The sequence below is a fragment of the Bicyclus anynana genome, chromosome 5 (assembly GCF_947172395.1).
Source record: "Bicyclus anynana chromosome 5, ilBicAnyn1.1, whole genome shotgun sequence".
Taxonomy (NCBI): Eukaryota; Metazoa; Arthropoda; class Insecta; order Lepidoptera; family Nymphalidae; genus Bicyclus; species Bicyclus anynana.
In genome coordinates this window covers 12072596-12185455 of record NC_069087.1, presented here as the reverse complement: position 1 = coordinate 12185455, position 112860 = coordinate 12072596, and the positions used below count along the sequence as shown (strand labels likewise).

Genomic DNA, 112860 nt, shown 5'->3' with positions numbered 1-112860 from the left:
TCGGCAGCGTCCGTTTTTGACAACAAAATATCCATTGACTTCTAATAACAAAAGGACGCACAATCATGTAGAAAATTTCACTTAAAAAACTGGCCAATTTTTCTTTGACAGTTTTAGAATTATTGGTAAAGAAAATGATACCTGAAGGCCTTTAAATATAGTCCAGTATTCAATAAAATCCCAAATTCACAGCAAATTCAACATTAACGATTGAGTTTAAAGTTCAATTTGCAAATGCGACTTCTTGAATTGAGTGCCAAGAAGTCATGTTTGGCACTCATTAAGTGGGGACGCTGATTGTGCATCCACTTTTTAATAGGAGATCGATGAAAATATCTCATAATATCTAATTTGGGCGTTTAAGTTACAAGTCTCAATAACTCGATGGTAAAGCTTGACCCCATCCGTTGGGGTAATGTCGTACCCACGACCAGTAAAAATATTACACGAAAATCTTTCATATCTTTAGCCGTTTTTTTAGCAGACATACAATCCAAAAAATTTTCCGTAATATAGCCGTTTGGAACGTGCTCGCTAGACAAACTCAACAATAATTACAAATTAAAAAACCACGACTCCATAACCTCCTCGCTCTAATAAAAAACGTTTTTCTACTTGTAGGTTTTAATATGGCCATGATATACCACTTGACTTTGATACTTATATCGTAATATTTTACCAAAAATTTTCATATATATTTCTATAGCGTCTCAAAGTCGTTGTGTTTTTTTTAACTTCTCCTATCTAAGAGCACATGGGTTATTAAGACAAATTTAACGATATCGTAATTACGTAAATCCATTCAGCGGTTTGGAAGAAATGAGGTAATAAATAATATTACGTATACATACATACAAGATACGCCCGAAAATAACCAATAAAAAATATTCTTGCAATCGGGTAAACATACATATAAAAGAAAATCGTGTTTGTTACAACACTTATATCACAATTTTCAAGGTTTTTGAAAATAGTGCAGTGGTTTCCCCTTGCCTTCTGCACCATTCTTTTCTGGTGTATTTAAAACCTAAAGCTTGCGTGCCCACTTCCAGCTGGATGTTCTACTAGGCGTATGGGTATCCCGCCATTGGTCGCTAGAGCCATGTTATCTAGCAGGGGCACCACGATGTTTGGCATCGTCGTCAACTATTCATACGAACTAGAGATGCGCCGAGTAACACTTTTGCCGAATAACGAGTACCGAGTTTTACTCGGTTCATTTTTTTTTCAACCGAGTACTCGGCCGTTCAATTAAATTCCCATTTCGCGCGCGTAAATAAAATAAAAATAAATAAAGCCTTTATTTCCAATAATATAAAAGTAATTGCAAAACATTATACATAATAAATTTAGTATTAATTTTTAAACATGTCAATTTCAATTTGTACATTATAAGTTTGATAATAATTTTAAACATGTCAATTTCAATTTTAAATGTTAATAAATATTTTATGTCAGAAAAATTCTTCGTCATTGTTAATATTATGTCAGTTCTTTATGTCAGTTAATTATTGGAACGCCCATTTTTGGGCATAGGCCTCCTCCATCCTTCTCCATGTATCTCTATCTCTCGCCAACCTTGTCCAAGTGGTCCCCGCTGTGTCTACGATGTCGTCGCGCCAGCGTCGTCGCGGCCGGCCTCTCGACCGGCGCTCGTCACGTGGGTACCAGTGCAATACCTTTTCTGTCCACCGCCCGTCCGTTGTCCTTGTTATGTGTCCAGCCCAGCGCCATTTTAGGAGACATGCTAGTTTGGCCGCGTCTATAACTTTTGTCCTGTTCCTTATTATTTTATTTTTTATTTTATGTTTTATTTTTAGGCCTAGCATGCTCCTTTCCATGGCTCTTTGGGAAACCTGTATTTTATGAATTATTTCTTTAGTGATCGGCCACGTTTGGCAGCCGTATAAAAGAGTTGGCGTTACTACAGAGTCCATTGCCTGTTTCTTCAATTTAACATCCATATTTGATTTAAATATATGTTTTAAGGACCAGTATGCAGCCCAGGCTTTTTTGATCCGCCTATCGACTTCATCGACATAATGTCCTTTGAAGGATATGTTCTGACCTAGATATACATACTCATCCACATATTTAATCACGTTGTCCTGCACTGAAACTTTATATCGGTCACTGTTTGTCATCACGCAAGTTTTCTCTAAATTCATTTGTAAGCCACACTCTCGGCTGCGGGAATCTAAAGTATTAATCATATGTACAAGCTGATCGTGACTTCTTGCCAGTAAAACTATGTCGTCGGCGAAGCGAAGATTACTTAAACATTCTCCATTTATACTTAATCCTAAACCGGTCCATTTTAACTTTCTGAAGATGTACTCTAGGAGAGCCGTGAAAAGGTTGGGCGAGATTGGGTCCCCTTGTCTTACTCCTCGCTTTACTTCAAAAGGTCTCCCTCTCTTTTCAAGTTTCACTATTGCTTTACTCTTCGTGTAGATTTCTTTAAGGATATTTATGTATTTTTCAGCAACGTTTTGACTCCTCAAAGCACTCCACAAGGATTCATAAAAAATGGAATCGAAAGCTTTGGAGTAATCAATAAATGCTAAATACATAGTTTTTCCGTACTCTACATATTTTTCCATGATTTGACGAAGAGTAAAAATATGGTCCAAGGTAGAGTAATTTCTTCGAAAACCTGCTTGTTCTCGGGGTTGGTGGATCTCAAACTCTCCCTTTAGCCTATAGAGTATTATATTTGTAAATAATTTATATAACCCTTGTAATAAGCTAATGGGGCGATAGTTATTAATTTCCTGGGGGTCTCCCTTTTTATAAAGTAAGGTTATGATTGAGGTTTCCCATTGTTCTGGTATTTTTTCTTGTTCTAAAATGTTATTAAATAGTTCGGTTAATATAGGAGTCAGTGGTTCGGAAATTGCTTTGATAGTGTCGTTTGTTATGTTGTCCTCTCCTGGGCTTTTCATACATTTCAAAGAATTGATTCCGCGCCGGATTTCACTTTCGAGAAATACAGGGATCTCAACTATATTCTTATCTCTTATTGGTGAGTTATTTACAATTTCGACTGGCGTTTTGTACAAATTTTGATAAAACTCGGTAGCTACTTTAATAATGGTGTTTCTGTTTGTAGTAGTGGCGCCGGATGAGTTTCTCAAAGTTGGTATCCACTCTTTCGTGTTATTTAAACGTTTATTTCCGCGTTTTACAGATCTCTTTTTGCTCAATTCCTCTTCAAATATCTTTAATTTGTAGTGTTCTTTGTTAGTTTTTAAGGATTTTCTAATTTTTTTATAAAGATATTTTAAACGATTTCTTTCAGAGTCTGTTTTAAATAATTTTCCTTTGAGTTCTGTTCTTTCTGAAATCATTTTTCTCACTTTATCTGTCACGTAGTATTGAATTCGATTTTCCGTTTTTCTATCCGGCAATGTATTAATGCTTTCTCGGATTGTATTTATTAGATTTGTATAAGTTTTTTGTATGTCATTTGTAGTTTCTAGTGTTTTTGATAGTTCTGTGAAGGCATTTTTTACGTGTTCGCATTCAATTGGCTGGTATCCTGACTGATGTTTTCCAAAAATTCTTCTGTGCTTGCGATGTTTTTCTGTAACGGCAAGAGTAGCTCTGACTAATCTGTGATCAGTTGGGTGTGAGGTGTTAATTACTTCCATGTTACGGATGCAGGATATATCATTACTTTTGGTAATAAAGAAATCTATTTCATTAAATGTACGACCATCAGGCGATTTCCACGTCCATCTTTGTTTTGGTTTCTTTTTAAAGTGGCTATTAATTATGTAGAGTTGGTTTTCAAAACAAAAATTAATAAGTCTTGATCCTCTCTTATTTCGATTTCCATATCCCCATGGGCCCATAACAGTGTTATCCTCTGAGTTGGCATACCCGATCTTGGCATTGAAGTCTCCTATTAAGTATGTTTTCGATAGAGTATTTTCGAGGGCCAATTCAATGTTGTTGTAGAGACACTCTAGTTCATCTTCAGATGAATTTTCAGTTGGCGAGTAGATTTGTATGATACTCATTGAAATGCTTTCTATGTGTATGTCCAATCTAGCGACTCTATCAGAAATTGCCATAAAGTCAATTATGTTATTTTTAAACTTCTTTTTTACCATAAATCCTACCCCATTACTTCCACTTTTCTTTCCTGTGTAAAGTAATATGTATTCGTCATGCTCTATGATATGTGTTCCTTCTTTTTTAACTTCCGATATTCCTAATATGTCCCATTTGATATTTTGTAGGGCATGTTCTAATTCTTCTAGGCGGCCTATTCCTACAAGAGATCTCACATTAAATGTAGCAATGTAATATAGATGGTGATGTTGGATGGAGGGTGAAGGTCTACTGCTCCCTCGGGGACCAGCCGGCTTGGGAGAGATACTGTTTGTTATACTGTTTTTATATATTGGAAGGAGAGAGGCCTTTCGTTGCTAAGTTCGAGGCGATACTATTGTAGAGCTCGATAGAGTAGTATTTGATGTCATATAGGAGTCAATGGTTTTACTCTTTTTATGAGCATAATAGGTACTTTTGCGCATCGGTAGAGTTTCGGGAGAAGAAAGTGGCTTCCTTTTGTTGCTTCGCGACTTCGGACTCTCTTGGTTGATAACTTTATCTTTAGTATAGTTTTTATTATTACCCAGTGATATTATTTTATCGTATTTCATAATAATATTTTCGCCTTGCTGTCTTCTAGAAATAAATTCTTCTTGCAGTTCCTTTCTCTTTTGAAGAACTTTAGAGGTAAAGTCTTCTTTTAAGTAAATGTTTGTACCGTTGAGTAATTTTTTATTTCTTAAAATTTTAATTTTTAAACCCATTGTAGTTACAGATAGTACAACCGGCCTAGTATTTCCATTTCGTTTTCCCAATCTTCTGACTAATTCAATGTCTCTTTTCGCGCGCGTAAACCATTCAATTCAATCAATTCAAAATAGTTTTTTTCTAGTAGGCTTATTTTACAAGCACTTTTAATACTTCAGTTTGACTATTTGTAGTGACTCTACCACCAGCTCAGAAGGCGCAGTCTCCTGTTAAGAAGAGCGACGGGAAACTCAACAGTTGCTGTTTTAAATCTTTCATTTTAATTTTATTGAAATTTAATTGAGATTTTCAAAGATTTCCTTTGAATACTAATGAATACTTTTTGATTAACACTGTTTTAATTATATGTACCTAAATAATGCTTTTCTTAAACAAGGTATACTCGGTATTCACCGACCGAGTTATTCGGCTGAGTACGAGTATCAAAAAATCCGCCGAGTACGCCGAGTACCGAGTATCAACCGATTACTCGGCCTATCTCTAATACGAACCATTGACGCGTGCAGGTGAGGTTGGCATTAGGGTCAGATAATATATTTTTACCTTTTACCTTTTACCTATAAAACTTATTCATTAACTGGTACTAAATAGTTGCTTAGCTTACATTGTGCTAAAGTGAAAAAAGTAAGCTACTTACGTAGAACTGCTTGGTGTTACGTCTAGTTTAGCGATAGGTAGGATATTATGTATTAAACTCGTCAGGCCTATATTACTGTGTACCTACCCACTTTATGCCATTCAGAAAACTTGAATGGCATAAAGTGGGTTCTAGAATTCTTGCCACCACACAAATGATTTTCACGGGTTTTTCACATTCCTTAGCCTAGTAAGTACCTACCTAGGAACCTAATTACCTAAATGACGTGTCCTTAATCATTTCTAGACCCAATTATGTAGGTCTTATAATGATTTGGAACATATAAATGCTAAGTCATCTGATCCAATCAGTTACATCTGTCTCACAAGGCATGTACAAATTACAAAAAAATACATGACCTACGTACTACAACTTCATAACAACATACAGATTATTAGTATCGTTTTCCATTTATACACAATCAATGGAGAGAAACGAAAACCGTGGGTTAACCTACGCAATGAAAGTTTTGAATTTTGAATGCCCTTGCCTCTCATTGACGGCGTTCTGCCTACGATGTCTTTAAACCGGAGCAGAAACTGCATAGGTATTTACCTACCTTCTGTTTCAGCAAATTTCGAGATACTAATGTTCAAAAAACTCACAAATAATATTGTAATTTTAATTTTTTTAAACATGGCGAATTTAGAGCAATCCTGAAGCTGCAAAAAGTTTACCCTATCAGTTCAATAACATATTGGGCACAGACAACAATAATACGAGTAGAAAAAAAAATCCAATCAAGTTGACAACCTCCTACTTTCGAAGTCGGTTAAAAATCACGAGAAGTTCAAGATAAACACTACGTCGCCATCTAGTGGCACTTGCATGCATTACTTTGTATTAAAATAACTACGAAGTGAAATACCGTTGGAATCTGAACGAACGTATCCACGTAGTCTTTTACGTATCATATAGTTGGCGCTGCTTTAATATTATTCACCTAGCAATAAATTGAGAGAGCATCTTCTTGTATTTTAGTTTTAAATATGGACAGGATCACTGGAAACACATGGTGATCACTTTAGGGGTGGGGTAGGGATCATTAGCTATCAAATAACATTAGTTTATATGGGGCAAAATTGTACCGATTTCGAAAAAAGCCTTTTCTCTTTATTTTGAGAAATGTGAGTTATTCTACTTCGAGGTGGATAATAAAAAAACCTAAATGGTTGCTTTTAGTGTTTTTAGATTGGTTACAACAGATTCAGTGGCGTAACTAGCCTTAGAGGGGCCCTGTATCAAAGTTAGTTGGACCAATAGACGAGCGGCAAATCCTGAAAATCTCTTTAGCAGTTCACGACTCTCTAAGGGCGTGATCAACTGACAAATTCTTGTGACTGCTTGGCGATGTTTGAGGCTGATCCACTGGATTTTTTGGAAGATCTGTGACCATGGATAAGACCTGGGTACATTACACCAAAATAATATAGACACAACCAGAATCTGCTGTTCCAAAATGGCAGTTCTTCAATTCTAATCCTAGATTCGCGGTAATCCTGCCTAACTTACCTATTTACGAGTATGAAAGAAATATCACGTTACACGTTTTTGTCGTCGATTCCTCCAAGATTCAGTAATTAAATAATTATATTCTACTTCGCCCTTTGGAATCCATTGCCTGTGGCCAAGCATATTGTTTACCTAAATACAGGGTTCAATTGCGGCAATATTTATTTCCTCTTCCATTAATCCGGCCTTGGAACGCTAGCGCCTATAGCTTAATCTACAGTCTACATTGTAGTCAAAATTAATGTTTAATCTATCACGATAACTGCCAAAACAGACAAACCACCTTAATTAACTCATTAAAGTACCATAAATCAATTTTAAACAACAAATGATAAAACCATTACCTACTCGAACTGACTGTGGGTGTCACACATCTGAAGTTCTTTATATTTGTTAAGGCTTTAATGAATTATCTTCAAGGCACCGAAAAAAAGAGAAAGTTGACCACCTCCTGAGCTTAACTGAACCTACGCGTCTTGAATAGCGTAACGTAAGCTCAGTTCCATTGATACGCAGCGTTAAACGCAAAAGCACGCGTGCGTTGTTAAAAAGACTTGTTATTCTAATAAATTTTGGTGAAGTGATTTCGACTGTAGGCAATTTGAAAACATTGATTGCTTTGATCATTTGTGTAGTTAATAGAAAAGTTAATATGGAGCAATAGTTGTTAGTTCCGTGCTCACTAGTGCCTATCAGATAATATGTCGAGCGGATCCGGCCTTGAAACCTGAGATGGCAATTTGATCTTCAAGAACTCGACACGCATATTGGCGGAGTCACATATGACCAATTCGCAGTTCCAACTCGCGACAGGTCCAAGAAACACGTTCCAACCAGTGCCACTGTAATGCGACGGAAAGAGCCGGTTTCCGCTCCAAGTGTTGGACGTGGCAGAAGCTTGATAGCAACCAGGACAAACCAGCAACAGCAACGCAAAATGCAAGGTACAAAAAGTCAGCTACCTCGAAGTAATTCATCACCCGCTCCTCAAAGCGATACAAATCAACCGAGCAATCCAAACAAAGGTTACGTTCTAAGAAGCTTTTCATCACCCGAATCTAAACAATCGAGCAGGCGGGATTCGGAATCTTTTTATCAAGTAAATTCTCAAGATTCGCGCAGTGAACTGGATTCAGATTTAGACACGTTTGAACACTTTGAAGAATGCTTGTTGGATATTGATGCAGACGACGACAGTTACGGTCATTATAAACGAAGCCCTGACAGTGACGAACCTAAGAGAGTAGTCACGACTCTACTTCCCGGAAGTGGTTTGCAAAGGATATCCATTAGACCAATAACGTCTAACATCTTAAAACCCCATGGAACTCGAGAGGCCCAAAAAAAGTTTAAAAGGGAAAATGCAGAAAATAAAAGTAAGTACATTATGTTATGAATTTATCTCAATAATTAAAACAGATGGCGGTAAAGGTTAGCCAATGAGAACTAGTTACGAAACCTACGCAAATACAAAGCTATTTTAATTTCATGGCTAATAGGTGTAGCTACGAATCATAACTCGTAAATGTAGGGTCATGGTGAAGAATATACACATTTACTATATTACTATTAGTAATGATACGTTGGAAACATAGAATTAATAGCGTTGTCCATATATTTACGATTCGGTACAAGGCGTTATCAAAATATTAAATGTTTTTATTACTAAAAGCGTTTTTAAGAGTGTTATTTGCATGAAATGCCACGCAGTTATGTGACTGGCGACTGGGAACATAATTTTAATTTCTCGTATTATGCTGACGAAAATATAAAAAAGTTACGCTTTATTATACTAGGTAGCCCAGTGAATATGCCTCTGCCTTCGATTCGGAGGGCGTAGGTTCGAATCCGGTTCGGGGCATGCACCTCCAACTTTTCAGTTAATGTGCATTTTAAGAAATCAACTATTATGTGTTACAAATGCTGAAGGAAAATCATCGTGCGGCATATATGCATACACGAGATTTTTTTGTAATTCTCTACGTGTTTGAAGTCTGCCAATCCGCTTTGGCTAGCATGGTGGACTAAAGCCTTACCCCTCTGATTTTTTAGAGTAGACCCGTTCTCAGCAGTGAGCCAAATATGGATTGTCAATGATGATGATGACGATGATACTTAGACGGTCGAGGATCTGAAACCAAGTACTTCCCTAGTCACTACCACCACGGTCCGAACTCCATAGTTGCCTATACTGTACTTGTCTATGGTGGACTGTCGAATTTTCCACTTTCACAAGTTCAGTTAAATCGTCCGTGTTAAGGCAAAACTGAGAACTGTGCAGTTTTAACTGTGCAGTTTTTCTAGTGATAATAATTTTCGATACTGTACAGTTAAAACCCTAGAATAGAATGTATATGTTAAACTGCGCAGTTAAAACTGAAAGTCTGTAGCCCGCATGACTACGTAAAGACAAGTCATCATGTCATAGTCATAAAATAGTCACAACTTGTACCGACTCGTAAATCTATGGTCACAAAGCATTAATTTGTGATGACACTGTCAACTTGGCAGTCGCCAAAGTAAATGGTTGGTTTAAATAAGTTATTTTAAATTTTACACCGTACACATTTTAGGAATGGAAACAATATCAATAAATAATTTTACAGGATTTTCCCGATTGAACTTCCGCCCGCTAATCGTGAAGATGCCGAGCCAGAACACTCTACTGCCGATGTCAGATACGGACTCTATAGGAATCGAAGAGTTGCAGACTTCACCGCCTCTGGAACTGGAGAGCTTGGAGCTTGACAGACAATTAGATGATGCAGAAGAACTCTTGAAGAGAGGAGCGGCTATAGCTGTTGAAGAAAGTGACTCAGATATGGTAAGTATTTAGTTATTATGAGTTTTTTATTTTATGGACTAACCTTCGAGTCTGCTCTGAACACGAGTCGTAAGTATAGTATATGAAAAAACATCCCAGCAGGGTTGTTATACTTACTCGTACGTGTTACAGTTGCGGCGTGCTGCAATTTCAGAGCGGACTAGAAGTTTGGCACATGCTTTAAATAGAATTAGGTAGTTGTTAACTATATGTATAAGTATATAGGTACTTGTTAACTATGTTTTTTTTTTATATTTTATTAGTTCTGTAAAGATTACATAAAATATTTGAAATAAATAATTAAAATATTAGAGCGTGCGTGTGCGTGTAAGTTTTTATATTTCGATTTATGCTACACTTGATGCAAAAGGTTTTCGGTTTGATCATAATTAAGTGTAAGTAGCCAATCTGCAAGAGTTTTTTTTGCAGTTATGTGAATTTAAAGAGGCGATGTTTAATTTTTTGGTAATTATATTGCAATTTACAATACAATCCACTCACCTCGAGTGATGTCTTGTAAATTGATGAGCCGCAAATTTAGTTTTGCTTCGGATTGTATGTAGTACGGTTTTACGTCTCCTCTCTCTCTATGTCTATTTGATAAAATCGTATTTTCAGTCGAGTTACGAATCGTGTTACTTCGATTTTATTAAATTACTTAACTGTAATCATTTTAGAGCCTGTGATTTGACTGAAATTCAGCTTGTCAGCTCAAGGCGTTAAATCTGCTACCCCATAAAGCCACTTTAAACGAAATCCATAGGATACCGCACTGATAAATGGGTCTGACAAACTTTCAGATTTTACAAAATGAAGTAGATTTCATAAAATACCGAAGGTCTGGCAATCACTGACAACCATTGTAGTCGAAACAAAAAATTGTTGAAGTGTGTCAACAAATAAATATGCATAAACATTGTCTACCTAAAACCTAAAACCATTGTTCAGCCGGTTCAACCCACCATCGACCGGCGCCGACAGTTTGTTTACGACTTCCATATATTTCGAGATTAGATTCACAAGCTCGCACCGTCAAAGCGGGTTTATAAATGAGGCCAAACTAAAAATTTTCCTTTTTTTTTTAATTGCAATAACTTTTTTAATATACCCGTTGACCTCTAGTCATTCGGAAGACTGTGTAAGAGTGGGGATCGAACACAGACCTATCTGTGTTGAGTTTTACCGTTGAGCTACTGAGGTCTATAATTATTAAAGGATGTCAGATATTATATGAATACGTTGGGTTGCTAATAGGATTTTTCAAATTGAATTTGAGTCAAAAACAGATGTCAGCAAATGAACCGAATCCTATTTTCAGAGCAATAATAAAACTTGTACAGTTTTGAAAGAATTTTGTTTTGAAGAAAATTCGTTTTTCTCAGAACTTTATTCCGCATCCAAGGAGCTTTTGTTTACAATTTTCTTCTTCCATTTCCATTCTAACTTTTCGCAGGGAACTCAATCTCGACTTTGATTCTTTGAATGGAGCAAAACATTTATCTATTAGGCATATAAGTCACTAGCTGACGCCGTGTTTCCCGTTCCTGTAGGAATACGTGGATAATATATAGCCTATAGCCTTCTTCGATAAATAGGTTATCTAAAACTGAAAGAATTTTTCAAATCGGACCAGTAGTTCCTGAGATTAGCGCGTTGAAACAAACAAACTCTTCGTCGTCATCAACCCATATTCGGCTCACTGCTGAGCTCGAGTCTCCTCTCAGAATGAGAGGGGTTAGGCCAATAGTCCACCACGCTGGCCCAATGCGGATTGGCAGACTTCACACACGCAGAGAATGAAGATAATTCTCTGGTATGCAGGTTTCCTCACGATGTTTTCCTTCACCGATTGAGACACGTGATATTTAATTTCTTAAAATGCACACAACTGAAAAGTTGGAGGTGCATGCCCGGGACCGGATTCGGACCCACACCCTCCGGAATCGGAGGCAGAGGTCATATCCACTAGGCTATCACTGCTCTTAGCTTTATAATATTAGTATAGATTCCTTCATATACACAAAGAAGATCAATCCATTCATAATATTACCACAATTCTATTTTCACATAATGAACTGAACTTTAAATTTCATTCACATCAATTACAAAATCTACATACTGCAATGTGAAAACCAGCTTGATAATGTCACCGAAAGTTGTCCTTTAAAGACATTGCCCGACAGTGTGAAAGGCGGTGTTGAAGCCGCGTCAAAAGCTCGCGTGGCCCAGTTTTTAGCTCATCAAAGGTTGCAACACTCATGTCCCAATTTTACCCGACGATCAAATATCTTCTTCTAAATAAAGATATCTCAGTAGGAAGTCTTTCGAGGTTTCTATATTTAGGAGCATACTTATTTTATTTTTTATTGAAAAACAATACAGTAAGGAACTTAAGCTAAGTGACACCCCTATATATATATATTTGAAATTGCATTATTTCTGAGAACTAACGACAGATTATTTCAAAGGCATAATCGTGAGCCTTGCAGATATAGATTTCGGTTTCCTCCCCACCACACTGCTTTCCTAAATAAGAGCATCTGCATGATGATTATTAGAATACATAATAAGTTACCAAAGCGTATAAGACAGGAGAACAATTTAATTAGTTTTAAAAATAATCTGTGTAGGTTTCTCCTGGATAATGCGTTTTATGACATAAATGAATTTTTAACTTTGACATTTTAATATTAATTTATTCTTTTGACAATATGATGTAAATTGATTTTTGTTTCATTTATTTTTTATTTGTATTTTTTTTCAAAGTAATTAGTTTTTTTCTTCTAGTCATTATTTAATTCTTTAATATTGTGTTAAAAGTAATTTCTGGAATGATTTAAATGTAACTAATATAATATTTTGCATGCCGATCGGGCGTGATACAGAACAGATTATATTAATTTGTTAAGACCTTGTAAACTGTATCAGCAAATAAAGGATTTGATTTGATTTATCCTAAAAATTATAAAAATCATGCTCACGTGGAATGGTGGCAAGAATACTGGCTGCATTTCCACGCTGGACAGCCAGGCTGATCCTTTGCGCAAAAAATGAGCCAGCCCTTCTGTCACCAGTCGAGGCAACTAACCACGGTGAAATGATTCGAAGAAATTATATAATGATATATCGGAGCATCCTCAGGAGATGTTGACTCTATAACGTGCAATTGCAAAGTAGAGTCAACATCTCCTGAAGATGCTCCGGTTTCGGGGTGAAACGTACGTAGAGAGTACTTTGTCGGACCTGGGTGACGATAGCGCATCATTATATAATTATGATGAACTTCCGCAAAGTAACGCGCGCCTGCTTCTATCCAAGATTCGAAGAAAGTTTTTGACACTAAGGCTCCATGGCCCAAGGGTCTCCACGGCAAAAGGAACAAATATTTAACTCTCAGTCAGAGAGGCTTACTTGAGCCACTTACCGGTTTCAGCTTCAGGAGAATATACGAATAAATTACTAGCGAACGCCCAGAGGTTTACCCGTGTAGTTCCCGTTACTGTAAAGATACGGGGATAAAAAGGAGCGTATGTCACTTGCTGATGACGTAGATTTCCATTGGTAAAAGAATTTTCAAAATCAGCTTAGTGTTTTAGGAGTAAAAGCCTTACGAACAAACACACATACGCTACTACAATAACAAGTAGAGTAGCGCTGTAGTATATCATACTAGCCTACGCCTGGCCGTTTCACCCGCGTAGTTCCCATTCTCGTGACAATACGGGGATGAAATATAGCCTACAACACACAAATAACGTGGCTTTCTAGTGGTAAAATAATTATCAAAATCGGTTCAGTAGATCCAGAGATTACCCCTTACAATACCACAACCTGTACTTCTTTATAATATTAAGTATCTAGTATAGATTCAAAATTCAAGCCTGCATTTGAGAACAGGAAAATCCTTAAAAAGATAAACGTATTATGTACTATACTAGGTACAGTTTTCCTTATTTATGAATTTAAGTGACCACTATAGCTATTGAGTTTAATATTAACAGTACAAAAATAGAACACTACGCGTCATTACATATAGTATCAAAGACTTATTTTTATCATACAATTGCTAAGCGAATGTACCTATGTAGTATAAAATTTACTCTACGTTGCATATAGCGAAACTAGACGAATGCACGTGTATAACCTCGCCACTGTATTCATATTCACTGACCTGTGCGCACGATTACACGCATATTACTAACAAACATACGTTATTATTATTAAAATCATTAACTGCATAGGTATAACCTGGTAATACGACGTACCTACCTTTATCTGTTTACTAAGCAGTTTACTGTCGCATAGCACGAGCGTTGTAATTATACTATTGTCCTTGGCAATGTCCTGATAAGGGTCTGTTCTCTCTGTGCTCGACTCGGCAGGCTTTAATTAAATGCACGGCTAGCGTAAATATCGGTTGCCATTGGTTACGTGCCGTGGCAGCTAAACGTAAACATTGCGTGATCGATAGCAGTGAGGAGTCGCGGCCAGGCGGGCCAGGAGCCGGCAGCGTTCGCTCGGACAGTGGTGCGGTCGGTGGCCACTGGCCAGGAGTTATGAGAGCGCCTTGACCTTGCGGTGCGGGGGCCGAGGCGCGCGATGACGCCAGCGCGGACGGCACGCGTTTGCGTTTCGGCTTTCGGGTGTGATCCTTCGCGGACGCCATCCGCGTAATCGGCGGTCAGTGCGATTCCGAAGTTTGCGTCAAAAATACCGGGGCGGTGGGCGCCGCGACGCCGGGGACTCGACTCTTGCGACGCGCTCATTCCGCGAGCCGGCGCCGACGCCGACGCGCTTCGAACGACCGACCGATCCGACTCCCGCCGACCGAGCAATCGCGATATGATCGCGCCTCGACATGGGTAATGTGCAGTGCTGCGCCAGCGATCGCCTCCACAAGGACAAACCTCCGAAGAAGCCGAAGATTAAAAAGAACAAGAAGAAACTGAAGGGGAACAGTGAAAAGACTAACGGGGTTGGTGGTGGAAAAGTAGACGAAAGTGTACAAAAGGTAGCCACGGTGGCGGAGGACACTTCCGAGAGGGCCGCGCCGAAGGCGGCACAGGCGCAAGGCTCACCGGCTCCCGAGGACTCAGTGAGCAAGTCTCGGGAGTCATTGAACACGACACGACCCAGTGAAATAAGTTCGGACCAAAGTGACTCGCCGAAAAATGAAAACATGACGACGGCGAGGGAGCGCTTCTTTGGTCAGGTACTTGAATTTTATTTGTTTATATTCCTGCAGAAGGAGCATTGGGCAAGCGTTCACCGGAACGGCCTAATCCTCTTATCGTAGCGGAACGAATCGGTCTGAGAGGCCGCTCTGTTTTGCATCATCTAATATTGCTACTGCTACTCATGATATTCACTTTTAAACAATTTCTAAGCCTTATCTTGAGAACATAGTTCATCGTCCATAAAACAGATGTTGTGTACGTAGCAAATTATAGTTGCTCCGACGTATTGTATAAAACACTCGCGTACTTATCACGTTACATCTAAATAAATAGATAAAGGTGATGGTATACATATGCAAATTGGTTAAACATTGTTTACATTGAAGCTAAGTAACTAACTAGTACCAATAGCGCACATTTCGAAGCGTTAAGTACGTAAATTCATGCGGTAAAACGTAAACAAGGCACTGAATTTTAAAAATACATGAGTAGAAGATTAGGCCTTGGTCAATAATAAGTATGTATCTTGCGCTATTTGTCAAAATGTACTTAATTAATATTTGAATAAGTATCAGTGAGACAGGTTTTCCGTGATGATCTAATGTGCATTGATTAGCTGCCAAGGATACCATAGTGACCTCTACAATCTACATTGTTATTAAATGGTTTAGTGTTAAAGTAAGGTTATAAAAGTAGTTAATTTATTAAATTATAGGTAAAATAATAAAATTTAAATTCTGAATTCTGTATATCTCAAACGTTGTACTATATTTCTCATCTAGCCAATTAATGTGTAAGCTTTTAACCAGCTGTTTGTTGTTAAAATCTGAATCCAACGCAAATATTATTGCGTTTATTATTTTTGTATTTAAAATTACTTCCGGGAGTTCTGGGATGTATCAGGATCAAATTGTTTGAATTACCTTGAGTGAAAAGTTTACAACTAACTGACTGAACTGATTGATTGAAAGGATCAAGATACCTTCTAAGTACGTTTACATTGTTCTTTAGAAAGTTTTATTTTTGATTCTTTATAATATGAACATAATATTTATTTTTCTTAAATTATTCTCTGCTCTATTGCTTAATTAATATTTATATAAATTATATAATGTAACAACGATATTGTTCTTTAAATTGGGGGGTACGTTATTCTGCTATACGCTCCGAAATTTTTATTGTCTATGCTACTCCTGCTAGCTACTAGTTTTTTTAAAAGAAATAGAAGAGAATTTTTGTATAGGAAAAAAAATTGGGCGTTTTATCAAAATCAAGCTATCCAAAATCCAGCGATATTTCCATAATTTGTGGACCGATTTTGAAAATTCTTTATTTGTTCGGAAGAGTGTTCTTCCAGGGTGGTCACATTTCTTTCATTTTAGGATCTGATGATGGCATCCTAGAGAAATCGAGGGGATCTTATGAGGGGAATGTCGTAGAGTAGTCGTAGTAGTAGCACAACTAGTGTGTCGTTTAACTTTTTCATCAGGCATTTTATACTTATTATTTTGGGTCGAAGTTTTTATAAGTTTCACGTAGTAGATGCATTGCATGATATTGATTAACCGATTTCTTTAGCAATCTTAGACATAAATATTACATATGAAACTAGTAGTCGCACCGCGGTTTCACTCGCGTAGTTCCCGTTCTCGTAAGAATAAGCCGATCAAATGTAGCTTATGTTTCGCACTGATAATATAGCTTTTTTTTGTGAAAGAATTTTGAAAATCGGTCTAGCAGTCGGTGCCTATTCGCTATAAACAAAGAATCTTTCCTCTTTCTAATATTAGTGTAGGTTTAGAAGGTGTAAAAATAGCGCGTTCGTTGATTCTTTGATATTCGAAATGAGAAGTCATTGAAATCGTGAATCTGGATGAGGGGGGGACTTACTCACTTGTTGAGTCAGCGGGGGAAAAGTGACCGGTTCCGATTATACTTGTTTTTGGAGCAGATCCAGCCGATTCCTGAAATAAACGCTGTTCCGAGTTGGTGCGAGATTTTATACGAGCGTTTGTAGTGCTCTTGTCAGTTTCGTTTTGCTGTCCCAATGACCCGATTGAGCGCGTTCCGAGAGTTGTATTAAACGATAGCAGACGCCCCGCGGTTTCGCTCGCGTAGTTCTCGTTTCCGTGGGAATACGGGGTTAAAGAATAACTTGTGTTACTCGGCGAAAACGTAGCTTTCTAATGGTGAAAGAATTTTTAGAATCGGTTAAATATTTTTTCAGTTACGATCTACTCAAGAAATAAGAAGTTTAGATTTTCGTACATAAGTTTTTTCTTACCCTTACCCTCTTGCAGGTTGGATGTTTACGAAATTTTGCGTTGAGTTTTAAAATGATTTTTAGAAGTCACCCTTAGCGAGTCATTCTGCCATGTTTTTCGAGATATCACGTTGTTTAATAAGCAAAAAAGCGTTATGTATAGTAATAGTTCGTAATCAGTAAACATTTTTACTAATTGTCAATATTGCGTTAGATTCCGACCGGGGCATGCACCTCCAACTTTTCAGTTAATGTGCATTTTAAGAAATTAAATATCAAATGTCTCAAACGGTGAAGGAAAAACATCGTGACCTGCATACCTTTTTCAATTCTCTGCGTGTGTGAAGTCAGCCAATCCGCCTTGGGTCAGCGTGATGAGCTATTTGGCCTAACCCCTCTCATTCTGATCGGAGACTCGAGCTTAACAGTGAGCCGAATATGGGTTGATAATGATGATGATTGCGTTAGAAACAGTAATAATAATCGTAAAGAAAAATAAACGTTCTAGTTCTACATATTTCCTTACATTACGAATTAATTGTCGAGACTATTGACAGTGAATAAAGTTGAATTTATATCCTCATTGTTTTCACTCGTTCGCTACGAGTATTTATTGCACGTAAATTCTCATGAAACAACGTTTGAGGGAAAAAACTGAATGCATTAAAGAAGATTGCTTCATTACGCAGACGCGAGTAGCTCCGATCATTTAGCTTTATAGAATTTTTGGCACATTACCAGACACGATGTAGAGCGGCCGCATTTTTATAGTGAATGGAGATTTTAATTTGTATTTTGGTAACATATGGGTACGAGAACATAGGTATAGTTTCTTGAAAGACAAGAATAAGAATAAGAATAAGAATCATTTATTTGCAAGAAACATTACATTTAGTTACACAAAGATTTTCTTATGTATTAAGTAACAATGTTTCACCATTAATAGGTATACAAATGATTATTGACATTAATGACATTAAGTTTAAAAGAAATATAATTAATACTATTTTTTTGAAGCATCAGCAAAGTACTCTTATATGGAGTATTAACATTTTTCTATTGGAAACTTTTTAAGATTTTCTTTAAGTGTAGGTTTGCTTATATGCTTCTGTTTGACAGCTGTTGTGGCAAGTTGTTATAGATTTTTGGCGCCATATGCAAAATACTTTTATTAAATTGCGCAGATGAATGCTTTATGTAATTAATTTTATTTGGTCTTCTAGGATTGTTAGAGAATATGAAAAGGTTTTCATTTGATTTGATGAATACAACAACTTCATATATATACAGACAAGGACTAGTCATAATTTTTAATTTTTTAAATGATTATTACAATTATGATTCAGGTGGTAAATAGTAATATTTTAGTTTTATAACTTTATCATAGAACCGAAAAAAAATTATATACCGAAAGCCGTGCCAAAGATTTCCCTAAAAATTTGTCGGGCGAAATCTAGAGCAACGTAATCGAATCGAATTGACGCCAACACTGACGCCACGTCCTACGTCCTCCATCCATTCCTTTCAATTTCGATACTGCTCCTGAATCACATTCTGTACCTGTTCCATCAAAGAAATAAAGAAGAGAATATATTAAGAGTGGATAATTCAAGAACACCGATCTTCCTGACTTTACAAGTCAACCTTTGACCATAGTAATACTCCCAAGAAAATTCAGGCTCTTCTAAATTGGTAGAGAGTGATTTTGCTTCTTCAGTTTTCTGTTGGTAGAACTCAAGGGTTCAAATCAACGACATTTTATAATAATATATCATTGGTTAAATGTATATGTAATGTTATTAGAAACACTGTTCAGAAAGCGTGTTTCGCCAAAGTAACACAATATCGTTCGATAACACATCCGTGCGGTCTTCAAGGCTGTCGATGCGGTGTTAACTGCTAAGTGATAAGGCACATAGGTCCACCGCCTAGCCACAGAACGTTCTACACCTATATGAAAAGTGTACATTGTAATACAAACATCGCAGGCAGGTAGATGTTACGCTAACGATACTAAAGTCTAAAAGTCTTTACTTAGTCGAGACAATTATTATCCCCAAGACTGTGATGGACCTGCCAATGCATAGCTGTTAAAAAACATTTGCTTAGTCGAGGTTACTACACCATTGATGAGTTCCTTAATGATAAAGATGCTTGGTGGCCGTTGGCAGCTTCCACCTTCACACAGGTAGTAAAACTATAAGAAATTTTAATGTTGTCATCAATTGTAAAGTATAATATTGTATATTTTTTTAATGAGCAACTGTTGAGTTTCTAGCCGGTTTCTTCTCAGCAGAACCTGCCTTCCGAAGGTGGTAGAATCTTTACAAATAGTCAACTGAGGTGTAAAAAGTGCTTTTAACTGTGCCTACTTGAAATAAATGAATTTTGAATTTGAATTTGAAAGGAATGGCTAGGAAGCCGCTATTATATTTTATGTTATCTAATCAAACCTATTATAATTAATTATTATGAGACAACGTACAACGAGAGCTCATAGAGTCATACTCATACTCATACATGTCGCGGGGGTCAATGGCGCGTGACGTCATTATACGATAAATAAATCTCAAATCAAACTGACGATATACGACAAGTATGCTTAGCCGCACCTAAATCTCGAGCAGGAATTTGAAGAATCTGCCATAAAATAGTGATGTGCAACTTTGAAACGTGACGATATCAAAAAACTAAGTATCTTTTGATAAGGAAATTATAATTCATAAAATACTTAAGGGTTGTCGTGATCACAATTAAAAAAATATAACTTAATATTGCTCGTGAAATAATATATTTTTTAGTATAAAAAAGAACATTAAAATGGTTAATAATATCGTAAGTACTTCTTCTTGAAACCTGAATAAGTAAGTTTCCCTTTGGATGAAATTTATTTACTTTCAGACCAATTTACGATGTTGACAACACCAAGAACTGGAAATTATGACTCATAACATGATCCCATAATAATTACGACAGTTTATTCATCAATATCATTAGATTTACTGATGTGTGATTCATGGATCTACATAATAGTTAATACGAATATATTCTAAGATCAAAAAATTCCAAGAACTCGATTTTTATTTTATTAATAACTTTTTACAACGAAACCTTGTGCTTTACGCCAAGAAATTCGTTCGTATCTGTCAAAGTGTAAGAAAAATAAATAACAGCTTCGGCCTTGGCCTTATAATTTCTCAACGTAAGTTTAGTATTGTTACTCTTTATTGGCTGACGTCTTTGTGAACACTCGTAATTATCGTTCATTTTAAAACTAGCGGACTTTCACTTAATATTCAATTGATCTTCAAAGAACAAAGCTTCTTAGAAACTTTTTAAAGTTCATTTTTTTCGTAAAGTAATATGAACCCATAGACAAATCAAGATAAAAAGTATCCTACATATCAATTTACTTAAGTTATATATATTTTTTTAAATCTTATCAGTTGTTTTTGCGATATTATTTTTATTTATATTTATTTATCAACGGAGTAGGTCTACGTTTACTAAAGTAGTATTTACTAGACTACCTACAAAAAATCATTAGTACCTACTGCTTCCTCTATATCTGCATTTGACACTTCAGTTGCTGATTGTTCATCTCCATAATTTCATGTTATGGCAGCATCATTAAAAGACATATTGGTTACATGAGATTAGCCCGGACGCACAGATGGAGAATCATTTTTAAAAAGTTTGTTTGTATTCTTGTGTCGTGTAAATAACTATAATAATTTGAGAAAACACAGTTACCTATTTACAAATCACAGACTTTAATTTTATTCATATTAGGCAACGATATTTTTATACTATAGATCTGTTACGTACCTGCAAAATCACTGCAAAAATTGATCCGAACTCAGCTATTCCACTGATCGCATACTTGTACAATGGGGATGATGACTAGGTTTGAATATATTGATTTTTATGATACATTCGGGTAAATAGGGTCAATGTTAACTAATTTATACTTAAAAAGCAAAGATTGTCTGGATATGTGCAAAATAAATGAGATTATAAAATTTCAAAAACTATTAAATTTTTTTTATCGTAATTAGATGAAAATTCATACAGTTTTAGCTTCCTTACATTAAATGTGACATTTTTTAATATATGAACTATAAAGATAAACGCACAAATAACAAAGATATTAGTAATTTTGTTTGAACGCGCATACAAATCTAACGATCATTACATTGCCTATGACGTCATATTTTCGAGCCATTTTGTATGGGGCGTTTTTCAGGGATCCGCGGCAGCGCCACAAATCCGACCCTTTAAATCCCTGTTGCTCCGAAAGTAATGATCGCAGATACCCTGTTTCTTTTACAAAATTGCTTTACTATTAGTATACTCTTAATTTATATACAATTTAAAAAACTGTCATCATCCCTATTATGTGTTTACTTATATTATATTAGTTATACTTAGTTATGTATATATAATTTTTGCACTTCTTGAATACACAACTCGACATTTTAGACAATATTTAGGTACAAAGTATTTTGTTTAAATAACTTTCGTTGTTTAATCAACGACTAAGTTAAAATAAGACAATTTGCCACATTTGCCCGCCTCAGTTTCGACGCGCTGGTGCCATGTCTCTAGTATAAAATATCGTTGTATGTATGTATGAGTTTTCTTTTACCTACATACGTATTCTGACTATTCTGTGCTTCAGTTTAGCCAAAGCCTGAAATGTTTTGATGAAACTACGCAATAGGTACCTAGGTATATCGAGTATTAATTTCGATGTTTAGAAATGTTAGTCCCAACACTATTTTTAGGCTCGATATTGTGAGTAGTGACGTAGTCGATTTGAATGTTTTGGATGGTTCAGATGGAGGTTATGATTCATAGTCATGATCGTTGGAAGCGTTTACACTTATAACTGATAAACGGAATGAGAGATCGATCTATTTATGTGCGATGACGATTATTATATGTAAATACTATCAAACATACATAAATATTATAAAAACCGGTTGCGCGTGACTACGATTACGCATAATTTATTTTTAATAAATAATAATGAAATTAGTTTTAATAAACTATTAAATTACTTAAATTTAATAAAAATTAACTGGAAATCTGGCGGTTAATTCCATGACTGAAACATGAAACATACACAATAGGTGTAGTAAGGTAGGTACCTATGTAAAATAATTTAGTTACCAAACAAATTCTATACTTATAACTTTTAACCGACTTACAAAAAGGAGGAGGTTCTACTTTCGGATGTAAGTATGTTTTTATTGCTTGGTATTGGAATAAAAATAAAAAAGGTTCCATCTTACTTACCATCATAATCACTTACCACCAGGTGAGGTTGTAGTCAAGGACTAACTTGTAAAGAAGGATAAAGGTATTGTAGCCTAGCTTTACATTGATGAAAGAATTTTTAAAATCTGTCCAGTAGTTTCGGAGTCTATTCGTAAACAAAGAAACAAAAAATCAAATCTTACCTATATAAATTATTAGGTTAGATTTATCTTCACAATTATACATATTATATTATAACTTGTTCGGTGTACCATGAACATAATAATTAATACTCGTAGTAAAAGGCCAATATCTACCCAAAATAATTATCTGATAGGTATCTATTTTTGGACATATTATGTTTCTAACGTAAATTTTTGTCTTTTCGTCTAGTTTATATTTTGTTATTCGAAAATTTGCGTTAGCTTTGATACTTTTGATTCAGATTGACAGAATAAACACGGTGCGAAAGATTTCAACAGGCACTGTGCCAAATATATTCTTAAATCATCATTAATTATATTACTCGCTTGCAAAACAAAGTCTATGTAAACGTGTAAAATACTAATCACGTGTAGCAATGGTGTAAATTTTATTTTAAAACGTATATTGCAATAATAGGCTACTTGCAACCTTTGTAAACAGTGTTTAAACTGAATTATTGAAGTATTATAAGCTATATTTTATTTTGTCCCGTCAATAATAACCAGTAAAAAATTTAATATAAATGAAATAAAATCTACGTAAATTTTTTGCCGCCAAAACACAACACATTAGCAAGTGACGTCATTCATAGAGATAACAGCGTGATTGGCGTTTGCAGTGATGTGATATATCACGTCACCGCAAGCACCAATCACAAACCATTGCCTTGTAGCTAATGACGTCACAGTTTATGATTGGCGTTTGCGGTGACGTGATAAAAATACAATTTTGTTTTTTAAAAATTATTTTCAATTACGAGATCAATTACGAAATTATTTTCACAAATAAAAATGTGATTAGAGTTTCTAGGCATCTAAACTAGCAAAAAATCTTCTTAGTCTTCGTAATCTTCAGCAGGCGAGTAGCCTATTGATAGACTTTATCCATACCTACGTTGATGTGTGTTATTAAATTAACTATCCAAAGCTTGACACACAGTTCAGTAATATATAAAAAAAACAATTCGCTATCATCCGCGAAAAGCCAACGAACCCATGCGACAACGTCACCCAGGTCCGACAAAATACTCTCTACGTACGTTTCACCCCGAAACCGGAGCATCCTCAGGAGATGTTGACTCTATAACGTTTTGTAGACTTGTTGTTGACTGCACATTTGATGACAAAATATTGTTACATATACTGAATTCTACATCAATAGAAAAGCGAGATTGTTGTATTTAAATTAATATAAGATTAACAATTAGTTATTGAAATAATGTGAAAATGTAGTAGCAGGCGCCCTTTACGCACTTCCTTAGCCCCCATTCGCACGAGTGCTTTTTTAACGGACGTTAAAAAAGCGTTCAAATACAACAAATGCACTCACACGACAGCGTTTTTAAAACACAAGGTTTTCTTTCGAGCAATGTTGCATTTTCAATTTTGGGCGTGGGAAATAGACTTTCATTTAACTTCATACTATATTTAAACGCTTCTTTAACGTCCTTTAAAAAGCTCTCGTGCGAATGAGGGCTTATTCACCATATCTCAAGTCATATGCGTGTATTTCCAAACCACTCAATTAACCAATTGACTTTTCACATGTCGCGTGTGGTCGCGACGATGATGCGTGTAAATGATCACCCTTTGACACGTCTAATGGCGCCCGAGGTTGTCCTTACACAGTACACACTCATAAAAGCGATTAACATTAATTTCCACGCTGGTAATTTTATTGTGAGTGACTTATGAATGATTGCACGGTAAATACTAGCAAGTGATAATGCTATTGTGACCCATTTAAACAGAAAATGGTGTAATAAATCTACATTGAGATAAATACTTACCTACATACCTAAGATTTTTTTTTATTCTTTTACAAGTTAGCCCTTGACTACAATCTCACCTGATGGTAAGTGATGATGCAATGTAAGATGGAAGCGGGCTAACTTGTTAGCAGGAGGATGAAAATCCACACTCCTTTCGGTTTCTACACGGCATCCTAACGGTACGCTAAATCGCTTGGCGGTACGTCTTTGCCGGGTGGTAACTAGTCACGGCTAAAGTCACCAACCAGACCTGGACCAATTAAGAAAATCTCAATCGGCCCAGCCGGGGATCGAACCTAGGACCTCCGTCTTGTAAATCAACCGCGCATACCACTGCGCCACGGAGGCCGTCCAGAATAAGTAGTTGGATTAATTATTATGAGCATAGGCTACTTCTAAGTAACATGAGCTCGAGCCGCCAGCATCCAGCGCAGGGGCGTAGCTACCGTATCAGCCATATCAATTACTAGCTGACGCCGCGCGGTTTCACCCGCGTGGTTGCCGTTCCCGTAGGAATATGGGGATAATATATAGCCTATAGCCTTCCTGGATAAATGGGCTATCTAACACTGAAAGATTTTTTCAAATCGAACCAGTAGGTTCTGAGATTAGCACGTTCAAACAAACAAACAAACAAATAAACAAACTCTTCAGCTTTATAATATTAGTATAGATACGGGGCGCCCCAACTACAGGTGGCCCTTATGTGTGAAAGTACAAATTAGTGAAATGTAATCCACAATCACACTGAAACTGGTGCTTTACAAAATAACAAAAATACTGCCTTTAAAAATTTCACTCTAGAAATGACAAAAGTAAAAAAAGCAATCTCTTATTTCCCGGGTTAAGCGAGCACGCAAAAGTTGGAAACATCATAATTAGGATAAAAAGTCACTGTTATATTAATTATTTTAATTGTTTAAAATAATTAACATCGTTCGATCTATTAATTTGAAAAAAAAAGTATCGTATTTTTTTAAGGAGAAATTATATGATTTCTTTAAATAAATCAAATAAAGAGCCATGGTAGCCCAGTGGATGTGACCTCTGCCTCCGATTCCGGAGGGCGTAGGTTCGAATCCGGTCCAGGGCATGCACCTCCAACTTTTCAGTTGTGTGCATTTTAAGAAATTAAATATCACGTGTCTCAAACGGTGAAGAAAAACATCGTGAGGAAACCTGCATACCTAAGAATTTTCACAATTCTCTGCGTGTGTCCCAATCCGCATTGGTCCAGGGCGGTGGAATTAACCCCTCTCATTCTGAGAGGAGCCTCGAGCTCAGCAGTGAGCCGAATACGGGTTGATAATGATGATGATGAATTTTCCATTTCGCTTGTTCGTATCGTATTATGCTTATAAAGCCAAATAAATAGTACAACACTATGCACAATAGTTACTAACGTTCTAGATCGCGCTCGTCCGTCTTGCTAAGTCGCAGGAAAATTTAATAAAGCAGTAATATGATAGTGTCAATTTGCCATCCCGAACACTTGCTGCGGTCAACGGGTCAACGACCCTTGCTCCTCGCCGTTCGGCAACTTACCGGTAAATTACGAGCCACCGAATTACGGTCGAATTTAAAACAGCCGAATTCCGATTCGTAACGAAGTAATGCGACGTTTTCCGTTAGGCTTATAGCAAGCGAACGATCTCATCCAGACTTTCTGTGGTAAATCGAGAAATGGCATAAGTATTATTTGGCAATTTGAAGTTTAGAGGCTTCGATGTTATATATGTCAATAGCCTAGGCTGTCAATAGATTAGTTTATTTTTAGCAGACTCAGAAGTGGATTACAAAAATAAGAAAACCAATGTCAAACATAGGCTATGATTCACAACATTTGTCAGGACAACTTAATGAACAAATCAAACTGTAACTAAAATAAGACCCTAGAATAGCAGAGAATGACCTTGAGTGAAGTCACGCACTTGTGAACGTTGTGTGTAGGGTTAAAGGCGCCTTTGACAGTTAACCAACACTCCCCTTTTCCACTTAAGTCACTCACCCCGCCTATCCTAAGTACCTAACCTATAAAGAATTACACAACAAGAAATGTAGACAGCTCGAACGCCACAAGCACACTGAAGCCGACCAGTTGACGAACGCCTTATATCGCAAGTCGTTCCCGCCAACTGATCGATACCCCTCTCAAACTCCCCGCTCTTTACGAAAATATCCGTACATATCTGACGTCATATCCGTCTCAGACTACTATTTCCATCACTATAATATATACAAGCCTAGGGAGTCAGTTACACTTGGGTGCTACAGTAGTGCATGTCACGTTGGTATTAAGTAGATACAGTGTTCAACCAAGAGGAAGTGATGGTTAACCGAGTGATCAACCGATCACCAGACAGTGTGTGCAAACACTACAATACCTCTGTCCACGATCACGAATAACGTGTGTAGTACCTACACGAAACTAGATAAATCGGGACGGCCAGAAGTGACATATATCTCAGCTACATAAAACTTTGAGAGACAGCAACTTTTAGATAAATATTAAGTACAAATTCGTTCTACTTTGTATTCTTCGTTTTCTTGTAAGGGACTGAGACGTGAAACTTACGATCTGCAGACCGCAAACGGATTGATGCTTTCCAGATGTGGTGTTGGAGGTAAATGTTCCGGACCCCATGGACTGCCTTTTAGACAATCATATTTATCAGGAAATTCAAACAAAACAGGACTTTAACATCTACCACAATCAAAGCCTACAATAGACCTACGTATCTACTCTAGAAAATATTCTTGCCTACGTTGTTAAGCAGGTCAATCAAGTTCAACTTGAGAATGATTTTACAGACAGACTGATAGGAAACGAAGTAATCACATAATTATTATCATTCTGAACAAATTGCAGTTATAAATTTTTTGCATGCTAAAAAAGCAATTGCACGTTAAGTCGTTCGTCTGTATTGGCCTAATGTCTCAATTTAAATCCAAAACTTTGATTGGATAAAGTCTCATCAATTAATTTAGCGTTATTGGTTAATTCGGCTTATCGCTCGCGAATTTTAATTTAACATTGCACAAGAAACATTTTTAACTCAATGTCAACAAATACGATAAGTAGATTAAAAATACAAAAAGGAAATTCTAAAACTTTGTGGAAACGGAACATTAAGAAAATAGTGCAAAAAGTTGGAAAATTTTAGAAACTCAACAATAATTTATTCACCGCCCGGATTTGGAAAGTAGGTGGTGTTCAGTGGCGTGCACTTCATATATGCATTTAAGTACTGCATACCCTAACAAATATTTTGTTAATGCATATCCAACAAACATTTGCCCAGTTTGGTTAAATTGTCTTACTAGTGCATACCCAGATCAACAACCTCATGCACGCCGCTGGTGGTGTTACACTCTTGTGCCTCGGAGAACACGATAAGCCGTCGATACCGGTCACACAGTGGCGTGCATAAGGTTGTCGATTAGGGTATGCATTAATAAGAACAATTAATCAAATTAGGTGAATCTGCATTTAATAAACATTAAGGAAAATATATCTAAGGTTATGAAGTACTTCAATGCATGTATGAAGCGCACGCCACTTGTCACATATGATAATGGCCATCAAAAAATTTAACATTACCACCCTAAGCCTGTGCTGGAGGAGCGAGGTGGGTTTAAGTTCTATATCCCCTCTCCTAATAGAATGGAGACCAGGCCCTGTAGTGGGCCAGGCCCTGTACCTTGTTTTGTTCTCTTTTTCACAAATAGTATTGTGAAAAGAATCAGACTGAATTGTAAACATTTTAATCGCCATACAAAGGGAATAGGGCAATTACTTACATTGGCTGTTTTGCTTCCATATATTGGCTAGGCGTCTGAATATCTTCTGTACAATTGAACTGGCAAAACGGTTCCATACGTGTTGTCTATTACACATAAGGAGGAGGAGATATAAGGAGGATCCTCTATTACTCTAGAGGAGTAATACGTGTATATAACAAAAGGACCTACAAAATGTTTTAAAATTTATTGATGTTTGATAATTTTTGCTTATTGGTACTTACAATTATTTTATATTCAATGAACTAAGTCAAAAACTAAATTCATAATCATCATCAACAACAAATATTCGGCTCACTGCTGAGCGCGAGTCTCCTTTCAGAATGATGGGTTAGGCCAATATCCACCACGGCCCAATGCGGGTTGGCAGACTTCATACACGTAGAGAATTAAGAAAATGCTCAGGTATGCAGGTCCCTCCCGCTGTTTTTCCTTCATCGTTTGAGACACATGATATTTGTTCAAGTTAGTTTACAATGTCCAATTACCACCTCCAGATAAGGCAATAGTCTTGTAGACTTTTGCCTTATTAGGTTCTACAGGCTAGCGGCTAGCGCCTAATTCTACAGGCTAAGCACTCCATAAACATGGAGATTGGGCACTTATGATTTGACTAAGCCTTATCTACCCCTTAGGTAAATTTTATGAAATCTACCAGCTACAAACTGACACGTTACTTCTTAAAAAATCCTAAACTATTTTTACTAGGCACGTAATATGTTTATCTATGCATTTATAAATTACATAATATATAATGAGTTATGATATAAGTGCCGTAAGTTGAAAATTACAGCCGAGGCGATATTGCAGCTCGAGCCAAAGGCGAGAGGAAGCAGAGGCTGTAATTATCAAAGCGCACTAGAAAACGCAGTGTTGATCGACCCCCCACCAGGTGGACTTACTACATCAAGAGAGTCACAGGAATTCGCTGAATGCAGGCAGCTCAAGATCGTGCATGATATTTGGGAGTCCCTACAAAAGGCCCATGTCCTGCAATGGACTCTATCGGCTTTTAAAAAGTAGCGAACTTATTATGAGCTAAAAAACACTATCCTATATATTTATGTAGGTTATTGGAGCCAACTTTGTACGAGTAAAGTAGGTGTCGTAGCAATTTTGTTTCGCGTTAACGCCTATATGTGTACAGATATTAGAAGTAGGTAATATTTTAACTTGACATTCGAACATAAAACGAACCTTGTAAGTAAATAGAAAACAATATCCTCTTTGTTAGGTGGCAGGCGCCAGTGAGGCGCATACCTACCTAATACGACAATAAACAGTAAATTTCTGTTTAAACCCAGAGCATTATTTACGTTTGAAATACTGGAATACTCCATCGCTTCATTATCGGTAGGTACAAATATCGTCTGATTTATAAATGTTTCCAAGAAAATTATTTTAAGTTTTCACACGGTAATCTTGAATTTCGGGGAAACTCGACATTGGGAATGCGATTGTTAAAATGGGAATTTATTTATAAAGAGATATCAAAGATTTTATACTATTAGATATGTCACTAGCGCGACGAAACTGAGGCGGACAAAAGTGGCTAATTGTCTTAATTTTCATTTAGTCGCATTGTAAACAACGAAAGTTATTTATACAAATAATACCTAAATATTGTCTACAATCAATGTCGAGATGTGTGTTCAGGTAAAAAATATACGTACATCTATACCAATATTATAAAGCTGAAGAGTTTGATTGTTTGATTGAACGCGCTAATCTCAGGAACTACTTACTTGTCCGATTTGAAAAATTCTTTCAGTGTTAGATAGCCTATTTTTCGAGGAAGGCTTTATGCTATATATTATCTCCATATTCCTACGGGAACGGGAACCACGCAGGTGAAACCGCGCGGCGTCAGCTAGTATAAATACCTATATAATGTAAGTAAACACAAAATTGTGCATGTGTGCGCTCAGTGGAGTAGCTAAATTGGGATCACTTTTTGCGGTGATTTTATAGGCACGTAACATATTATCTAAGTAAATAAAGTCGAAAATCTTTGAGAACCATCACCTGAGTACTTACTAATTTACTAGGCAAAATAATGTTAGAGGTACCTAGCAGCGGCGAAGAGTTCATGTAAGCTTATTCCTACCGGGTTACCTTTGAAAATCCATGCATAGGTATTCATTTTTGTACTGTATCTAGATATATGAGAAACCGAAGTTTGTATTACGCTGTATGAACGCTTTTCTTTGGGACGGCTTACCTTCATCTAAATTCGATCCTACGCCACTGGTACCTAGTATCATTTTTCGACGGCCTCTCTGGCAGCAGTTGGAGTGCTGTGGATCAGAACAGAGAGGTCATGGGTTCAATTCTCGGTTCAGGTCAGTTTAAGACATATGCCGTGGATACCACGGCAAAGACGTTCCGCCAAGCGATTTAGCGTTCCGGTACGAAGCGTAGAAACCATCACGGTACGGGTAGAATAAACTTGTACTTACCTCTTTCAAGTGAGTCAGCTTTCATCTTAATCGTCACTTAACATCATCAGGGTTATTATGTATACCGATGTACCATTCAAATAATAAGTCACTACAAAGTTTTTCATAATATTTTCATTTATGCAATCATCTAACATCGTATTTTTAACGAAATAACTTCATTTTACGTAAAGTGGCAGTAATATAGAAGTGGTAGTAACAAGTAGTAAGATTATTTCAACGGAAACCGTTATTTACCTAATTTCGTTGAAATAATCATGTTAGATGGTCGTAAAGCGAAAAGATCACTGCTATTTAATGACGTAGCTACGATCACTTCGTTGAAATAACTAGGTATGTTAGATGATCATAATAACGAAAATACGATGAAAAACGATGTAGTGACTTATTATTTGAATGGTACACCGAGTACACCTAACAACTGGACCAACGTAGCAGTAGATTGGATTTTTCCGGGATGAAAAGCAGCTTATGTGTTAATCCTAAGTAATATCTATATCTATTCCAAATTTCACCTAAATCTGTTCAATAGCCGCGCACAAAGGAGTAATACACATACACACAAAATCTCCCCTTTATAATATTAGTAGATGTGATTACAAGGGAGCCAAACTAGCTAATTAGTGTGTAGGTAACATTAGATATTATATTAGTTATAAAGTTATTTACTATTGCTGATAAAATTGGCATTTTATCAAGAAGAATGTGTAACCACGCGCCTTCCTTGACTTGTTTACATGTCTGTGACTAATCGAGGTCTGAAGCGTGCTAAGCGGTTACACATTTGGTTTATTATTATTTTACCCGCGTAGTTCTCGTTCCTGTAAGAATACGGGAATGATATAGGTACAAATGTACTCACAAATAACGTGGCTTTCTAGTGGTAAGAGAATTTTTAAAATCGGTTCAATATATCCAGAGGTTACCCTTTACTTTACCTCTTTATTAAGAATAGACAAACCCGAATTTGATGTAAAAGTTAATAATTTTGAAAAGGATGATAGTGCTCGTTCTAAAGATATATCAGTTTTAATTCAGTTATTAAAGTACTATTTTATATCATACCGAAATTAAAATAATATAGATACTCAATAAAATATAATAGATACTCAATAATAATATAGAAGCTAAGATGAAGCGGCGGAAGCCACGCATCGGAAACCTATTTCGAATAGAGACTAACTCTAGGATAAAAAATCAAACCGAAGACTAAAACAAACTCTTTACCCTTTTTTTAGACTACAGATGATTTTAACTGACCAGTCGAATTGTCCAGTATAATCGTACGTGAATTTTAACTGTAGGTAGATACAGTTTTTTCTTATGATTTCGGTTGAAATTTCGATTAGATAAAACTGTACAGTTAAAGCTGCACGTCTGTAGCCCGTTTAATACGGTCTATAGACCTGCAGTCTTTACTGTACAGTGAGTAGGCAAAACTGAGAAACTGATACAGTTTCTTTTCAAGGCGAGCTACAGTCCTGCAGTTTTAATAGTACAGTTGAATTAATCAGTTATGTGTGTGTAGTGTCCGTCAGTTTTAACTGTAGACTTTGATGATATTATATTGAAATTGCGATTATATAAAACTGTACAGTTAAAACTGAAGGTGTGTGCCTTTTGTCTGGTTTGTTTTAGGTAACAATTAATGGTAAAAAGGGTGAATATTTTAACAGTTCATGTAGGTTTGATGCAAATTTCAACTTTTACGGCATTTGAAACTATTACAATTATTAATATGGTAGTAATAAAAGTGATTTATTTGCACAATAATTATAATTTATTATTCGAGCAAGTAATTTATCAGTATCGTGCTTTTTAAACATTACCTGCGACCGTGAACTAGGCCGAGCTATCGAACATGTTATTATTATAATGATTAGGTATGTATATGTATGAATCGTCGTTATCAACCCATATACGGCTCACTGCTGAGCTCGAGTCTCCTCTTAGAATGAGAGGGGTTAGGCCAATAATCCACCACGCTGGCCCAATGCGGATTGGCAGACTTCACACACGCAGAGAATTAAGAAATCTCTGGTGTGCAGGTTTCTCGACGATGTATATGTATGTATTTACTATTTATATATTTATGTACCTATGTAACTCTTACTCCTGTGACATACCTATCTACTTCCATCTATTTTATATATTAGAATGAAAGCTTTGGTTCGCACCTCGTAAGTAACTTTAAAAGAATACATAAGTACTAAGTAGGTAGGTTAGTATTCCCTTTTTGTATCATTTCAAAGTATATCATACCTACATACATATACCTACATACATACATATACCTAGAGATATTCCAAAATACAGTAAAATCTTGAAGATATTAAATTTTAAAGTTCATTATAAAAAGGGAATACTTAATTGATTTATTTTACTATACCTAGCGAAAAAAGTGAGTGGCGAAGGATGGAATTTAGATGAAGGTAAGCCATCCCAAAGAAAAGGATAAATTATACATTGTTGTACTCTTAAATCTAGATACAGTACAACAATTAATGTGCATGGATTTTTAAAAGTAACCCGGCGGGAATCGGCTTGCATGGACTCTTCGCTGCTGCTGCGCAATTGAACCGAGATTTTTCTGTCGAATCGGTGAACGTCGGCATTTGGATTTTTCGCGGAAAATAACAAACATTTATTTCCTAATATACTCGTACCTATGCCAAAAACATGTCCAGAGGAGAATTTTCTGTCGGACCTGGGGACATGGCACATGAAATTTATTGTTTTTGCGGACAGTAGCAAAATAAATCAATTTTATCATTTTAGTAGGTTTGGTGTGATACCCATATAAACATATGTGATGACGTAATACGATAGTGATCTTTCAAAAGCAAATCCCAATGTTAGCTTTAAGATATATTTTGGTATACTCGATTCTAAAAGACAACCGTCTGATAAAGAATCAAGAACTCAAGATTTACTGATATACTGTGCGACGGTGGATTAGGTTTATGAATAATCATTGTTTACCCATCCCATAGTCTCTCATCATCTGCCTCGTATGATGCGATAACCTTCCTCTTACTAACAATGTAAATAGCGCTTACAGGCTAGTCTAGCTGCAAACTTGACTAATACATGAATCAACCTGATGAAACAGTTATTCGAGATTTATAAAAGATTTCCGCTATTTTGTTTCAGGTAAGTCTGGAATTGTGAGTGTATTAAATGCAGCATAACGGTGAGCGATGATTCTTTGTATAGTAGAGTGACTCAGCGAAAAGGAAATATAATACCAACACCTACACATTAAAGGAAAATTGCACTTTACCTAACTCTAAGGTTCACTCTCTAAGAACAGTTTTCTGTATACAATTTCTTATGAAATGTAATGTAAAATGTAATAAGTACCTAAATCGTATCCAGAATAACCCCGTTACACGTAACGTGTTGACTCACATAACCACATGTGAGTATCCAATGACACAAAGACTACACGCAAATTTTGTAATTATTAGAAATTTCTAGAAAGTTTTGCAGAAACTATCTGGTGAACTTTCCTAGCTGATATTTTCATACCAGACATTTAGTCAATCATTTACAGACATTATTTAGTTTTATTTAAGTAAAGTGTTGACACTGATTTTCTACATAATTTTCAATTGGAATTTCCCGCCACTTTGAACTTTCCCGAGCTTAAATATAGATACTATTATGGCTGATCTATTACTAATATCAGCCAAAAGAGCTGCAGTGGTTAGACATAACAGTTCATTTGCTAAAGCGTTAATAGCTTTAGCATTCTCTATATTCGGGACATGGGTTGACCTTTATAGATAGAAGATAGAAGGTAAGTATGTAATACAGTGATGAATCAGAATCTGCTATGAGAAACTGTTGTAAAGTCTTACGCATTCATTCATAACGTATACGTGTTATAAGACGATAGAGAATGAATGTCACGTCATTTTTGCAAAATTTGAGGATAAATGAAAAAAAATATTTAAATTTGCTTTTTTGCATTGATGAAGAGTGTACAACAGCACAGCTGTTACATACAGCTACAAATAAAGCCTAACATCATCATACCATTTAAGTAAATTAGTTATGCACGTAAAAGTTTTAAATAAGAACATATAAATTAGTGCGTTATTATATTTTCATTGGTTAGCTTTATTAACTATAAATAATAAATAATATTCATATTTAACTACGTACATATACAATCTTTAGAACTATGTAACTATAAAATAGGCCATCCTGAATGCCTAAATAGAGCACTCACAAAATGTAGACAAAATCACATCCATTATCAAATAAACATAAAGTACATTTGCACACATATTGTGTTTCAACGGTGTCGTATATCGTATTAAACGGAGGTCAAACGGCCGGGGGAAGTGGTCAATGAATGAGAGGCAATAAAACCATAATATTCTAATTTGCGGCCGAGCACGTGGGCAGCCTTTAAACTTAAACAAATAACTTTATGCCGCCTCTATTGGTGTGTCCTGCTGGTGATCTGCGAACCCTTAGTGCGTGATTGCATACCACGATAGCGCTGACGATTTTGAATTTTGAGGTACGGTTACAGAATAAATACGTATATGTAGATAGGTACGTACGTAAAGTACTTTTAAAGTACTTACATATTACAGTAGGTATATATGTAGGAACTAGGAGCATTAGGTGAACTTTATTCTTACCTTACCTCTTTTATGCATTCAATTCATTACATGCCTTTATTCATTGATCCATTTAGTTGATGGGAAGTAATGCACGCCATTAACGATCAATTATTCTCACGTTTCTGCAGTACCCACGACTATAACTGATCGTGTATTGGTCTCTGCGTGCAAGAAGGCTCGACTTATGAAACGTCTTCGCTGCCGTTTGCGCTGCAGAAACGTGAGAATAATTGGCCGTCAATGGCTAACTTAAGTTAATGTGAATGCAATAAATAATAATTGGACTGTGAAGACGATAATTTCAGCCGAATATTTTCATACAACCTAAAAACTGTGGTGCTCAAAAATTGTAGAGTAAAATTTTCATCTTCAGAAATATTATTTTCATATTTTTTTTTAATATTTACATATATTCGCTTGGCAGTATAAACAATGCAGTTTAGCACAAGCGCCTTCCGAATCCTACTAATATTACGAATATAAACGCGAAAGTAATGGGTGTTTGTATGGATGTTTGTTACTCTTTAACGCCGCAACTACTGAACCCATTTGGCTGAAAATTTAAGTGGAAATAGATTTTACTTTGGATTAACACAGAGGCCATGATTTTTCCGGGATGAAAAGAACATATCCCGGAAAAATCCATGGTTCCCGAGGTATTTGTGAAAAACTAAATTTCGCTGGCGTCCGCTAGTATTTTATAGATCACAAAACCATTAGGTATTTACTACTTGTTGTTATTGTTAGCAGTGGTGTGCATAAGGTGTTTAACAAGGGTATGCACTATACCTACAGTTTGTACAAAATGGTAAATTCCTTCTCTAATTCAGTAACGAGTCCTCAGGGTATGTAGTGCATTTTTGCATCTATGAACTGCACGCCACTGGTTATTAGCGTGTGTCATTTATTTTCCCAGATGTTGATTTGTTTAGAACTTTCATATTATCTGTCTTTAATCGGAATTTACTAAAATATTACCTCATTATCAACGGAAGTGTGTAAGGAAATTGTGTCATCACTGCTTATTGCTTAGGGTTTCCTTGAATACGTAAGCTCGTAAAGTTCTTATCTGAATCTTTTCAACGATTAGATATCAAGCAATATACTCCAGCTGTGACGCAATGTTTTTTTAGGGTTCCGTGAAAACGGGACCCTATTACTAAGGGTGGCCGCTCACTAACAATTTTTAGTTGGCCGACTTTTTAATTGTGCGAGATTTAGTTGGACAGATGTGATGTCATACATCGCTGTACCTGTTCTATAATCGGCCGACTAAGTTGGCCATGTAAAATGTTTGTTTGTTGTGTTTCAAGTGTGGGAATACTAATTAAATAAACAATGAAAATACCTAAACTTCCAATATAAATATTTAAGAAAATTTATGTAACCAGTTTTTTTTGGGGGAGCACCATAAAAAGTGATATTGTGGATAACATATTACAGATTTTAATTTCACACGTAAGGGGCCCCTGTGGTCCGGGGACCCCGTATCATTGATACGGCTCATACGGCGGTAGCTACGCCTCTGGGACTAGGATCAATTACTGTAAATAATTATTTTGTGTATAGGTCAAACACGTTTAATTGTCTAAAAAATATGTCAATACGAAAATCATTGACATGAAATATTATGCCTCCGTCTGCATTTTGTAATACAGTTTTTTCTGTTTGACCTACATTGTTCCGTCTTTTGAATCGACTCTTTCCCCAGCTTTATTTCATTATATTAGCTATGTACAGAATTCGTATTATAAGTATAGATTCTAGATGGCGCTGGCGTCCGTTATGCTACGGTAACGTTTGGTGTTACAAATGGTATACGTAAAATCTCAAATTGCGAACAAATGTATAGAATACGATCAGTTTTATTATAAGTATAGATACTAAAATTATAAAGAGGTTAAGTTTGTATTGTTGTAGTGTTGTAGGGCTTTTCACTTATGTGCATTTTAAGAAATTAAATATTACGCGTCTCAAACGGTGAAGGAAAAAAATGGTAAGAGAATCCGCATACGTGAGAATTTCTTAATTCTCCAAGTGTGTGAAGTCTGCCAATCCACATTGGGCCAGCGTGGTGGACTAACTTAGAGCTTAACCCCTCTGATTGAGAGGGGAGTCGGGCTCAAAAGTGAGCCGAATATGGGTTGTACAAGATGATGATGAAATAAGCCTAGATGTCGGACTCAATCTTAATATTATATAAATGTGAAAGGTCATTCATCTCGAAATCTTGAAAACCGCTTGATGTGCAAAGCTGAAATTTGGCAGGGAGGTAGTTTATAGTTAGAAGGTATCCTCTAAGAACGGATTTTGCGATAGGGCCGGAGTAAAGAAATCTTCGAGGGACGAAGTCTTGGCCTTCCGCTAGTATAACACAAACACGTTTATGTGCCTTTGGCTGTATAAACTAGATTAGCAAATATAACATAATATTTATAAATAAATCACGGTTCAGAAACAGCTCTGCCGTTCCCGTGAAACCTAGTCGTTGTTTTGATAACGTGCCCTCAACTTTATAAATATGGCTAGCCTAGTGCGATTGTTAAGGCATGTTTACATTCGCTCGTATACCTATGAGGTTCGTAGAAAAAATATTTGGAAAACTAAGGCCTAATATTGTGGTAACATAATTTAGACAGATAAGTAAATATTATAGACTAAGTAACTGTGTTCCAATATCATAGATCCAGATCATGTAGGAATTGAAAAATCTAGGACTAACCAGTAGTGTAGCTTGCCTTGGAAGGGCCCTGTATAAAAGTTAGTTTAGGGGCCCCATAGACGAGCAAATCCCGAAAAAAATATTTCTCGGAAGCACCAAATTAAGCGAGATTAAGATTAAGCCAAATTAAGAGAGAAAAAAACCCTTTCGTTCACAAAGCACAATAAAACTACCAAGTATCAAGCATTAAAATGGTATACCTAAATGAAAACTTGAAATTTTCATAAGTTTCAGAAATGTATAAAATATTATAAACAAAGTTCACTTTTATCAATACACTATAATTTAAGTAGTTATCCATACTATAAAATGAAAAAAATTATAGCACATATGTAGTTCTATTTTATTTGCCTCGACTGGTGACAGAAGGGCTGGCTCATTTTTTTTGCGCAAAGGATCAGCCTGGCTGTCCAGCGCGGAAATGCAGCCAGTATTCTTGCCACCATTCCACGTGGGCATGATTTGTATAGTTATTAGGATAAGTTAGCTAAAGTTCCTTATTGTATTCTTTCTCAATAAAAAAGTCCTATTTAAAAAAAAGTTCTATTTTATATTTATAGTTCTAATTTTATATTTAAGTACTTAGTCTAAAATGAACTCTACCCAACTTTTTCGTTTCGTCTTTTGAACGCAGACATAAATGCAGGAATAGGAATGCGTCAGTTTCCGGTTGGGGCGAGATAAATGTATCTATAAACGGAAAATGGGTCACACTCAGAATTTATTATTACGATTAGCCATGTGATAACAATAACGTAAACTAGATAGCTTTAGGTAAGTATAAAACCAATACCTAATAGACAACTGTTTCTAAGAAAATAGATAATGACTAATACATATTTATTTACATCACTGATAAATATTCTTGGATCTGGATATTTATTACATAATCAGCCTATTTTGATGTCCCACTACATGTCAGACTTCTTATAAGGCCTAGTTCGGACTACTTTAGTATTTTTTAGTCTTTTAGACGAGTACGAACGATTTTTGGGCGGTAAGTAAATCCAATAAAAATTTTAATAAAAAAAATTCAACCAACTTCCAACTCAAAACTAACCTAAACTAAAAAGCAAAAAATAACATTTTACCTATGTGCTACCTTCTGATCAGTTTGAAGGCGGTGCCAAGCAAGTCATGTTTTAATCCAAGCCGTTTAAATTACAAAATTTCTGCGGTTCTTTCAGAAACTTTTATTGGACTAAAAGTGTCAGATTTTTTAAATAAATACTTTATGGTGGCGCATGCGGTGACAACCATAGTTTTGGTAGATCATTATTTGCTTAAGTAAGAAAGTATTGTTTGTCCACGCCTGCAGCACCATAAAGTATTTAGTTAGAATTTTATATAGATGTGATACTTGTTTTTCTCTTTTCATAGTTCAATACGCTTAAACAGTCGGCATTTTACTTTTTATAATATTTTTTGTACTTTTCGTTTGTTCGTTCGTTTGTTCTCCTCCTTCTGACGCAGTCGGGTAAAAAAGATATAAAAATAGTACCTACTTGAGTACTTACTGATAATAATAATTATAGAAAGGATCTTGTCAGCGTTGTCTGTTGTAATCCAACACCGGCGAAGTGTTGACATTTACAGCACGTGCTCCGCAGATAAAGCAGTATAGGTACTTACTCTATCTTATATACCTAGGTTTGCTAAAATCAGAAATGATTACTAAAATCTAAATCAGACATTGTACTGAAGTACCCACTTCAGTTCTAATTGTAGGTAGGTGGATTTATTTTAGGATCTAAGTTCTAGATTTCGGTTTACTTATCTGTGTGTATTTCATATACGAGTATCATTGTAGTAGTAAGGGAGCCGAAGAGGGAATTTTTGCAGTTACTCGAGCGCGCCAGATGAACATAAGGGAGTATACCTTGCACGTTGTTAGTACCTCCACCAAGTTGAGCCGAAATACTCAACCAGCACGTCTGATTAAAATAAGGTAGGTGAGTTGATAGCTAAAAGATGTGCATTTCGAAAATCTGACAGTTTGAGCGTAACGTAATGGATTGGGAGGGTTCGTACGTAGCCGAAATAGCTAAAACTCGAACCCAATGAAATAACTCTAGGAAAATATAGATCTAACGTAGATAATAATATCGTCGGTCTGGATGTGATACCTCGTAACTAACAATTTTTGGTAAAAATTGATTTTTAATGCAGAACCCTTCAGCTTTTCCGGAGGTTCAGCCCGTAAATATCTTGTAGTACGTACATTAAAAACGTTTTTGGTCGCATAAAACCAGTTTTAGTCATACCTAAAAGATGTTTCTTCATTCTTGTATCTCCTGTAATGTTCGTCAGTTTGCACGTACGAGCTATCTCATCTAGACCGACAATATGCGAGTTTTGTATAAGCAAACAATATGTATTCATTATTATGTGATATTAGGTAGATATACCTACCTATACATAAGTAACTAATAATTACTTGGACTCCATAAAGAGTAATCCGATTTAATAGAACAAGGTAATGAAATACGATTTTACTGCCACTTACAGCGCTGTAAGCATGTCGCGAATAATCACACGACCACAATCATAAAGTCGTTTATTATTATTGACGAAGTATATGGGCTCTGCTCTTGGGGTGTCGTGTTGGTGCAATGCGAAAGGGCATAATATTATTTTACTAGCGGACGCCCGCGACTTCGTCCGCGTTGAAATCAATGTAAACTTTCAAGCCCTATTTCACCACTTTAGGGGTTGAATTTTAAAAATTTTTGAATCCCACTATATTTCGTATTTTTTTTATGATTTTTGAACAAATTTTAAAAACTGTAACTCTAAAAATGAAGGACTTTCCATACAAACTTTCGACCCCTATTTCACCCCCTTTTTATTTAATTTTCGCAATAAAAAGTATCCTATAACCTTTTCCGTATTATGGTCTTAAACCGTGCCAAGTTTCATTTGAATTCATTCAGTAGTTTCAGCGTGTTTCCCGAATAAAAAAAAACGGACAGACAGACAGACAAAAAATCGAAAAAAGTATTTTTAGCTTCATCTTCATTTCAGTATATATTATATAATACCCCCAACAAAAATTTTCAAAATATGTTCAATGTACAAAATGTACAGAATTCGTATTATAACTATAGATTTTAGATGGCGCTGGCGTCCTTTATGCCACGCTAACGTTTGTTGTTACAAATGGCATTAAGTAATCTCAAATTGAAAGAAGAAAGAAAGAAAGAAAGAAAAAACATTTATTTAAAAAATTGTGCCATACACCACAATGCCTAATTAAGCACTATTGTTGTGTCTGATGCTTCAACCAACTGATCAATTGAAAATCAAAACTAAAGTAGTTGAAGCATCAAAAACCACTTCGTTATGTTTGGCACAACCTTGAAAAAAGGTAACAGCTCAGCATTGTGCCGCATAAACCAAGCAAAGTACTTGGCCAAGCGGCGCTGATTTTCAGCTGCTACCTCGATCCAGGTGACACCACGGATATACATAGCCACAGTGACAATATGCTATATTATTACCTTTAAATTAAAAACAAACAACCTTGAATTAATATGCTAAATAATAGGATTACGCTAAACAAATAAAAGTGTTTCAACAAATTAAGCAACAATATAAAATTAAAAGGTATAAATAAAACACACACACACATACACAATAATGATAAGCCTTATATCTAACAATCTACGAGTATAATAATTGAAACATGAAATGAGGAAATAAAATAAAAATAAAAACAAAAAGAAAAAAGAAAATATTTTTTTTGCATTAACTAGTTTACAAAACTACTGTAGTATGTACCTAAATAACGAAATCTATGAAGATTACTAGGAAATTTCATTCACTAAAGAAGTGAAAACTCCGCCACATAATCCTGTAATTCCTCCTGTTTGCTAAGCAAATATCTTTTTAATTTCTTCTTAAATGTAAACTTACTCTTAAGGTTCTTTATAGGCGGAGGAAATTGCAAATAAATGTATAGAATTCGACCAGTTTTATTATGAGTATAGTTTTTTAATGAAAGAGAACCGCCTAAAATAACTTTATGCCAGATGATCGTACGCCCGTGACTTCGTCCGCGTGTAAATCGATGTAAATTTTCAACCCCTTTTTCACCCTCCCTCTGCCGTCTTACTGCAGTCGACTACAGTCGTCAGTTGCTGTTGGCGACGTGCTGCTCGTTTAAATGAGCCCTAAAGGTGATTACGATTACGATTATTAAAGTTACAAGGGCCAACCAATGCGCCTTGGTCCGAGAAGAGCCCACAACAAACTCAGCCAAGGTTTATTTTTTTTTGTTTACCACCATTTTACAAACTTATTTAAGACTAAGCACACAGTCGTTAATACCGTTTAACATCAAGCTTTTTATCATTTATATAATCATTAACACTACAATAAAACTTTCCTAAAAGCTTGCGTTTATTAAACACAATATACGTGTAGATATATACCTAATGTTTGTATTTGCATGAATGTAGGAAGGAAACCTCCTTGCTCGCATGTCAAATTGCATGATGAAGATTTTCCAAAGCTGAGTATAAGCGGTCGAAGCCGAAGGGCGCAAGTTGGCGTAAAATAAATAAATTATTCATTTATTCCCTCCACAGCAATATTTGCAAAGCTTCCCACGCGTATCGTAGGCTCATCGAAGTGTCCAATTACAACCGTCAGCGATACATGATTTGCATTTGATTTCTGTTGTTTTCATACGGAACCACTTCGCTCGGCGCCTAATGCGCAGTTCAGTATTGTTATTACTTAATTATCCTTACACGTGCTATTTTAATTGTGACCTTTTTGAGTATTATCTGTAACACTTTGTAGTTTGCCTAGCCGTCCGAGAGCCTTTTACTAAAAAACCAGTTTGAGATGAACACTGAATCGTTAAGAGCTTTTAATTGAGGTTGTAGGTTTAAGATCTTTTTGAAACCTTGATTCGGCCTCGAAATCTATTTATTGTTACTAAAATTTCGGTACCTACTTTATTTGAGCAATTAAGTACGCCATAGAAAAAACAATTGGTGTTGGAGTTAAAGGAGGAGTACCGGTTTTCAGGAAATAGAAATATTCCAAATTATAATTAACTAATATAGTACTTAAATGAGCATTATTTTAAAAGATCAGATTCCCAATCAATCTGGCTTCAGAAAAAGTGGTAGAATCACTACAGACTGTACAAATAGGCGATACAAAAGTGTTTGATAACTACTTGCAATGAACGAATTTCATATTAGCTTTTGACCGATATTTCTATGGGTATTTTGTATGGGTATTTAGAATAGGTATATCCATCATATTACGAGTATATTATAATTTATCAGAGAATTAGTAACGGTACTATACAATTATAGAAAACAACAACTTATTGAATGTGAACTTTAGAGCCTCAAAGTAGGCAAAAGTGACGCAAGACAATAGTTGTTGTCTTGAGGACATTATACCATTATCCAAGGCATCAAAGGGCTCATTTACATATACAAGGCAAAAGTTACGCCTAGTACATGAACGTAGACCCTACTAGCCAATAAATAATAATTGGAATTTGCGAAATAACGTAATATATACTTACTAGGATATTTAGAAATTCATATACCTACATTAGCAATTCAACATCTATATCGCCAATCTCTACGACACTTTATATGTGTATCTATTTTATATTCTCTTTAACTTACCTAGTCTAGTGTCCAAAACCTCTATGTAAAAAATCTTTATAAACTATGTATTTCTTTATAATTTTAATTAACTAAATGCTAATTTACCCACTAATGGCCCATCCTTACGATAAACTGGTAGACCAATCAAATATCAATTAGATTATTCTGTCCTTGGTAGTTACCGGAAAACACTACGTCGAAGTAAAATTTACATACAATTGCGAAATGTTTATACCTAACTAATCTTCATTCAAGATTCGTGAATAAACATTTATTTCTAAAAGTAAGATTTGTTGTGTACCTATTACCTAGAAAAGATTTGCACATCACAGAAAATGGTGTGCAATTTGCATCACATAGTCACTTACGTATAAGTCCAACGTCAATAGCAAAATTGGCAAACGTGCTCAAACTCACTGCTCGTGATATGCTAACATCGCATTTTGATAATAGTGTCGTTGTGCATTTAGAGTTAGGAGTAACGTCCACATTCGGTGTCCGTAGTACATTGACCGCCTCGCACCTAGCGATTTTAATATAAACAAACTAGTAGACCTCCTTAATCCGGCCCTCTCGCAGAATCTGTTCTTAGCGGACGTCTACTAAGTATGATCTAGCTCTCTGCCAGACTGCAGCTTTGTACGTCAAGTGGTTATCGAGATTTCGTGACGAGTTTGGACCTTTGGAATTTATATGCATAGTATTAAGATTCGGTGTTCGGCATCTAGAATTATGAAACCATTTACTATGTGAATTCGTATGTATTGTTTTATTTAGAGATGATAAGCAGATCTCACCTGATGAAACTGCATCGCCTATAACAATAACGCTTCGCCAGGCGCATGTCCTAAATTACGCTGAAGATTTAAATGATGGAACATGTGATAAAGTTTCAATGGTAGTTCCTGGTTCTGGTTATTAACACAATAGAATAGAAATCATTTATTTGTTAGCACAACACGTAACTAGGTACATAATAACTGCAAAGCACAAGTCTCCTTTCAGATTGAGAGGGGTTAGGTCAATAGTCTACCACTGGCCCAAAGCGGGTTGGCTGACTTCACATACGTAGAGAATTAAGAAAGTTCTCAGGTATGCAGGTTTCCTCACGATGTTTTTCCTTCACCGTTTGAGACACGTGATTTATTTCTTAAATGTAATGGTAATACTAGAAAATGTATTGTGCCAATAAAACAGAACAAACAACTAATAGGGCATAAATAAAATTGTATCACCAATAAAATACAGTTAAATAGTGTAATCTCAGAAGAAAGGAAAAGCAAGCTAGACAGTCAACAAACAAAAAAAAATATATAGAGTAAGATTTCAAAATTAATAGACCCAAGTCTTTATCTACTAAAACTGACTAAGTATGATCTTATAGCGCAGAGATATCTAAGTACTAAAAGCTAATTAAAGTTCACATTTGACTGCGATCTTGCCATGTTATAAGAGGATGCAGATCTAAGATGGTCTAAGATAGTAGCACACAGAGTTAAGTATCAAAATGGTCAACTACTATAGTACATATCCGATTAGTATGACCAAATAGCACGCAGGGATAAGTATAGTCAACTTCGATAGTAGATATCTAACGTTATTAATTAGTCTAAGATGATAAATACTATCTGCCTTCACGGTATGTGCCTATTACATAGGTACTCATTAAAATTTTATTGTTAAGAGTTTATTGTTCTCGAATGTTATTGTTGTAATGATTTTTTGTACTACTATGGTCACGTGAGTAGGCGTGCTATGACAGCATTGCATTTTAAAGAAAAATACAATTTTAGCGTCATCAAGTAACAACAAAACACAAAACACAGAACCTGTAATTTATCATTCCAGTTAGGTGGATTTATGTGGATTTCATCTTATTTTGATTTTAAATATTTATAATCTCCATATTCAGTTTACGCAGGAAAACAGAATGTGCTCATTAAAATTGCATAATTTTATACCTGTAACAGCGGAATCGCAAAAAAAATATCGGTCGTGTAAACGATTTGTGCTGATTTCGCTTAGTGCGGCACGGATTAGTTTTTCTTGTCCACTTGGCGACAGAACTCGGTACATTATTAATTGATACAGACGTATGCTAAGCGAGGTTTCGGTGTACGTGGACGTGGAAGTGATTCGCATGAAGCGGGATATGAAATTGAAGAAGTCGGTAGCATGCTGTTTACGTGGGAATTCGTTCTGTATCAAGTACTCTATGAAGGCTGTGCGGCAGGTGATGTTAGTTATTATAACTGTTTATGTTTCTGTGCATTAATTAAGTTCTTTTATTTTTTCTTAGATTATCAAAATTTGTCAAAGTCGTGGATTTTGACACGTTATGTGATGATGACGGTAAAATGCTTTCTGTCATGTGATATGATTTGAAAAATCAAGAGTTCTCTCTATGTTACACTTATAAATTACTAGCCCGCGATTTCGTCCGCGTGGAATTCAGTTTTTCACATCTCCCGCGGAAACCATAGTTTATTCCGGGATGAAAAGTAGCGTATGTTAATCCAGACTAAAATTTATTACCATTCCAAATTTCAGTGAAATAGCTTCAGTAGCCGCAGCACAAAGGTTGACAAAAACATACATACATACACACAAACTTTCGCCTTTATAATATTAGTGTGATGTGATGTGTGATAATCTATACTCAATTTTATGAAGAGGTAAATTTTGTAAGGTTGTAGGGGGTAATCTTTGGATCTAATGGACCGATTTTAAAATATCTTTTAAAAATAGAAATAGTTATTTGTGTCACATATTTTTATATCCCCATTCACATATTTCCACGGAACCAGAATCTATGCGAGTAGAACCGCGGAGCGTCTGCCTACCGCTATGAGTCCTAAGATATTAATTGAAAAATCAAGACCTCTTTAGGTTAGATAGACAAATTTTAATGAACCATAAATACGCAACCAAAAATCGATTGTAACAATAAGATGGACAACTATTTCGTATCTAGGGAAAATTGTATTGAAATCTACGTACGATTAGGTGTTTTTTAAGAAATGATTAACTTTCTCGAAATAGTTATAATGGTCGCACCGAGCAGGCGCCGTAGTTAGTACGTGGCGTCAACGGAGTCAGACCGTTACCTCAGACGACTGTGCGACGCCGCTCTGTGTGTCATTGCTTTCTATTTCTATCCAAAGAACCACTCAACCCCAGGATTAACGAGTATTAGTAGCGGTAAAGTTAGGGTTTGTGCAAACGCCGTATTTTCTAAGCTCAGATTACTCGTACGTTTAGGGTGATTACGATTAATTTAACGAGTAGATACTTTATAGAGTATACGAGAAAGCGCAACAGTAACTTAAACTGCATCTGGAGAAGTCTTTAAAATGTAGCTAATGTATTTGGTTTGATGAAAACATTCGTACTTAAACGTGGAATACATAGGAAGAAGCGCAACAGTACATCTGTGTCTTGTCTTTGTTCTGTGAGCCCTTTAGCAATAGGAAACGTCACACAGGGTTTTGCGTTAGAGCTCTACCAGGTTCAGGCCCGTGGGCTAGATAACGTAGGGGCGTAAACCTATCTGTAATGGCGTCTATTTGAGACTCGGATCGCGACTTAAAGGGACCGATGGAATTTGTGCGCTGGGTGATAACAATCCATGGATTTTGTGGGTTGAGTGATAGCAGTCGATGGAATTTGTGCGCAGGATGATAGAAATCCATGGAATTTGTGCGCTGGGTGATAGAAATCCATGGAATTTGTGGGTTGGGTGATAGCAGTCGATGGAATATGTGGGGGTCGAGTGATTCCCGAAGTCCGTGAATAGCAAAATGAGGCGAAATTTTAGTGGTACCACATGTAAACACCACGAGGCTCAAAATAAAATCAACTAAAAAACTCAATTTATGTTTAAAAATTAAACTTGAATGCCAAAAACTGAGTGTGTCCACGTAAAAAGAACAAAAACACTCGATGCCCTAAGTTGAGTCATAATTTTGCAAATCTTGATTTTCCTTTTCGGTAACACCTACCCTTATGCATTACTACACAAAGGACGATGCAAAATCAAATGATACATTTACTGTATATTTGTCATCATGATAAGTAGTTGTACCTACAACTAAAGACTTTAAAAAATTTGAGGAAAATTTGGATGACCAACCTTCTTTATAGGAATAGGTACCTAATATATATTACTATGTACTGGATATTAGTAAATGTAATATAGCTCGACAGGCTATACTGCATGATACAAAAACAAATAAGTACTCAGGTAATTAACGACTTAATTAGAAAGATATTCTAATTACTACTACTCGTACCATATTAACTAGCCATGCATTTATATTAAAGGCATAAAAAAAAAGGGTTAAGAAATGATAACGACTCATTTATAATTTTGTAATTCATTAATTTCCAAGATTTTTTTGCAAGATTCCATTAAAAATAATCGTATAAGTTGATTATTGTCAATAGGTAATAATTAATTAATTCAGTGCATTTAAGTTCATTAGTTGTGACATTGATGTCTGCTATATTCTAGAGGCTCTATTGTACGTAACATAACATACACATAGCATACAGAGTACAAAACATGTCTTGTACATAACATGCTAGTAGACGTACGTACTCACTATCTTTGTACTTTAGCATCGTGTGCGAGTCTGGCTGTATGCCATCTCTTTTGTGCTAATGGTGCGTATTTAAAGAAGGAGCGAGAGGTTTAACAGCGGGAGGGACGAATCCGCTGAATTGATAAAAGCAACAGTTTGAGCGGACCAAAATTTAGTTTGGAAAGAGGCTTGTCCGTGAATGAATGCGTCGGTCGTAAAATAAATCGCGACGATATTAAAATGTGACTGTAGAGTTGAGTGTTCGGATAGTATTTGTTATTTTGCTGGTTGTGAATAAAACATTTGTACAAACATCGGTCTCAACGTCGGTGACGTGGAACCGATGCGTACCAAGGATTAAAAGCTAATTGCGACGAAAATTAAACCAAAAGAAACTTTCTTTGTGATTTTTGTACGCAACAGCCGTGAGTTGGAAACTTTACTATCAAATTCACTTTCAACTTGAGACACGTGATCACCGAAAATTCTAGAACACGCGTACTTTGTATTCCTTGCTCTAACCACTAATAGTGTTTGCTCGTTTCCGATTAAGTGAGTTTAAACAAATTATGGTTGTAACGAAAATCGACAACATGGCCTCATATTCCACGTACACGGGAAAACCGAAAATTTTATTCCCAAAGAAGGTAAGAAGCCATCGCATAAATACTTCATTACAAATATAATAATATGTACTTACAAATTCGATTGTCGCATATAAATGAAAAATAAAACTAGGTAAGTACATAAAGAGTCGGCCATTAGAGCATTTATCATTGAAAACGACCATTTATTGACTGTTGTTTACGTAGGTGTTCACCAAGATGTAAAATTAAAACCATAGATAATAACTTCGCGCAAAATAGGAATTGTAATTAGCCGCAATAATAATTAAGATATCCTCCAGACCATAAATTTGGTAGGCACTTACGTGTTTCCCTAATAACAAGTTCGTACATGTGCGTTATAAAATACGTATCCGTTTGATAACGTGTATACTACATTATTAATTTTTTACATTGATAAATGTGTTCAACATACACTCGTACAATTTATGAATGGTGAATTTATCCAGTGGCATTCACGTCATTCAGTGTTATTAGTACTAGTATGTAACTCTATGTGACTGAGCTCGTCCGAGAACGTAGAGTACACCGGGTTGGTTATTTCTAACCCAGACTGCTTAGCGTATGGTTCGGATTGATGGGTACAGATGTCAAAGTATATTTAACACTAAAATCGGTTTGTGCTTCACTACAATCATGCCTGGTGGCTAGGTTGAAGCGCAGTTATTAAGAAGATGCCTATTCACTTGTCTTGAAAATGCACAAAATAAGGTGTCATCAAACATCGATGTCAGAAGGACATTCCACATCACACACACTTAGCTGTTTTAATAAGAAAGATCGATGCCAAATATTTGTGCGATTCGTCTGGTTGATCAAAAAAAATTATGCTAATGTTAATGTTAAAGGCGTCTCGATTTTCAATGCTAGAATGGTGAGAAACTAGATTCTAAAGTTCCTGAACTCACTCTTCAAAGCATATCCGGTAAAAAAAGAATCGACAAGCGACGTTACGTCAGTGTTGAAGATATTTCTGCTTAGGCAGATCTGCAATCCCTTAGAGCTGTGCACAAAAACAAAATTACAATGTCAAAAAAGTAGTACAAAATACAACCACTTACGTTTTAACAATCCTATCTTGTGCTAGCTTAGATAAAAAGCTTAAAGTTATTGATCGTAAAAGTTAAGCCAATATAAATCGAACCGGCTTTAGTAATAAAATAAGCAGTTAATAAGTTTCCAACTAATACGTATGTAATTATAACAAATATACCAATTTGTTATCCGCTTGTCATAGTTACTAAATAAGGATAAAATAATGAGCTGGTAAAGTAATTCAAAATGGCGGCCCATAATATTATTAAATCATGAATTTAGTCGTTGCTTACGAAGAGTAATTTTCATTGGGTCTGAATGCTCGTGCTTATAGTGTGTAGACTCAGACCAATTACCTTGGACATGTATTGCACTCAAATTCACCAAAAAAAATGTCTGTCGTTTTTTGAAGGGAACAAGGTAAACTCACACATCAAAAATTTTTAACACCAATAAATACAATATCCTGTGTCCGTACACTACACAAAACTATAAATTTTAAATAGTAATACACACAAGTGTAATTTTATCACAACGAATCATCTATTCTAACACAGTTTGTGTGAACGCATTAGATCATGATCATATGATTTTGACAGAAGGGTAACCTCTAACAAGGCATGTCTTATAGAAGTTAACTGGTCTGAGTTTGTACATAATAATTAAACGTATTTGCATGTCTGGTAGTACTTTTTACAACTTCCTGTGATTGTGAGACTGTCAGCCTAACAGAATTTACATTTTATTTTAATTTAGCAAACTTAATATAATTACTTGTAGTAAAATAGCTTTTGATTTGTTACAACACTGACTGTTATGGCTAACACCGCGTGGGTTGTGTTTTTGGCAACTGCATCCTCCACCATAGATTATTTCTGACGTCATCCTTGCCATAATGTTTGATATTTAAAGACAGTTCAAATTAATTTTCTTTTATAATGATCTAAGTACAAATCCTCATAAATCATTTGGACTAAGTTTTATCATATAATAGGTAGTTAGCTTATGAATGATAGGTATTTAAAAAAAATCGTTGGATTGCGGTTTCACCCGTGTAGTTTCCGATCCCGTAGGAGTACAGGAATAAAATATTGCACATGTTACTCGCAGAATTATGTCGTTTTTCTTTGGTGAAAGGAGTTTTAAAATCGGTGTAGTGATTTAACCCTGTAATCTTAAAAAATAAACAAAACAACTAGCTTTAGCATCTATAATGTAAGTATGGACTTTAGAATCAACCCTCCAGCTGCGGGATATTTGAGTGCCCACGCAACCAGTAGTCAGGGCTCCAGAGTGAGGAACCTCCTCAAGAATCACTGCCTTCTATATCTGACTCTTGATCCAACAGTTAAGTGAAAGCTTCTTAAGATGTTGGTCAATGCTTTTGCTATAAGACTATTGACTGAAACAACTATCGGAACAATAACATTTGACTCAACATTTTACATGGCTGTAATCTCGTGAGCAAAGTCCAAGTATTTTGATACTTTTTCCTCTCCGGCTTAGAACGTTAGTATTATAATTATATTTTCTGGGTTTTCGTACTTATATTTGGAAATGCATACAACACTAAATGCATTGTCAATAATTACGTTAGCCTCAGCGTGTCGTCCCAGTTTGCCGACCTACTTCAGAGACATTCGATGATATTCGCCGTTCGCTCTTCCAACCTTGGCGTTGTTCTAAGAAATAGCTGTAATGTTCAGGGGCTTCAGCCAAACGATCGAACAAGGATATCTCCGACAGTGATAGTAAAAACCTCAGTCAATTTGTTGCTATGACGGTCAAACCTTTTTGGCTATTTTCCGCTTCATTATTCACTCTACTTTTTTATTACAACGGTTTTAGATTGAGTTTATTTACTTATTTTATTAATTGTAACTTGATGTTTACTACACTTATATCTCTATATCGTATATTCGTTATCAACCCATATTCGGCTCACTACTGAGCTCGAGTCTCCTCTAAGAATAGGCCAATAGTCCACCACGCTGGCCCAATGCGGATTGGCAGAATTCACACAAACAGAAAATTAACAAAATTCTCTGGTATGCAGGTTTCCTCACGATGTTTTCCTTCACCGTTAGAGCGATCTCTACCGTCTATTATGAGTTACTATTTTGTCTTAAACGTAATGTTGTTCTGTGTAATGTTAATGTTGTTAAAAATATACAATTTTTATGCGTATATGTGTGTGGATGTGCAAAATCAGGTACTATCTATGCCATCGTCTTCTAGACCGGAGAGACATCTGTTGCTAAGTATTTCTTAAATTACATTTCTTTTATTTTATCTAATTATTTTTTATCTGCCTAAACGCTGGATCAAATAATCCGTTGCAGATAAAGCTATTTACTAGTAGCCCAAATAGTATATCAATGGTTCAAAATCCGTACTCGCTTTTGCCTGGACTCCGAACCTAGAGCATGGCAAACCACATTAAAAGTTATTTTTTATAATAATTACATTTATTTTTTTTTTTATAATAATTGCATTTTATTTTTTTTTAATTTTATTAAGTCACATTTACGAACATCTATCGTAAAAGTAAAGGTTATTGGTACCTTAATAATAAAAATATTATGTACACGACACAGTAAAGACAAGGTCTTGTTGTGCTTATGCCTTGCTTGTGCAAAGTATCTGTGACCTACATTTACACAGTGAGATTAAAAAAAACATACTTGTACGTAACTTTGTTGTATGAAGACTCCCTTCCATCACCAACTTTTATTTTACTTGCATAAGGGTTGGATGCAAATGATTTGAAACCTTTCTGGTGTACAAATGTGGGCTATTTTGTGATAGTCGCAGTTCCCTTTGATATAACCGCATCGAGATAACTGACGCTGCGCAATTGCGTATCGCTTTATGGCTTGGGAATTTTATTTAACGATATGCATGTGCATTTTTATTAAATACTAGCTGACGCCGCGCGGTTTCACCCGCGTTTCATTCCCGTAGGAATTCGGGGATAATATATAGCCTATAACCTTCCTCGATAAATGGGTTATCTAACACTGAAAGAACTTTTCAAATCGAACCAGTATTTCCTGAGATTAGCGCGTTCAAACAATCAAACAAACAAACTCTTTAGTTTTATAATATTAGTATACATAAGGCATTTTAAATGGATTTCCTATTTCGATTACGAGGTCCGTTGCCGAATTGAATTGCATTTGAATTTCGTATTTTATAAAAACCAATAAAACTTAATGAAAAGCGTTATTTATAATGTTAAACGTAAAATAAAAGTTCTTAGATATTTTTTTTCCAAACAATCATTGAAAAACTAAATGACGTCACGCCTCACAGATTTAGAATTTTAACAAGATATGTATATAAAAAAGCTAATTATAATTATTACTATAAATGCATTTTCCATTAGACATAATGAAGGCATTTTTTCTACTCCTATGTTATGCCATAAAAACCTCAATTATATATTCATAGAAATATGAATATATAAGAATATAAATTATTATTCTATAGGTACCTATACTATATTAGGTACCTATAGAATTTTCTTGATGAAATTATTACACATACTTAATGTGTTATAATTTCACCACAAAAAACTTTTTATTGTCATATTAAAAATAGACGTAGATGATTTTCAAAATTCATTTTCTATTGCGCATATAACGAGCTCTACAGTATAAAATGATCTATGCACTCTGAACACACGTGCAATTTTGAATTTAAAATTATGGCGACTTTAAAAAGCATTTAACCTATCTAAGTAATTGGTACATTGACCTTTTATAATAATGATAATTTTAATATGAGATCGATGAATTGGTAACTGTGTTCTTTTCCATAGATACTGTTACTACTGCTACTATTGCATAAGATTAAATATAGTAGGTAAAGCACGTTACTTGGTTTAAAAACTCTCGTGTCTATTACAAACGACATTCCGTTTGTATAGACTTCACTCGATTTTTAAAAATCTCTAATATTGATGAAAAATTGTTTATTTGCTGTCATCCGCGAAAAGCCAACGAACCCATGCGACAACGTCACCCAGGTCCGACAAAATACTCTCTACGTAAGTTTCGACCCGAAACCGGAGCATCCTCAGGAGATGTTGACTCTACAACGTGCAATTGCAAAGTCGGATAGGGGTTGGATAGAAGCAGGCGTTACTTTGCAATTGCACGTTGTAGAATCAACAGCTCCTGAGGATGCTCCGGGATAAATTTTTATCTATTCATGATGAACTTCCGCAAAGTAACGCCTGCTTCTATCCAACCCCTAATATATTTACGTTTAATCATCAATACATATAAATAAAATTGAAGTGTCTGTTGGTCTTTCTGTTTGTTTAATCTTTGAAACTGCTAAACCAATTTTAACACTTTCACTGAGAGAGAGGAGCTTATGGAGCAACATGTAGGCTACTTTTCATTCCGAAAAATCCATGGTTCCCGCGTGATTTGTGAAAAACTAAATTTCACGTGGACAAATCGTTGTTATCTACTATAGTTCAACCACATAACCTTGTTAGCTATGTACGAAAAAGTAGGTAAGTAGCGATTAATTTGTATTAAATTATTTCCCCGAAAATGGTATATTCTCGTATAAAGTAAGTAGGTAGGTAAATTGGTTTGCGCTACATTTTTTAAAATGTCACAAGGACGAAAATTGTGTCACGAATATATTGCCAGGGTGGTTACAGCTTCGATTTACATTCCATTATCCAAGAATTGAACTTTCAAATTCGTTCAAATCAAGTAGGCTTAGGCTTACTTTTTGTTTAAGTCTATATGTTGGTAACAAAATGTAGGTACCTTTAATGTTCTCTCTGGTGGGTAAATTTTCAAAATACCTCTCACTCTACAACGCAATTAAAGTTATGAGCATTCAGGACCTTTAGCAATTAACATTTCTGCATTGCCTTTTTTGAGTTTTTCACATTTAAGTTTAAAGTTAAAGTGTTTTATTTTATATATCAATGAAATGTATGGAATTTCGGACTGAACAGCAAGTGCGTATATCGGACCCGGCAAATTCCCGGCGAGCCGATGCCGTAATAATGGGAATTCTGCGCCCATGGAGTGAAGAATGCGGTGAAACATGTTCTCCTTGTCTTCCTGGCTCGCATAATTTTTAAAGCTTTTTGTCGTACCTACCAGCATTTTTTATTTTATTTTGAATGCTACTAATTTTTTTTATACACCTACTAGCGTGTCGTCTCGTCCGCGTGAAATTCAGTTTTTCACAAATCCCGCGGGAACTGTAGATTTTTCCAGAATGAAAAGTAGCCTATGTATAATCCAGGGTATTGCCTATCTTCGTTTTGAATTTCAGCCAAATCAGTTCAGTAGGTGCGGCGTTAAAGAGTAACAAACATCCATACATACTTTTTAATATTAGTAGGATACATTATTCGGTGCATTTTTTATATTCAAGTAGATAATTTTTAAAGTTTTTGTTATGTATGTTTTTGACTTCAATAATACTACTTTATTGAAAGAAGTAATCAATATAAAATCAACCAAAATTAATTTTAAATTTAAAGTTTTCTAGCGGATAAAAATACAAAATTGGTTTATGTAGATATTGAATATTGAATTGAATTGAAAATTGTATGAAGCGGACTAGATTTCTCGGATTTAGTTGTGGTGATACTCACAGATAAAGTAGATTATGATTTGACTAGTCAACGATCCGAAAATGATAATAGAACCTCCTCTTTTTTGGGAATCAGTTCATAAATTAGTGTTCCAAAAATATGTATAATGTACAGATAAAACCCCGTTACAGTATTACAATTTACAATGCAGACAATCGGAAACAGTAAAACAATACAGAAATATAAAAGAGTACACACACAATACGTCTAACGATTACAATCACACAATAGGCTACTTGCCTCTTTTGTAAACAGTGTTTAAACTGAATTATGGAAGTATTAAAAGCTATATTTTATTTTGTCCCAGCAATAATAACCACTAAAAAAATTAATATAAATGAAAATATATCTACGTAAAATTTTTGCCGCCGAAACACAACACATTAGCAAGTGACATCATTCATAGAGATAACAGCGCGATTGGCGTTTGCAGTGATGTGATATATCACGTCACCGCAAGCGCCAATCACAAACCGATGCCTTGTAGCTAATGACGTCACAGTTTTTGATTGGCGTTTGCGGTGACGTAATAAAAATACAATTTGGTTTTATAAAAATATTACAATTACGAGATTATTTTCACAAATAAAAATGTGATTAGAGTTTCTAGGCGTCTAAACTGCCTATATGGAAAAATCTTCTTAATTTTATACAGCAGGCGAGTAGCCTATTGTATCAAATGCATTGTATTCAACTGACAGTAGACAGACTTTCCTCGGAGGAAGCGGCGGTGGGCGCCAAAAATAGCGTTTCCGGCGAACATCAAGCTGTCTAAGTAGGAAGTCCACTAACACTCGCCCGGCTCTTCCGGCCGCCTACTGTCGCGACGCTTATCGAGTTTTATAACGCGTTTATGAGCGGTGCAGTACCCCCACGCAACGTCTTAAGCTGAATTAAATTGCTCGAATCGAAATTATTGGCCGGCGGCGATTTAAATCGCTTTAACTGTTTAACTGCGCTAACAGTAGCTCGTTTTCTTTGTCTTAATATCATTAGCTGGTCTTTATTGTATCTAAGTATAGTATTTATTTTATCTATACAGCCTTTCTTGATGAGTACTGTTTACCAACAAACAAATTAAAAATGATGGTATAAATCACTAGTCATTTCACACCTAATAATAATTAAAATCAACTTGTTGTGTTCTTAAATTAATAAAAATAAATTATTAAGCTTAGAGCAATTAGATATGGTTTATTTAGTTTGTCCTCCTTTTATCTTAGTATAGTTATTTTAAATTCTTCTATTAAAGCATGTTTATAGTATCCAAGTTTAGTTACCTTGACTTTGGATGTATTAGCTCGTTCTCTTAGTTTTTAATGTGTTCAAATAAGCGAGTCTTTTTTATGTCTAAATAAATTAAAATTTTTAGTCTAAATATAAACTTTCTTTTATCTAAGTATACGGTTATTTTTTTTTCATTTGGATGCAGTAGATAGATAAGAGAAACGTGTTTGTGTGTGTAAACTAAAGAAACAGCACAGCAGAAACGATTTGTTAAATTATTAATACTATTTTGCTTTATGAGGCAAACCTATTTTCCAAAAACCGTTGCTTAGCAACCAAGCACAGACAAGTGGTAATTTATAAACGTATTTCTGCTTTGCTAATGCTGCTTCAGTTTTGCTCAATCACCAACTACCTTAAAATATGTTGAATGGCTATAGATAACGACTAAAACACAATTGCAACGACTAAAAAGGATAGAAATATAAACATTTTTGAAATTAGACTTGTACGCGTAGATCAATACCAATATATCCTGTTCAGTCAGAACCAGGAGTCACCTGTTCCTAGAACTGTTAAAAAAGCAATACGTAAATGGGCAAAGATTGCCTATTCCAGAAGTTGTACCGACGCTTCTGCAGTTGCATTACGGTCCGTCCACTGCAATTGAAACACATAACCTGTGGCATAAGAATTACTTGGCTATAAACAGAAAAGGTAAACGAACTATGAGTCAACCATTCATAAACATTCGATGACTCAAGCCAAGGATATTGTCATACCTTTTATTTAAATAATCGCTATCAAAAATGTACTACGCTAATTGTTATCAACGGATTTTCGAGACCTTGGGAAATATTTAAAAAAGATTCAATAATCTACTGATAGGCGCGTATCTATTGTGTTGTTTTAGAAACATCGAATGAAAGATAAAATATTTCTCATGCTATTCATGATTTCGGTATTTAATATGCGTACGTACAACTGTTATATTTATTCAGTTGTTTCAATAGTAACAATGCCTTAACCTCGTAATGTCATAAACTTTTCTAGATCTAGAGTCTATTTAAAGACGAAATTATTTACGTTCATACGTACGGAAAGATTATTTATTATTATTAAAGTTTTTACTACTAGTATATAGGTATTGTTGTAGTGATTTTCATATTGTTTTTATGTTGTAAATTATTTTATTTCAAGTAAGCTTAGTTTGCAAGCAGACTTGAAACGTCAGCTTTGTTTGTTTGTAGTGACTAGTGACTCTACCACCGGTTAGTTAGTCAGGATCTGCTGAGAAGAACCGGCAATAAACTTAGCAGTTGCTTGTCTATATCATACACTACAATTCCTTTTACTTTTCGTGTAAAGGTGGATGCAATGGCATCGAAGCATCTTATTTTATATCATCATCTATAGGTTTTTGTTCATAATTCGTAAATGCTCTCCTTTACTTTTATAAAATAAGAGTCAAAAAGAGAGATCTTGTGTTACTATATTTAGGTATTAATAAATCTTTTAATATCAATAAAATTTCCAATTTTCAGGTACGTTCCGAAGAATCCCTGCTATCCCCTGAAAAGGCCACTAAATCTTCTCGATGGGTATGTGATTTTCTCTGCAATGGTGGTGGGTAAAATATAGGATGACAAAACCGTTTTTCCCATGATTGTCAGTTTTTTTTTTAAAAGTTATCATCCTGATTTTATTTAGTACATAATTGAACATGTACCTACTAGCGGAAGCCCTCGACTTTGCTTCTGTTCTGTTTTTTTTCCGATGACTTTTCGAGGTTAAAAAATGTTTTGGTCCAAGGTATTCATATCGTTTATCACTGTACCATAATTCGTTTCAATTGGTTGAGCAGTTTATTCTTGATAAATTTAAAAGAGAGACTCGTTTTTATAATAGCAAAAAAAATCATACTAATAGGATTACTTACTTCTTTTTATCATTCATGTAGGTATCTACTGGGTATTTTGAAACTATCTCCTTCAAAAATATCTAATGCAACGTAGGTCATCAGAAAAATATCGGAAACTCCAGATGTACTGTTACCTGAAAAAAAAAAAAAAAAAAAAAAAAAAAACATACATACAGCCGAACGTAGAACCTCCTCCTTTTTGGAAGTCGGTTAATAAAAGTGACTCGGTAAACGATCTAGTTAGATAGATCAGATATTGTGAGCTCTTAGGTAACTGAAAAAACCCCAGAGTGAATTGAAACTTTCAAGTGTTTTGATTTGGGTACCTACGATAACTAAATAAGAGTCGTTTACACATCAATCAATCTAATAATTAACAATCATGTTCGGCTCACTTTTGAGCACGAGTCTCCCCTCAGCCCTCAGAATGAGAGGGGTTAGGCTAATAGGCCACCACGCTGACCCAATGCGAATTGGCAGACTTCACACACCTAAAGATATAAGAAAATTTTCAGATATGCAGGTTCCATCACGATGTTTTTCCTTTAAAATTTGAGACACGTGATATTTATATTTGCTTGCACATATAAATAAATATAAATATACTTAAACAATACACATCACTATCTAGCCCCAAAGTAAGCATACAGAGTAGCTTGTGTTATTGGTACAGATAGTTGATATTATAATATTCATATTTATTTATTTATTATTTAAATATAAATATACATTTTTTTACTAAACTTAATATAACTTATCAGTGTGACATAAACTCAATATTGAGTTTTTCTGCACACTGCAATCGTCGTCAGCACTTGGAGTTCACAATTTACAAGCAAACATATAAAACAACAACATACACAACACATACCTAAAATATAATACAATAATAATAACTTATAATATATACATTTATATACTACATATAAATACACACAGACACTGGAAAACACCCATCATCTCATCACACAAATATTTTCCGGTTGTGGGAATCGAACCCACGACCGTGGATGCAGAAAGCAGGGTCACTACCCACTGCGCCACGCGGCCGTCAAAATAGTTATCATAATGATACTGTTAGGCACATTTCTTGGCGTCTTACAGTTATCAATTTTGACTAATCTTATTCCGTTTATTCGAATGTGTCTTGTACAAATAGGTAGTGCCGTAGACGCCATGACTGTTTTGTAGATCCTGATAACAATATATTATCAGTATACTTTGCAGCCATGATGAATGATGATCTAAATTTTATGCTATAATACCTAGAAAAACATAAATGATGTCATATTATTATAGGTGTACTGATAAAATTGATACCAACAGTTCTGAAAATCTGAATTTAGTTATAAATATAGGAAAATATATTTTCTTAGGTATATGAAAGAATTTTACTGTCAATCAATCACAATCCAAATCCCGATATTATATGACTTTAAAAGGCTTTCTCTTTATTTCTTTAATTCTCTGCGTGAGTGAAGTCTGCCAATCCGCATTGGGCTAGCGTGGAGGAGTATTAGCCTAACCCCTCTCATTCTGAGAGGAGACTCGAGCTCAGCAATGAGCCGAATATGGGTTAATAATGATGGTAAAAGACTTTATCTATTTTTTAGTTAAGATTGATCAAATGCGTAAAAGTAAACCTCATATTTAGATGAATTCATTATATCACTGTATTCATACCATGCCAGCCATTAATATATGTTGTGAATTTAAATGATCGATCCTTACTTACGTGGACAGTATCTAAGGTACCTAGGTACATTTAATAAGTATTCGGAATACCCGTCACGCAGACTTTAATAAAAATTACCAAGTTTTTGCGTTCGGTTTTTGCGACAATTATTATCTACATATACAACCTGTTTCAATCGGCTCGTAGCTTATGGCAGGTAATGTACGTCGCGCTTAAAAATACCAATAAGTAATTATTCTATAACACGTATTATCTTTATTGGCATGTAACTTACATTAAATTTATTATGCTGATATATCCTTTGGGTTTTTCTGATGTACAATATTTCGTTCTCATGCATAACACCAATATGTTCTAGCTAATAAGCAGAAACTTATTAATGAAGATTTTTTCTGTCTTTCTTTCTAATAGATCAAAGGTTGTCTGGCAGATATTGCTATAAGCAATAAGACCGCCTTTGCACATACTAGTTTTCTATATTTTCTTTTGTTTTCACTGTTGTTGTTTTTGTTTTGTGCAATAAAGTATAATTAAATAAATGAAAAAAAATAGATTACATTTCTATTTTCAAGATTTTTTATTAGGGAGTTTTAATGATTAAAAACATTTGACCTAATACATAACAACACGAAAATGTCCTGAGCATTTATAAAATTTCCCAATTTAAATTCTTCAAAAGGGAAATGCATTATATTAGTAACCTTTATTACTTGCATCATCTACATTTGTTTCTTGCTCAAATATACTTATTGTTGTAGCCTAGAATCTAGGCTAACAAATAAAAACAACTAAGCCCTAAATTAAATAAATTTTATTAGATTCTTGTCTATTATGGGAATGAAGACACACTGGAAACAGCACTTAATGCTCGTTTCCTCTATCTGCTTATCTTTTATCGAGAAATCTAATTATCCGTAGGCATTCTAAGCCAGTAAATAATGTCATCACGCGCCTCATAATGTCAGTCGACGCATAATCTCGTTATGGAGATTTTGCGGGATTTCTTTTGTCATGTTGGTAAAGAGTACCTACATCAAACAAAGGCAGAGAGGGGCAAGGAATTATGTATGTTGCAATATAAATTCTGTGTGGGCAAGCATGTACCGTTACGAATAGTATTTATACATTACGGTATGGTTAAGAAGTCGGTATGAAATTTTTACTTCTAATATATAAATTCTCGTGTCGCGCTGTTTATTACTAAATTCTTCGAAACGGCCGGACCGTTTTGTGTCCATAAAGGATAGGTCTGAGAATCAGCCAACGTCTATTCTTCTTGCCCAAGTGTGGTCCTCCTATTTCTAGGGATTAAAAATTTTTAATCCCTAATAATATAAAGGCAAAACAACGTTTGCCGGGACAGCTAGTATGAATAGTAGCTGTCCCGGCAAGTATGCTAACTTTGCAAGAAGTACTTAGATGTTATGAATAACATCTAAGTACTTCTTGCAAAGTTAGCATATATGTAATATTCAGTCTCATAGATCTCTTTTATTTTAAATCAATATTCCACTAATTGGATGACTTCATCATCTATTTATATTTATATTTATATATATGATTAGAGAAGATAAAATTTCTCAATGAATTAATCGCCAAACGAGTTGCGTGACTCACTTATTGAAAATTAAACAGGTTTTTGAGAATAATATACGCTCCAATAACTCGTAACGATCTAGAATCTTGTTGAAGTTCAGGTATTTGAATGTTGGCAAAATTAAATTTACTGTAAGTATCATCATTTTTTTTTTTTTTTTTAATAAGCCCTTTTATTTTCTCCTTATAACATTTACAATATTTTTTAGTAACAATAATTCCTTAAATCTAGTGTTAGTATATTTAATATTTACAATAGGTATGTTAAAAATATGTTTTTTTTTTTTTTATAACAAAAGAGTTTTTTAAATTACAAGGATCCCTCATAGGGTATAGGCCTCCCCAGTTCCTTCCACTTGTTTCTGTCTTTTGCCATTACTGTCCAATTTCTTCCAGCTATATGTATAAGGTCATCACACCAACGGGATTTCGGACGTCCTACACTTCGTTTTCCTCCTGGACCTGGCCATACTGTTGTGGAGTGAGTCCATCGTTGGTCTGTTGATCTAGCGATATGGCCAGCCCATCTCCACTTCAGTTTTTGTGCTCGTTGTACCGCATCTGTTAGCTTCGTTTTCTTTCTTATTTCTTTGTTTTGCACTTTATGTAGCCTGCGTAGATTCAGTAAACTTCTCTCCATCGCTCTTTGGCAAATGGCTATTTTGTTTTTAACTTTATTTGTATAGACCCATGTTTGACTACCATAAGTTAATGTAGGAAGTATACACGTTTCCATGACAGTTCTTTTAATGTCTAAACTATATTTGCCTTTCATAATTTCCTTCTGTGACCAATATTTATTCCAGCTTAAAGTTATTCTCCTATCCACTTCGTCCTCGGTGTTGGAATCATTGAATGAAACTTGCTTGCCCAAGTATATATACGAATTAACGTATTCGATTTCAGTTTTATTTAAGTATATTTGTTTAGGTATACTATTAGTTATAATTTTCGTTTTTGTTATATTCATTTCTAGACCTACTTTTTTACTTTCAGTGTCTAGGGATTTAATCATCTTTTCCAGTGTATTACTGTTTTCAGCAAAAAGAGCAATATCATCTGCAAACCGTAGATGACTTAGATGTCTGTTCGCTATATTTATACCTTTGTCTATCCAATTCAGTTTTTTAAAAATGGTTTCCAGTACTGCGATAAACAGTTTTGGAGATAGTGGATCTCCTTGTCTGACTCCTCTACTTATGTTTATTATATCTCCCTAATATAATGCTATTCTTATAGATGTTCCTGAGAATGTTAATGTATGTTGTGTGGATATTGCATTCTATTAGTGCTTTCCAGATGGAATCATGAAAAATGCTGTCAAATGCTTTTGTATAGTCTATAAATGCAATATACAGGGTCCTGTTATACTCTTTGTACTTTTCAATTATTTGCTCCATTGCATGTATGTGGTCCATTGTGCTAAATCCAGCACGGAATCCAGCTTGTTCGTATGGTTGAAAATTATCAATTTCAGGTCCTATTCTATTCACGAGAATGCTAGTAAATAGTTTGTATATGCTAGAAAGTAGACTTATTGGCCTATAATTTGAAATATCTAAAGGGTCACCCTTTTTGTACAGAAGTGTAATATCTGAAGACAGCCATTGATTCGGTACAACTTCAGTATCTAGAATCATATTAAATAAGTCTGCTAAAGGCACCACCAACTGATAGGCACCAATTTTTAATATTTCGTTAGGTATGTTGTCTGGTCCCGTGCTCTTTTCTGTTTTTAGGGTTTTTATGCATTTTAGTATCTCTATTTCGTCAATTGGTTTTAACTCATTTGTTGAGTCTATACTTTCAAAATCTCGTAAATCTAGGCTTTGTGTATTTGGTTGACCCTTATATAGCTGCCTATAAAATTCAGTGGCGCTTTCCATTAACTCTTTTCTTGACTTTGTTTTTCTAGCACCTTTTTTTAAAGTCTGTATCCAGTCTTTATGTGTATTTAATTCTTTAAAAGCCTTTTTACTACTTCTATACTGAGTTATATTTTTTATTATTTTTGCTTTTCTATATTGTTCATAGTCATTTTTAATGGCTTTGTTTGTCTTTTTGAATAGAATACCTAAATCTCGTCTTGAATCTTTATTTTTGCCTGTTTTTCTTAAAAGTTCTGCGCGCTGTTTTATAAGCATTTTAGTTGTAATGCTTAGAATATCTAGGTTATTTTTTTTTTTGTTGGATGTTAGATCCTGAGCTATTTTTAATTGTGGATTCTAGTATGTCATAGTAGGTTTGGACTGTTTCACTTGTTTTTGGATAGGTAGCTAATTGTTTAAGGTTTTCTTTCAAATTGTTGACGTATGTTTGGATTTCTGATTCCGTTATTGGTATGCGTATAGAGGTTTTGTATGATATTCTGCTCTTTTTTAAGTTTTTTAATACTAGTGTAGCTCTTACGAGGCGATGATCAGAAGGGAAATCGAATTTATTAAGGACTTCAATATTTGTTACGTATCTCAGGCAGTTAGTTAATATGAAATCTATTTCGTTTTTAGTTTTTCGATCCGGTGAGATCCATGTCCATCTTCTATTTGGCTTTTTATTGAAGTAAGTGTTTATAATCGACAGCTTATGTTCAAATGCGTATGATATTAGAATTTTTCCTCTTTCATTTCTTTGTCCATACCCGTATGAACCCATAATTAGCCTTTCGTTTTCTTTTGGTTTTCCAATTTTTGCGTTAAAGTCGCCAATCACAAACACATTTTTGTCAGACTTTTCATGTGCTTTTTCTAAAGTAGAGTAGAATCATTATCTGCCTATTTTAATGACCCACCACAGGGTTAGGCTTCCCTTCTGATAGGAGATATGGAGTTTAAACCCACCACGCTGCTCCAATTAAGGTGATAATGTTAATGATAATTACCGGTATCGACGGCTTAAATTGCTCTCTGAGACACGGGGGTGTAATACCACGCCACTCAAGGCTGAGCCTTTTAAATGTCAATTTCTTAGAAGAAAGAAATCTCAGTATCTTATAGCCCAGGATTCGAATCCAGAAGCCACTTAGGATTAACCAATGGCCCGAGGTCAATCACTAACATCATAAAACAGTGAGTAAAGTCTTTAAAGTACCTAAATTTTTTACGGCGAAAATGTTTATACACACTGGCATAGCAGAGAGGCGTGGATTTTACTAGGGTATTTAGGGCGCTATTTAACTAGAGCGCTATGTAAAAAAAATTTACAAAATGGGATTTTTGTAATGAATCCTCAGGGTATGCAGGGCGTTCTTGCATCTATGGTGTGCACGACACTGTCAACAACAACACAATACCCAACTAACTTTTAACATTTCCTTCTTTTTCGAACGCATTCCGTATCTTGGGTCAATAACGACCACAATCTATCGAATACTAAGTTCGTGAAAGTATCAAAGGTGGAACAGGATGCATGAGTCACTTGCCCAGGTACCATCCAGCGAGAGCCGTAGCGTAGTGTGTGATAAGCCACCACGTGAATGAATGATGATTCATGCCGCATACCTTGCGCGTCGGAAAGAACGCGAATCGCTTTAGCATTCCTAATAGTAATAGCTTGTACCTAATTAAGTCTTTCAATTTTGTTGTTGTTGTTTCATGTGTGCCAAAACTTAGATTTGTTATGGTCACATTTAGCACAGCACAGACACAGTGTAAGGAAAGTCTGTGCTGTGCTAAAGTGGCCAATGCACATATTTTAATGTGTCAATACATCATAAACAGCCGATCGACGTTCACTGTTGGGCTTTGCATGGACTTCCGTACAATATGATGTAGAAACGCCAGTATCCAGCGGCTCCCTTTTCTAATAAGGTAGTCTAAATTTCTTAATGATTTTGAGATGACAAGTGCCGAGTCAAATTCAAAGTCCAAGAAAATAGTGTGTATAAAACAAGGGATACTTTGGTTAGGTTTGGTAGGTTAGGTACTAACATTTGTAACTAAATCTAGAAAAGATATTTTCGATAATGGGATGACAGAGAATCCACTCCTGAAGTAAGCGTCAACTCACCAACAAATTGCTCTAATAGTCATCATTAACAACCCATATTCGGCTCACTGTTGAGCACCAGTCTCCTCTTACAATGAAAGCGCTTAGGCTAATATTCCATTAACCTATAATTAGCTAATAGTAAATTTTTATTGCAACTTGTTGCGCCATTTATGTAGTAAATAGTAGGCGTTATTCACAACACGCATAAACAAATATAAATTATAATAATACGCGATAATGTGGACGATAAAAGGAAAATTCCATTTCAATGTGTAGTTTATAACCAAATCGGCGGAAGATACCTTGATAATTGTTTGTTACGTCATTACTTTCATACCTGAGTGTTCCTGGACTTATCTTGAGACTATACAAAAAAGTATGATAATACTACATTACACCTACATAACAATCACTGATTGAGACGGTTCTATAAAACCCCTACGTAACATTTTATCGATTTTTATCGATGTTAATATAAGAATTGTACAAACACTGAGTGCAGTAAATTTTTGGGAGAAACTGATTGCTACTCATAATGGGTATTTCGGACATTTTCATGTTGGTTAAGCGATTTAAGCATTATCCTGCGATATTAGCCTTTCAGCTATGCAATTTAGAGTTTTGGAAAATATTTGTCAAATCTTTTCCCTCCATTAAGTCCAGGAAGATTTTGGCACAACAATAGTCCAACGGACGGGGATTTATTATTTATTTTATTTATAAAAAAAAACCCGGGGATAGAACCCATGACGTGTAAATCTGTCCCCTTTGGCATGGATTATTGAGGATTTCGTCTCTAAAACAAAGCAATACTTTAAATTTTCAATAGAGTTCGTGTTGTATAACAAGCTTACTTGATATTTCATAGATATGAAGTGTTAATACTAGTAATAATTTATACATTGTAGTGTCATTTTAATGGCTCTAATTATTTTGATTTAAGTAACACAAATGTATCAATGAATGGGGTGACTGCATTCGTTTATGAATGAAACAGTCACAAGTTAGTCATAGGTAGCGTCGGAGAATCGTAGGTTGATAGGTATTACAGCACAGGTGACTCACTGTTATTACGACTAAAACGCAATTTTTCCTTAAGACTGCATTATTGGAGTGATACAATACAATTTTTCTTTTTGTAGCACCATAGAAACAATAGGTGTAGGCGGATATGAATATTTTTTCATCAGAATTTGCCCTTGTCTGTACTCGCGTGACTATAAACACTGTCTTGATCAAATCTATATAGGTAGGTATATAAAGAATCCCTAGTTCCCTTGTTCACGCCAAACTTGAGAACCAAGAGACTACAATGAATAATGTTGTTGACTGTACAATTATGAATTGTAAAGTCAACCCACTCGAAAAACAGAACATTCGCAGGAGATGTTGAGCTGTTGACTTGACAAGAATCAATTGTTGTGTTAGTCCATCCGAAAACAAAACCTCCTTAATAGATGTTGACTCTAACAACGATCGATTGTAGAGTATGGTAAAAAATTATGGGCAGCAAAAATTCGATGAACGCCGATTGGCTGCGGCCTGCTGCTCCTCGGTTGCGCACCTTTCACTATACAGGCGCAGGTATTGAGACGTACATAGTGTTTGCTGCGGGGCAACATACACCTATTTAGACAGTCGATATGAAAGAGTAAACTCCATTCATGCGTCGGAGCTGACACACATTTTTTTATTATATAAAATATTTTCGTTACAACGATTGTCTATGATATGAAGTCATATGTTCTGTTTCCGCTTCATGTTTGTGTTAAACGTAAAATAATATAATTATCACATTGATTTTAACTATTTTTACTCATTCATTCTTTTTTGTTAAATGGTTTAACTCAAAAACTTTGTTAAGGAACATTTTTGTTACTTCCTTGGTTTAGTAGTTGTTAAGATTGATTAAAAATCTAAAACTGCGAGTGTAACAAAAACGCGACCCTGAAGTTGTAATAACGGTGTTAAAAGAGTTTGGATGTCTAGAATTCCACAGGCTTAATAGAAAAAAATGTTTACTTGAGTCTTAACTGCTTTTGCAGTTTGTATTATCTAATAAAGGTTGTATTGAGAACGAATTAAATTGTAAAAAAAAATATTTGGCGACAAATTCCATTAAATCAGACGGCTTATTAAAATAGTAAGAAACATGTAAAACGTGCAAACATATCTAATTGCCTCCGTAGCGCAATGGAATGCGCGGTGGATTTATAAGACGGAGGTCCTGGGTTCGATCCCCGGCTGGGCTGATTGAGGTTTTCTTAATTGCTCCAGGTCTGGCTGGTGGAAGGCTTCGGCCGTGACTAGTTACCACCCTACCGGTAAAGACGTACCGCCAAGTGATTTTCATCCTTCTCCTAACCCGCCCGCTTTCATCTTAGATTGCTCAACATCACTTACCACTAAGTGAGATTGTAGTCAAGGGCTAACTTGTAAAGAATGAAAAAGAAAAATATTTTTTTAGTAGCGAAATACAATTTTGGTGATCTTCCATAAGGACAATAATAACTTTAAATCATAATTTTAATAACGTCTAATCGTACACGCGTTAAAGGCGAGCAAATTAAGTCACAGATTTGATACACTGGGGTGAGTCAGGCTTGAGTAAACGAGAAATTGTAAACACAGAGGCTCTTTGTGTTTTGTCAACAGTATGATGACCAAATCATGAAAACGTACTATGTACTAATTCACTTTTTATAATCACACGCCTCATTTATGTAACACTCTCAGAATAGAGAAAAGTAACTGCTTCATCTGTGTTACTCGCTGTTCTCTCATACTTCTTAAAAACCTAATCGGATTTCCACACAGAGGAGACTCGTGCTCAATAGTGAACCGAATACGGGTTGTCAATGATGATGATAGGAAAAATATTTTATGGAAAAGGATGATGATACAACTCCCGACTTTTCTCGATAATGTTAGCTTACATAAAATAAATGAATTTGAGTTAAAATAGGAGAATATGGTACAAGAATCCAGCCCTAGGAATGTCAAAGACGGCTAACAAATCAATATCCAAACTCACTAATAAGTGGTATTTTTAAACATTAAGCTAATAGTCATTATTAATTAATTAACTAAAGAATAAGAATAAAATCTAACGGTTGCTTATACTTAATTACGTATTAAGAAGCTAAAAGCTATTTAAAACAAAATCTTATTTCGAAGTTTACGTAACTTATCCCATGTCGATGATTTGCTTACGTTTTGCTGACATTGAAAGGTCATTGACTCATCGCGACATAATTATCAGTTCTCCCTTCACTTGGGCCTTACAGTCGCTACACTATCGATATCCATGACGTCTGCGGTCGAAACTCTTGTTAAATCCTGTTCTTTCAAAAACTTTTTTGATAAACAGAAAAGCAAAACACATGATTGTTGTCATTTTCTGTTTCTCCTTTTGTCCACCAGATATTTTAAAAGGAAAAATAAGACATTCTTAAGAGTTCGTACGACCATAAGGGATAAAACCCGTGACCTCTGAGTTGTTAGTCAGGTCCTTTATAGTGTACACTGGTATAATATTGAGGCTTTAACAACTGAATCTCCACTAAACTTTATAAGACTTTACCTTATCGTCTCTATTTGAATCGTACCATAGTTTAGGTGAATATGGCATATAAATCCGAGACTGTTAGTGGCTATTAGTGACTGGAGAGAATAGCTACTATTTTCTCCAACCCTCAATGAAACGTTTATAGTCTAAAATTCAGTGTCAAGTTTCCTCTTTCCTTACAACAAGACAAACATTAACTCAAGATGTGGGCGGTAGAATATCAACACAGAAGCATGACAAAAATATCAGGTCACTTATGATCTGCTAATATTGATCTTGTCAGTTCAGAAGGACGATAAGATCGGCGTCTCATCCGAGTCGCCCATGAGGCGGATACGGAGTTCCGTGGGTGGTGCCCCTCTCGACCCTCGCCCCGCTCTGCTCGCCATTCTAATTAGCCATTGTGGTCGCCAGCAAAGTTTGCGTTCGGCCGGCCGGCAAGCATAGAGAAGTCACAGTCAGTCAGTCACGCCGCAACCGCCGTCAAGCCGGCGCGTGTTTAAAGCTTCCGTAAATGAACATAGCACGCGACGCGGCTCGCCTGTGATGACGATAAGTGATTGACAGTGCTCTCAATTGATAACGAGAAACTTTAAAGCAAATCAATACTGAATCATGTGAATAACATCCGTTGGTTGCTACTCTGTGCAAAATAATAGTAATTGTTGGCGCACCACAAGGTAAACCCATTATGTTCAGCTCGCATACTTCTAAAACTGGCATCATTGTGCGTCGTGGACACTTCACTGCATATCCTCATTGCAAGCATGCAGTTGACATGCGAGTATCTATTTGGAGAGAACTCGCACTATAATTTCACTTTCAACGTTATCGAGTACAATTCCATCACATTTACCTATCTACACAGATTCGAGAAATGTTGTTTATGAAATATAATAAGCGAAACCGATTTGCGATAAAATAACGTGCAATATGAAAACAATAAAGAGACTGATCGATGAATTATTAAACTGTACTTATGCAACTGTTATCAGAGAAGTAGACTTTTTTGCAATAAATGGATAAGCCTATTTTATTTCATATAGAGTTATCATTATTAATCAGTACACAGTAAAACTAACTGTGGTTTGTGTTGCATCATGGTTAGGCTTAATTTAAATATGTTTTTTGTAGAATAATAAATAAATAATCTAATATACCATAGCAATAGTAGCCTATAAATTATGAAACTAAATATAGACTCAGTAGCTATTGTCAACAACATTGATAAATATTAAAAGCTTACTCATATCTGGGAGCTTTATCCTTATCCCGCTCTACATACCCAATATCCGCATTATAATATTCAACAAAAACTTATTTACTATAATGTGTAATATGTATGTAAATGAATGCTTAATCAAAGGTTAGGTGTTCGGCATATTATAAGATAAAAGTTTATTGCTATGTTAAACTAAAATATTAAAGCACCGGTTTTATATGAACATAATGAAGTAATATAATATGCTACATTACAATCAAATAATAATTATTAACTACATATTAATAGGTGAAAAATGTGACTTAAAACAAATACCCTACACATTCTGGACTAATTGTAATGTTAATATGGCTTTAATCCTATTGAGGTAACAATCGCAGCTCTGATGTCCACGTGACGGCGTACTTACAATTATATAACGAATCATCACTTGAACTATTGTGCATGCAAAACTGACCTTCACTAACAATGTCTCTCATGTCTCAATATGCATGCAGCTACTAAACTATTCTAGCACTAACCTAGAATACCGGAGTGCTTATTATTGCTGCTTAAATTGCACGCAAAACTAAATCCGATGTCAACAATCATAAGGCTCAAATTAGAAAATACAAAATGCAGAGCCCAATGCGTACCTATACATAACTGATGCAGCTGTGAAAGCTCTGCCAAGAAATGGCCACGATTTTCATGGTGAGAATAGGTTATTTGTATTTGTTATTTTCTAATTCTAGGTTATTAATGCTAAAAGTGTCGACTTCGGAATTCCCATAAATCCTTACTAAGAGAATGAATATTACCTATTCACTCCTTTCATGGTAGAATTCTATTATCAACTGTTTATGTTGAACGCTGTTGTCCATACCGGGTGCTGTAATCAATTCTTATCTTTAATGCTAACACTATTGAAGTGCTTCCTGTAACTTATACAATCTGTTTTATTTTATTTATCTGTTTATTATACTAATATTATGTGAAAGTTAATTTCCTTTACGCTTACATATAATTATCGTGAAAAATTGCAAAGGTAAACGTTGTTAGAGGTACAGGGAAAAACAGGAAAATCATCCAGAAAAAAGTACTATTCCTGAGAAATACTTGTTATATTTTTATTGAGATTAGCTGAAAAATGCAAGAAATATTTAAAAAATCCTATCAACGCAGTTTGACTACATTTCTAGCTATAAGGTCAAAACTCTATCAGAAACTGAAGTTATTTTAAGTCCATTTTAAGTGCCGGTATCCACTTGAGTATGGGATTAATTTAAAACTATTTTAGACTCGTTTTTTAAGCAAATATTGTTTGGTCCCGTAACAATTAGCTCTTTTCATTTCGTTAATTTCCTGAGATTCCAAAGTTACCATGGATCTTATAGAAAACCTGTTCAATTCAGTTTTTCATAGGAAATAACCGTACCAGCATAAAGTAAGTAAGACCTGCTTTTGGAGTTCTGAAAAAATTCTAAAGAACTGATTACGGAATATGTATCCTGTATACCAATAGCCGGTCCTATGCTATTATAATAAATTACGGACAATAAAATGTCAAGTTATCTAAACTGCATAATACTACGAGTGTAACGTGACCGATCTAACGTAACCTATGTAAAGTTCCTGGAATTGTGACTACATTTCTGGGAACTATGAATCACGCACGTCTGCAATTGACCTGTTTTGATTTGATGTCGGATCTCGGATTTTTTGCTCGGCAAGAGTTACTCATCACTGAGTCAGGATAGCCAAGTTATCAATGAAATGTTATGTAATCAGCGGTGTACGCGCCACGCTAGAATTTATAACACATTTTGTTCTTGTTTAACTTTTTATATTATACGAAATCTATAAGTTTATTGGTGATTTGCGGCATATAGCAATGCATAAAAATTCCTGAGGAGTGTGGAGTGGATTTAAACAACTGCCTAGATGGTTTTGTTAACCAAAAGTAGTGCCAAAGTTACTCGCATCTACATTATTATGGCGATATTGTTATATAATTAAGTTACTATACATACCTAATATCGCCTAAAGAGTTAGTGATTGGCAATCATTACAGTCGCATGCTTTAGCGATGTGTTGATTTGAGGTTTATTGAAGATAATAAATAGTTTCGTGAGACGATGACGCCGCATAACACAACCAATGCCGACGCTCAGTATGACATCAGCTGGACGTAACGTCAGGACGCGTCATAATCATCTTCAACGGATTCTCGGTACCACTCAGCGCCGTGTCATAAGCCAATTAACATATAAATATTACATTATCTTTTATGATTGCGAAACCGATACCTTAATACTATTTGAGCGATGATCTCAATTTTCGGCGTCACGTAATCAATTTTCTTAATGATTTCTTTACATGTTTCGATTTATAACTGAGCTAATCGTTTACGCACGACGAGTGTCTTTTGTTGCGTTATTGATTGAAGGGCCTTTGTGCAGCTGCCGTTGATTGGTGCACTTTGATTTTGTCAACGCATGGTTGTCACGTTTTCCAGATTACATAGTTAGATATACCTCCTCCACAATAAAAGTACAACATTTGCTATTTAAAAAACTTTTATTCGGATACATTCATCTTTTTTAGAGTTATAAATGGCGTAAACAATCTCGGCTATCTTATGTATTGTTATAATATATAGGTATTATTTAACCAATTAGGTATATTTAATAAAGACAACCGACCAACTCACATGTTTCCGGCCGCCTTTTTAACTTCCTGCAAGATGCCTCTCACTCTTTTGAAAAGGAATTTCCTAGACATCTGAGTTTTACTGTAGATCGAATCTTCGTTTATATAAAAAAATATATTGAGTAGTTTATATTAATTTGCAAGAAACAATTCTGACATGCAAAGGCTCCGTTGTGCAAATGTGATTTTTCAACAAAGGTATCTGAAAGATAAAGAATTATATTAATGTTTGCTCTCTCAATTAGATATACTTGTAGTTGCATTATAAGTATAAACTTTTGAAGTTAAACAAAATAACAAGTAATACGACTAGAGAAGCGTATTATGGTATGGCAATTGGCAACCCTACTTTGGAGTTTCAAAGCGTCTTCGTGTCTCGATTCGTGTAGGCGGTAAAATCAGTATTCGAAATGCAACTCTTCGTGTGCTACAGTGAGGCGCGTGAGCCGTATTTGTGATCGGTAATCACCGGAGTACCCAGTGACTCATGCATAGACAAAACATTACGTTGCACCAGTGTGGTTCCTTTGACCCTATTCAATAGTTTCACTTAGTGCTGCACTGTCCTTGCGCTGAATTCTAAACCAGTTCCCAGAAAGAAATAAAACTGATATATGGGACTGAAGGTTGTTTCTATTGTATCGAGTGCGTTCGTATTATTCAAATACCGCAAAAGGATTGCTTCAGAACACTAGGTTGTAGCAATTGGGAAAAGCGGGGAAAGCGTTATTTGTAGTAACTTTGCGTTTTAAATAATTTCCAAGATATGTTCCCTTAATTTCGACTTTTCGTCAGTTAGCAACTACAAACTCTGATACTCAAGTGACATAATTTAGTTATTATGGATGATTATTTCATATTCAGTATGACTCAATTGTTATCACTTATCGAAGTGATTCTCGCGTCTTATTGATTGTAACTTGTATATAAATGATGGGCTAGTGGATTTCGGCAAAACCACTCGGTGTTAACTTATCTGCTTGTTCGTAGAACGATCTATCAATCAATAAAATGTCGAAAGAACAATCAAAATTCGTGTCTTTTACACACATCCGCCGCATAGTAATTCACAGAGTAATCGTTTATAAACATCTTGGAAGCTCAACGGACAGTGTTAGTTAGTGAAGTTAATTTATACTTGTTTCATGTACGTATTGTTCTTTGTGTTTTCTTCTTTCTTTCCTAGGCCATTTTCGCACTTGGCCACTAAGGTTGCACTTTGTGTAATGCCGCCATGTTTATTTCTGCAGACAAGCAACATTTGTTGTTTCGGTCTGAAGGTGGCTGGTGAAATGTTTATATCCATGCCTCAGTTCGATGGGCTAAGGGCAGCGTATTGTACTTAGGACGTGTTTATAATGTAGGTATCCAACGAGCTTTTGCTTTGTTGATTATTGATGGTTCTGATTCAGGCTTGCTCCGTAGACTGTTATAATCTGCTGTAAAATTATGGTTGCATAGAACTTTTAATATACTCACATTTTTTTGCGTTTATGTGTCCCAATTCCCACATGTCAAAATTTCTTATTTAGAGAGTATTGTTTAGAATAAGTCATCGATTTAATTTATATAACTTATTGGTGGCGGTGAAATTAGATAGGTATAATAACATCTAAGTTAGGATAAGTCTGTATAAGTTCGGCACATCTGTACTTTTCAATTCTTTCACACATACAACTCAATTTCCGCTTACATACGATAAGCAATCTCATTACAAAATGTGTGTAACAAAGTCAAGATTACTAGAAAAATCACGTAATTAAAATAAATCTCGCTCTTATAAGTTCAGTTTCGATTCACTCATTAACTTCTCAATTTCCATTTACATGCAATCTTTTTATATAAAAGCAATCTCTCTTTAAAATACCCAGTTGTGTATCTTACATTGCCACGATTACAAGAAAATCACAAATTAAGTAAATCCCGCTCGTATAAGTTCTAGTCTAGTAATTTATTTATTTCTATTAGGCTTATAAGCACATTCGAAACGTCAGGTAATATTATTAGATAATGGTGATAATAAATAATCGAAAACTTAAAGCTGCGAGAGTTACGCGCCTTGGTCCGAGAACCCGCGACAAACTCAGTCAGGGTTTATTTTTTTTTTGTTTATCACCACTTAACAAATTTATCTAGAACTAAGTACACAATCGTATAGTGCAATTCAATACCATGTTTTTTTATCATTTATATAATCTTTAACACTATAGTAAGATTTTTCTAATCTTTTTCTTATTGAGAGAAATTAACATTTGCCGTTTGCCGTTTTTTCAGATACCGGAGTTCAACTTGGATGGCAACAGCAGCCTGAAGCACAACGGCAGTGCCAAAGACCTGGCCTCCGTGATGGAGAACCTCAAGAAAAGCAGCCTCGCCTCCCGCCAGAACCAGAGTCTGAACACGCAGGTTACGAGCTCCTTGAAACAACAAGTAAATGAACTTCTCACTATCCTATACGTACTATTATCGGTTTTTTTTTTTATTTTATTTGAGCCGTGAACGTAAACGCCCAGTGGATATGATTTTTGCCTTTGATTCGGAGGGCGTAGGTTCGCACCTTCAACTTTTCAGTTACGTCCATTTTAAGAAATTAAATATCGCACGTCTTAAACGGTGAAGGAAGAACATCGTGAGGAACCTGTGTTATGTGATTTTGTTAATTATCTACGTGTGTGAAGTCTGCCACTCCGCACTGAGCCAGTGTGGTGGACTATTAGCCTAACCCCTCTCATTATGAGAGGAAACTCGTGCTCAACAGTGAGTCGAATATGGGTTATTAATGATGATGATGATGGATGATGATGAAAATTTTATTTAGTAGGAAACGAACCTTATCTATAATTCTATGCTAATATTATAAAGCTGAAGAGTTTGTTTGTTTGGTTGAACGCGCTAATCTCAGAAACTACTGGTCCGATTTTAAAAATTCTTTCAGTGTTAGATAGCCTATTTATTGACGAAGGCTATAGGCTATATTATCCCCGTATTCCTACGGGTACGTGAACCACGCGGCGTCAGCTAGTACAAAACAACATGGACTAAAATTAAAGCTAATATTGTACACCGCACTAACTCAAAAACTCAAAATGAAATTGCGTTTGATAATTTTGCGCATTGCAATCGGGCAAAATTTATTCCAATCTAATCGACCTCTAATACTTTTTTTAAAATCCTATGATTATTCGCTGAAACTTGATACGATTTAAAATCTTTTATTTAATTGGGGGGTTACTAAATAGATGTTTAATTAATTAAACGTGCATAATTGTAAAATCCCATGATGTTATAATGTGAATCATTACTTAATTACAGATATAATTATAATTCATAAACAGTTTTATTATAATTTATAATTACTAGATTAGTAAGTATTTTCTGCTTCAAAGTAAAGAGTTATTTGTGTAGATATATTTTAGTTTGTAGACTAAAAATATAACTACAGATAAGCCCTCAATCGCACGAGAGTTTTTTTAACGGACGAAAAATAAGCATTCAAATTTAGTAAACTAGCGGACGCACGCGACTTCGTCCGCGTGGAATTCAGTTTTTCACAAATCCCGCGGTAACCATGGTTTTTTCCAGGATGAAAAGTACCCTATGTATTAATCCAGAGTAAAACCTATTTCCATTCCAAATTTCAGCCAAATTGCTTCAGTAGCCGCAGCGTGAAAGAGGAACAAACATACTTACACACTTACACACAAACCCTTTATAATATTAGTGTGATTTTAGTGTGAAGTTAAATGAAGAGCTATTTCTTCTTGACAAAAGCGTCGTGTTTTAAAAACGCTGTCGTGTGTATATATTTAGAATGCTTTTTTTTATTTGAACGCTTTTTTAACGTCTGTAATTAATAGCTCTTGTGCGAATGAGGGCTAAAACTCAAACATCCAGCCAACGTAATATCAGATGACAGGTGTTTCTCATACGTTGTTACTACGTACTCATTAATTTTTTTTATTGAATTTTTGTAACTTCCTAAATAATTTTGGGACAGCTCGTCATGCCGAGTTAGAACGATTACACCAGAAATGTTCGATTTGGATTGGAATCAAAGTAATATTTTATGTTTTCTAAATTGAATTGAAAAAGAAAGGGACACCCTCGAGAAATAACTTGTATATAAAACGACTACAAATAATAACAGCATAGAATTGATTGACAACGTCTACATAAGTGAGGCAAAAACGAGTTTATAATAAATCATGGCATAATCAATATACCATAAATAAATAAACATTCTAACGTCAAGTTGCAGAACATTCGTCTCTTCAACAATCAAGTTGATATTTTATGAAGTTTTCGATTGGGTTTGACGTGCGTAAAATCTTGCATAAAGCCTGTTTATACAATATAAATGATATAAGGTTTAAAAGATCAAGGCGAACTGGAGACTTTGAGCAATAGAGTCATTAGGGCTCAATCTATAAAATGTAATTTTAAAACGAAAGCTTCGTAACTTTAAATTGGTGTTTCGACATGGAATTCGATAAAATTATGTACCTACTATTAAGTACGTGTATGTTATTAGTGTCTAATTATACCTACTATTAGTTTAATCTCATGTTATGTTTACTAGTCAACCCATCTTTCAAATCCATGTAGGTATTTATTCATTCAAGTCTTCATTTACCTATAAAATGTACAGATGCCCCTTTAATATTCATTTATATATGTGTACACAGTACGCAAGGACTAGTTGAAACCGTTCGTAGCTTTAAATTGACGAAAACACTATTACCTTCTCAGTACCTATGGATAAACAACCTTCGGCTTAAGTCTGAATTTAAAATGAGATTTTTTTTTAATATTTCAGTGGTAGACATATAACTCTTAAGTTAATGATGGTTTAAAACCTTATTTATTTATTTTAAATTCAAATTTACAATAAATTCCAAACCCTTTGGGCTATTTATTAGAGATGTAAGTTTGTGTTTAAATATAGATAACTGGGCTATTTCGGCACCGGCCTCGGTCGGTTCATAAAATTACCAGTTTATTTTGAATTCGGCGTGCGGGAGTTACGAGAAAAATAAATAAAATAAAGCAAATACCGACGCACCGAGCACAATATGGGATGTGTATACCTATTGTTAGAACAACTTGGAGCAATCGACGCCGAGGTCAACGGAATCCGTAATTATTTGGGAACAAAGATTTTAGCATGTCTTTGTTTTCAAATTAACATTGCAATCGGTGTAAGAATTAAACAATCCTTGATAATGTTTGCGAAAACAATACGAGATATCTAATCCATCTGTCTTCAGATCAAACAACATCTACTTTGAACATGTAGTTAACTAATTCCATATTAAATTAAACACTTTTGCGATTGTGGATAATGTATAAGATAGATCCAGTACTCCAGTAGTAGTTATAAGGCTGTGCATGCGTTTGACCGCTGTTTGTATGTTTTGGCAGCGAGCCATGGAACTGAAAGCAACGCGAGATGGCGTAACGTAGGACAAGATGATATCTGTTGGTGTCTGGCCCTTTGTAATTTATTAATATCTAATAGTTACTATTATGAAACTATAACGGCTGCCCTCGTGTCTATCTATATATCTAGGTTACAAAGATTAAAAAAGAAATAACTAGCATCGTGGAACGATTGAAAGATTGCCGTACTTAATGCCAGGTTTAAGTTTTAATTTAGCTTATATGTAGTATAAGCTCGTAAGTTAAGAGAATTCTGGTTATGTTAGTTTTGAAGTAGTAGGTAGATCTTCTGTGATTGGTCTTATCTAGAGAAGTAATATCCACTACTCATTTCTATCGTCAAGAAGCATTGCTGTTTCTTGACCTGCTGCTGTTTGAAACACAACACATAATGATGATGATGTTTTGTCGTATTGGCAGCCCATTTAGGAAGCATTTCTTTCGTAACTTGCAAGATTTTGCCTGTTCTAATCACTTATACTATGTAATTTTTGTATCGTAAAACTAATTTTAGTCGTTTATTAAAATCCTTACTTACTTTCCCTTTCGTGTCGATTAAATCACTTTTTAATGGCTGAGAAATCGTAATACCAAATTAACCATTTAGAAAATTACTAGTACAGTGAAAAATTAACAAGCTTTATATAATTATGAGGTAATTCAAAACTATTATTCAAAAAAATATTATATTTCATTTTGACGTATTACTTAATATTTAGGTATTAGTGTAGTCGAGCGACAACTCTACCGACGACCGCAGTCGACTGCAGTCGTCGGTAGAGTTGCCGCTCGTGTAAATGAACCCTTGACATTTACTATTCCTAGATTTGTTCTATGTAATTATTGCTTCTAGGTATGTAATAATTAAAGCCAATATGCCTATACAAATATTATTACAGTAACTGATTGACATGAACTTCTTAAAATATTTATCGTGTGTTCGACGGCATCTCCCACATAGACAATAGAGCATCCTTGACTTGCAAAAGAGAGACTGTTGATGTTACAGCATTTTATGAAACAGAGGGTACATTTAATAAATCGATTCGTTTATTACTAACCGAAACGGTTTTAATTTTGGAATACACCAATGATAGCACAATTTTTATTTAATTTTTATTTTATATAATACATTTCTGTACTTACTATGAAAAAACTATGGGGATTTTTTTTAAAATCAATCTCCATGTGGATATATTATTTATAATTGGAATCGAATTTATTACGAATTATATTTACACTTTATTTAATTTTAAACAAGATATTATTACGTATAAAAGAATCACCTTAAAGAAAAAATAACACTAACGGCGACCTTTTCGCTTAGCAGCGATATCTTCTCCTGGGGATCTGGGGGATATGAGTACCATGAACTAAATAATTAAATATAATAATTCAGAAAAGACCGACTACATTTTTAAATTTTTTAGCAGTCATTGACAGTGCCAAATCCCAAAGTTGCATTGACCTAATTTGTTGTGGGGTTAACTATAGACAGGTACATTCATATTTCATTGTTCTTGTTGTTTTATTACATTTTATTTTGTTATACTACCTAGTTACATAACAACTAAGAAAACAGTGACGATAATTGATCAATAACTTCGTAAACATATTATTATAATTGTTGTACCAGGAAATTACCTATATTTGAATGTATATTCTTACAAGAATTGAAACTATAATTTCCAATGAAAAACAACAAGTAGGTACCTACTTGGTATTTAAGTAATTTGTTCCTAGCTCATTCACGATTTAATGGATGGCCATTTTTGTAGTTTACGTTATTTTTGTTTTCATTAACTTACTTACTAAAAAGTTGCACGTGTTCATACATAAAAAAATATATACACGTCGAATTATAAGCCTTCTCTCTGTGTATACACTTACTGAGTTATTATAGTTATTAATATAGCTATATTGTGTAAAGTCAGATCATTACACACATTTGTCGTTAAGTACGAGTAAACTGCATAGCTATACACAAATATTATCTATTAATAAGTATCTAATAAGTATCTACTCTAGACTACAAAGAGAATAGACACTAAATCATCTCAATCACAGCTCACATTTACAAAGCTACTTCATTTGGCAAAATCTACAACTCGCTTGCATTGCAACCGAGCAATTTTTACTGAAACGAAATTGAAAATGTTTACTCAAATGTAAACTACCGAATGATATTAAATACTGTTAGATGTGTTACTAAAGCATGAAAAATGAGGCGCTCAAAAGAGGAAATTTATACATAACTCAATGTTAGTTGTGGTCAACAACGAAAGTTATTTAAACAAATAATACTTAATATGTCGTCTTCATAAAAATTTGAATTATTCAAAATTTGCACAAAATATTTTACCTTATTTACTAGTTTTCAGCGTTGGGTGTCTTTGACTACCTTGTCAAGCTTACATTTCAAGATATGAAGTTATTCTTGAAACCGACTACCGATACTTAATTTACAATTCTGTGTGGGAACTCACTCGGTACTGTAAACAGCTCAAACCACTGTCTGCTCAAACGTTGGCCGCTGGGTTCAAGGCCTGTGTTGCATCTCACCCACGCCTGTTGAATCATTTGTATTGCTTCCCAATCGCGACATGACGCCGCCAGCCAAAAATATGGCCATCACTTCTTTTATATCATGTAAGCCTTTATCTCTTTTTAAAATCCTCTTTTTATCGTAAAAGGTAACTAAAAGTTAAACTTTTTGTGCCTTAAGTTCAACATATTCATATAATAAAGAAAGACTTAACGATCAAGCGTCTTATTGGAATATTTTGAATGATTCAGCTGTGACTGCTCCTTAAGACAGCATTCATCATCATCATTATCAGCTAATGGACGTCCACAACTGGACATAAAGACTTCCAAACAATACGGTCTTGAGCCGCCAGCTGACAGAATTAGTATGGATATAACTATATATAGAAATTTATTTTTATACATTTCTATTTTCGTACAGATATATCAAGTACTATATATACACGAGTATATATGTATGATTCGTCCGCAAACTCGCCAAAACGCGTGACGCCCGCACGAACTTCTGTAGCATTGGCACTGAACTCAACAGTACTTGTCTAGATAACGACTGTGAACGAAGTGTATTATCAAGCTGAGTGTTACTAGTTTTGTGATATTTAAAACAATCAGCGCTACAAAAATTCTTGTAGTGTTTACGCTAACAAGAAGGATTTAAGGTACTTGTGTATTTCATACAAAGTGATGAATACATAACAATACAGTAAGCGATGTAAACGTGTCAGTCAGACAAGGAAAAAGAGTTTATTATGTTTGCAAGTACGTACAATGTGTTGTTTGTCTACAGATGGTGTCTAGCACTACGTCTAGCAGCGCTGTCACGAGCCAGAGGGTCCAGAGTTCGTCACAGCGCGCCAGTTCGATGAAGTCGGACCTCACTGAACTGAAAAGTTCAATTTCTGAAATGAAAACGCTTAGCAACTCGGCCGCTTTGAACTTCGGACAAAGGTGATTCATCCTGCTCATTATTTTTGTGTTTGGCTTTATGTAATAACATACTTTTACATTGTTTTGTCAATGAGTATTAACGATAACACCGTTTCTGGCCCACCTGAGCGGCCTTGGCTCGCAGCCAATTCTCCTCCGCTGATTTTCTTCGCTCCACGTTTGTATGTAGTTTAATGCCGACAAACAATAGAAACAGTAGCGTTCCCGTGAAGCTTATTTAAATAATTCCAAAATTGTAGCAAATGTTCGTTATTGTGACGCGAAGCAATCTCCTAATTTAGTTTGGAACATCGTTGCAGATTAAGAAGCTCAATGGAGAACATAGTAGATCAGGATGAAAAGAAAGAAAGGCAAATTCCTGACATACGCGATCTCAGTGACATGGGAGATATTGGAGACATTAGCGATATGAGTGATTTGGCAGGCGAAGGACCTCTAGTTACATTCCCTGAATCAGATACACCACCGCCCGACAAACAATGTCTGTTAGCACCTAACGCTGCGACCGTAGGTTCCAACGCTGCAAATGAACTAAAATATAGTGCTGCACGTATGACTTCGGCGAGTTCAACGCGTGTTGTGACGGATGGTTATAGTGCATCAAAATCTAATGCAAACAGCACAAGAATGCGACGATTGCAACACGGAGATATGCAATACGCAGAACACAGCGCGGCTGGGGCGTCTCATAGACTGTTGCAAGCAGAAGGCCTCACTGCCGAGCAAAATGCGGCATATCACCAAGTAAGTATTATTATTATTACTTATTCATAATACAAACCGAAATTAATATATATCTGTGTTTATAATAAACAATCCCAAATCTATAAAATTAAAAATGTTTACTTAGCTGTAATTCAAGAACGCGTAGTCCGATTTTAACTTTTAAGAATGTCGGATTTGTAGTTAAAAAATTCTATGCAGACAAAGTTGTGGGATTCCTGGAGTTATTTAATTACTTAACATATAAATTGACATTGCCAAACTTTTTACCAAAAACCGAAATAAAAGTGCGTCTAGCTTTCTGCCGCCAGCAAGGCGCGCCGAAGGACGCGACCTCGCGTGACCGGGCTCAATCGATATCCTAGAATGACGTCTCAGCAACGCGACGCTACAACGTTCAGTCGAGTTCGGCTCCTTGCCTTGGTAACATGTATTACACATTTGCGATGTAAAAGTAAAAAACGCCGCATAATTGCGTATCCACACACGATATCTGCAGTATGGCCGCACGCTTAATGGCATGGACGAGCAGGATGCTGCGACGCGGAGGATCGCCGGGGGCGGTTAGCTCACACTTTATCTACGAGCGCTTATCGGAACATTTACCGAACCATGTCAGTCAACGTTTGACCGTCGTGCGTGCGAGCATACGCGGAAGTTAATTATTGCGCATGCGCGTTCACACGGGTACACGAATAGACGGCTTTAATTTTAGAAGCGGAATGTCTTCTGGTGGGGGTTCGGCCCCGTGGCCGGTACACAGAGGCGTCCTGTCGCGTTTTCCCCCGAAGCCGAGTTATCCTTCTGAGAGAGTACGTTTCCCCAGAATATTTTACTCACTGACCTTCTAAATCGTGACGTCTGTATACAAACTTTAAAATTATCATCGAAAGTCCCGCGAGTACCGCGCGATTGGCCTATATCCAATAGAAGCGATTCAGCGTTCAATCCGAGCCATGACGCGCACTACTTTTGTATGTAAAAGTAGTTTTGATCCCGAGACGAACGAATATCCACCGCGTCCGATATCGCAAAGTCAATTTAACAAATTTAAATCAAGAAATCATGTCTTCGAAACGGCGGCCGAGACCTAATTTGCGTATCATTATTCCTGTAAATTTACAAATATTTATATACCGTGTTGTTGTGTAAAAAGTGCCAAATATCAAGTGATGTAGTGATAAGCATGGTGACCTGAGTCACGGTGGAAGTTTCCAGATATTAAATTTAGAAATTTAAGGTGTACTGTTTATGGTCGAACGTGAGTATATTAAATATTTATTTGGTATTTTTAGGAAAAGCGGTCATTACAAGCGGGTGAAGTGACAGCACAAGAAGCTAATAACATGTCTGCATCTAGCTCTCGTTTGCAAACTGAAGCATTTAGTGCCGAGAAGAAGGCTATGGCTTCATCACAGGCTAGGCAGACTGTCACATCAAGCGGCATGTTTAGTCATAAAGAGCATTCTAGCGTAGCACACTCCAATATGACTATATCGAGCAAAAATCTATCTTCTAAATCAACTTTACTATCTTCACAGGTAAGGCGCTACTTGATATTGTTATCCAGTTTAATACTTTTAACGTTTTTGGAAAAATATTAGTAACCAATTCTTTGTTATTCACTTATTTATCAATCCACAACGTTATGTAGCATACATACGTTAATCATGACGTAGGTGTGACTTTACTAAAAAACTATTCATACTGTGTACCTGCTTCTGTTCCAGATGAGTCAATTGTTAAATGGAACCGTAAAACCTGGCGATGAAGATCTATCGAACTTAACATTTGAAGACTTAGATAAGTTAGACGCAAATTCAAATCAAAAGGATGTTGAGTTAGCGATTCAAAAATATTCTTACCGAATGAATGCATTTATAGCAGCTATGAAAAATAACCAAATAGATATGAAAAACGCATGTGTACAATTTAACAAATTAAATGAAATGGTACGAAGAGCATGGGCGGTTCCAGCATACGGACACGAGTTGGGATACTCTTTATGCAACATATTACGAAAATCTGGTGGCCTGGATATTTTAATGGCGAACTGCTTAGAAACAAACAACCCTGATTTACAATTTTGTTCCGCTAAATTACTCGAACAATGCCTTACAACAGAAAATAGAGCGCACGTAGTAGAGAATGGACTCGAAAAGGTTGTTAATGTCGCTTGTGTATGTACAAAACACGCAAATTCTGTAGACCATGCAAGGATAGGTACTGGAATATTAGAACACCTGTTCAAACACAGTGAAGGCACATGTAGTGATGTCATTAAACTCGGAGGTTTAGACGCTGTGTTATTCGAATGCAGAAAAAACGATATCGAAACTTTGCGTCATTGTGCAACAGCGCTGGCTAACCTTTCATTATACGGCGGAGCTGAAAACCAAGAAGCTATGATAAAAAGGAAAGTACCAATGTGGCTGTTCCCTCTTGCTTTCCACAATGATGATAATATCAAGTATTACGCTTGTTTAGCCATTGCAGTGTTAGTAGCAAATAAGGAAATAGAAGCTGCGGTCCTTAAATCGGGAACACTGGATTTAGTAGAACCGTTCGTTACCTCGCATAACCCGTCTGAATTTGCTCGTTCTAATTTAGCACATGCTCATGGTCAAAGTAAAAACTGGTTGCAACGATTAGTCCCTGTATTGAGCTCGAAAAGAGAAGAAGCTCGAAATCTGGCAGCATTCCATTTTTGTATGGAGGCTGGGATAAAGAAACAACAAGGAAAAACTGAAATATTTAGGGAAATAGGAGCAATTGAAACTTTAAAGAAAGTAGCCAGTTGTCCAAATGCAGTAGCTTCGAAATACGCTGCTCAAGCCTTGAGGCTTATTGGGGAAGAAGTGCCACATAAGCTGTCGCAGCAAGTACCGCTTTGGTCAATAGAAGATGTACGAGAATGGGTGAAACAAATAGGTTTTTCAGAATATGCGACTAACTTTTACGAAAGTAGGGTGGACGGCGATTTATTATTACAGATAACAGAAGATAATCTCAAAGAAGACATCGGATTACATAATGGAATCAAACGTAAGAGGTGCGGTTATTTTTAGATATTATTGATATATTTAAAAAATATATTGTTTATTTTGACATCGGGGGTTAATAAACTTGTTCTTTTTTTACAGATTCACAAGAGAACTTCAGCAATTAAAGAAAATGGCCGACTACAGTTCTCGGGACACCGGCAGCCTAAATGAGTTTTTACAAAGCATGGGTCCAGAATACACAATATACACGTATTCAATGCTTAACGCTGGCGTCGACAAAGAATCTATCAGAGGATTAAGCGACGAACAACTTGAAGTTGAATGTCGAATAGCTAATAGTATACATCGATTACGGATTCTGAATGCCATACGCGGTAAGTCTTCCTAGTAAATCGGTATTATATAACTTCGTCATTTACAAGCTAAGCCTGTACTATAAAGAATACTTCACTGTATGAATTGTTTATTTTTAAATTACTATTTACAACCTTTTTATTTGTGTTGTCTTGTTAGTATAATTATATGGGCCCAAAGATCTAAAGTAGCTAAATTAGAACCACTTTTTGACCTTCGATTGGATGCGTATGATATACTTGCGTAGGTATACCATATGGGTAATGTCGATGACAAAGGCGATGCAATTGTATTGTGGAGCATCATGGAGTTAGAAGGTGACTATAGAACTCAAATTAAACAAGATAAACATATGGACTTTGGACTCAATTGTCTAGACAAAAGCATACACTCTAGTTTACCACTGTACTGTTAGAGCATCCATATAAAAGCTAGATTTTAATTATGAATTCAAATATTTTGCAGCCTACGACAATCTGCTCAGCAAAGGTGACGAGAGTCTGGAGAAGAACTTGGACGTATTTGTTAGCTACAGAAGATCAAACGGTTCACAATTAGCGAGTCTGTTGAAAGTTCACCTCCAAGTGCGAGGCTTCACGGTATTCATCGACGTGGAGAGATTGGAAGCGGGGAAGTTCGACAACAATCTACTGCGAAGTATACGGCAAGCGAAACACTTTTTGCTCGTGCTCACGCCGAATGCATTGGAACGTTGTAAGCACGACAATGAACAAAAAGACTGGGTACATCGGGTGAGTTTCGTGGAAATTATTTATTAAAAGATATTATTTCATCTTACCATCCTAATTATAAATGCGAATGTAAGTTCGTTTGTTACGCTTGCACGCCTAAACTGAACCGATTTTTAAATTATTTCATCAATGGAAACCTTTATTATTAACGAGTAACACGTCAGTCACGGTCATTATTATTAACATCTGATATTAGTCGTTACAGAGTTACATTATCACTGTAGCAGTGTAATGGTTCTTAATAAATATAGGTTCTGTATAGGTTTATTTTAAGCTCAGCATTGCAAAAATCAAAGCAGTGCGTTTTTAGATTCATTACATTCACCCCAATGCATGTGAGTAGTGCTCAAAGTAGTCATACAATTGAAAAGTACTACTTAAGTTTTCAATTATATGAAGTTTTTAATAAAAATCAACTTATACGATTATTGGAGGTTTAGCTTGGCAAGTTTGTTGATGACACTCCCATGATATGCGGGCATCGGGAGGAAAAACTGCGCGGGTGCGTGCATCAGTTATGGGTTTTCATTCATCGCCCCCCAGCCCGGCTACCATCGGGAGTGTTAATTTCAACTGAAAATTTCTTACAGGAAATAGTAGCAGCGCTACAATCACAATGTAACATCGTCCCGATTATCGACAACTTCGAGTGGCCCGAGCCGGAGGAGCTGCCGGAAGACATGCGCGCGGTGTGCCACTTCAACGGCGTGCGGTGGATCCACGACTACCAGGACGCGTGTGTTGAGAAACTTGAAAGGTAAGAAAGTCATGCAAAATTCGTATGATACAAAGGTCTTGAAGAATTAAAGAATTATCTCAAGGCTAGTAGAATTTCAAAGATCAACATGGGCGTAGCAAGGTACGGGCATGGGATATGAATGAAAACCGTTTCCCGGCCGAAACTACAGCCGAAACCGAAACTGTTCCGAACCCGAAATTCGTTTTTTCAAATTCGGCCGTAAAAACTGGTTTGGTCGGAACGTATCAATTAGTAATGTGAGATAGACAATTTAAGTATAGCTGCCCCCATCCTAGATACAATCCTGGCTACGCCCATGAGTTCAACGTTAATATCCTCTTTAAAGGAGATGGATTCCCTTTTTGTACTTTTACTACAAGACCAGGCCCCCTGGGCTGTTAAAACAGGATGATAATGATTATGAACAAGATTGTAATTTATGCGACAAGTACTTATTACATAATCCATCAGCGTCGAATCCTTTCGCTTCTGCAAATAATTCAGGATAAGATATCTTATAAGAGCAACTGCTACAGTTAGGCTGGCTCTTTTAGATAGAATCTGCTTTCAGAACCAGTCTTAGTTTCACTGACAGACTGATTTTCATAAAAACTGTTGTGTTTGGAAGTACATACTACTCGTAATTCAAAACTTAAGAGATTTCAACGTGCACTCTCTTGGCAGGCCCCATAGCATATAGCATAGCTTTGCACATTTGAGCTTGCCATTCGACATAATGAATGTTCTAAATAAATTTCCAGCTTCCTTCGCGGCAAATCAAACTTGGCGAACAGGATGGAGGGCCCCCTGCGCAGTCGAGGCGACGTGCAGACTCCGGGCACGGCCGCCATCGGGCGCGGCCCGCCCAACTACCAGCGCATGCACTCCAGCGAGAGCCGGGGCAGCGATAAAGCGGATTGACTAGAGACGTTGCACACTCTGCCACCAGTCAGGTAACTACGCCACATATTGTTGTTGTAAAGAAAAATCAACTGCGTTACAAAAAATAAAACTTTACCAATATGCTACAGCGAATTACAGATTTTCCATAGTTAGAACATAATAACCCCTCCCCCCTCCCCGCACACGCATAATATCACACTAATATAAAGGTAAACTAACTGCCTTGTTGGTCTCTGGTTGGTGGTGGTTTTGGATCACAAGGTCCTGGATCGGACCATGAGATACTCGGATTTTTTTCTTCTAAGAAGGCAAACTGCAATCTCGCTATGTAGCACCTTGGTAGGTTTAAGTTCCATATATACACTCCTACTATAAGAAGGGTGGCCTGGCCCTATTAGTGGGCTGTTAAAATAGGTTGATAATGAATGTACTCGTAAAAGCGAAGGTTTGTGTGTTTTTGTTTGTCACGCCGCAACTACTGAACTGATTCAACTGAAATTTGAAATGGAGATAGATTATATCCTGGATTAACGCTTTTTACCCGGTAAATCCCTGATCCTGTTTATCCTGATAAAATCCATTGTTCCCTGGTCATAATCCTGATTGAAAAAGGCACCTGACTTAATCTAATCATGGCTCTGAAATATGACCATCTAATACAGTTGATTGTTCAATTCACACAGCTAGGACATTGTTATTTAAAAATACAAGGTTATGCTGTACTTCATAAATATTTTTTAACTTTCAGACCTCGACGAAGTCGACAGTCTTCAATGGAAAAAGCTTCAGCAAACTCACAAAGTTGTGAACAACTGTCTAGTAGCAGCACATCTTCGCCTGTCAAAACCTTATATAGCCTACCAGAGAGACTATCTGAAAGTAGTGATAATATAGACTGTAAACGAATACAGCCGATACCACTGAGGTGCCCGTCCTGTGATGGTTTGCTGGATTCGAATGAGCACACACAACTTTCATTACCTGCACCGCTAGATGCAACCACACAGACTAAGAGAAAGAAGAATTTCATGGACAGATGTGTGAATAAAGTGAGACTTTGCTGATTGTTACTGTAAATGTGGGTATTTACCACAAAATCCACTTTTATGTAACAAAGTGCTTGCGGAGTGTGTAAATTATAGACTGCATCAGGCTGCATTTACACAGAAAAAGGAACTTGTGACAATGTAACAGAGCTTAGCCATAGAGTTGAGCTCATTATTAATTTTAGCAAACTTGAAATTTGTGCATATTATTTGTTATTATCTAGTCACTGATTCAACACATGGCGGAGTTTTTGGTGCAATATTTGTAAATTAAATACACCGTATCACAAAATATAACATGCATAATATTTAACTATAATTTTTAGGCCTCAGAAAAATTGTATACCTATTACTTGAAAATAAAAAAAAATATTCACAAGTTTTATTTTTGTGTGTGAAGAGCTAGCCAATTGGACATTTTATTATTTTTTTATTGCATATTTAAGTGAATCTTATTTTAAAGTACAAAAGTGTGCACAATAATGTATGTAAATATCATGTGTATGCCGCTATTTAATTGTGTTTGTGATCAATTTATTGGTAAATAAAATTCATGTAATCTCAATGAGTGTATGTTGAAGATTTTACAAATAATGTGACAAGTGATTGCTACCCCGCGATGTTTGCAGAACATTGCCCGTGGTGGCAATAATGGCTGTCGGACAAATCAGTTTGCCATTCATTGCTATATGGCAAATTGTTTTATTTATGTTGGCTTATGATTTTATATGCATCTCTCTTCACACTCTCTATAGAATTTAAAAAATTAATTTATGGATTATGTTGCTATTTTATTTGTTCTAGTTCTTGCCACTAAAGTATTTGTGAAATTTCTTATGAAATTTAAAATTGCATAATTATATGTGATAGCTTAGATCTTTTTGCATAATTTAAATTGAATTTTAAATTTGCTGTTTTAAAAATAAATATTGACATTCAATGTAGTAATTTATTTTCTTCAATCACTATCAAAATTGTTGTATTGTAATATAAAATGCTGTACAAAATTTTATTTTAGGTTTAATTTTAGTCATTCACATGAGTTAACCGTAATTATGATAATTTTACCTTGTCATGATTATATTATTTATGTTTTAGCCTAACCATAATATAAATGGTAATAAACATGATAAACGGCTTTTATTTATTTTACCGTGTATGAGTGACCATGACCATATTATTTTTTTTTTATTTATTCTTTACAAGTTAGCCCTTGCCTACAATCTCACCTGATGGTAAGTGATGATGCAATCTAAGATGGAAGTGGGCTAACTTGTTAGGAGGAGGATGAAAATCCACACCTGCTTCAATTCTACATGACATTGTGCAGGAATGCTAAATCGCTTGGCAGTATGTCTTTGTCGGTAGGGTGGTAACTAGCCATGGGTGAAGCCTCCCACCAGCCAGACCTAGACCAATTAAGAAAACCTCAATCGGCCCAGCCGGGAATAGAACATAGGACTCTGACTTGTAAATACACTGTGCTACAGAGGCAGGCAAAATTGTTAGGATAGCTACCATGTTTGTATCTGGTGCCATGCCGCATCACTGTGTTCCAGTCAGAAGGGTATGTAATTACAGACTGAGATATATGAAGCTGAAGGTGAAAACGTCTTTGCCTCAGGTTATGGACATAGGATGGCACTTTGTAGGATATTTTCCTTGTATAAATGAATTGAATGAATTGTATGAATTGCAAAGTTATTGCCGTACATAATGCCAGCATAAGATTATAGATCGATATGATGATGCACTGATATATTTGTTACACTGATTAAAATGTATAATTACATAAAATAAAAGATTAATAAATTAGATGTTCGGTTTGTTCGCCAGACTTTGAGTGGGCAAATAAAAGAGTTTGCCACAAAGTGTTCTTTGTTTATGATGGTTTTCCTAAGGTATGCCATCTTTGGTCAGTTCATTACCTACCATAAAAAATCTAATTGACTGTTCACCAAACATAAACAAAAAAGAAATTTAATAACAGTGACATGTACAGTGTAGTACAACCAAATTCTGAAGAGAAAAAGAAAAAGAAAAGACTAATAGAAAAACAGTACCAATTGTTGTACAACTGGAAATATCCCTATCTCTTTCATTGCATCGGGATAAATAAAATAGGACTGGGACTACTCCACCATCATTTAGTTTTCTTTACAAAATATGTTCTTGGCCGCTATGAGCTCACTATGAAATGACAATGAGATTGTTAATCATTCTAATTATATGAAGGTACAAACATAGAAGTGGGATCATATTATATCTGTTAAGTATAATATTTAGTTGTTACTCTACATGAAATTGTAAAAAGTAAATCCTGATTAAAAATATTATTTATTCCCCAATCTACAATATAATATACAACTATACATATATATTACTCATATTTATAAAATAAATAGGTACCTACATGTACTAATGACAAAATTAAATAAATAAATTGTATGTGAGTCTGTTATGTCTGCATCTACTGATCAAACAAAATTATCAAAAATTAAGAATTTTTAAATGCTAAAATAAAAAGCTAAATAGTTATTAACATATATTAAGTAATAACAATATACTTAAATTAAAACATCAATAAAATATAAAAAGAGAACAATAATAAATCAATTTTACAACTAAAACAAGTACAAACTGTTTAAAAAATACAATCTAACATAAAAGTTGATCACATCAGATTCAATTTCTTTTGCTGTGCTTTATAATATTTATTACATGTATAAATGTTTACGACTGTTGCTATGCTACTGTAAGTAGACATAGTAATATTCATAGCTGGGCACCGTTAATCAAATAGTTAACTTCGTTAATTGCTAATCCGCTACAAAAAAAGTTAGCTTCGTTAAACGTTAAAGCGTTACATTCCGGAAGAATAAACGCAAGTTAACGTTAATCGTTATCCGTTAATATGACTGGTTAATATTGCATTTTTATATCATTGTGTGAGATCCCCATTGGAAAAATAAGGGTGGGCACTGGGGAAATCTGCCATAAATTGATTTTAGTTGATTTTATCTATAATTTTAACATAAATATAGTAATTTGTTGATTTCTTTGAAAAAATAAATCATAACTTCTTACTTGTCTAAACCTGTTAATCGCTTCGCGCGGTAAATAGTAGGCATTGGATTACCGATTAACGGGCTTCAGCATGTTAACGGAAGATAACAGGTCCGTAAACATTTTTAAAAGTTAATCCGTTAAGCAAAATGTTAACTTCGTTAATTAATGATTAACGGATTAACGAGTTAATGCCCAGCTATGGTAATATTATAGCATAGCATCACACATATTACAGAAATAAATCGCTCATGTATAGATTAATGTTAAATTTTCACTGAAAAGTCAGTCGAACTCAGTGGCATGGCTAGAGTTTTAAAATAAAATAAAACCCCATCTCCTAAACTAAGTGATGCACCTCAACTCTGCCAGTTTGAATGTACTCATAGGACAACACAGACACATAATATGAAGACGGACAGACCGCCGATTAATTTCCTTTATTACACTTCAAACACACATAGATACTTGGTGCCATTATGGTGCTTCAGATGTTTGACAGCAAGATACCGTTTACTTATTTAATAAGTCTATGTTGCAACATATTGAAGATCAAGATAAACTACCTGTGCTTCAGACCCGAGGTCAACATTACCATAACTTTTGAAGTCATATTTTTGTGTAAGGTGTACACATTTGCATTATTCAAAATTTTTTCATTCAATTCATTTCATGATCCCCATATCTCTACGCCACTGGCCGTACTACATGCAAACATACTGCAATCACCTTGGAATATTAACTTTAATGGAGAATGAGCACTCATCACAACCAATAACTACTTGATTAGAACAAATTAGTAATTCACTTGCCTCTAAATAGTAGATACCGTTACATCTGCACTGATAAGTGTAAACATCTTCAGCTGTATCGAATTCCATTTGTGATAGAGTTATAGTTTCGTAAAGCAAAAGTTGGTGATTTTCGTAACATGCAAGCTCTGCATCATACTGTCTTCGGCTCTCAGGTTCCTTTAATACGGACCACGCTTTTTGTATTGTATGAAACTTCTCTTCCTGACCACCACCGACTTTATCCGGATGAAACAACAAAACTAAACTTTGGTAACTTCTTTTTAAATCCTCGTTGGAAGCCTTTCGATCACTGCGCAATATTCTATAATAATCGAGAAATGTATTGTTTGCCATTTTTAATGTCCTGTTTAAATATATTTTAATTTAAAATAGATAAATAATTAAATATTTTATATTTTAGGTTAGATTTATGTTATAACCACAGACATCAAATTTTTATTTTTCAATTTCATTTTCAAGTCATCAGTTTTTTTTTTTTCATAAACTGTTTTTTTTTTTGGCTTTAAGTGCTGTAAATTAATGTTGGACACGATCGTCAAACTCAGATCAAATACATAAGGACTTGTATCGCACCCAAATTCACCAACAAATTATTGTCCGTCATTTTTTGAGGGGGACTCACACATCGATGATTGTGTTTCAAATCTATGTAACATATCCTTACAACATAAACAAGTACATACATGCCATTCTAGATTCAGTTTTCGAGATTGTAGAAATATGTAAATTAGACTTCAGATCAATTAACACTGGAGCTGCCTCGCTGGATGTTACCCCTCTGTCAAAAGTGTATGATCACGATCTAACGTCTAAAAATCGATGTTTCATTGTGTTAAAATAAAGAAGATGGTCAAAAATTGTATGGAGCCCAGAATTCATTATACCCTGGTGGAAATAAATGAAAATTAAATTTTTAACTTTAAACAAATCTACGAATTTACTTAAATTCTTCAGTAATCGTTGTGATGTTTTCTGTCAATTTCCATGTCAAAATTGCTTTTAGGACGATTTAATAAATAAATATCTTGATATAACTGAAAAACTTGGGTTTTAATTTTATTTAGTTAGATTTATTCACTTTAATAAAATACTTGTATTTTTAAAATTTATTGGTACGGGGTACAAGAGTGGACCATCTCCATAAATTAAAATTAAATATAATTGTGTGTAGCGCAAGGACACAATATGTCTTTCAAAAAAAAAGACAATTTGACTTTTTTTGAAAGGGTCGAGGTACTCGCACATAGAAAATATTTAACAGTTGACGATTAAAAGTACGATACAAGTCAAAAGGTAATTGGTCTGAGTGCATGTTATCTATGATCTAATCATTTTTTATGAGTTAATTATACAGTCTTTGGCGACTTAGAGAGGCTCTAAAAAGCTGGAGCTCAGAGAAAAGATGACGATGAGTACAGGGTGTCTCTCATTTGTCATCTGTGGACTCACATCTCAGACCGTAGTAGCACGGTAGTAAGATATCTAATCTGTTTCTGTGTCTCAGACGTCAGACCACAGAGCGGTCCAGACAGAGAGGTGTTAAAAAAAGTTTAAATTTTAAGGTTATAATAATTTAGCAGTTTGTAACTTTGTAATAAATTTAAAACTTTTAAGAAAAGTACTGAAACATTCAAAATAACTATTGACTTTGCTGTATTATTTATATCTATTTAAGTTAAACCGCGCAGTCACTCTTACTCTACTAGTAATTAACCAGTAACAGTACCTGTTGAAGATTTTGAAAACAATAACAAACGATGCCGACATGGAACCAAATTCAGTCACAGTTGAGAAACCCAAATAATCCGGTGGTTTTCTTCGATATAACAGTAGGAACAACGGTAAATCAACCACATCTTATGTTTTTAATTCGAATGTTAACTATTCTCTATATTAGTTTATTTAATAGAGAGTCAAAGTTAGTGGTATATCAAAAAATGTTTTTTTTTCCTTGCATGTTATCAGTGTACAGCAAAACTAACTGTTTAGGTATGTTGTATACTGGTTAAGCTAGATTTCTTAGTGTAATGGCTAAATTTCTATACATAAAATGCATTTTGATGCACCATATCTTCTGAATGATTTGCTTAGTTGTAGATGAAATGTATTACATTTTGCACGAAGATGTAAGTATCCAACAAGTTATACTGATTGCTTGGCATTCGTTTTATAGAAAGCATTCATTAATTTTTTTTATATAAAGGGCAGCCTGTTTTGTCAGAGAATTAATTAAAGTTTATAATAATAGTGATTAATAAAAATTAAATCTTATTTGCATGACTTAATGAATACTACCTACTAATTTTACTTATATATTTCAGGAAATAGGCCGCATGATATTTGAACTGTTTGCTGATGTAGTGCCAAAAACAAGTGAAAATTTCAGAGAATTTTGTACAGGCGAATATAGAAGAGATGGTGTACCACTGGGTTACAAAGGAGCAACATTTCACAGAGTTATAAAAGATTTTATGATCCAAGGTGGAGATTTTGTCAATGTAAGGTCAAATTTTTATATTATTTTTATTTATACTATAATATTATGAAGACATTAATGCAGATTGCAGGGAGCCGCTGGATGCTGGCGACTCGAAGACTGTTTTGTTTGGGAGTCTATGCAAGAGGTCCTCTGACCAGCAGTGGACGTCCATCAGCTGATAATGATGATGAACCTGGAGAGTTTAATTAATAAAATGTGCTTATCCATAGTACTGGTTTAAATTGAAAAAAAGAAAAATGATCTTGTATAGTCCATTCATAATAAGGCATCACGCCCACAACCAATATGGACAGAGCAAATTAATGAATAATAAGGCGAAAAAGGGAAGAATTATCATTTCAGAGAATTTAAGTTGCAAGCTGTGTTATGTTTATGCAACAACCATGTATAATGGAATAGTTCCTTTTAAAAGTTCTAAAAAAAGTCTTTGCTTATCTTTCTACTAGCTGACGCCGCGCGGTTTTACCCGCGTGGTTCTCATTCCCATCGGATTACGGGAATAATATATAACCTTTCTCGATGAATGGGCTATTTAACACATAAACAATTTTTCCAATCGGATCAGTCGTTCCTGAGATTAGCTCATTCAACCAAACATACGAACAAACAAACTCTTCAGCATTAAAATATTTGTATACATTATTATTTTGTTATAATTTATTTATTCTTTTTCAGGGTGACGGTACTGGTGTCATGAGCATTTATGGAGGAAGTACATTTGCAGATGAAAACTTTGCACTAAAACATGACTCCCCAGGCCTTTTGTCCATGGCAAACAGTGGCAAGGATACCAATGGCTGTCAATTTTTCATTACTTGTGCAAAGTGTAATTTCTTAGACAATAAACATGTGGTTTTTGGTAGAGTTATTGATGGTTTGTTAGTTATGAGAAAAATAGAAAATGTACCAACTGGTCCAAATAATAAACCTAAAATACCAGTGACAATTTCACAGTGTGGACAAATGTAATATCATAAGATATAGTGTGGTTGTAAGATAATTAAATATTAATATACATGACTGACCAGTATTTATTGTCTATCTTTCTAATTTATTCTACAAGTATTTGAACTATATATGTACCTTGCTCCAAAACTTAGTTACCGCATAGAACATGAAACGTTAACGTGCACAGTAAACAAAAACATATCCCAGCCTGGTTAAACATAGCGCAGTTCATGTTACGTCAGAGAGACTTGAAGTTTGGTGCAATGTAGTCCTAAATCTGTAAAATTGCCTGCCTGGATATTCATGTCAAAATAATGTAAGTTATGCATGAATTACATTATTCTGATTTAAAGTATAAGTAAATATTTTAAAGTAACAGTAACAAGTCAGGCTCATACCCTACCTTTTCTACACTATCATATTAATGTATGAACCAAAATGCAATTTGTTGGTGTAGTTCATGTTCTAGCATAACTTGCCTTTTTTGATCTTAAAAGAAATTAAGTAGTATTCCAAAAATAACATGAAATCTTTGTTTATTACATTAATCTAATAGATCACCTTCAACATGGAGTAAAATAAAAAGTTTAGTACTAAAAATATTATGTAATAAATTATAAATAGTTTTGTTTGACATTATTGTATATTTGGTTTAGTTTGCCATAAACATTAAGTATTTAGATCCTTTAGTTATTTCAGAATTTTCTAGTTTATTCCTCATTCTTGTTATGATTTTCTATTTATAATGTAGGTATCTCCTCTTTGAGAATACCATTCCTTTTATTTTTGTTTAACATTTTTTCTTATCACTTTCATTACATGTCACATTTGTTCTTATTAGTTAATATAAAAGTAATATTAACTCACTTATCCATTAATCCTGTACCTCCCCATAGCATTTTTTTTGTGAATTCAGTATGAGTCGAACTATACAATTTTTTATATGCTAATTTATAATTGAATAAATAAATAATATAATACTTTTGCTAACTAAAAATATAAAATTCGTCAACTTTTTATCACATGTCCATTTTGCAGGAGATTTCTAGGCGGCAATGAAGCTGCTCCATATCTTCTACCTGCTTCCTGAACGAATGCTCCCTCCATCTGTCTAGCGACTTGGTCAAAAAATAAATTTGATAAATTAGAATGGAACGCAGAACGAAATTCGAAAGATATTTGAAAGTCAACAACACAGGACTGGTGTTCTCTCTTCAATCCAGAACTGAATCTCCAAAGAGTTAGCATATAATGGAACAGCTTGCCGTCAGTACATTCTGCTTTCACTAGGTGTGGTTTTATTAAAGTTACATTAGATGTGTAGCTTTCATTTATTGGTGGAAAACCAACTATTAGGTCTGCTTTGAGGTTGCTTGGTGTTTTAGTTAGCACTATAGACTTTTTACACCAAGGAACAAATTTGTGATAGTTCTCCACATCTGAGACCACATTATACATCTGTTCCATAGTATAACTGAAACAAGTAATTTTTATTATAGTGTGTTTATTCTCTACAGAGACAAAAATGACGTTTCATGTGTTGCCTGATTTTTATATGATGTAAATAGGGACGTCACAAAATCGATATTCAGGAATCAAATGATTGCTTAGTATCGATTTGTCAGATATGGACCAGAAAATATAATAAAATAATTTTCACTTAATTGAAATAATTATTATCGATGAAAATATTTAACTAATTCACGATTTCAATCAATCAATGCATTCCACAAAATGTATTTGTAATTCAATTACAATGAAAGTATTTTTCGCAAAATATTAATCATTGGATAGTACCTATAATGTAAATTGTTAATTTATAATATTATGATTCGTATAATTCGATTTTTTGTTATTGTACTTTTTAATTTCTGTAATGAAAAAAAAGCTATTAAAATTTTTATATTATATTTATTCAGAGTCTGAACTTTCATTGTATGAACTGGTATTAGAGTCATTACCAACTTCAATTAAAAATCTTTCTTCCACTTCTTCTATTATAGAACCCAGGCGGTACATCTCATTTTCCATTTTGATAACGTGTGATATACAGCTAATCCATCGCTGCAGGGTTACCAGCCTAAGCCCTTCTTTAAATAGTTTTTTGACATCATTAATTTTTTACGTTTTTTCCTTGGAGAAAGAACTTCTTCACGGGGCCTATGCGAAGAAGTAGATGGTTGATCATCAGCCATCTTATTGAGTATTAAATAATAAAAACAGGAAAAAAAAACAAAACTCAACTAACAACAATGAAAATAAACGTAACAGAAACTTAACATAACAAATAACAAAAACATCACTTTAAAAAAACGTCCATACACAGAACACATCCGATCACGAGAACACAAACGTATCGAATGCCAATTACCAACAGACAGTAGACACAAAATGGCATCATGTCATTAGCTATCATAATGTGACAGAACTGAATTATTATTTTAAGAAAGGAACAATTGAATCTCTTTGGTAAATTTTGTCTTTTCTCCTATTTATTTATTTATCATTTTTAAAATTTTTATTAATGTTAATAAAATACAAAATAAATACTAAGTATTAATAATTTACAAAAAGAATATTATTATATTATATGATTTATACAACTTTTGATATCATAATTACACATTTTAAAAAATTATTTTACTTCTGATGTATCATTGTATTTTTTTTTTATCGATTTTAATCGAATCAGAATCGTTAGGACAACCTTATTCTTTATATGCTGGTCACATTATTTTTATGTTTGACGTTTCCAATTGTCATTTCAGTCTCTGCTTTAAAAAAATAGACTTTACATAAATGTATTAAAATAGGTATCTTAATACTTCATGATAACTAATGAGGAATTGTTTTACTCTGCAACTGAATAATTAGCATTTGTATTTGCAATTATAAAAATAATGCTTGTCACTTAATTCTCTTAAAAATCAGAAATAAATCCTGAGGGAACCATGGAGATTTTATGGAGACAAAAAATTTTTATAGTGAAAGTCATTTCTGCTGTTTTAAAAATGAGCCCAGACATTTTATAAATAAGCTTGGTTGTGGTTTGGTATAGTGTAAATAACTTAAAGCACTTGAGAAAACACAGTTATTTTGAAATGACAGACAAACACTTCTATGTTATTTATATGTATTGATTGATTGATTGATTGATTGATGATAATTTTAAGCGTAATTATAACTAACTACATTAGATTTATTATGTATTTTATTACCTACTTAAGACTAAAGGACTGCTTACAAACACCAAACTTACCCTACTAACTGTCTTCCACTATATTCTCTTTTTCGACTAGAATTGGCAAAGTTGAAGAAAGTGCGTCTTTGCTGGTTTATAGTGTGACATTGGCAATAAGCAATATTTACGTAATGACCCTGGCATCTAAAATTAAGATAATAATAATTTATAGAACTTAGATTATACACAACATTAGTGAAATTATAATTGCTTTTACTTGCCTTAATATATTGGCCTCATGAAACAAAGCTCGAGATCCTGAACTGTATATTTTAGACAAAACCATCTCGAGAAATTTATCAGATTTCGTTTTAAATTGCAAACATTATGACTAATACTTTAATAGTATTTGTTTTCGATTTTTCTACTGAAGTTTTTTTAAAACATCATGAAATGCTAGCATATTTACACCACAATCACGAATACAAATTTCATATTTAACGTGATTTTTTTATTAAAACATAACTATTTTTTAATTGTCATTTTAATTTTACTAGAAAACACGGGTAAAATAAAATGACATTTGCCAATCATCTGACAACTGACAATTCAAGGACCACGACACAGATTCTTTTTAGAACTTAGACCATTAAAAAAAAAGGACCTGCCTCGTAAACCGTTACCCCCTCTGTCAAAGATCAAGAATCAATGATCTAACGGATTACGTTTATAAAAACTGTTGCTATAGAATAGAATCGATGTTTCATTGTTGTAATCGTTTTCGTCGTGTAAAGAGCTCCCTTAAAATGCCGGTTTGTGTAGTTGAATGGCAATCCCAAACTCTAGGCTATGTTATTAAGACAACCACAGAACATAGATAATACACTTATACTGGTACACAGAGTATGAATGTGATCTGTCTTCTGTGGTTCTGTGGCGTAATTTATTTTTAGGTTATTTAATTTTCAGGTCTTTGCTTGTGGTAATTTATTTTCAAGTTTCACACGTGTTTTTAATTTGAATTAATTGATTTGTAATATAAATCAGTCACCTAAATGGGTCGTAAGGCAAAATTCGACGAAACAAAAAAGGTTAAGAAGGGACCGGGAAGAAAAGCCCGTAAACAGGGTGATCCGGTGTTTAAAAAAGGCCTGAGTAAGTGTCTTTTTAATATTTTCAATTGGTTTTATAAATAATAAGCGTAGTGTTTTAATCTGGCTGGTTTTCTGAACACTTTACTATCTCTAAATTTTAGTCAGATATTTCACATGTTATTTGATATGACTTACTACTTCGATATGTAGGTGTTTTTGTGTGAAATGTTAAATTTAATACTTTCAAATACTAAACTTGTCCTAAAAACCATGGCAAAGTGCCCATGATTTGCATATAAGATGCAAAATCATTACAAGCTGTATTGTAAAACACTATTATCATCAATAAGGATAGAAAGTAATAATTATCTATATTTATTTAAACATTGTTTTATTTTCCAGGGCATAACTTGTTTAAATATTGTTTGGGTATAGCCATATCCTTAGGGTTAGCTAACAGTGTCCCTGCATTATTTTTATATTTAGTGTCCCTGATGTTGAGGTTTGAATGAGGGCAAAACACTGTAAAACATTGCAGAAGTTTCTAATGCTTGAAGATTGCTGTATTAGAGTTAATTTCTTATATTTCAGTTGATCATGACAAGGAAGAAAAACAGTTAAGCCATAGACAGAAGCAAAGGGCTGCTCGGCGGGCAAAAAAGAAGAAGGAAGTAATTGATAAGAGAAAAGCTCTTAAGGAGGCAAAAAAGAATGTTGCGAAACAACAAGAAAAAGAAATTGTTGAAGATTCTGAAGATACATCAGAGGATGAAAATGTCAATGGTAGGTAATTTAAATTTTTGTGTAGTGTGGAGTTTTTGTATATCATAGATTTTGATTTTTGTGGGTCTTTGTCAAGATCATTGTTGTGCGTAAGATCCAAATTCTCTCTCCGATAAGTGAGTTGTCTTAGATGACAGCGTGTCTGATCAAATGGCATCATATACTGGTTGGTTCTTCACAGATCAGCTTTCTCCGCTACACTACCTGCTATGTGATCAACCTGCTTAAAACAGGTGTATTTGGTATTCTGATGACAGCACTTTAACAGAGTAATATATCTCCGGTCCCCCTGTTGGTAGAGCTGAGACCCTACCACGTACAACATGAGTAACTTCAAGTCTAGAGTGAATCTTTTAGGCTAGCATGTTTCACCATAGGCTGCATCATTGCTTACTTTTACTATTTGCATGAATGCTTCGAGTACTTGAGTAAGAGAGTAAGTAGTGGGCCATTAAAATAGACTGATAATGATGATGATGAGGTAAATAAAACCTGTGTATGTATTGTAGAGCCAAAATTAATGGACCATGTTAAAAGTAGCAGACAATATAAAAAAATCAAAACACTCCACATATAGTGTTTTGATTTTTTTGATGAGAAGTATATTGTCTGCTACTTTTAACAACCTAACCGAGAACATACATACATAACTGAGGTCCTGGGTCTGATCCCCACCTGGGTCAATTAAGATTTTCTATATTGGTCCAGGTCCAGGTTTCTATATTGCCACCAAGCTATTTAGCGTTCCGGTATGCTGTTGCGTAGAAACCGAAAAGGGATTCTCATCCTCCTCCTAATAAGTTAGTCCGCTTGCATCATAGATTGCATCATCACTTACCATCAGGTGAGATTGTAGTCAAATAGTCTTTGATTACAATCTCACCTTGGGAAGAATAAAAAAAAGGCAGGCTGTTTCGACTTTAAACTAAGTATAAAAATAAATGAGAGGAAAGATATACATTTATCTCTTGTTACAGGCTTTACAGATGACAATAAAGAATGGTTAACACTCAAGAAAAAAGATAAAAAGAAACTTTCAGAAAATCAACCAGATAGTGATAGTGAAGACGAGGAAGAGGTTGAAGAAGATGAGGAAAATGCTTCAGAAGAAGAATCTGATGCTGATGATGATCAAGTATCTGCCAAACCTGTAAAAGAACAATATAAGGTTATTTTTCTTTCTCATATATTTTTAGTGTATATTACAGTCCATAATAATATCTAATTTGCACATCCAAATGAACATTTATTAAATACTATAGACTAGGGTTTCTCAAGCTTATGGCTTGACATACCCCCATTAAAGTTTCAGATAACAGCAAACCCCTAACCAACCTAATTCACCACCATTACATAAATCTTGTCACACACCCCACTTTGAGAAGCGCTGGTATAGAACATTGCAGCTATGTGACAAATATTTGAAAACAAATCATAGAAGCTCAGTATAATATTCTGTGATTTTTGTATGTTTTTAAATTAAATATAATCATGCTCAAAGGAGTTTTATTCTTTTTTAGGTTGGCAAACTGGATGATTTGTTTGAAGATTCTGATGATAATGATGATGGAGGTAATGATCAAGAATCAGAAGATGATCCTAAAACAAATAAGATGACCTATGATTCAGATTCCAGTGAACAAAGTGAAGGTGATAGTGAGGGCGATGATAAAGATGATGACAAGCTGCCCATTGAGAAGGCCAACATCAAATTAAAAAGGAAACAAAAATTAGACAAAAAGCTAGCTGATGAAGAGTTACAGCTTAATATAGCTAAACAGGATGTCTTTGCTTTTCCATCTGAAGAGGAATTGCAAAATCCCACTAATTTACAAGAAATACATCAAAGAATCAAAGATGTAGTGACAGTGTTGGGTGATTTTAGCAGATTGAAGGAGCAGACCAGATCTCGTTGTGAATACACAGAGTTGTTGCACAAAGATTTGTGTACATATTACAGTTATAATGAATTCCTTATGGAAGTTCTTATGCAGTTATTCCCAGTTCAGGAATTGGTGGAATTTCTTGAAGCGAGCGAAGTAGCCAGGCCTTTGACTATAAGAACTAACAGTCTAAAGACAAGGAGAAGAGATTTAGCTCAGGCACTCATAAACAGAGGTGTCAATTTGGATCCAGTTGGAAAATGGAGTAAAGTAGGACTGGTAGTGTATAGTTCTACAGTACCAATTGGTGCTACGCCTGAATATTTAGCTGGGCATTATATTCTGCAAGGTGCGTCCAGTTATTTGCCTGTCATGGCGCTCGCTCCACAAGAAAATGAAAGGATTCTAGACATGTGCGCTGCTCCTGGTGGTAAAGCATCACATATAGCTGCTATAATGAAAAATACAGGTGCTTTATTTGCGAATGATGCAAATAAAGAAAGAACTAAAGCCATTGTTGGTAATTTCCACAGACTGGGTGTTGTTAACGCAATAGTCTGTAATTATGATGGCAGAGAATTCCCTGAAGTGATCAAAGGGTTTGACAGGGTACTAGTTGATGCACCATGTACAGGGACAGGTGTTATAGCAAAGGATCCGAGTGTTAAAACAACAAAGGATCAAAAAGATGTACAAAGGTGTTTTAATTTGCAAAGGCAACTGCTGTTAGCTGCTATAGACTGTTGTAATGCAAAATCAAGTACTGGTGGATATATAGTGTATTCAACTTGTTCGATTTTGCCCGAAGAAAATGAATGGGTGATAAACTATGCATTGAAAAGAAGAAATGTTAAATTGGTGCCAACAGGTCTTGATTTTGGTACTGAAGGTTTTGTGAAGTACAGGCATCACAGATTCCATCCATCGTTGAAATTAACAAGGCGATTTTACCCTCATACTCACAATATGGATGGGTTCTTTGTAGCTAAACTCAAGAAATTCTCCAATGTTATAGTAAGTTAATTTTACTTACACCAATTTAGTTATATATTTTTTTGATGTTAAATACTGACAAATAAAGAGATTTTACCTGAAATTTAACTTGAAAATTATTGTATCTCTGAATTAGTAGTGAATCTAATATTACTCTTAGTTGTATTATTTATACCTTAGGTATTTATAAAACAAAATAATTAAGATTATTTTATCTTTTTACAGCCAGAACCGGTTAAAGATGAAGATGATGAGGAGGAAAAGGAAGGTAATGAAGTAAAACAAAATGGCGACGCGACAACTGAAGAACAGTTAAAACCATCAAACACATCTGTCAAAAGGCCTGCAGAGAGTACTAAAGTAGAACCTGTTAACAAAAAGAGTAAACCTAATAGGTGAGTCGCCAATATTTTAATACTAATACATAATATTATAAATATGAATGTGACTTTATTTGGTACTCTTTCACACCTAAACAACTTCACTGCTTATAAATATTTTTCACCAATGGAAAGCTTCATTATCAGTGAGTAACATAGGTTATAGGTTTCATAAAATATATGTTAAATAGTAGGCAGTTTGGTGTTAAAGTAAAAGTTGTTATAACTGTCATTTATTTGCTTCTTTTAAATTTCAGCGCCGAAAGTTCAAAAGTACCGAAAGTTTCAAATGAAAATTCACCTAAATCTAATAAAAAACGTAACAAGAAAAATAAAAATAAAAATAAGACAGCCGACAACACGCAAACAAGTGAAGCAACTAAACAAGATGAGACTGAAACAAATAAAACTAAGGTTGTGAATACACAGCAAAAGAAAGTTAAAGAAAATAAAAATGCTAATGCTAAAATTGTTCCAGTTGTTAATGAGACTAAAAAAGAAGAGAATATTGCGAAAGCTAATGTTGGAAATAATAGCAGTCCGAAGAAAAAGAAGAATAAAAATAAAAAGAAAAACAAAAAACCAGCACTACCAAATGCTACAACAGCTAAAGTTATAAACCAGAGTGAAGCAAAAATAACAGACAAAGTCCAGATTGCAGCGGCGAAAAAACTGAAGAATAAAATGAAAAAGAAGCAGAAAAAAGTTGGTCAGCTGAAAGAAAAGAAAGCTAATAATATTGGTGACAAGACTAAGAATAAGAAAACTTTTAAGAAGAATAAAATGAAATCAAATTGAAATATTGTATATTAATATTATGACACTACATAATACAATTTGTTTTATATAATTAATATTTTCGTTTTATTTTGTGCTTGCACCATTGACCTCTTATAATAAAAAAAACGCACAATCATGTAGAAAATTTCACTTAAAAACTGGACAATTTTGCTTTGAAAGTTTTAGAATTATTGGTTAAGAAAATTATACATAAAGGCTTTTAAATATAGTCCAGTATTCAATAAAATTCCCAATTTAGAGCAAATTCAATCTTAAGGATTGAGTTTAAGGCTGAATTTGCAAATGCGACTACTTGATTTGAGTGCTAAGAAGTTGTGTTTGGCACTCATTGAGTGGGGACGTTTTTTGGTCGCTGATTGTGCATCCACTTTTAATAAAAAGTGCTCGAAGGACCTCTTTAATCCAACTCTTAAGTAGTATCGTTGAAAAAATGGAGTAACTTCTACTGTTTTCCCAACATTTCCTTTCACTGCTCTGCTCCTATTGATCGTAGCGTGATGAAAAGTATACTATAACCTGCCCAGGGGTATGAAGAATAATTGTACCAAGTTTCGTTAAAATCAGTTGAGTAGCTTTTGTTTTTATAGTAAACATACATATAGACAAAAAAAAATTACTGATTGCATTTTTGGCATCAGTATCAATCACTAATCACCCCCTGATATTTATTTTGGAAATGTATTTCATGTACAGAATTGATCTCTCTAGATTTATAATAAGTAGGTATAGATGATTGGTTTGTTTATTCGTTTTCTTGTTTGTTACGTTTGTTGGTAACAGAAAAACCCAATACAGTTTCAAATGTTACTTTGCCGCTTACTTCGCAAAAGTGATAAAAAATGTATTCTTCTTCAAGAAACATACTTTTATTAAACCAATTATTTAACCAGATCTTTATTTATACAACATATCATCTCCATATACTATTATAAGGGGATATGCCTGGGTTTCTGGGGCCGACGTTATAATGGCCGGCGGGCAATTCCTTTATGAACATAGCGAAACATTATGGCATGGCGTTTTCCGTCCAAGGTATCTTCCAGACTTACGTCTCATCATCAGAGTCGCTATGCACGAGTTGGAAATAATAGCAGTCCGAAGAAAAAGAAGAATAAAAATAAAAAGAAAAACAAAAAACCAGCACTACCAAATGCTACAACAGCTAAAGTTATAAACCAGAGTGAAGCAAAAATAACAGACAAAGTCCAGATTGCAGCGGCGAAAAAACTGAAGAATAAAATGAAAAAGAAGCAGAAAAAAGTTGGTCAGCTGAAAGAAAAGAAAGCTAATAATATTGGTGACAAGACTAAGAATAAGAAAACTTTTAAGAAGAATAAAATGAAATCAAATTGAAATATTGTATATTAATATTATGACACTACATAATACAATTTGTTTTATATAATTAATATTTTCGTTTTATTTTGTGCTTGCACCATTGACCTCTTATAATAAAAAAAACGCACAATCATGTAGAAAATTTCACTTAAAAACTGGACAATTTTGCTTTGAAAGTTTTAGAATTATTGGTTAAGAAAATTATACATAAAGGCTTTTAAATATAGTCCAGTATTCAATAAAATTCCCAATTTAGAGCAAATTCAATCTTAAGGATTGAGTTTAAGGCTGAATTTGCAAATGCGACTACTTGATTTGAGTGCTAAGAAGTTGTGTTTGGCACTCATTGAGTGGGGACGTTTTTTGGTCGCTGATTGTGCATCCACTTTTAATAAAAAGTGCTCGAAGGACCTCTTTAATCCAACTCTTAAGTAGTATCGTTGAAAAAATGGAGTAACTTCTACTGTTTTCCCAACATTTCCTTTCACTGCTCTGCTCCTATTGATCGTAGCGTGATGAAAAGTATACTATAACCTGCCCAGGGGTATGAAGAATAATTGTACCAAGTTTCGTTAAAATCAGTTGAGTAGCTTTTGTTTTTATAGTAAACATACATATAGACAAAAAAAAATTACTGATTGCATTTTTGGCATCAGTATCAATCACTAATCACCCCCTGATATTTATTTTGGAAATGTATTTCATGTACAGAATTGATCTCTCTAGATTTATAATAAGTAGGTATAGATGATTGGTTTGTTTATTCGTTTTCTTGTTTGTTACGTTTGTTGGTAACAGAAAAACCCAATACAGTTTCAAATGTTACTTTGCCGCTTACTTCGCAAAAGTGATAAAAAATGTATTCTTCTTCAAGAAACATACTTTTATTAAACCAATTATTTAACCAGATCTTTATTTATACAACATATCATCTCCATATACTATTATAAGGGGATATGCCTGGGTTTCTGGGGCCGACGTTATAATGGCCGGCGGGCAATTCCTTTATGAACATAGCGAAACATTATGGCATGGCGTTTTCCGTCCAAGGTATCTTCCAGACTTACGTCTCATCATCAGAGTCGCTATGCACGAGTATATCACATACGTAATGTTTGAGCAGTTTGATCATGAATAAATATTTTGTTCCTGGGCCCAATGAACAATAGTAGGTAATAGTTGACGAAACCAGGTTAAGTTCCACTGGATCGTGGAAAACAATATATAGAACAAAGCAACATTTTGCAGGAGAACTCTAGAAACACGTCCTACTATGCTTTGCGCGCCCGAAGTATCCGAAGCATAGCTGTTGGTCATGTAATGTCAACCACACCCTTCAGGCCGGAACACACAGCATTGCTAGTTAGCGGCAGATAGTAGCACCTATCCCTGATAGCCCAGTGGATATGACCTCTGCCTCCGATTCCGAAGGGTGTGGGTTCGAATCCGGTCCGGGGCATGCACCTCCAACTTTTCACTTGTGTGCATTTTAAGAAATTAAATATCACGTGTCTCTAACGGTGAAGGAAAAATATCGTGAGGAAACCTGCATACCAGATATTTTCTTAATTATCTGCGTACGTGCGAAGTCTGCCAATCCGCATTGGGCCAGCGTGGTGGACTATTGGCCTACCTCTCTCATTCTGAGAGGAGACTCGAGCTCAGCAGTGAGCCGAATATGGGTTGATAAGGACAAATAGTTACTTATGTTGATAGGAGAGTCTCCGAATAAGTTCTGTCACAAATAGCCCTACTTCGTGATTGCCTCAAACTGGTATTGTACTGGAGGAGTTATTTGAGATATTGACTGGTAAGATCGGAAAGATAAATTAGGTAGGTATCTTTCCGATTTTTTTGTGGAATATAGAAAGTTTAGCGGCTATTTCTCTCAATCTTATAGAGGAATTTCAGGTATAATTTCCTTTAATAGAGATATTGTTAACTTCGATGCGATGAAAACGTCGATTTTTTTATTCAATACAAGTTAGACTGCTATGTCATGTGATGCTAAGTGACCATGCACTTTAAGATGGAAGCAGACTCGTTTAGATGAAGTAAGTATAAGTTTATTTTATCCATAACGGTTTCTACGTACAGTAAGGCTAAACCGCTTCGCGGTAGGTGCCTTGTAGAGTGATAACCAGTGGTGTGCACAAGGTTTTTAACTAGGGTATGCACTAAATGTAAAAAATGAAAATTCTTTGTCTAACTATGTACGAGTATTCTGTGATCCAACAAAGGTTTGTATTGAGTCCTTAGGGAGGAAGTGAATGTTTGCATCTATGGAATGCACACAACTGGTGATAACTAGCCACGATCGAAGCTACTACCAGACCAGACCTGAGCCAATTTACAAAATATAAAATCCTATACTGATCGGTGCTGGGAATCGAACCTCGATCTCTGCTGAGAACCACAGCACTAAATGCGACCAGAGTAGTCGTCATAAACTACGTTGATCAGAGCGAGTGACGTGGGATGATATACGTTGTAATAATACCCAAGTTTTTAACGTAACGTCGTAACGGGTAAATTATTTATATCAGAAAATAGTAAATTTAATCAATTTAAACCTATTTCCAATTTATGAAGAACTAACGCAAGACGCAGAGGAGATCCGCAGAAGAACCTAAGTCACCGACATAGCTTAAAGAGTCGCGAAGCTGAAGTGGCAATGGGCAGGGCACATAGTTCGAAGAGCCGATGGACGTTGGGGTCCCAAGGTGGTGCAATGGCGACCCCACACTACAAAGCGCAGTGTTGGTAGACCCCCACCAGGTGGACTGACGACATCAAGCGAGTCACAGGGATTCGCTGGATGCAGGTAGCTCAGGATCGTGATGTTTAGAAATCCCTACAAAAGATCTATGTCCTGCTGTGGACGTCTATCGGCTGATATGATGATGATAATGAACGCAAGACGTGTTTAATTATATAAAACTAGCGGACGTCCGCGACTTCGTCCGCGTGGAATTTAGTTTTTCACAAATCCCTTGGTAACCATGGATTAATCTGGGATAAAAAGTAGCCTACCTATGTGTTAATCCAGACTATAATCTATCTCTACTTCAAATTTCAGGTGATTCCGTTCAGTAGCCGAGTTGTATAGAAATTAATACATAATACACGTATAGTACAAGGTAGAGTATTGCGTAGAGGGGTAGGCACGTTGTGGCACTGTATATATGTATGTATATAGAAAAAAATTTGGTTGTAGGTAGTAAATAAACTAATTTTAACCATCTTATTTAACTGCTACATTTCTGCGTAGAAGGAAAATAGTATGTCTAATATCGCCTTTCACTAAATCTTTATCGATTCCCTAAATAGGTAAACATTTCTCGAATCATTCGACATATCGATCATTCCATTTGCTAATAGGAAGATACGAGTGTTAAATGTACGTACCTGTAAGTCTTAAGAACCGCGAAAAAAAATATCTGTAAGGTTACTACTATTAAACTATTTACCAAATTTTTTCATCCTCATATGCAAAAAATATCGTCAACATTACAATATAAATATAGACATATGCAAGTACATATTTATATTAGAAAGAGTATAATTATGTGAACGAACGTATATATATAAAAACAAAAATGCATCTCATACATCATTTACATTCAGCAAACGACCTAAACCGCCAGTCATACCAGCTCTACGAGTACAAAAAAACAAAGCAGAGAACAAAACGTAGCGAAACGTAGACGTATCCGCACGAAACGTACACGTATAACACAACCCCGGATAGCTGTAGCCCAGCATCCGTGGCCGGGGCGGCGTAGCTCCGCGCTACGGGTATCCTTAATGAAACCGTAGATCGCGCAGCCGCGTCCCCTTTCCCCCCTTCGGAGGCTGCCACTGACAGTGTCTCGCGAACCGCGCTGTCGACTTCACACGTACGACACAGTCCTCACATATATCTACATATATCTTTTAAAAAATCTATTAATTGTATTGTTAGTGAGCTCGTTTCGACTCGCGTATCGATTGCAGTGCCAGTTTAATTGATAGTGTTGCAGGTTTTTGTTGTAAGAAAGTAGGGCGGGACGCTTTGTCCGTACTACGCCCGTGAGGCTGGAGCGCGCAGCTTCCCTTCCCGGCGATATATATACCTACCGCTTACCTACTATCGCGTATAGTATGCAAGCTTGACAGCGACTTTATTGTAGAGCTTCGAGTGTTGGTTGCGCTTTGATTTGTTCTATCCTCAGGTACTTCGTACATAGTATGTTTTATTATTTGAATTATTTTTGTACATAGTATGTTTTATTATTTGAATTATTTTTATTAATTTTCACAAAATCTATATTTACTCAAGACAAGACAAGAGTCGGTATGGTATAAAACACTCTATAGATAATCATATTACTATTAACACTATAAGTATTATGAATTATGATAAATATAGTTTCATCACGCTCTCTCGGCAAGTTTTAATAAAATTAAAAAAAAATTGAGTAAGTTCCTAAGTACCTACCTAAACCTAGGTATCTAGTGTCTACCCCTTAAATGATATAATATATCTAGTTAATACAAATAATTACCTATGTTTAGATAACTTAAAATAATGTTGCATGAATTCATTCTAAGAAAATAATGTTAATAAATTATTATTTAAACATTTAATTAATAATATATACCTATTGAGTTACAAACAGGTTAAGACAATTTAGCTGAATCTCAAACAGTTTTAAAATTAAAACCATAACTAAAAAGGAAATCATACTATAGTTCTTTTATCACATTAATTGACGTAATAATTTTTCCCTTTCAACATAAATGGGATTGATTTAAAAGCGGGCGCGTATTACACCGTCACTAATGAGCAACGTTTCCCAGCGCAACTACGAGTGTAGACAAGGACCCTTGGCGCAAATAGGCCACGGGGATTCATTACCGTGCCGTACCGTGCCGGTGATATTGCAGGGTTAAACTTGTAGGTGATATCACAAGTGGAAAATGAGCCAACTTCTGGGATACAATCCATTCTTATAATACAGATAAAAGGAAAGAAACGATGAAATTTTTCATCAAAAGACGTGTTTGTCAAACAATTTTAACGTCTGCGGCTTTGTTTGAAAAGTTTCC

At 35.1% G+C, this 112860-nt stretch overlaps 4 protein-coding genes across 11 annotated transcripts; 3 read left to right on the top strand and 1 right to left on the bottom strand.

Moving 5' to 3' along the window:
• The first annotated feature begins 7508 nt into the window (after window positions 1-7508).
• LOC112043734 (NAD(+) hydrolase sarm1) lies at window positions 7509-91134 on the top strand. 8 transcript variants are annotated; one of them, XM_024079272.2, is made up of 13 exons: window positions 7509-8355; window positions 9586-9803; window positions 58395-58451; window positions 75806-75961; window positions 82305-82465; window positions 82765-83209; window positions 84484-84729; window positions 84919-86240; window positions 86332-86567; window positions 87013-87299; window positions 87890-88056; window positions 88800-88991; window positions 89690-91134. In XM_024079272.2, the coding sequence occupies exons 1-12, from the start codon at window positions 7827-7829 to the stop codon at window positions 88957-88959; spliced, it is 3984 nt and encodes a 1327-aa protein (XP_023935040.1). In that variant the 5' UTR covers window positions 7509-7826; the 3' UTR covers window positions 88960-88991; window positions 89690-91134. The 8 variants fall into 8 exon arrangements, with proteins under 8 accessions (XP_023935040.1, XP_052737627.1, XP_023935041.1 ...); XM_052881667.1 differs by lacking the exon at window positions 58395-58451; XM_024079273.2 differs by lacking the exons at window positions 7509-8355; window positions 9586-9803 and adding an exon at window positions 14430-15015.
• A 4246-nt stretch (window positions 91135-95380) lies between these two features.
• On the top strand, window positions 95381-97398 carry LOC112043733 (peptidyl-prolyl cis-trans isomerase H). The gene is made up of 3 exons (XM_024079271.2): window positions 95381-95709; window positions 96190-96366; window positions 97044-97398. Exons 1-3 carry the CDS (start codon window positions 95626-95628, stop codon window positions 97335-97337), a joined length of 555 nt encoding a protein of 184 aa, XP_023935039.1. The 5' UTR covers window positions 95381-95625; the 3' UTR covers window positions 97338-97398.
• A 437-nt stretch (window positions 97399-97835) lies between these two features.
• On the bottom strand, window positions 97836-101094 carry LOC112043732 (coenzyme Q-binding protein COQ10 homolog B, mitochondrial). The gene is made up of 3 exons (XM_024079270.2): window positions 100779-101094; window positions 100576-100701; window positions 97836-98790 (listed from the first exon to the last, which is right to left on the bottom strand). The coding sequence occupies exons 1-3, from the start codon at window positions 100841-100843 to the stop codon at window positions 98325-98327; spliced, it is 657 nt and encodes a 218-aa protein (XP_023935038.1). The 5' UTR covers window positions 100844-101094; the 3' UTR covers window positions 97836-98324.
• Window positions 101095-101450: 356 nt separating this feature from the next.
• LOC112043731 (uncharacterized) lies at window positions 101451-107840 on the top strand. Its single transcript, XM_052881672.1, has 6 exons — window positions 101451-101652; window positions 102183-102374; window positions 103352-103542; window positions 103895-105271; window positions 105476-105645; window positions 105888-107840. The coding sequence occupies exons 1-6, from the start codon at window positions 101553-101555 to the stop codon at window positions 106426-106428; spliced, it is 2571 nt and encodes an 856-aa protein (XP_052737632.1). The 5' UTR covers window positions 101451-101552; the 3' UTR covers window positions 106429-107840.
• Window positions 107841-112860: the final 5020 nt, after the last annotated feature.

Bases quoted from the DNA above. Each gene is read 5' to 3' on its own strand.
- LOC112043733 (XM_024079271.2), top strand. From the start codon at position 95,626: ATGCCGACATGGAACCAAATTCAGTCACAGTTGAGAAACCCAAATAAT. The intron at 95,710-96,189 runs GTAAATCAACCA...TATATATTTCAG, and splicing joins ATATAACAGTAGGAACAACG to GAAATAGGCCGCATGATATT. The intron at 96,367-97,043 runs GTAAGGTCAAAT...ATTCTTTTTCAG, and splicing joins AAGGTGGAGATTTTGTCAAT to GGTGACGGTACTGGTGTCAT.
- LOC112043734 (XM_024079272.2), top strand. From the start codon at position 7,827: ATGCGACGGAAAGAGCCGGTTTCCGCTCCAAGTGTTGGACGTGGCAGA. The intron at 83,210-84,483 runs GTAAGTATTATT...TGGTATTTTTAG, and splicing joins AAAATGCGGCATATCACCAA to GAAAAGCGGTCATTACAAGC. The intron at 86,241-86,331 runs GTGCGGTTATTT...CTTTTTTTACAG, and splicing joins AATGGAATCAAACGTAAGAG to ATTCACAAGAGAACTTCAGC.
- LOC112043732 (XM_024079270.2), bottom strand. From the start codon at position 100,843: ATGGTTTTGTCTAAAATATACAGTTCAGGATCTCGAGCTTTGTTTCAT. The intron at 100,702-100,778 runs GCAAGTAAAAGC...TCTTAATTTTAG, and splicing joins CATGAGGCCAATATATTAAG to ATGCCAGGGTCATTACGTAA. The intron at 98,791-100,575 runs GTAAGTTTGGTG...TACTTGTTTCAG, and splicing joins AGTGGAAGACAGTTAGTAGG to TTATACTATGGAACAGATGT.
- LOC112043731 (XM_052881672.1), top strand. From the start codon at position 101,553: ATGGGTCGTAAGGCAAAATTCGACGAAACAAAAAAGGTTAAGAAGGGA. The intron at 102,375-103,351 runs GTAGGTAATTTA...CTCTTGTTACAG, and splicing joins AGAGGATGAAAATGTCAATG to GCTTTACAGATGACAATAAA. The intron at 105,272-105,475 runs GTAAGTTAATTT...ATCTTTTTACAG, and splicing joins AGAAATTCTCCAATGTTATA to CCAGAACCGGTTAAAGATGA.